Source organism: Narcine bancroftii, chromosome 2 (assembly GCF_036971445.1).
Source record: "Narcine bancroftii isolate sNarBan1 chromosome 2, sNarBan1.hap1, whole genome shotgun sequence".
NCBI classification, from domain to species: domain Eukaryota; kingdom Metazoa; phylum Chordata; class Chondrichthyes; order Torpediniformes; family Narcinidae; genus Narcine; species Narcine bancroftii.
In genome coordinates, this window is record NC_091470.1 from 6,611,179 (window position 1) to 6,755,357 (window position 144,179).

Sequence of the window (144,179 nt, forward strand, 5' to 3'; positions counted from 1 at the left end):
TTCCACTCAGCCACCGCTCTCTGAGTGAAGAAGCTTCCTCTCGTGTTACTTCTCAACTTTTGCCCCTAACCCTTAACTTATGACCCCTGTGGTTGAAGTAAAAACCCCATGCTGGAGAAACTCAGTGGGCCAAACAGTATATGTAACGTAGGAAAGATAACGATAGAGAACCAACGATTCTCCAGGCAAGTCAACTCAAGTGACAGGTAGTACAGTATTAACCAAATAAAGAATCATGTTACAATGAGAAACATACAATAAAAAACAGTTCCAGAGCATCGTTATTTGTCTGTATGAGGCCCATGTAAGAGCCTGACCCCTTCCTCTAGCGGTTCCTTCGCTCTCAGCGTCCATCCTGTCTCATTCTCAAGCTCAGACGCCCCTCCCTTGCCACAACAAAAGCGCTGGGTTGCACATTCCTCAGGAATTTTTATCCAACAAAAAAACAGCATCTTCTCAGCTTTAAGCTTCTAATTTCCTGCGGCACCGAATCCTTCCAAATATGGGGAAATGGAGACTGGAAGAGAGAACGTATTTAAGTATGAAATACAAATAAGGGCCAAACAAGTGAAGGATTACAGCTGGCCAGGGATGAGTCTTGGCTACATCCACAGCTCCCGGCACAGAAGGAGGCCATTTGGCGCAGCAGCCCTGAGACAGCACAGTGAGAAAGTTCTCTAACCTCCCACATCTCCCAGAAAGCCTTCCCTCTTCAAAGGTCAGCGGTAGCGGTGGAAGCAGGTATGATCAACGGAGAACCATAGAACACAACAGCACAGAAAACGGGCCCCTTTGGATCTTCCAGTCTGTGGCAATCTATCATTCTGCCTAGTCCCACTGAGCTACACATACTCCATCCCCCTCCATACTCCTCCCATCCATGGACCTATCCAAATTCTAAGATGTTAAGATCAAGCCCGCATTCACCACTTCATCACTCCCACCACTCTCTGTGTGAAGAATTTTCCCCTCATGTTCTCCTTAAATATTTCCCCTTTCACTCTTAACCCATGTTCTCTGGTTTGTATCTCACCCACCCTCAGTGGAAAAAGCCGACCTACATTTACTCTGTCCGTCTCCCCTCATAATTTTAAATACCTCGATCAAATCTCCCCTCATTCTTCTACACTCCAGGGAATAAATTCCTAACCTGTGAACCTTTCCCTGTAACTCAGTCTCTGAAGTCCAGGCAACATCCCAGTAAATCTTCTCTGCCCTCTTTCTTTCTTATTGATATCTTTCCTGGAGTTTGGTGACCAAAACTGCACACACTGATCCAAATTTGGCCTCACCAATGTCTTATACAACTTTACCAGAAACTCCCAGCACCTGTCCTCAGTACTTTGATTTATGAAGGCCAATGTACCAATACTCTCTCTTTACAACCCTGTTGTGTTTAAAAAGCTTCTATATAGATGTTAGTATGCAGGGAACAGCAGGATATGGGTCGGAATGAGAATCAGAATTTACTGTCATGAACATGTGTCACTAAGTTTGTTGTTTTGCAGTAGCATTACAGGTGGAAAAATTGCTGTAAATACATTTTTAAAAATTAGTGCCAAAAAGAGTAAAAATGTGAGGTGTAAATCACAAAATTCTGTAGACCCCGGGGTTGAAGTAAAAACGCCCGATGCTGGAGAAACTCAGCAGGTCAAACAGTGTCCTTTAGGTAGCGATGGCAGAGATGCAGAACTGACGTTTCAGGCTTGAGCCCGTTATCAAGGTCTGAGAAAATGCCGGTGAGCGTCTGAACAAAAGAGTGGGGGAAGGGTGCAAAAGCAGGAGATGATAGGTGGAGAAGAGAAGGAGACAGCCGCAATGACGGGGAGGGGAGATGGCTGGCTGGGTGGGTGAAAGACCTGGAAAGGCAGGAAATGGAGGAGGGGGAAGTAAAGGCAAGCAGGTTTAATAGAAGCAGCAAAGTCAATGTTCATCTAGCTGGAGGGAGCCCAGATTGTTCCTCCAATCTGCGGGTGATCAGGGTGGGACAGTACATGAGGCCATGTGAGTGCGGGAGTGTGACCTGGAATTGAAATAGTTGGCCACTGGGAGGTCACTGTGGTGGCGAATGGAGCAGAAGTACTGAGCGAAGTGATCTCCCTGTCTACGACCGGTCTCTCCGATGTAGAGAAAGCCACAAAGGAAGCACCGGCTGCAGTAAAGTTCTCTGGATGTACAAGTGAAGTGTTGCTTCATGTGAAAGGCCGGTTTGGGGCCCCGGACTGTGGTGAGGGAGGTGATGTGGGCGTAAATGTTGCACCTCCTGTGGGCACAGGAGAAAGTGCTGGAGATGCAATGTGTGAGGAGGGATGAGTGCTCAAGGGAGTCGCGGAGGGAGCGGTCCCTGTGGAAGGCTGTGAGGGGAGGAGAGGGGAAGATAGTGTCTGGTGGTGGGATCCTATAGTAAGTGCCGGAACTTCCAGCAGATGATGTGTTGGATGCAGAGGCTTGTGGGGTGGTCAGTGAGGATGAGGGGGATTCTATGTTTGTTGCATCTGGGGTTGGGGGGGCCAGGGCAGACGAGAGGGAACTAGAGGCGATGCGTGTGAGGCTGTTGTGAGTGGTGGAGGGGAAGCCACATTTGTGGAAGAAGGCAGACATTTCAGAAGCTCTGGACTGGAGGACTTCATCTTGGGAACGGATGCAGCGGAGATGGAGAAATTGAGAGAAGGGGGTGGAATCCTTGAGGGGGCAGGGTGTGAAGAAGTGTAGTCCAGGTCGTTGTGGGTGTTGGAGGGTTTATAGTATATGTCAGTGGAAAGCTGGTCTCCCAGAATGGAGAGAGATCCAGGAAGGGGAGAGTGTTATCGGACATGGACCAGGTGAGTTTTAGATCAGGGTGGAAGTTGGATAAGAAGTGGATGAAGCTGACAAGATCATAAAGGTGCATGAAACAGTCCTGATGTAGTCGTCGATATACCAGAGGAAGAGTGGGGGGGGGGAGGGTCTTGCCTGTGTAGGCTTGCAGCATGGATTGGTCCACAACACCCACCAACGGGCAGGTGTAGCTGGGACCTGTGCGGGTTCCCATTGGCTTCTCCTTTAATTTGGAGGAAATGGGATGAGTTGAAGAAGTTGTTGAGGGTGAGGACAAGTTCTGCCAGGCAGAGGAGGCTGGTGGTAGAGGGTGACTGGTCAGGTCTCTGGTCCAGAAAGTGAGGTGCTTTCAGACTTTCTGTGTGGGGGATAGAGGTACAAAGGGATTGGACATCCATCGTGAAGATGAAATGGTCAAGTTTGGGGAATCTGAAGTCATTAAGGAAATGGAGGGAATGTGAGGTGTGGCAGATGTAGGTGGGGAGGGACAGGACCAGGGGAGAAAAGATAGAGTCAAAGGAAGATTAAACTAGTTTGAAGGGCAGAAGCAGGTAGAAACAACGAATCTGCCCGGTTGGTTGGGTTTGTGTATCTTGGGTAGGAGGTGGAACTGGCCAGTGTGGGAGAGAATGAAGTTAGTGGCTGTGGAGGGGAGGTGACCAGAGGTGATGAGGTTGGAGATGGTGTTGGAGACAATGGTTTGATGTTTGATGGTGGGGTATGTGCGAGGGGTCAATAGAAGGAGCATGTGTCTGAGAGCTGTCGACTGGCCTTGGCAAGATAGAGGTCAGTGCACCAGACCACAACCGCCCCACCTTAGTCGGTGGGTTTAAGGGTGAGGTTGGGATTGTTGCAGAGAGAGTGGAGGGCAGAGCATTCTGAGGAGGTGAAGTTGGAATACAAGAGGGGGGTAGTGAGGTTGAGACAGTTGATATCTTGGTGGCAGTTGGAAATAAAAAGGTCCAGAGCGGGCAGCTGGCCAGGACGAGGAGAAAGGCTTGAAGCAGGAGTAAGGGTCCTGGGTGGGGGGGGTGGGTGGGTGGAGAGTTACATTTATGGAAGTGGGCCGGGAGGAAACAGAATAAGAGTTCATCATTAGTGTGCGCGAATCTCATTGAGGTGTACGTGGAGGGGGACAAAAGATGAGGCCTTCACTGAGGACCGAGTGCTCTGCCTCAAAGGGGGGGAAGGTCAGAGGCAAAGCTGAGGTGGTGTCTGTGGTTCATTTTCCATTTAGAAATCTGATGGCGGAGGGGAAGAGGCTGTTTTTGTACCAGTGGGTGTTCATCTTCAGGTTCCTGTACTTTTTTCCCGATGGTAACAGTGTGAAGAGGGCACGGCCTGGGAGGGGAGGGTCCTTGAGGATAGAGGCTGCTTTCTTGAGACACTGCCTCTTGTGGACATCGTTGATGAAGTGAAGACTGACGCCCATGGATGGTGCTGGTCGAGTTCACAACTCTCTGTAGCCTGTTCCTGTCCTGTGCATCGGCACCTCCGTACCAGCCAGTGATGCCACTGGTCAGAATGCTCTCCACGGTCCACCTGGAGAAATTTGCAAGTCTCTGGTGACGTATCGAGTCTCCTCAAACTCCTCATGAAGTATTGTCACTGGTGACCCTTCCTCGTGATCATGAGCTGGCAGAGATTTTAATTTGGCATCACCTTCAGTGCAGACAATGTTGATAAGAGTTTATTGTCATACACACAGTACAATGTGTTGATGCATTGAAATTCTTACTTCTGCAGCCACAAAGGTACATAAGGTACATTACCAGTAAATATTAAATGACCAGAACATGCCAAGACAGCAAAAGAGAAATGTTCTGCATGAAAGATGAAGCAGAATAATCCTTGTTCTCTGTTGGGCTAAGACCATAAGGCATAGGAGCAGAAATAGGCTATTCAGCCCATCGAGTCTGTCCCACCATTCAATCATGAACTGATCCATTTCTCCACTCAGCCCCACTGCCCTCCTTCTCCCCATAACCTTTGATGCCTGGCTAATCAGGAACCTATCAATCTCTGCCTTAAATACACCCAATGGCCCGGCCTCCACAACCATCTGTGGCAACAAATTCCACAGATCCACTACCCTCTGGCTGAAGAAATCCTTCCACATCTCTGATCTAAGTGGACACCCTTCAATCCTGAAGTTGTTCCCTCTTGTCCTGGAGCCGTCTGTCTCCCTCAAATGCTGTGTGGTGGCAGACCTCAGAATGGATCAGTAACTGAGGGTATGCAGGTTTCAGGTCGATGGTTGAAACTACAATTGGGCTCTCCATGGGCTGTTGCTAGGTTCAATGATGTTTTCTTTGAGCAGCCACTGTGCCTTGGCTCTGATAAATTCCTGATCCCCCCCCTGCACTGTATCGCCTAGCTCTTTGCAATCGGGAGTCATGTTTGGAAACATTGGGGGGAGAATCAATATATAGGGTGAAGAGACTGCATGTGGTGTCCGGATTTTGGGAACTTCCGTTCTGCACCGTGATTGGAGGAAGTGGGCCAGAGTTCCTTTATTTGTTGTAAGGCAGCAAGCACTTCCTTCTCCTTAATTTCCAAATGTTCCTTGACCCTTCTGTTTGTTTCCCTTCCTTATACACGAAGCTAGTTTCCTGTATAAATACTGATGCAAAAAAATGGTTTAAGATCTCCCCCATCTCATGATGCTCCACACATAGACGACCACTCTGAACCTCTAGGTGACCAATTTTGTCCCTTACTATCCTTTTAATATACTTAACAAAACCCTTTGGATTTACCTTCCCATTAACTACCAGAGCAATCTTGTGTCTTCTTTTTGCCTTCCTGGTTTCCTTGAGTATTTTCTTGCATTTTCTGTACTCTTCAAGTCCCTCATTAGCTCCTTACTGCCTACTCTTGCTGCACCCCTCCTTCTTCTTAAGCAGATCTCCAATATCCCTTGAAAACCAGGATTCCCTACACCTGGTAACTTTCCCTTTAATCCCCTCAGGAACGTGGCAACTGCACCCTCAAAATTTTACCTTTGAAGGCCTTCCACTTACTGAAGATGTCCTTGCCAGAAAACAACTTATCCCAATCCACTCTTCTTGATCCTTTCTCATTCCCACAAAATTGGCCTTTCTCCCTCCAGGTCTTGCTGGCTGGGACTTCTCTCCATGGCTGCCACTGTTCCAACAGGGCCTCACCAGGCCTGGGCTCCTCATCTGGAGGGCTTGTGTTACAGGGAGAGAATGGAAATGCTGGGTCTTTAGTTTCAGAAGTGGGAGAGGCTAAGGGGTGACCCGATAGATGTTTATAAAATAATGAGGGGCATGAATAAAGTGAATGGTCATTGTTATTTTCCCACAGTAGACAATTTGGAAGCAGAGGGTATATCTGTAAAGTGAGAGGGGAGACACTCCTGAGGGGCAACTTTTTTTACTTAGAGGGTGGTCTGTATGTGGAACGCGCTTCCAGAGAAATTGGGTAAAATTATGACATTCAATAGAGATTTGGGTGGCATGGATGGCATAGCAGTTAGCGCCACGCTTACAGTACCAGCAATCGGGATGGGGGTTCGAATCCCGCGCTGTCTGTAAGGAGTGTCCACGTCCTCCCTGTGTTTGCATGGGTTTTCCCTGGGGGCTCTGGTTTCCTCCCACCATTCAAAACATACTGGGGTGTAGGTTAATTAGGTGTAATTGGGCGGCATGGGCTTGTGGGCCGGAAGGGCCTGGTACTGTGTTATGAGCCTAAATTTAAAAAAAAAATAAAGACAAATCTATGGACTGGAAGTGTTTAGAAAGATCTGGACCAAATGAAGGCAAATGGGACTAGCCCAGAATGGTCAACATCGAAGAATAGGCTGAAGGATCTGTTTTGTGCTGCGTGACTCCATGCCCTTGTCATCTTCTCTACCTCTAGTTGGTTATCTTGGAATAATCTTTAACCCTATGGCCCTGGGATTGGGAAGTGACAGTGAAGCCCACTGGGCTGCACTAAACAATATCAGTGCCTGTTGACACTTGATGACGTGAACTCTCCATGAATTACAACACGAGTCTCCAGATCGATGCAATCACAAAGAGGGCTCACCAGCGGCTATACTTTGGTGAGATGTTTGAGGAGATTTGGGACGTCTGGAAAACTTCTACAGGTGTACAGTGAAGAGTATTCTGAATGTTGCAGAGGTACCAACGCTCAGGACAAGAAAAAACTCCGGAGGGTTGTTAACTTGGCCTGTGACGTCGCGGGCACCAGACTTCACTCCATCCAGGACATCTACAAGATGCAGTGTCTTAAAAAAGTAGCCTCTATCCTCAAAGATCCCCCCCCCCACCTCCACCGAGGCCATGCCCTCTTCACTCGACTATGATCAGGGAAAAGGTCCAGGAGCCTGAAGATGAGCACTCAACGGCACAAGAACAACTTCTTCCCCACTGCCATCAGATTCCTAAATGATCAGTGTCAGGTCATTTGTCTGAGTGCTACTGGTACTATATAACTCAGTACTATCTATTGGGTGGTCAGCAACTAACCCTGACCAGGCTCACCTGATGCTGAGTGTGGCTCGACCCTCTGCAGGATAAAAAAAACAAGACCTGTCAAATGGCGGATGAACCCTCTCGTAGGGTCAACAGCCATCTAGCAAACAGGTGCTGTGAAGTGCGGAAAGGGCATCCCTTCCATCGAAGCTTGGTCTGGCCATTCTCTGCCACAGAGCTCCCCCCTGCCGTCTTGGACCTCACTATGTCACTGGATCCGAGAGGGGATGTCGAGCGGGTGGGTCTGGACCTGTGCAACCCCCTACTCGCCTAAATCTATTCACACACACGCTGTTCTTTTCTGAGGAGTGGGGTATCCTCATATCAAACCCCACAAAAGGAACCATCATCTTCCTCTGGGATGGAGAGTCAGAAGATGAAGAATGACCAGTGAACCGAAGACACTGCCTCACTTTGACTTTTCCTGCACTTTTTAATTTAATTTTGTAAGGTGGTTTATATAAATGTTTGCACAATGAAGCTGTCGCAAAGCAATGAGTTTCATGACTTGTTCGTGACAATCAATTCTAATTCTGATTCTGAATTCCTTTCAGTTGCTCTCGGAAGTGAGATTGCGCCAGTAAAAATCTGCATCTCCATTACAACACTGGCTATCAAGTCCATGAAATATTATCTAGATTTTTTAAAGTTGGCATCTTACGTATGCAGAGCGGAATATTTGTTTTTCCAAAAGGTTATTATGAATGTTTCAATGTGCAAATATTCCTACTGCAAAGCACACAGTCATAATGCATGTTTCACCAAAAATTCCATCCTCAACTTGTAATCTTGATTCTAAATATATTTCTCTGCTACCCTGCCTCTTACATCTGTTAACCAAATAAATCTTTTGTTTGGATTCAGCTTACAGATCCAATTATAGATTTAACTTTTCCAAGGAAACTATCATACACCAGTCAACTGTTCCCTAGGATTGCTCCCACCTCATGGGGCAGCACAGTTAGCGCCACGCCTTTTCATCGCAGGTAATTGGGGTTAGAATCTGGTGCTGTCGGTAAGGAGTTTGTACATTCTTCCCTGTGTCTGTGTGTGTTTCCTCCGGGGTCTCCGGTTTCCTCCCACCGTTCGAATCGTACCGAGAGTTGTAGATTAATTGGTGGCACGGGCTTGTGGGCCGAAATGGCCTGTCACCGGGCTGTATGTCTAAATTTAGAAGCCCTTCTCTTATTCCATCAAAGTAACTGCATGCCACTTGTGAAGCCACCATTATGGGTTGGATCTGGTAAGAACGGAAGATTCCCTTTCCTACAGGACATTGGTGAACCAGATTTTACACCATTTAGGTCATTTCGTGGCACCTGAAATATTGTGAATTGCAACTCCATATTTATTTAATTATTTACTAGCGGTCAGCAAAACACTCTAATGACGTAGTGTTGTCTGTAAGGAGGTTGTAAGTTCTCTCTGTGTCCACGTGGGTTTCCTCTGGGCGTTCCAGTTTCCTCCCTTCAAAAATGTGCAGGAGTTGTAGGTAATTGGGGTATTTGTGCAGCACTGGGGTTCATGGGCTGGAAGGGCCTGTTACTGTGTTGTATATTGTAGAGCTCGTTAAAAGAACCAAAGACTTGTTGATCCAAACCAAGGCTTTTATTAGCAAAAGACAGGAGCTCTTCACAGGTGGCCGACCAGTCCGGAATGATCCGACCTGGCTAGGGACACAACCCTTTAAGGCCCAGACAATAGGCGTGGCTTAGCTCTCAGCCAATCGCTGTAAGCACAGTCTAGATACTATATACACTATATACATTGGTGATAGATCTGTCCTATCACATACATCTAAATTAAAATGACATAAATTTCCCATTTGTTTCTATAGGATTTGAACTCTTTTCCTCAGATTTTCACACTTATTGTCATACAGTATATACAACTGTGATGGATTATATCATACTTTGTATTGGATTTGATATGTTTTTGGAGGAGATAGATTGTGGGGGTTAGTGTAGAACACAAACACTTCACAAAACAGATCTCATTTAAAATGCCAGAGTTCTGCTCAAGCCAGACAGTTCAGGCTCCGAATGCATTTGCAAGAACTTTGAAGAAACTTCACAAGTAGGTGTTAATTGGACTGATGCTGAGTTAAATGAATTATTGTTTTGAAAGCAACAGATGAACAGACTCAGACGTTTGGGTCCGTGGCCGCAATCTTTCTGGATGCAGTTTGCTATTTTAAGAAGGTCATGTGATTTTGCAAGTAGAGAGAAAGAGAGAGGAGAGACCCAAGCTTTCTCTAAGAGAGAGAGAGAGAAAAAGATAGAGAGAGAGAGAGAGAGAGAGAACTGGCTTCTGCAGTCATGGCAAGCTGGCAGCTTGTTTAAAAACCCCATCTTGAAGACGGGTTCTGAGTTCCATATTCAGCCTGAGAGGAAATGGCTGGCTAGAGTTTTTCACCTGAAATAAGGGAAACAAAAGGAACTCTGGTGATCTGGAAGAGGTTATTATTTGGAAAACCCTGATGGGGCAAGTTTTTCCGGCAAGACACTGAAGTGGCTGATCGGAGGAAGTCAGTTTGTGTGTGTCCAACGAGCAACAAATCTCTCTCTGAAGCCAATGAGAACCTTCCTGAGCGGTAATCACTTTCCTTTAAGCACCAGAGCTTGGTGGAACTTCATAGATGTTAAATTCTGTGCACAGTCTAAGAATTGCCTGATACCGGTGAACTTGGAGGAGTGAGGTGACTGTAAATTAAAGAATTTTTCTGAACTTATACACATTACATTAGAAGGCGGTTAAATTAGGTTTAAGTTAATCAATAATAAGTTAAAGTTTGATCCTTTTTTATGTTTAAATAAAATAAAAACTACTTTTGTTTAAGTAACCATTCAGTTGGTGAATTTCTATTGCTGCTGTGTTTTGGGGACCTTTGGGCTCGTAACACAATCCTGAGATTGATTTTACCTGCAGAATTGCCACTAATTGGTCGTGCAAAAAAAACTGTGCACAACATGAACATGTAAACAAATAAAAAACTGTAAACAGGTAATAAATGTAAAGAAACTGACTGCAATTCAGAGAGAATAAAAAAGAAAATCAACGAAGTGTCCAGTTAGAGTCCTTAAATGAGTCCCTGATTGAGTTTGTGGTTGAGGAGTCTGACGGTGGAGGGGGAGCAGCTGTCCCTGAACCTGGGGGTGCAAGTCTTTCCTGATGGCACCAGCGAGAACAGAGTGTGTGCTGTGGAGTGTGGGTCTTTGATGATTGCTGCTGCTCTCCGACAGCAGCGTTCCCTGTAGATGTTCTCGATGGTGCGGAGGGATTTGTCTGTGACGTCCTGGGCTGTGTCCACGACCTTTTGCAGGGCTCAGACGTAAGTAATATTATAAATTACCACAATGTGTTTTGACACAAAATGAAAGTAGTAATAAATGTAAAAGAATTGGACAGCATGGTTAGTGTAGCGGTTACAGTGCCAGTAATCAAGACAGGGGTTGTAGATTTATTGGGTGTAATTGGGTAGCACAGGCTCGTGGGCCAGAAGGGCCTGTTTCTGTGCTGTATGTGTAATTTAAAGAATCGGTGAATAAATTATTTGCAGCAGTTCAAGAAGGCAGCTCATCTACTCCTTCTCAAGGGCTATAATTGCTGGCTTTATCGCATCTCCCTCCCCACCACTACCCCCATAAACAAAGATTAATGCAAGTACTCTCGAGCATCCTGGAAAGGTTGGCCACCCTGTTGGCATCTTCAGACAGTTAGCACCCATGAGAAACAACAGGGCAAAGGTGAAGTGTTGTTCTAGAGAGGTTGATGAGACAACAAGAGCAGAGATATGGAAACCGCTTCCATGGAAACAACACTTAGCCCTGTTGATGGCTTCACGCCCATGCAGCCCGCACACGGAGTGGGTTGGAAACAAGAGCACTGTGCAGGTTGTGGGGGTGGTGAGAGAAATGGGGGAGAGGGGGGTTGGATGATTATGGGAGGGGAGGGCGTGGAACGGGAGAATGGAGATTGAAGGACAACGGGGAGAGGGAGGGAGTGATGGCAGTGTAAGGGCGAGTGGGATGACAGGGGAGGGTGGGAGGGTAGACAAGGGAGTGTAAGGAGACAAGGGAGAGTGGGGGAACAGGGGAGAGTGAGGGGTGGAACAGTGGAGGGAACAGGGGAGAGTGAGGGTGGAACTGGGAAGAGTGGGGGGGAACAGAGGAGAGTGGGGGTGGAACTGTGGAAAGTGGGGGTGCTTCAGGGGAGAGTGGGGATGGAACTGTGGAGAGTGGGGGTGAAACAGGGGAGAGTGAGGGGGAACAGGGGAGAGTGAGGGTGGAACTGGGGAGAGTGGGGGGGAACAGAGGAGAGTGGGGGTGGAACTGTGGAAAGTGGGGGTGAAACAGGGGAGAGTGGGGCGGGAGCAGGGGAGAGTGCGGGGTGGAACTGGGGAGAGTGGGGCAGAACAGGGGAGAGTGGGAGGAACAGGGAAGATTAGGGGGGGAGTGGAACTAGGCAGAGTGGGGGTTGCCTAAGTATTAAGTAGGAGATCCTCTCCACTGCTACAGACACTATTGAAACCACACCTTGAGTATTGGAAACTACTTTGATCTCCCTAGTTCAATATTGTCAGCAAATGGTCTCCGTATTTGAAATATATTCATTTAGATATCTTTGGCTTGTGAACTGTGCAATGCAGGAATTGGCCCTTCGGCCTACCCTGTCCATTGAGTCGGTGGTCCGCCCTTACCTCTCTTGACCCGATTCTTCTTAAACATTGTCAGAGTATTGGCCTCGTTCCGTCCTGTGCTCCAGATTCCCGTCTCTCTCTCTCTTGATGAAAATACTTCCCGCAGATTCCTAGTAAACCTCCTACTTCTCATGTCCTCTTGTTTTAGATACTGCCAATGGAAAAAAAGTTCACAGAGTGTTCCAGCTCAGTACAGGCCATTTGGTCCACAATGGTGGTGCTGACCTATTTTCCTGAGTCCACACCATCCCCCGACCCTTCCCTACCTCATACCCAGAACCCTCTATTTTCCTTGCATCCATGTGCCTGTCTACGAATCTTTTGAAAGTTGTACCAGCCTCCACCACCCCCCCCCCCCAGCCCCCACCACTCTCTGTGTGTAAAATCTCAATCCGACAACTCCCCTAGACTTTCTTCCCCTCACCTTGAACCGATGTACTGTGGGATTTGCTGTGGTTGCCCTGGGAAAGAGCAGCTGGCCTTCCACCCTATCCAGGCCCCTCATTAGCTTAGGTCCCTCTGTTAAGAAACCTCATCCATTGTTGCCCCAAAAAGGAAAGCTCATTCAGCCTTCCCTCGTAAAGCATGTTCTCCAATCGAGGAGGCAGCTTGTTAGTCTTTTTTTTCAAACTTTATTTAAAGATTAAAAAAATAACATAATCAAAAATTGATTTTACAAAATAAATCCCATACCCACCCTCCCACCCCTTCAGCCAACTCCCCTAAGGGGAGTCAAAAATATAAATTATATATAATAAAAAAATTATAAATGTTGAAAACAATTCAAAGTATATCTAAATGCATATATTTCAAATACGGAGACCATTTGCTAACAAAAAGGGAATAATTATCATGTAAATTATGTAATTTTTTCCAAAACAATACAAGCTTTCAATTCATTATGCCAACGTAGTTTATTAATCTCTGTATTATCTTTCCAAGTACTCGCAACACATTTACGCGCTACTGATCACACCAAACATACAAAAGCAATTTGAATTTTATCCAAACCTAATCCCCTCAACGAAATCAAATTACCCAACAAAAAGATCATTGGATCTAATGGTAATATAAAGTTATACAATTTTTCCAAAACTTGCCAAAATGGTTGAACTTTAACACAAGTCCAAACAGCAGGTAGAAAAGTTCCAATACATGAATCACATCTAAAACATAAATCTGAATTACTAAACCCATATTTTTTCAGTTTCTCCAGAGTCAAATATAAATGATGTAAAAATTATAATTAACCATTCCATATCTTACATTTGTCAATTTGATTACATTATCCTGACACATATCCGCCCAATCATCTTCAGGAAAAATAAATACTAAATCACTCTCCCATTTAAGTTTAGATTTTTCCCAGTCCAGTTTATCCATATTATCTTGTAACAAATTATACATAACCAAAATATAACCCTTCTTTGGTACAGAGGAAATCAAAAACTCAAAACTCGAAAAAGTGGGTAAATTCATCTCTCTATCATAATTACCCTTTAACAAAGCTCTAAGTTGGTAATACACAAACAAAGAATTTACAGATATATCAAATCTTTCTCTCAATTGATTAAAAGAAAGAAATTGTCCCTCTTCCAAACAAGGAGGAGGAGCTCGGAGAGAGTCGGGCTCTGAGTCGGAGGAGGAGGAGCTTGGGGAAAGTGACGAGAAGGTAAGCTATAAAAGTCAGGGGCTTACCGGGGCTTGGGCCTACTTGGTTCGGCTGAGAGTCAGAGGTGGAGGAGCTTGATAATAGTGACGAGAAGGTGAGGTAAGCGGCCCGGCGAGCGAGTGACGCGGCGAAGGAGTGGGACTTCCAAGCTTTGGCTCAACAAGCTTATAGGCGAAAGCAGGCGAGGAGAAAGGTAAGCGGCATTATTTTAACTCAGTCATGCCTATGGGCTTAGTGCTTTGTACTGGGTGTCAGATGTGGGAACCATGGGTGAGTTCCACCCTCCCAGATAGTCACATCTGTGTCAGGTGCATCGAGATGCAGTTCCTTAAGGACCGAGTTGGGGATCTGGAGCTGCAGCTTGAGGACCTGAGGCTGGTAAGGGAGAGTGAGGAGTTGATAGATACAACTTTCAGGGAAATAGTTACCCCGAGACCAGATGTGTCAGGTAAGTGGGTAACTGTCAGGGGAAGGAAGAAAAATGCCTGGAAAAAGGAGAGCACACCTGTGACTACCCCTCTCAGCAACAGATATATTGTGTTGGATGCTGTTGAGGGAGATGACCTGACAGAAGCTGGACACAGTGATCAGGTCGATGGCATTGAGCCTGGTACGGTGGTACAAAAGGTAAGATGGAATGCAGTGGTCATTGGGGACTCCATTGTCAGAGGTACAGACAAGAGATTCTGTGAGCAAGATAGGTATACCCGCATGGTGTTCTGCCTCCCTGGCGCAAGGGTAAGGGATATCTCAAATTGGGTCCAGAGTATTCTGAAAGGAGAGGGTAAGCAGCCTGATGTCTTGGTACATGTGGGTACCAATGACATAGATAAAAAGAGGGAGGAGGTACTAAAAAAGGATTACAGCGAGCTAGGACAGAAGCTAAGAAACAGGACTGCCAGGGTGGTGATCTCTGGTTTGCTACCTGTGCCAAGTGCAACTGAGGACAAAAAAGGTTAAGACAAATGAATGTGTGGCTGAGGGGATGGTGTAAAAGACAGGGTTTTGGCTACTTGGACCATTGGAATCTCTTTTGGGGAAGGCATGACCTTTACAAAAAGGATGGGTTACACCTAAACACAAAAGGGGTCAATATATTGGCAGCTAGGTTTGGTATAGCCATCGGATGTGGTTTAAACTAATTTGGCAGGGGGATAGGAACCTGTATGATAGGGCAAAGGACAGAAAAGATAAAATAGGAAAAGTTGGGTTAGGCAGCGAAAGTAAAAAATCAGAAAGAGGGTGAAAAAAGCAAATCTGAAGGCTTTATATCTTAATGCAAGAAGCATTCGGAACAAGGTAGATGAATTAGCTATGGAAATTTAGATAAACAAATATGATTTGATTGGGATTACAGAAACATGGCTGCAAGGTGGGCAAGCCTGGGAACTTAACATTCCGGGGTATACGATATTTAGGAGGGATCGGCAAGAAAGAAAAGGGGATGGGGTAGCATTGATGGTGAGAGAAGGGACCGACACGATTGACAGGAAGGATATTAACTCGGAAGATGCGGAATCTATATGGGTAGAACTGAGGAATAGCAAGGGGCGGAAAACGTTAGTGGGGGTGGTATATAGGCATCCAAATAGTAGTGCAGAGGTGAGGGAAGGCATTAAAAGAGAAATTAGAAAAGCGTGCAATAAGGGAACAGCTGCCATCATGGGAGACTTTAATTTACATATAGATTGGACTAGCCAAATTGGTAAAAATACTGAGGAGGAGGAATTCCTTGAATGTTTACGGGACGATTATCTAGACCAATATGTCGAGGAACCAACTCGGGAGCAGGCCATTTTAGATTGGGTATTATGCAATGATAAGGGGCTAATCAACAATCTTGTTGTGCGAGGCCCTTTGGGTAGGAGCGATCACAACATGATCGAATTCTCACTCGACATGGAGAGTGAAGAAATTAAAACCGAGACCAAGGTCCTGAATTTAAATAAAGGGAATTATGATGGTATGAGACGGGAGTTGATTAAGATTGATTGGGTGGTGTTTATGGGGGAGTTGACTGTGGATAGACAATGGAAAGCATTCACAGATCTAATGGAGAAATTGCAAAAATCGTTTATACCGGTTTGGCATAAAAATAAACCAAAAAAGGTGACTCAACCGTGGATAACAAGGGAAATTAGAGACACCATTAGGTCCAAAGAGAGAGCATATCAATTGGCCAAAAAAAGTACCACAACCGAAGACTGGGAGCAGTTCAAGATGCTCCAAAGGAGGACAAAGGGATTAATCAAGAGAGCAAAAATAAATTACGAAAGTAACCTTGTGGCAAATATAAAAACCGACTGCAAAAGGTTTTATAAATATGTCAAGAGGAAAAGATTGGTGAAATCCAGAGTAGGTCCTTTGCAGTCAGAATCAGGGGAATATATAATGGGGAATAAGGAAATGGCAGACCAATTAAATTCTTACTTTAGTTCTGTTTTTACAAGAGAGGATACAAATAACCACCCAAGGATGTTGGGAAACATAGAGACTAATGCAAGGGAGGAACTGAAAGAAATCAGTATCTCTAAGGACATGGTCTTGGGGAAATTGAAGGGATTGAAGGCAGATAAATCCCAAGGGCCTGATAATCTACATCCTAGGGTACTTAAGGAAGTGGCCATTCAGATAGCAGATGCTTTAAGAATTATTTTCCAGAACTCGATAGACTCAGGATCAGTACCCATGGATTGGAGGGTAGCTAATGTTACCCCACTATTTAAAAAGAGGGGTAGAGAAAAAGTGGGGAATTATAGGCCGGTGAGCCTTACATCAGTAGTGGGCAAAATGATGGAATCCATTATTAAGGATGTAATAGCGGAGCATATGACTAGCAGAGAAGGGATCGGACAGAGTCAACATGGATTTACAAAAGGTAAATCGTGCTTGACAAATCTATTGGAATTCTTTGAGATGGTGACAAGTAAAATAGATGGGGGAGAGCCGGTGGATGTGGTCTACCTGGACTTCCAAAAGGCCTTCGATAAGGTTCCACATAAACGACTGGCATGCAAAATCAAGGCTCATGGGATTGGGGGAAAGGTATTGATGTGGATTGAGAACTGGCTGGCAGGTAGAAGACAGAGAGTTGGGATAAACGGCTCGTTTTCTGAGTGGCAGGCCACTGAGTGGCAGTGGGGTACCACAGGGATCTGTACTGGGACCCCAGCTGTTCACAATTTACATTAATGATCTGGATGAGGGGATTGGATGGAATATCTCCAAATTTGCAGATGACACTAAGCTAGGAGGGGTTGTGTGCACTGAAGAGGGGGTCAGGAAGTTCCAGTGTGATTTGGATAAATTGGGGGACTGGGCAGATACATGGCAAATGCACTACAATGTGGATAAATGTGAGGTTATCCTCTTTGGTAATACAAACCGGAGGGCAGATTACTATTTGAATGGCAATAGATTGGGAGATGGGGAAGTGCAGAGAGACCTAGGGGTTCTTGTGCATCAGTCATTGAAGGCGAGCTGTGGAAATTGAGATAAACAAATATGATTTGATTGGGATTACAGAAACATGGCTGCAAGGTGGGCAAGCCTGGGAACTTAACATTCCGGGGTATATGATATTTAGGAGGGATCGGCAAGAAAGAAAAGGGGGTGGGGTAGCATTGATGGTGAGAGAAGGGACCGACACGATTGACAGGAAGGATATTAACTCGGAAGATGCGGAATCTATATGGGTAGAACTGAGGAATAGCAAGGTACAGCAGGCGGTTAAAAAGGCAAATGGTATATTGGCCTTCATATCAAGAGGGTTTGAGTCTAGGAACAAGGATACCTTTCTGCAGTTGTACAGAGCCTTGGTGAGACCCCACCTGGAGTATTGTGTGCATTTTTGGTCACCTTATCTAAGGAAGGATGTTCTTGCAATGGAGGGAGTGCAGAGGCGATTCACCAGGCTGATACCTGGAATGGCAGGAATGACTTATGAGGAAAGATTGCGCAATTTGGGATTGTACTCCCTGGAGTTTAGAAGATTGAGAGGGGATCTCATAGAGACCTATAAAATTCTGGCAGGACTGGACAGAATGGATGCAGAAGGGATGTTTCCAATGGTGGGGGAGTCCGGAACCCGGGGCCATGGTTCGAGGATAATAGGCAAACTATTTAGATCCGAGATGAGGAGGAATTTCTTTACCCAGAGGGTGGTGAATCTGTGGAATTCATTGCCACAGAGGTTCATTGAATATATTTAAGAGGGAATTAGATATATTTCTTCAATATAAGAGAATTAGGGGTTACGGAGAGAAGGCAGGGACGGGGTACTGAACTTTAAGATCAACCATGATCTCATTGAATGGTGGAACAGGCTCGAAGGGCCGAATGACCTACTCCTGCTCCTATCTTCTATGTTTCTATCCTGTATTGTTTTTATACCCTTAAAATCCCAACTCTTTAAATGATTATTAAACATTGAAAAAGGAATAAGCTGATTATTATACAATGGAGTTAAAATTGATAATTTATCTTTTGATCCCAAAACCCTATTTTTTAATCCAGATATTTAACAAATGTTTCAATACCTGCATATTATATTCCTGTAGCAAATTCAAATTCCAATGAAATATAAATTCATTTACCTTAACCTCCTAAATAAATGCTATTTCCTCTTTATCCTCCAGCTAGGAGGATAATCTAAATCCATCAACCTGCTAATAAACTTCAACTGGGCCACTTCATGATAATTTTGAAAATGTAGTAACTGAAGTCCACCTAATGCATATTTCCACGTAAGTTAATACAATGCCATTCGAGTTAATTTACCTTTCCATAAAATCTTCCGCACTACCTTATTTAAATCCTGTAAAAAAAACCTTTTGAAAGTAAACAAGGTTTTGACTGAAATAAATATTGAATTTGAGGAAACATATTCATTTTAATACAATTGACCCTTCCAATCAAAGTTAATGGAAGATCTTTCCATTTTATCAAATCTGCTTACATCCATTTTAATATATGCATATAATTTAACTGATATAATGACTGATAATTAATGTCTACAAACACACCTAAATATTTAATTTTATTTGTCCACTTTAATTTTGTAATAATTTTAAATTCTGAATAATCTCCTATCCCAACTGGTAAAATTTTGCTTTTATTCCAATTAACTTTATATCCTAACAATTCACCAAATTTCGATAAACACTCTTGTAACTGCTTCAACAACCATTCTGGTTCTGTCAAATATATCAATACTTCATCTGCAAATAAAATGAAAATAAAGCAGGTGACAATGGGCAGCCCTGCTGAGTTGAACAAGTCAACATCAATGGTAAAGAAATCTGACCATTTGTCACCACCCTAGCAATCAGGTTTGTATATAAAGCTTTAACCCAACCAATAAAAAAAGAGCTGAATTTAAACTTTTCTAACACCTTCAATAAAAAATCCCACTCAACTCTTTCAAAAGCCTTTTCTGCATTTAGTGCAACCTCCATAGATAGGATGGTTAGGCTGCTTTCGGTATGCACTGACCAAAGTAATGAATTGAAGAATATGATCAGATGCATTTCTATTCTTAATAAAACCTGTTTGATCACTATGTATCAACTTAGGTAAGTTCATTGCAAGTCTATTAGCTAGTACCTTGGCTATAATTTTATAATCTACATTCAATAAAGAAATAGGTCTATATGAAGACACTTTTAATGGATCTCTATCTTTTTTTGGAATAACGGTTATTAAAGCACTTGAACAAGATTCCGGCAACCTCTGTTCTTCAGTAACTTCAGTAACTTCTCCAAATACACAAGATAAATCATAAAACTTTTTACAAAATTCCACAGGAATTCCATCGTCCCCTGGGGACTTTCCATTTGGCATTTCCTGTATAGCTCCCTTAATTTCAAAATCTGTAAATGGAGATCCCAATTCCTGGATATCTTTCTCATCTAATACCAGTAACCTCAATTTAGATAAATAAGATTCAATAGAACCATTATCCCACTTCCCCTCAGAAGTATATAATTTTTGATAAAATGAATAAAATTCATCATTAATTTCCTGATTCTTATAAGGAATTATTGAATTCTTTTTAACGGCATTAATAGTCCGAGATGCCTGTTCAGCTTTCAATTGCTAAGCAAGTACCTTATGAGCTCTTTCTCCCAACTCAAAATAACGTTGTTTAGTTCGATTAATTAAACGCTCAAACTGATAAGTTTATAAAGTATTATAACGTAATTTCAATTTCGCTAATGCGGCTTTTTTGTCTTCAGTCACATCCTTCTGAAAGTCTTTCTCTAACTCAGTAATCTGATTTTCCAACATTAAACTTTCTGCAATAAATTGTTTCTTAACTTTTGTAGAATAGCTAATAAACTGTCCCCTCAAATAAGCTTTTTAACGCATCCCATACTACAAAATGACTATCTACAGAATTAATATTCTCAGTCAAAAATACAGAGATATGCTCTTTAACAAAAGTAACAAACTCTGGGTTTTTTTCCATAACATTGCATTAAACCTCCATCTATATGACAAATATCCCACTTCTGAACTTTCACAAGAAAAAAATAATAATATATACTTTTATATTCAGCTTGCAATACTCTACCCTGTAGGTGTGCTGATACCAAAAAAAATCAATCCTAGAAAATGAATCATGTCGTGATGAATAAAAAGAAAAATCTTTCTCTGTAGGATTAACCTTTCTCCAAATATCTGCCAGATTTAAATACTTCATCAATGCTTTGATCTGTATTGCTGTCTTTGATTGCCTTATACTCTTTAGGTTTCTATCCAATAGAGGTTCCAAAACACAATTAAAATCTCCCCAACTAAAATATTTTCATTAGCTTGAGTTAACAATAAAAAAAAGCTTCTGAAATAAACCGCTCATCATCTATGTTAGGTGCATAAAGATTAAGCAAAGTCCAGGATTCAGCAAAAATTTTACATTTCACCCGTAAAACTCTACCTACATTTCCCTCTGAAGATTCCAATTCAAATGATTAATTTTTATGAATCAAAATTGCCACCCCTCTTGCCTTAGAATTAAAAGAAGAAAAATACACATGTCGAACCCAATCTCTTTTCACTTTCAAATATTCCTTTTCAGTCAAATGTATTTCTTGAAAAAAGGCAATATCAATTTTCATTTTTTTATATATAAGCCAATACCCTCTTCCACTTAATTGGATTATTTAATCCCTGAACGTTAAAAGTTGCAAAATTCAAAGTAGACATTGTTACTACTAATACATTTATACTCTATAAAATAACGTTCCCCTTTATAATTCTTCAAAAACATCAAAAAGAACACAAAACTCACCCCTCAATAAACAAAAAAATAAATATTTTGTTTTAAAAACCCCCAAAAATAAAAACCACCCAAAAGGTAGTAACACCCTAAAAATCTGGGTGTGGAAAACCCACTAGTGGTAGATGACAGTGAAAGCTTACAGTGTCACACACCCCTCCTCCCCCCCAGCCAGATACATATTCATTATGTAATTAAAAACAATCAAATATAGTAAATATATTCAACCCAATGATTCCAAGCCCATTGATTGTTCAGGATCTTCGATGTCAAGAAGACTTCGATTCAGCTCTTCTTTCTTTCCATTCTTACCATTCTTTCCAAACCCACTCCCATTTCCATTCCCATTTCTGTTTACCCTCCTCTTAGGAGACAATGGTGACGACCACCCATTTCTTCACAATTCTGGCAATGAATTAGCAAAAACCAAGGCATCGTGATCGTTCTCAAAAAATTGAGATTGAAAGTTTCCATAAAAAACCTTCAAAACTGCAGGATAACGAAAAGCAAACGTGTAGCCCTTTCACCATAAGACATCTTTAGCCGAATTAAATTCCCATCGTCTTCTAATAACCTCTTGACTCAAATCGGCATTAAAAAACCCTCTATTGTTTTGAATCATCCACGGAGATTGACTCTGCCGTGCTTTTTGTACCACCATTCGTTACATAATTTCTCTATCTTGATACTTCAAACAACGAATCAAGACCGTCCTTGGTGTTCGTCCAGGAAGTGGTTTTTTCCTCAACGCTCTATGGGCCTGATCCAGTTCCAAACCTTCAGGAAAAAACTCTTTACCCAATACCTCTGGGATCCAATGTTTAAAAAATTTTATTTGGTCAGAACCTTCAAAGTCCTCTGGAAGACCAACTATTTTCACATTATTTCTCCGTCTTTGATTTTCCAAAGAATTAATCTTCTTCAATAAATCCCTTCTTTGAATCCCCCAATCTACAAAAGAACCTTCCACTTTTTCAATTTTTTCTTTATTGCGTTCCACATTCAGAAAAAGCTGTATCAATTAAAAAAAAGTATCTTGTACAATATCAACAGATTTTATACATCTGTTAATATCACTCTTAACTACAGTCATTTCTTGTTTCATAGTTAACATTTCTTCACACAAAGTATTCATTTTTATTATCACATCTATAAATCCTTGGGTTATTTGAGTTGACATTTGTTTTGACATATTATCCATTTGAAAAGCAATCCCTTCCAAAACAGTGAACACTGAGTCCAATCCAGATTCCATAGCCACTTTTTGAGGTCTACCTTCTATAAGTACAGGCTTCTCCTCCTGGGCAAATTCCAATAAGGTAAGTTCTTCTTCACCTTCAGTCACCATAGGTCCTCTGACTGTGCAGCTGTGGATCTGGACACCCGACGCCGGCCTCGTTGGGGCGCCGGCTCTTGGGCTCCCCCACAGCCCACACTTTTTCCAAAAGATCCCAGACCCAGGATGCTCCGCGCATGCCCGGCAGGACTGCCGGCATGCAGGGGGGTCCTCCAATGCTTCACTGTGCTTCCCCGGGCCACCCAGCAATGTCGCAGGCTCACGGGCCCCTTTGTCGGTCAGGCTGCCCGCGCACACGGCTTCACATGCATGCGGGTCGGCTACAACCGAACTCACCAAAGTGCCAGTGCCATCTTGTGACTGCAGGATTGGTGCCAAAGTCAAACTTGAATGGGCAGGAATCCTCTGGGGTTTGGAGACTCCCAACAACGACTCAGTGGATTCAGCTGTGCAGGTAGGCCCTCAGATCGTCTATACTTTTTTATGGTAATTTCTTCTGAAGTTGAGTTTTAGATTTCTTCACGTTAGTAGACATGATGAATCACTGTTATTCAAAAAAACTATAAATACTATTTTTAATCACTTTTATACTTTTTAAAGTCGGGTATTTAATAATCCAGGTGGAACACACATCTTTCTTCTACGTCATCTTACCACGCACCCCCCCAGCTTGTTAGTCTTCTTGAAGCTTTCCATCCCAACCCATTGACCATTCTTCCTCTCCCGCTGATGCTGTCGACCTGCTGAGTTCCTCCAGCAGATTGTTTGTTGCTCCTCATACCAGCATCTGCAGTCCCCTGTGCGCCTCCGCATCAGATAACAGGACAGGGTGGACTGTTTCCGTGCCTGTTTCCGTGCTGTGTTATGGTGTGACTTTAAGGGGGTTGAGAAATGCCATCACGCACCAAACAAATCCTTATGGAAAGTGTAAACAGAACCTGGCTAGAATGAATCTTTTCATCAATATTATTTAGTGTGAAAAAGAACAACAGATTTTCAGCAAGTATTTTTGTTTGATAATGTTTTTGTAATAAATCCACAAATTTTACAACTGGTGATGTCATTGGAGCTTAAAGTAATCATCTTTGGAAGTGGAATGTGTAGTCGAAGGGAAGTGCAAAGAGACACAGCATCATTCATCACCTCCAGTACAGTAACAGGCCATTCGGCCCTCAAGCCCGTGCTGCCCAATGGCACCCAATTACAGTACAATTCCGATTATCCAAAATGGTCGAGACCGGGCCCATTTTGGATACTTTTTTTTCAGAGAACTGGTCATTTTTCTTTAAAAACAGCCCCCAGTAGCAACAGCAAATCACTTGTAACACTGTTTAAACAACAACGAATGACAAGGCAAGGCTCTTTAAGCATTAAAATAATGTTTAATTCTCAACAAAAGCAAAATGCTGGCCACCGCCAATCACTGACAGGTGACCTTCCCCACTAAGACCCCGCTTTTGCAGGGAGCCCAAGGGTCCACTCCTGGCCTGGAGCTTGAGCTCCCTGCTGCCTGCGCCGGGAACTCAAAGTCCCCAGTCAGTTCGGCTCCGGAAAAAATTCAGATAAATGAGGATTTTGGAGAATCCAATTTTGGATAATCAGAGTTGTACTGTAACCTACAGCCCCGGTACATTTTGAATGGTGGGAAGAAAATGGAGCCCCTGGGGAAAACCCTCGTAGACATGGGGAGAACATACAAACTCCTCACAGACAGCGCCAGATTCAAACCCCAGTCCTGATTGCTGGCATTGTAAAGGCATTGCGCTAACCACTAGGCCAACTGTACCATCTATCCTGTGCTGAAAGAATAGAGGAATAAATGAAAAATGATCCTCTCTTGCCGTTGAATAAGATCGTGGTACCAAGTACTGATGAGGCCACATCTGGAGAACTGCATGCAGTTCTGGTCTTCCTGCTTGAGGAAGGATGTATTGGCTTTGGAGACGAAGCAGAGGAGTTCACCAGGTTGATTTCAGGGATGAAATTGGGGAGAAATTGAGTCGTCTGGGACTGTACTCGCTGGAATTTACAAGAATGAGATGGGATCTTATAGAAATATATAAAATTATGAAAGGCATAGATAAGATAGAGGTAGGTAAGTTGTTCCCATTGGTGGGGGACACCAGAACCAGGGGACACAGCCTCAAAATTCAGGGGAATAGATTCAGGGCGGAGATGAGGAGGACCTGCTTTTCCCAGAGGGTGGTGAATCTGTGGAATTCGCTGCCCATTGAAGCAGTGGAGGTGACCTCAGTAAATAGATTTAAGACAAGGTTGGTTAGATTTCTACATAGTAGAGGAATTAAGAGATATGGGGGAAAAGGCAGGTCGGTGGATCTCATTGAATGGCGGAGCAGGTTCAACGAGCTGGATGGTCGACTCCTGCTCCTATTTCTTATGTTCGTACACTTGACCCGTGACCTATCTCCATCTTTCCACCTTGTTCTCAGTGTCCCAGAAGTTGGAACCATGATGCCATAGAGGTCTCCAGCACAGAAACAGGCCCTTCGCCCAACCCCTTCGTGCTGACCAAGTGGCCTACCCTAGCTTGACCTATTTGCCTGCATTCATTGTAAATCTTTTCTATCTTAGTACCTGCCCAAATTTCTTTGGAATGTTACAATTGTATCCACCTCCACCACTTCCTGTGGTAGTTTATTTCATAAACTCACCACCCTCTGTGTGAAAAAGGTGCCCCCTTTGGTCCCTTATATATCTTGCAAGTACAAATGACTGGACATGTCCAACCAGACGTAACAGCATTTCTCCAGAACAGACACACAAACACAAGACACAGCACATACAAATCACATATATACATGCAGATATTATTTAAATATTTATAATTATTTGGAATTATTTACTCGGTGGCGGGATACTGTTCATCAATCTCACAGCTTGTGGGAAGAAGCTATTCCCCAGAATGATGATTCTGATTTTGATGCTCCTTCCTGATGGTAGTAGGTCCTCATGTTAAATTTATGCCCTCCAAGTTTAGACTCCTGTACCCTACCTTGCATCTTACCGTATGTATGACCCTTATAAGCCTTTATAAGGTCACCTCTCAGCCTCCTACACTCCAGCAAGATACATCCAGTTCCCTATAACTCATGCCTGCCAGTCCTGGTGGCATTCTCGTGAATCTTTACAGGCTATTGATACCATTCCTGTGGCAGGATGACTGGCAGGGCACAACAGGAGCACCAAATTGCAGTAGGTGATCCCAGCCAATTATAGAGCAACACTCCGAGTGCAGTCTCGCCAATGATTCATACAATTGTGACATGATGTCCCTGCTCCTGCACTCAATGCCCTGATGGAAGGCAAGGGTGTCGAACCCCTTCTTCACCACCCCGCTGACCTGTGTTGTCACTTTCTTGGAGTTCACTTAACTACTGACCTATCGTAGGTTCACAACATCTCCTCACTTGTCAGGAAGGCACAACAGCAACTGCACTTCCTTGGAAGACTGAAGCAGGAAAGGCTACTGGCCACCCTCTAAAGGAGCTCTATCAAGGGTGTCCTGGCTGGTTGCATCGTGTGGTATGGTTGCTGCAGAGAAATTGTTCGGAGGTCAATCTACAGGACCACAAGAGTGGGAGAGAGGATCACTGGAGTCTACCTCCCCACTACTGGCATGATCTACTGGGATCGCTGTGTGAAGAGGGCTCACAAAATCACTAAGGACCCCTTCTGTCCAGCACACAGCATCCTTCAGCTGTTCCCGTCGGGGAAGAGATCCAGGAAGATCAGAGCCTGCCCCACCAGCTGAGGAACAGCTTCTTCCCACGGACACTGAGAATGTTGAACGACCAAAGGAACTGCTCATACTAACCCTCCGAGACTCTCATATTTACGAACAACATTTATTTATATTAGTACATATGAATACTTGTCCTGCATATGCATTCTTTGTCTGTATCTGTGTTGTGTCTTGCTGTGTCTGTTTTTTCACAACATGATAGAAGCCAATTCCAGCCATTGAAACCTGTGCTGTTCAATTACACCCAATTAACCTATCAACCCCATATGCCTTAGTGGGTGGGAGAACACCAGAGCCCTCAGGGAAACGCAGGTTGCAGGACAAACGTTCAAACTCATCACAGACATCGCCACATCGCTGGAGCTGAAATAGGGTCATGCTAACTGGAGTCCAGGCCTTCACTGTTGTTGGCTCATGCGAAGAATAGATTGATGGGCTGAATGGCCTGCCCTTGGATTGGAAACTCTTTACGTCTTTTCTCATCGTGGCTGTAACCCTGGAAACTTCCAGCAATAGGAACTGACTGGCTGTGAATCCGGGAGGGAAGGGAAGAGTTAATATTTCAGATGTACAAGAAGCGTGTTGACATGTTACTTCATGACTTACTCATTCTGAGGCATTTGGTGAGGAGTAGGTAGGCAGTCAGGGTATGCATTTCTCCATAAAAAAGAAAAATATTTTATAAATATCAGTTTAAATCATTGCTTCTCTTAAATTTTCAGTGGTACTTTGTGTAAACTGTTGATCAATGTTTTATGTGCAATACACTGCTGTACTGCTGGATAATTGCTGGATAAACTCAGGAAGTCACGCAGTGTTTACTGGAACCAAGAGTATAACCAATGATTCGGGCCAGTGTCCCTCACCGAGGTTTGAGCAGAAAGCAGGCAGGCACCTGCATAAGGTAGGGGGAGGAAAGGAGAGGAGGGAGGGAGGGAGGGGGAGGAGAATGGGGCAGCAGGTAAGAGGTCGTAGGTGGATGTGGGTGGGAGGGCAGAAGAGAAAAAGCTGAGAAGCGATGGGAGAGAAGGGAGCTCCCTACATGGAGATGGGTGGGGAGCTGGAGATAAGGAGGCATTGGGGCTAAGAAAAGAGAGAGGGAGAGGGAGACAGGGGAGGGGGGTTTAAAGGAAACTGAAGAAGTTGATGTAAATGTCACCTGGTTGGACGGTGTCCAGACAGAAGATGAGGTGTTGTTCCTCCATCTTGCAGGTGGTCTCGGACTGGCAATGTACGAGGCTGTAGACAGAGATGTCGGGGTGGGAATATCCTGCCTCTGCAAACTGCTTCTCAGTCTGTTGAAATCCCCTCTGGAATTTGTCTTGCTGATGTGACATTGGTACAATTTAGACGGGTGTGTGAAGACTTGTTGGCGGGGTACGGCAAGGGGGATTTCCGTTGAGTTCAATGAACCTTCTTCACTACGTGGGAGGCTGCAGAAGCTTCCAGTGTTCCAGAGAATAGCCTGCACTGGAATATCTCCAGCTGCCATGGAGTCTGTCCTTCGTAGAGAGAGCAACGTTTGGAGTCACTGCGCTACTTCCATGAGGCTTGGAGCTTCATGGATGGATATGAAGATTGGTGGAGGAGCAAATGGTGTTGAGGAAACTGGGAGGGTGCAAAATGACTTGGACAGATTAGGAGAAAGGGTAGAGGTGTGGCAAATAAAATACAATATTGGAAAGTGTACAGTCATGCACTTTGATAGAAAAAATAAACAGGCAAACGGGCAGAAAATTTAAAATCCTCAGATGCAAAAGGACCTGGGAGTCCTCGTGCAGGACAGCCTGAAGGTAGACGTGTAGGTTGAGACAGTGGTGAAGAAGGCAAATGCAACGCTGGTGTCATTTCAAGGGGAATAGATTATGAGATCAGGGGTGTGATTTTTCAGGCCCTGGTGAGTCCTCACGTGGAGTCACGCGAGCAGTTTTGGGCTCCTCATTTAAGGAAGGATGGACTGACATTAGAGAGGGTTCAGAAGAGGTTCACCAGGATGATTCTGGGAACGAAAAGGTTATTGTATGAGGGGGGGTTTAACAGCTCTTGGCCTGTACCTGTTGGAATTTAGGAGAATGTGGATGCAATTTCATTGAAACATTTTGAATGTTGAAAGGTGTGGACAGAGTTGATGGAGAAAGGTTGTTTCCCCTGGTGGGAGAGTCTAGGACAAGAGGGCGCAACTTCAGGATTGAAGGGCATCCGCTTAGAACAGAGATGCAGAACTTTTCCACTTTCTCACATGCCCAAATTGAAATTTTTTGAGAATCGGCTGGGATCTTCCACTGCTCCTGTCATGGTCTCCTCTACATCAGAGGACTGGGAATGTCGCTTTGTTGGGCACCTTGGCTCTGTCCACCGCAATAGCTTGGATCTCCTAGTGGCCACCCATTTCAATTCCCTGCCCCATTCTCTTGCCAACGTATCTGTCTATGGTCTCATGCACTGCCAGACTTAGACCATCTGAAAATTAGAGGAACAAGGCCTCCTATTCTGTCTGGGCCCCCTCTAACCAGACGGCATTAACATCAACTTCTCCAGTTTCCATTAGTTTCCTCCACTCCCCCTCCCCACCCCATCCCCACAATCCATTCTGATGTCTTTTTTCCTTCTAGTTCTGTCTCTAGCCCCTTCCTAGGAAATGGGAAAATTTGCAGGCCCTGGGAGCCCTTCACGCACCATTATTTGCAGATAATTTTGCAACTCAGCATTTTAAGGGGGGCTCCTGTCTCCAGCAGTGACGACTTGAGAGCAGGTTGTGCTTTCACACCATCAGGAGGCGATTGGTCAGTTAACTCAGCCGGGCTCTGACACTGTATCGTGGACTCTGACCATGTCTCAGAGCCCGGTTGAAATCTACTCAGTCTGCCCGGTTATGTCATTTCACACCGCGTGATTCACGCAATTTGATCTGCAATATTGACGGGTTAACTCAGATGTAATCAGCTGTGTGAAAAGGGCTTCTCTCTCTCTCTCTCTCTCTCTCTCGTTTTCCCCCAGCTCTGCATTGAGCCAACTTCCCTTCCCCCAATCAATTCTCACCTGTCCATTTTCAATAAACGTCTGTTTGTCTATACTCCTCTCCAGCCTTTTAATTTGTGCATCTGCCTGGATTTTACCCATACCTTGAAGGAAGGCTCAGGCCCAAAACATGGGTAATATATCTTGACCTCCCACGGATGCTGAGACCTGCTGAGTTCCTCCAGCATTTACTGCATTTCTACTACAATCACAGGGTCTGCACACTTTCGTATTTCACTCCTTACAGAACTCCAGGTCATTACAGAAGCCAAGGGGGGTGATAGATGAGTTACAGGGAGGCTGTCACACCTAGGTGACAGACAAGAAAGGTAAAGGGAACAGGCAGTCAGTGCAGGGTTCACCTGCGGCAGTTCCCCACATTATGTTAACCTTCTACAGGAGTTCTATGAAATGACATAACCGAGCAGACTGATAGAACAGTCCGACATGGACTGTTTCCATACTGTAAATTGTTATATGGTTACATTCTGCCGGCTGCATCACAGTGTTGTACGGTTGTTGCAGAAAAATGGATCAGAGGCCAATTCACAGGACCATAAGAGTGGCAGAGAGGTAGTGACAGAAAAAAAATGAAGGCAAGGCAATTTTTGTGAGTCGTTTGACCCCATGGTAGGCTTATTCAGAAAGTCATGAGGCATGGGATCTATGGAACCTTGGCTGCTTGGATTCAGAATTGGCCTGTCTGGAGAAAGCAGAGGGTGGTAGTAGATGGAATTTATTCTGCCTGGAGTTCTATGACCAGTGGCATTCCAGTGATCTGTTCTGGGACCATTGGTCTTTGTGCTTTTATTTATGTAAATGACAGACAAAGAAGTAGAGATATGGGTCAGTAAGTTTGCAGATGACACAAAGGTTTTGTGGAGAGTATAGAAAGTTGTAGGTTATAAATAGGATATAGATGTTATAAATAGGATAATAGATAGGATGTAGAGTTGGGTGGAGAAACAGCAGATGGAATTTAATCTACACAAGTTGTGAAGTAATGCAATTTGGAAAGTCGCATTTGAAGGTGGAGGCCAAGTTTGGAGTATTGTGTGCAGTTCTGGTCTCCAAATTATAGGAAGGATATAAATAAGACATCTTGAATACGGAGAAAGATTAGGTAGACTGGGACTTTATTCATTGGAGCATAGAAGGTTGAGAGTGGATTTGATAGAGGTATTTAAAATTATGAAGAGAATAGATAGAATAAATGTGAATAGGCTCTTTCCCCTGGGGGTAGGGAACAAGGGTTAGGGGGCAAAACTTTAGGAGTAATATAAGAGGAGCTTCTTCACTCAGAGAGTGGTGGCTGAGTGGAATGGTCTTCCGGAAGAGGTAGTTGCAGCAGGGTCAATTCTGTCATTTAAGAGAAGGTTAGATGAACACATGGATGGATGTGAGGGGGTTGGAGGGTTATGGGCAAGGGAATGGGAAGGAGGAACTAGTGGAGTTTCACGTAAATCGGTGCGGACTAGAAATGCCGATATGGACTGTTTCCATACTGTAAATTGTTTTATGGTTACATTGTTAATGGCTGGATTCTTAAAAGTGTGGTGGATCAGAGAGATCTTGAGATCCAAGTTCACAGATCCCTCAAGGTTTCCACATAAGTTGATAGGGAGGTTAAGAAGGCGAAAGGCATGCTGGCCTTCATTAGTCAGGGGATTGAGTTCAAAGGTAAAGGTTCCATTATTGTCACATTTAGAATGTAACATAAATGAAATTCTTTAACCTTCGTCTCCCGTAAGGCAGAGAGTCACCACTGTGTCCAGCGTTGTGAGGTAACTTTGCAGCTCTATAAATAACTCTGATTCAACCACACTTGGAATATTCAGTTCGGTTCTGGTCACGTCATTATCGGAAGGGCGTCAAAGCTTTAAAAAGGTTGCAAAAGAGATTTATCAGGATGTTGCCTGAATTGGAGAACATATCTTATGAATCAAGGTAGATAGAATTAGGGCTTTTCTCTTTAGATCAAAGAAGGGTTAGAGGCAACTTAGAGGTGTACAAGATGATGAGGGGCATAGATAAGGAGGATGGCCAGCACCTGGTCCCTGGAGCAACAATAGCAAACACCAGAGAACATCCATTTAAGGTGAGGGGAGGAAAGTTTAGGAGAGACGGCAGAGGCCAGTGTTTTTTTAATATAAAAACACACAGAGTAGTGGGAAGACATGTTGCAGCTCTACAAACCTCTGGTGAGACTACATTTGGAGTACTGTGTTCACTTCTGGTTACTTCAAATAGGAAGGATGTGGAAGTTGTGGAGAGGGAGCAGAGGAGATTTACCAGGATGTTGCCTGGATTGGGAAATAAGTCTCATGAGGCAAGGTGAGCAGAGCTGGCTTTTCTCTTTGAAGCGGAGGAGATTTGACAGAGGTCTACAAGATTCTGAGAGGCACAGATAAGGTGGAGAACCAGTGCCTTTTCCCCAGGGTGGGAGTTGCAAACTCTAGGGGAAATCTCAACAAAGTGAAGAGAGGAAGGTTTAGGGGAGACATCAGGGGAAAGATTTTTTTAAATACAAAGAGTTGTGGGGGCCTGGAATGCATTGCCAGGGTTGGTGGTGGAGGTTCGTACAATAAGGATATTTGGATAGGTACATGGATACAAGATAAATATGGTGTGCGGTAGGGAAAAATTACTGCAGATTGTTGTGGAGTAGGGTTTCATAGGTCAGCGGAACATTGTGGGCTGAAGGGCCTGTATTGTGCTGTGAACCTTCAATGCACTTACAGAGAGAGGTTGGACTGGCAAACATCACAACCAGCTCCAGCTCCAGCTGGTTGTGAGGGCTCCAGCCAAAACGATTGACCTTTCCTTTTCTCCCACTCATGAGTTCCTCCAGGGTCTGTTGCTCCAGATTCCAGCATCTGTGGTTTCCTGTATCTCAGTAACATCACAACCACAGTTCACTGAAGAGAATGATTTATTTAACACCCCCATTCAATCCAGAACCTCTCCAATCTTGATTTTGATCCAGTTTCAAAAACTTTATTGTTTAAAAAAAAAGATAGCATTTGAACAAATAGAACAGGGAGAATTATCAAATAGCCACATTGTACAAATACATCAAATCAGGACATATCATTATAGAACAATAATTGTGGAGTCGGTCTACATCAAAAGTAATTGGTCCTTTAAATAGAATGTTGCCACTAAATTGCAATACAGTCAGTACAGGGGATTGATGTCAAACCTATTACAAAATCTCTCCCCAAGTAACCACAAATGTCTCACTATTCCCTATTCTCTAATCACATTCCTACACACCCCCTCCAACCCTCTCCCTCCCCCCAATCTCTGTGAATTCGACCATCCCCTTCCACCACTCTTACAAAGTCCATGCCTTCCAAAGTTCTATCAGACTATATATACACCCAGAGACATAGAACACTCCAGAAACCACCAGTTCCTTTCAGGCCAAAATCATTAATCAGTGTTGTTCCCAAATATTTAACTGATTATTTCTCCACATTCGCTGAACCTTACCCCAGAGCAATGGAACTTGAGAGAGACTGGGTGCTGCTACCCAACTGCAGCTCATTGACCAATAGGAGAACCGGGAGAAGGAAGGAGAACAGTAGCCCATTTGGTCCTCTGTGTCTGGTAAAAACAGAGCTGGAGAAACTCAGCAGGTCAAAGAGTTCACTTTATAGATAGATACACATCTAACCTTTCCGCCCTTCAAGTCTGGTAAAAACAGAGCTGGAGAAACTCAGCAGGTCAAAGAGTTCACTTTATAGATAGATACACATCTAACCTTTCCGCCCTTCAAGATCGGAGTCCATTTTGGGTGTCTGCCTAGATTTGGCTCAGACCTTGATGAAAAGCTGAAGCCTGAAACATCGGTTCTGTATTTTTACCTTTGCTCTATAAAGGACCCTGTTTGACCTGCTGGGTTTCTCCGGCACTTTTGTGCAAAGTCTATCAATGGGCTTTGAACAGTTCCAATGACTTGGATCCACAACCTTCTGGGGAGAGGATTCTGTGTGAACTCCATCTGAGTGAAGGCATTTCCTTCACAAACAGCTGATATGCTGAGTCTGTGACACCTGGTTTCAGCCCAAGGAAGCAGGGTCTAAGTCCCTTCTCAAGGCCTTTTGTGCTGGATTCAAACCACTTGTTATCCCCAACTTCCGGGCAATTCTACTCAACATGAAGAGCACCAGTAGACTACAGGAATTAGAGAGCAAATTTGCAGCAAAGATTAAAACAGGTCAGATATCCATTGTTCCCACCATGAGTTGTCCAGTCTCCTACATCCTCCTGAATTCTCATCAGCCCACCCCTTCCCTCCTTTTTATGCATGGCATCTCCCCTTTGGTCTCAAAATAAAGGGACGCAACCCAAAATGTTGACCATTTCTCTTCATGGATGCTGCCCGACCTGCTGAACCCCTCCTGCTTCTCAATGCTAACTTAGTGCAGTACTGCAATCAGTACAATGGTTTCTCTGTCTCAAGGCACTCTAAAGTATCTCAAGAGCTTTGGAGGTACAAACACAGGCCCCAGGTAAATGCAAGGACCTGCTCTGCTTTTCAATGTAACAATGCCACTAAGGAAAGGGTAATCGGGTCTAGGTGAACATGGCACAAAGGCGGTTAAGAGAGAAAGGGAGGAGAGATAAAGTGGGAAGTAACAGATAGGCAAGCAACATTTCAAGAGAAGCTGAAGGTAAGTGCAACAGTAGCGGACTTGATACACAAGTCGGCCAATGAATGCAGTGACCGTATAGACCCCGCAGGGGCTAACGACTTCCAAACCAGGTGACAACCCGATCGGCAGGAAACAACGAGCAACAGCAGAAACACTGACCAATCCGAGGCTGGCGTTGCTGTGACGTCACACCTGTCGTCAGCGCGGGGAGAGAATATAAGTAGAGCTACCAGTGCAATAAACTAGTATTTGACATCAACTTCTTGGGTGTGTGTCATTCTTTCCACACTTTGCGATAGCGTGCACGCTACATTGGTGATTCCGGCAGTGCAATTGCCAGTTGGACCTGAAGATGATGGACCAGGCGGCTCTTCACGCAGTTTCGTTGAAGTTGCCAACGTTCTGGGCATCGCACCCACATGTGGTTCGAACAGGCCGAGGCTTAGTTCCACCTTCAACAGATCGCTGACGACAGCACCCACTACTACTACATGGTGAGCTCGCTTGACCAGGATACGGCAGCAGGGTCATCGACTTCCTGCATCAGTCCCCAGAGCAAGGCATATATGATGCCTTCAAGGATCTATTAACCCACACCTTTGGGCATGCTACCCAATAGTTGCATATGGATGGATTGGGGGACAGGCTTCCATCAGCCCTCATGAGCGAGATGCTCGCCCTTGCTGAGGGACATAGGCCTTGCCTGCAGATTTCCCTGGAACAGCTTACTCGCTGATGAAGACTTCAGCGATCCCAGGAAAGTCGCAGCCTGGGCAGTCGTGCTCTGGAGAGCACCTCGGTGGGACAGATTGCTAGGCCCTGCACACAGCCAGCAACAAGGCCACAGTAAGTGAAGAGGAAAAGTGGACCCCCTGACGCAACAGTACGGCTACTATCACCAACGATGGGGTGTGGGGTCCTGTCGATGCCGCCCACCCTGCGTGTTTCAGGGAAACACCATGGCCAACTGTCATTAATGGCTGCGGCGGTTGGCCAACATGACAGCCTCCTCCATGTGTGGGACACTGTCCAGAAGGCATTTACTCATTGATACTGATGATGAAATAAGTGCCCTTCCCCCTTCCCCCGGCCTACGAAACCTGGAACAGCAAACCGGGCCCAGCACTGAGGGCACTGAGCAGCACCACCATACGAACCTTTGGCACCCGCACCACCCTCCTCGGCTTCGGCAGCAACCAGTTCACGTGGACATTCACGATTGCAGCTGTTGCACAACTGCTCCTGGGAGCAGACTTCCTGCGAGCCCACTGCCTCCTGGTGGACCTTAAAGGGCGGTGTTTGGTGCACGCCAGGACTTATCAAACCACGCCCCTGGGGGAAGCCAGGTTAGCTGCCCCCCACCTCGACTCCTACTCCTCCACTCTGTCCGACAACACATTTACGTGGATCCTAGTGGGGTTCACTTTGAACGTGGTGCCACAGTTTACACTTCCAAACCAAAGCACAGGGCCAGGCATCACATTCTCACCAACAGTCCCCCGCTCCACGCCAGGGCGCGCTGCCTCACCCCCTCCAAGAAGCTCGCCCCCACTAAGGTCGAGTTTAAAACAAATACAAGAGCTGGGGATCGTGTGGCGTTCTGACTGCCCCTGGGCCTCCCCCCCGCACATGGTACCAAAGGCAGCAGGAGGAGGCTGGAGGCCATGTGGTGACTAATGAGGCCACTCCATCGGACAGATACCCCGTGCCCCATATCCAAGACTTTACCGCCAACCTACAAGGGGCACAGGTATTTTCAAAAGTCGACCTCAGAGGCTATCACCAGATCCTGGTCCATCCCGATGACATCCCTACAACTGCCATCATTACCCTTTTTGGACTTTGACTTCCTGAGAATGCCCTTTGGACTTAAGAACGCAGCCCAAACCTTCCAGAGGCTGATAGATGCGATGGGCCGGGATCTCACATTCACCTTCAACTATATGGATGTTCATCACCAGCCGCAATCACACAGAGCATGTGGCCTTTCTAAGGCTACTGTGCTCCTGGGTGCAGGAATTCGGACTAACTATAAACCCTGCTACATGCTAGTTTGGGCTGGAAATGATCGATTTCCCAAGGCATCGAATCAATCAAGTCACAGAGTGAAACGCCTGCCCAAAAAGGTAGAGTCTGTACAGCACATCAAACCCCGTACAGTGAAGGGACTGCAAGAATTCACCGGTATGATTAATTTTTTTAATCACCAATTCATACCAGCAGCAGCCCACATCATGTGCCCCCTTTATGCACTCATGGTCGAGAAAGGTAAAGACATTACCTGGGACAATGAGGCCTCAGAGGCGTTCCAGAAGGCCAAGGACGCAGTGGCCAACACCACCCTTCCGGTACACCCCAGGCTGGAGGTGTCATCCACTCTCACAGTAGACACCTCCAGCACAGTGGTAGGGGACGTACTGGAGCAATTCATCAAAGGGCAATGGCAGCCCATGACCTTCTTTAGCAGGCCCCTCTGGCCATCCAAGCTCAAATTCAGCGCCTTTGACCGGGAGCTATTGGTGTTGTACTTGACAGTCAGGCACTTCAGGTATTTTTTGGAAGGTGGACAATTCAGGGTCTTCATGGACCATAAACCTTCGCCTTCCATAAAGTGTCTAACCCATGGTTGGCCGGGCAGCAGCAACATTTCTCATACATGTCTGAGTTCACCACAGATATTCAACACAGAGCAGGTAAAACCAACGTGGTGGCTGACACACTGTCCCACCCATGATCCGAGTCCGTCCAGGCCCTGTCCCAGGGAATAGACTATTCAGCCCGAGCCAGGGCACAGCAGAAAGACACTGAGATTCCGATATACAGAACAGCAGTTTATGGCCTCAGGTTGAAGGATGTCACCATTGACCCTGGTAATCAGACACTCCTCTGTGATGTCTCCACCGGAAAACCCCGCTCCATCGTGCCGGTTGCATGGAGGTGGCAGGCCTTCGAAGCGGTGCACAACCTGGTGCACCCAGCCATCAGAACATACGTTAAAATGGTGACCAGTAGATTAGTCTGGCATGGCCTTCGGAAACAGGTCAGTCACTGGGCCAAGACTTGCACGCTCTGCCAGACATCCAAAGTGCAAACACATAGCAAGGAACATCCCCTCCACCCCCCCCACCTCATTTCCGAGCCAGTGTAACGTAGATTCAGCCAAATCCATATTGATATTGTAAGGCCATTGCTGGTCTCCTGTGCGGCGAAATAGCTCCTCACCATAACTGACTGCTCCACAAAATGGCCAAAAGTGGTCCCGCTGGCCAACACAACCACTGAGAATTGTGCCAGGGCACTGATTAACACCTGGGTGTCGAGGTTCAGAGTCCTGGAACATATGACCTCAAATAGAAGTACACAGTTCACTTCAGGACTCTGAGCGGTGCTGGCCAATTTGCTGGGAACCTAGCTCCACCACACTACTGCTTACCACCCTCAGGACAACAGGTAGGTGGTGCGGTTCCACGGGCACTTAAAGGCGGCCTTGATGGCTCAGTTGAAGGGGCTGAACTGGGCAGAGGAGCTACCCTGGGAGTCTGTACCGGGCTGAAAGAAGACTTCAATGCCTCGGCAGCTGAGATGGTGTACGCTGTTGGTGATACCGGGGGAGTTCTTGGCCACTGCCGAGGACCCACAGCCTCATTGACAAAGCCGAGGGAAAGACTGGGCACTCTTGCTCCTCTGCAGTCTCCACCACATGCCCAGGCCAACTCCCATGTCCCCAAAAATTTAGAGTCCTGAGATTCTGTCTTTGTTCAGAGGGGGACACACTGAAGACCTTTGCAATGGCTGTAAGAGGGGCCGTACAAAGTCGTCAGACTCAACAGGTCGACATGTGTGCTGGATATTGGCAGTAAGGCAGAGACTTTCACCAAGCCAGCACATCTGGGCATGAGCCAACTGGTCTCCATTCATCCCCCGTGACGCAGAGGTAGGCCACTGAAAGCAGCAAACAGGGCTCTGATCGCTGGTGGCTGATGAACGCAGTGACTGTGCAGACCCCGCAGGGGCCAATGACCTTCGTCCCAGGTGACAACCCACACCATGGAAAACAACGAGCAATGGTGGGAACATCGACCAATCTGAGGCCGGCGCTGCTGTGACGTCACTCCTGCCAGTCTTCAACTTCTTGTGTATGTGTCATTCTTTCCACATTTTGTGGTAGTGCGTATGTTACACTTCGATCCACTAACTTGGTTCTCCAACTGATCACAAACCGCAAACAGAATTTTCCTACTCTAGAAACATACCCCCAATTGTTTTTGAGTTTGACACAGAGAAACTGCACCATTATTCCACAGCACGTCCTGGCTTTGCTGCACCAAGCATGATCAGCTGTTATGAGCGTGGCTAAGGGCAGGTGTCCTGGCATTGATGTCGTACTTGGTTAGGTAGCCTTGTTATGCCAATGGAATAAATAAATACATTTTGTCTCGTGCATTTGACATTCGATGCAGAAGCGTCTGGTTCAGAAATCTGTTTCTATTAACATATTTTAACATATATGAACATACTCCAGACATTGGCTTCCTAAATCCATTAGAGAACAAGAGATTTGGAGGAATCTAACTCCGAGAAAAAGGCCACCGGGGCCCCTCTAATCTTTGCCTAGTCCCACCAACTCAGCCCATCACCTTCCATCCCTCTCCCATCCATGTACCTGTCCAAATTCTTTTTCAATGTAACATTGAGCCCACATTCACCACTTCAGCTGGAAGCTAATTCCACACTCCCATCACTCACTGTGTGAAGAATGTCCCCCTCATGTTCTCCCTAAACTTTTCCCCTTTCACCCTTAACACATGTCCTCTGGTTTGCATCTCACCCACCCTTAGTGGAAAAAGCTGACCTACATTTACTCTGTCTCCCCCCCTCATCATTTTAAACACCTCTATCAAATCTCCGCTCATTCTTCTATGCTCCAGGGAATAATGTCCTAACCTGTTTAACCTTTCCCTGTAACTCGGGTCCTGAAGTCCAGGCAACATCCTAGTAAATCTTCTTTGTATTCTTTCTATCTTGTTGAGGTCTTTCCCGTAGTTCAGTGACCAAAACTGCACACAATACACCAAATTTGGCTTCACCAATGTCTTATACATTTTTAACATAACATCCCAGCTCCTGTACTCAATACTTTAATTTATGAAGGCCAATATGCCAAAAGCTCTCTTTACAATCCTATCCACCTGTGATGCCACGTCCTGGGAATTATGTATCTGCATTTACAGATCCCTCTGTCCTACTGCACTCCTCGGAACCCGACCATTTACTGTGAATGTCCTTTCTTGGTTCGCTGCTCTTTCATAAAACATAGCAGCAGAATTAAGCCATTTCAGCTCATCGAGTTTGCTCCATCATTCGAATCACGGCTGATTCATTCTCTTGCCTTCTCCTCATAATCTTTGATGCTCTTGCTAATCAAGAACCTATCTTTAAATATACCCAATGACTTGGCCTCCACAGCCATCAAATTGCCCAGATTCACCACCCTCTGGCTGAAGAAACTTTTCATCATTATCTGTTCTGAAGGGGAGTCCTTAAGTTTTGAGGCCATTCCCTCTGGTCCTCGACTCTCCCACTACTGGAAACATCTCCACTCAGAGACCTGTTCACCCACCATACTCCACACACCGATCCACTCCATAATCTCAACCCTCCTTATTCCTGTTCCAGCAATGAGAACCTGTAAGATCTCAGTCCTCAAACATTCCCTGAAACGAATCTGTGCCTCAGGAGGCCATGTCTTCAGCTCCCAGAGTCTTAACACCTGACGATCTTCTTCCTTTAAGGCATTCTCCACACCAACTGCACTGGGAGAAGCTTAATCAGAAGGACTGCAGAGATTTACGAGGGTTCACCACCATTTTCTCAAGGGTCATCAGGATTTGGGTGGCACCATTACAGCGCCAGCGACTGGGGTTAAAATCCAGCACTGTCTGTTTGTTCTCTCTGTATCTATGTGGGTTTCCTCCCACCCTCCAAAACGTAGTAAGGGTGTAGGTCAATTGGGTGTAATTGGGTGTCATGGGCTCGTGGGCTGAAAGGGCCTGTTGCCATGCTGTATGTCTAAATAAATAAATGAATAAGCAATAAATACTGGCATCATCTTTACCTCATCATGGATAACGGAGGTGGACAGGTGTCACTGTGGGAAAATAGATACTGAAGGAACAGAGCACTGTTTGAGCATCATTATATTTAAATTTTAATTTATAAATCTCGACGTACAGCATGAACAGGCCCTTTCAGCCCACAAGCACGTGCCGCCCAATTACACCCAATTGACCTACAGACCCCAGTATGTTTTGACGATAGACAGAAACTGGAGTATCCAAAGAAAACCCACATACAGGGAGAAAGCACAAACTCCTTACATAGAGTGTGGGGTTCGAAACCTGGTCCCGACCGCTAGCGCTGTAACAACTATGCTAATCGTGCCACCCAGAGAGTATTACGCTGTCGGCAGTGAGAACCACACTGTACTTAGAATGCTGCACCGTTAGAATGGCCTCAGAACTAAAGGTCTCCCCTTCAGAACAGATAATGAGGAAAGGTTTCTTCAGCCAGAGGGTGGTGAATCTGGGCAATTTGATGGCTGTGGAGGCCAAGTCATTGGGTATATTTAAAGATAGGTTCTTGATTAGTAAGAGCATCAAAGGTTATGAGGAGAAGGCAGGAGAATGAATCAGCCGTGATTCGAATGGTGGAGCAAACTCGATGGGCTGAAATGGCTTAATTCTGCTGCTATGTTTTATGAAAGAGCAGCGAACCAAGAAAGGACATTCACAGTAAATGGTCGGGTTCCGAGGAGTGCAGTAGGACAGAGGGATCTGTAAATGCAGATACATAATTCCCAGGACGTGGCATCACAGGTGGATAGGATTGTAAAGAGAGCTTTTGGCATATTGGCCTTCATAAATTATTGAGTATAGGAGCTGGGATGTTATGTTAAACATAAGTAGAGAACAATATGCTATCATGGAAAGGTCAGAAGGAGTGCTGCAGTCACTGGGAGGCAGTGAGGGAGAGGTGTGCTGTCAGACTGCCATGCTGAAGGATATGGGGAGAAAGCAAGACAATGGGGTTGAGAGGAAAAATACATCAGCTATGATTTGAATGGCAGAGCAGATTCGAAACGTTGAATGGTCCAATTCGACTCCTATCTAAAGCCTCCTCTCCATGACATCTCCAGAATGACCACAGAATGTTGAGGAAAGTACTACACTGCACAGAAGGTGCTGGTAGCTAGCTAATCCATCTCCTGGATATGTTTCCACGTTCTGGATCATTACCATCTACTCAAGCACCCACCTCCCCATGATGCTTCTGCAGGTGTGGATATTCTTCTGGGGGCTCACGCCCGAATGGCCCTCCCACTCTGACTTAATGGGGTGGGGGGGGTAATTAAATTCAGTAAATGTGGCTAGGGTGTGAAAGAATTCAGTCAGGAACTTCCTCCCGCATGCATTTTTCTGTGAAAGAATTTTGTTGGTAATCTCCTGCAGGCTATGTTAATAGATCTGACGGACGCTCCAGTCAAGATTCCAAACAAGATTTTGGCCTCTCAATTTCCTGCTGAATTTCTAGTAGCTTTCCCTTGAATCAGATAGTGAGCTCAAGCCTACACCTCTGACATGCCATTCTCAACAGGGGTTAAAACACAGAAATGCTAGAGGAATTCAGGCCTCCCAACGCAATTGGAGATGGATCCATTATTGGTATTTTAGGCCTGAGCTTGCCCTCAATGTACGAGGAAAGACGGCCACGGCCACCACAAATTTAAATAAAAGCCGCGTTTTCTTTTCACTTCACACAAGATAAATTTTTTCATGTTTTTATGTAGTCGGCAGAAGGAAATTATGGCAGAAACTAGAATGATTGTTTCACAGCAAACTTAAGCAAAGTCCTGGGGGGCGGGAGGTGGGCTATAGCCGAAAAAAGGTTGATAATGCCCGACCAGTGCAGTTCACATATGTAGCTAGATCACAGAGGAAGAGTTGCTGCACTGTGGGAGAGCAGATGCTGAGGGAGCTGTGCACTTTTAGAGCACAAAGGTATAAAAGGAGCAATATACTGCCAATGGAGAGTTCCAAAGGAATGCTACACTGTGACAGGGAGGCAGTGAGAAGGGATATGTGATGTCAGAGTGCCATACCGAAGGATTGTCAAGGGCAGTGGAAGTTGTAGCCTGCACGTTTGTATTTATTCTTGCACTCACTGTTGTACCACATAGACTGACTTGCCAGGATAGCGTGCAAAGCAGTTTTTCCCACTGTATCCAGGCAATATGACAATGGGAGAATTTGCTGCCCATCCCTAATTGCCCCTGAACTGAGCCATTTCAGTGGTTATCCAGACCAGTCTGGGCGAGGACAACAGATTCTCTTTCCTGATTAATGAAATAGGTGAATTTCCACTTCTATCTGGTTACCGTTAGTGAGATTAGCTTTGTTTTTAAATGTCAACATTATCTACATTAGTTCAATTTAAATCCTTTGCCTTACTGCACTGTATCTTAATTAAATTAGGTTAATTGATGTGATGGGCAGCATAGGGCCTCATGGGCTAGAAGGGCCGGTTACTGTGCTTTACCACGAGGGGACAGTATTGAGCACAGACACAGACTCTTCAACCCAGCTTCTCCATGCCAAATAAGCCTTGATCTATTTGCCTGCATTTGACCCATTGTTTCTCTGAACCAGTTCTATCCATCCAACTGTCTACATGACTTTTAAACATTATAACTGTCTCCACCTCCACCTCTTCCTCTGGCAGCTCGTTCCATATACCCCAACACTCTGTGTGATAAAAGGCCTCTTTTTAATCTTTCCCCTTTCGCCTCTCAACTGCATGCCTTATAGATTTAGATTCCCCTACCCTGGGAAAAAGACTATGATTATTTACCTAATCTCGTCCCTCGCAATTTTATAACCTCTCCAAACCCACCCCCCGCCCTTAGTCTCTTAGGCTGCAGGGAGAAAAATCCCAGTTTATCAAATCTGACTTTAAAATTCAAGCCTTCCTGAATTGTTTCTGCACCCTTTCCATCTTATTGATATCTTTCCCTTCAGCAAGGCAACCAGAATAGCACACGTCATCTTAGTAACAGTGGCCAAATGAACAGAACCGAGGGAGCAACTTGTGGGGAGGGCTGCTCCCTGGACGAGGGGCGATATTTCGAAGAGCAGAGTGGTGGGCTAACATGTATTGCTCAATCTATATAAATAAACCACATTGGCTTAGATATTGTGGTGAATGATTTAGACAATGCTTTCCCAGAGAAAACAGCTGCCAGGTGATCTCATCATTCCGGTGGTATGGATCTCCCCACTCCATTGGATGCTGTCAGGCTGTAGGCCCAAGTCATTTAGCAACCTGGCTGAACAATCATATTGAAGAATTTCCATAGACTGCAAACCAGAAAGGAAAACGCTCCCTTTAACTAGCATTTTAAATATTTCACAGAGTGCAAAATACTGGTGTGTACACAAAATATTATGTTAGATAATAAATATCACAAACTCATTTTCTAAGGAATACTATGGGTGTTAAATACAGTCTTGATCCAAGGCCTTTGGTGGATGGTAGAGCAAGTGAGAATAAATCTTCTCCCAGCTTTACTGCACATCCTCCTCAATTTGATCACAATGAAATTTTTAAAAACTGAGCGGAGTCAGGGCCAAGCACAAGTAACCAAGTTCACTGTCTCACACTCCCCTTTACCTTAGTAACCTTCTCTGCCAGCAGGGAGAATAAAATGGGCAGCGGAGGTTGAGGAATCTGAGATTAAGTGGTGCCCCACCTCTGTGCTGGACCATTGACTTAGATTTTCCCACAGCAGTCCATGGATGAGAACCCTTAGTTTCTGACTGAGAATGGGAATGTGGCCAACTGAGCCTGCCTCTAAAACTTTAATGCCTAGATAATTCCGATGGACGGATGCCACCCATCAATCCAACACCATGTTCCCAATCTCTGCTAGCAGAATTATAGTGTTAAATTTATGGATTATTTTACCACATCCTGGATTAATAATTCAGGGTCAAGAGTTTGAATTCTATAACCCCAAACAACTAAATAAAACAAGTTAGGATAATTAAATTACTGGATTTCCAGATGGAGGTGAAATCATAGTTTGGAGCTGGTGGGAGGGAAGGGGCATTAAACAGGCACAACAAAAGAACAGCCTTGTATTTGCATCAAATCTTATGCACATTTCTACAAAAGAAATCTCTGGAAAACTGATAACTGATGACAGGATGGGCCAACTTCAATAATGAAACTGAGAAACACTTTCAGTAAGCTAGCACAGGCTTCAACCAACTGAGCAAGAAGGTTCAAGGTACAAGCCCTCAAAGCTGGTGCAAGGTTCATGATCCACCAGGCAGTACTAATCCTTGCCCTCGTGTGCACTTTCTGAGACATCCACAGAATCTTCTACGTCTTCAGTAAAACAAGTCAACCAATATCTGTATCTTCTCACAGCCCAACACTTCCAGCCTTGATGTTCCGATTACATTCCGTTGATCACTTGTATGCTTTAACTGCTTGCCTGACACCAACTCCTGAAACAGGTGCACCCGAGCTTCACATTGTCAAGAGATTTCCAGGTCAATTAAAGATATTCTCGAAGCTTTCTTGGAAAAGAAAATAGTTATCCTCATTGGCTTGTGGATATCCCTGGCCTAAAATCATTCAAAATGGAGAAGGAACATCCGGGAAGGCACTGAGAAACTCGAGTCTTGATAATGAGAGCGCAAGGAGGCCAAGCAAAATACAGCCCTTCCAAAGAGCCCACCCCATTGAACTCCCCCTACTCCTGCAGACCGTGGATTCTGCATCACTGTCACTCATCATCTCAGACTCAAGAAAACTGGAGTGAAAACAAGTTGACTACAACCCTGAGAGACGACCAAGACCACTGTCCATTCATTTCAATGGCCAATTGTAAATGAGCAGCTGATTCAGTTGTCCCAATTATATAATTGTACAAGACCCACTTCATCTTGCTGAATTAATAAACCACATTAGCATATTTGTACTTACAGCAATGACAGTGCGATTCCACACAGGACCATTCTTATACACACTGACCATTCAATTTAACAATGGCACTGAGGTCCTCTCAATTTTCTGCAGAGGTCTGAGATGGCAACCAAGAAAAACTTGGTGGAAGAGGGCTGGGAGATCTTCCAGCACTCCCTGCTTCAGCACAACCCACCATTTTCTATCGGCTGTTTGAAGACAAGCCTAACCCTCAAACACAAAACCAAAGAACCACTCAACAATCTGAATGGAACAAAATTACTTTTTCCATTTACCAGGTGGTTTGCTCAGTTTCATGTGCATAGAACTAAACTCTCCAAAAAAGAAGCCCTCTCCCTCAGTTCCCAAACTTTTTTTGGGTATTTCTACCTTGCCTCCGTTATGTCTTGGAACGCACAAGAATTGTGTGTCCCAAGAATCGTCCATGAGCCAGGACTCAAATCAATCTCGTTAAAAGCCACTTGGCACTTTAAATCTGATTTCCATCATGCTTTTGTTCCCTGGGTAGAGTTGACCTGTATTTTTTTTTAAACTATTATATTCCAAAAGTAACCCTGTTGCAGCATCTTAATACTTAAGTGAAAGTTGACACTGTGTCATCAAATGGTCAGATGTCGGAATGTGTTGAATACTCGAGGGATGAAAACTGCATTGTGAATTCTCTCAGGATGGCGTCTTTCAAGAGACAAAGATATTGTTCTTTACACAAGGGCTCCTCCATTGAAAGACAGCGGACCACAGATCATCTGACAAATGACACCAGCTCCCTGGAGATGAGAAGTTGAAGGCGGCTGAGATTTGTTGATTGTTGAGTGACTGGGGCCAAGTACACACATATCACACAGCCACAATCGCCATGAAAGCATGCAGACAGGGACGTGTTGGGAGCCAGCTGTGATCCCCAAACCTTGAAGCAGACAAGTGGCAGAAAGGTTGCTCCAGGTGGCCCGATTCTCCTAAAAAGTGAAGGCATATACGACGCCGACCACCACAATGTTCCCGATAGTGGCAATGATCGCAATCCATAACCAGATGACATCATTGGAGGGTGGGGTAGGGTCCTCGAGCTGGCTTGGAGCTGAGGGAGCATCATTCACATTGGTTGAGGAATTAAAGAGCGAGAACTCGGTGTTGCATTCATCGATGGGAGAGTCCATGAAGGCACCTGTCATAACAGGGATCTGGAAGAGCAAGCACAATACAAAGATACTGAGTGCCAATTCACAAAGTTTATTGGGACCTCAACCACTCAAGTCTGTCTACAACAGCTACCTTCTCTGGCAGCTCTGTGTGGGAAAGACGTGACCCTCAGCGAACTGTTTAAACCTTTCCGATTTATTGTCCAAGTACAGACATGATATCACATACAACACTGAAATTCCTTTTTTCTGCAGGAATGGCAGAATTACCACTAATTGGTAATGCAAAATATAAACTGTACACAGCATAAACACGTAAACAAAGGAAACTGTAAACAGATAACAAATGTAAACAAACTGGCTGTGTAATACTGAGAGAACAAAAGAAAATCAATAAAGTGCACGAGTCCTTCAAACGAGTGTCTGATTGAGTTTGTTGTCGAGAAGTCTGATGGTCTCACCTTACATCTATGTCCTCAAGATTCCACTACTCTAGGAAAAAATTCTATGACTATTTACCATGTCTTGCTCTTAATCACTTTAAATACCTTAACCTCTTGCGCTCCATGGAGAAAAGTCCCAGCCCAACTCACATCCTCCTGAACCTCTTCACCAACCTTTCAGGCTTGTTCTCTTTATCTTAGCAATCTTCAAAATATAAGATAAATCCCAATTATCCCTTATCCTTTGATATTTCATACAGAACAAAGTCTGATCGTAACTTCTCATCATTTAACACTTGAACGCTCCCAATCTGCATTTTTCTCCTTTTCCAAAGTCAGCACATCTATGTTTTACAGAACCACCAGGTCACAGGACAATGTAGTAGGGATTTCCCAGCAGGACTAAACATTGCCTACCATCTCCATGGACTGGAGAGCGTAGTTTCGTTGGGTTGTATTGTTCCAATTGGATGATGAACTTGAACCAAGGTTTGTTAGCAATACAATGCCTTGCAATGGATAACACCTCTTGGACCCCACCACAGCTTCCCTCTGATCTTACTTGTTGGGAGTAGGAAAACATCAAAACTAGCAGAAAAACAGGATCTTTGAGTGCCAGTCAGATCGAAAGGCAAGGCCAAAAGTTCAAGGGAACCGTGGTTTTCTGGAAAAATAGGAAGTTGGTTTGGGATAGAAGGGGGAAGGGGGGCATAAGCTAAACTTAAGCAGCAAAAAATGGTTAAGATGCATGATTATTACATAGATTCCAGAAAAAACCTTAAGGAAATTAGAAAGGCAAAAAGGTATGAGATGTCAGTAGCTGATAAAGTAAACGTGAATCCTAAGGGTTTTTACAGATAGGTGAATAGTAAAAGGAGGGAGAAGGATAGAATAGGACCGCTAGAAAATGAGAGTGGTGAACTATGCGAGGAACTGTATCAGATGGGAGAGACATTAAATGATTTTTTTTTCATCTGTGTTCACGAAGGAAAAGGACATTGTGAGATAAGTAAGGCAAATGACTTAGTTATGGAAAAGATAGGGATTAGTAAAGAGAGGATTTTGGAGCTTCTAGGGTCAGTAAAAGTGGATAAGTCTCCTGGTCCTGATGGGATTTTCTCCGACATTAAAGGAGGTCAGGGAGCAAATAGCGGAGGCACTGTCAGTGATTTTTCAATGATCACTGGAGGAAGGTGTGGTGGCACGGGATTGGAGGGTTGCTAATGTAGTTCTGTTGTTTAAAAAAGGCCGAGGTGTCAGCCAAGTAATTATAGGACTGTAAGTTTGACTTCGGTGGTAGGGAAATTTATGGAGGGTATTCTGAGAGATGATGTGTATAAATATCTGGATAAGCAGGAGCACCCAGCATGGGTTTGTGAAGGGGAAGTCATGTTTGACGAACCTTGTTGAGTTTTTCGAAGAAGTGACAAGAAAGGTGGATGAAGGCTGTTGATGTAGTCTATCTGGATTTTAGCAAAGCTTTTGATAAGGTTCCACCTGAAAGGTTAGTAAGGAAGGTTCAGTCACTAGGGATTAATAGAGAAATAGTAAGATGGGTTCAGAGGTGGCTGGAGGAGAGACAGCAGAGGGTCATGGTGGACAAATGTCTGTCAGGATGGAAGCCTGTGACGAGCGGAGTGCCTCAAGGATCGGTGCTAGATCCCCTGTTGTTCATAATTTATATTAATGATTTGGATGATGGGATGGTTAACTGGGTAAGTAAATACGCAGACGATACAAAAATAGGGGGAGTGATGGATAGCGAGAAAGGTTTTAGGGATTACAGAGGGGTATGGTTTGTCTGGAAAATTGGGCTGAAAGATGGCAGGTGGAATTTAATGTCGAGAAGTGTGAGGTGCTTCATTTCAGCAAAAATAATTAAAATAGGACATGTAGTAAAGGGGAGGACATTGGGGAATGCACAAGAACAAAGAGATCTTGGAGTTATGGCGTTCCTTGAAGGTGGATTCCCATGTTGACAGGGTGGTTAAGAAGGCATTTGGTATTTTAGCTTTCATAAATCATAGCATAGAGTCTCGGAGCTGGGAAGTGATGCTGCGACTGTTTAAGGCGTTGGAGAGGCCAGGTTTGGAGTATTGTGTTCAGTTCTGGTCTCCAAATTATAGGAAGAATATAGATAAGGTGGAGAGGGTGCAGAGAAGATTTACAAGGATGTTGCTTGGCTTAAAATACCTAGAATATAGAGAAAGATTGAAGAGGTTAGGGCTTTATTAATTGGAACGTAGACAGTTGAGAGGGGATTTGATAGAGGTATTTAATATTATGAAGGGGATAGACTAGATTCAAGTAGACTCTTCCCCCTGAGAGCAGGAGAGGTTAAAACAAGTTGAGGGTAAGGGGGCAACATTTTAGGAGAAACATTAGAGGATGTTTCTTCACTCAGAGAGTAAAGGCTGAATGGAATAATCTTCTGGAGGAAATAGTTGAGGCAGAGTCAATTCTTTCATTTAAGAGGAGGCTGGATATATACATGGATGGATAGGAGGGGGTTGGAGGGTTATGGGTGTAGAATAGGCAGGGGGATCTAGCGGAGTTGTTTGAGTGAACCAGCATGGACTTGAAGGGCCAAGATGGCCTATTTCCATGCCATAAACTGTTATATGGTTATATATGATATATACTAGATAATCCCATCCATGGTGACGGTACTGCAGAGTTTCAGCCACAGCAAGCAACTCACGTCTCTCTATAACCTGTCACCAGAAAGAGCATGGACTTGCATTGTGCTTTTCAGGATGCTCCCAACAGCCATGGGGCTTGTATTGAAGTCTCATCACAGTTGGATCGTCAAAACATGACCACCAACATGTGCATAGAGACTCCATACGGAACCACGTAGCAAGTCATCTGTATTGGTAGAAGGACACCAGGAGAAGCACCCATTTCTCTCATCTTGTTGAAGAGAAAGCATTTGATTCAGACATTTTATTATGGGATTTGATGTTAAGAAATAGGGTGGAAAAGCCATGGTAAATTTTCAGGAATTTGATGACAGGGCGTAACAGGGAAGATGATTAATTGATGATGTGATTGGTTAGATTGAAACAGATTGCTGGAGTAAATGGATGTTTCTCACTTGCTAAAAAGTGTTCTTACAAAGTCAATATCAAATATCAAGTTCAAATTTATTATCATCTGACCATATATTCAACTGGACAAAACAGTGTTTTTTCTGGAACACCGTGCTCATACATGCACATAAAATATGTTTCTCACAAGTTCAACACCCTTGGGTAAAAGACTCAGCATGGACAGGTGTTTCATTTACAGGGCCAAGACCATGAGGAGTTGCAGACTCCGGGGAGCAGCAGAGCGCCAGAAACAGGCACCAGAAACAGGGAGAACACCCCCTGTTGAGAAGGAGAAGCCAGGGAGATGACCCTACAGGAAGGTGACTATGGCAGCAGACCAGCGAGGGACTCAGTGGCTGAAGAACTGACAATCTTGCGATTGAAAGACCCGCACAGTCCGTAAGTTGCTGAAGATTGGCTAATAGGAACCAGATATTGGAGGTGGGATTCAAGAGGGTGCCGAGGGCAAGAAGGGCCCCTGAATGGCCTTGGCTGCTGAAGGATTCCTGATTGTATCGGAGTCTTGGATCTGGAGCTCTATGCAGGAGTCGAGTCTGGTCTGGCTATAGAGGCTACAGAAACACTGGAGGCCAATCGAGGGGCACTCAGTGACTCTGAAGGGACTCTCTTATTATTTAGGGCACCGGGCAATGTTCGTGGTGTCTTTGCCTTATGGCAGGCAAAAGTTAAAGTACATCATGCATATTACATTTTTGTATGATTACATAATAACGAAAGGAACCGAACCAAAAACAAGCGACAAAGTGTTAATCATATGCTGGAATCTTAATCAAAGAGAGGCTGGGCCAAGTCTGAGTCAGGCAGCATTTATCAGTAGAAACAATCAACATTTTGGGTCAGGACCCTTTTAAGACTTGGGGGGGGGGGGGGTGCGAGGCAGGAGAGGGGTGTAGAGGGAATGGGAACCTGGATTTATGAAGGTGGGAGAGGTGGAGAGGCAGGTAGGGGAGGAGTCCACAAAGTTGGGGGGTGGAGGGGGGGGGAAACAAGGGGGAAAGAGGGATGGTGAAGGCTTGAGATTCCAATGAATCCTTCCAGTTTATAATGCCTTATTTCTTCCGTCACACCTACCATCAGCCAAAAGATAAACATTCCCCTGGAGGGCAATGCCCCAGCAAACCAGATCCATCAGCAATCCTGGCCCTGGACAGATCTGAAGTTACAAAATATTTGTTGAACCCATGCTAATGCTTTGATGCACAGCAGAAGTTGCTGAGAATGCAGACCCCGGAAACCTCTACTTTCTCTGCAATCCAGGTTGAGAAGTGCATTCACAGTAATAACCTTCAAATTCTCCATGAGCCTTAATTTGCGAAGGATTAATGTGTCTGATTCTAGATTATTTGTTCCTTTCATTGCTCTGGAATGTAACGTTAACAAAAGCTTTCTGCTTGGGGATTCGTTACATGCGCTGATAATGAATGAACGTCTTTATTCATCCATGTAATCAAAGAAGCCTGCAGCTGACGTGGACATTTACCCCATCCATAAATCTTCGTCCGCGAAGCCAAGCCAAAGAAGAATCAAGAAAGAGCTTTGAAAAATCTGTCCCAGAGTGGAATCATTGCTAGCTTTCTTCCACCTGGACAAATTTATGTTGTGCTTTTATATTAGCGGGAAATAATTGGGCCCAGACAGGTACAAGGTGGAAATATTGGAATCTGGTAGTGACAGTGTCCACTGAAAGAGCCACAGAAAACAGAATCAGTTCATTTATCCTGTACAGTCCTGGTCTCCTTGCTTGAGGAAGGATGTACTGGCTTTGGATGCGGTGCAGAAGTGGTTCACCACGTTGATTCCAGAGGTGGCCTTTTTTTTGCCCTTTTCTTTTGCACTAATTTATTTATTTTTTTGAAAAGGTCATTGGTTACAATTTTGCACCCGTGATCCTGCACAAAACACGTCATGATCTGCTTGTGACAATAAATTCTGATGACATTCATTTCCAAGTTATAATGGTCACTTACAAGGCCAGCATTTATTACCCATTCCTTGATGTGGTGACAACTTCTTCATTTCCTCAAGTTCTGTTGTCCGTATCAAGCGGGTGTTCCCATTGGGGGGCTGTTCTGGGTGGGTGGAGGGGGGGGGGACAGGGCTGCCAGGTGACCCACTGTGATGAGAAATTTCCCTGGACGAGCACCTTGTGATGAAAGATCAGTGAAGCACTTCCAAGTTGGGATGATGTGTGACTTGGGGAAATGAAGGTTTATCATGTACACAAATTTTCTGCAGCTTACACAGACAAGATACAATAGCATGAATCGGAATGAGGTGAACAGGAATGGATTTCCATGCTTTCCTACTTAAATGCTACTGTCGTATCTGTTTCCCCTAGCAGCCCCCAGTCACCTTTCATTCTCTGTGTGAAATGTCCCTGTACATCACCTTTAAAATTCCTCCCCTATATACCGCACCCCCTCCGCTCCCCAAACTTTAAATACACATACTTCAGTATGTGAAATTTTTACCCTGGGATAAAGATCCTGACTGTGTACTCTATCATTTTATAAACTTCTCAGGTCTCCCCTCAGCCTCCAGCACACCTGAGAAAACAGCTTTCTTCCTATAACCTCATACCCTCTAATTCTGGTAAATCTCAGGCCATCTGATCTGCGGCAAACTATTATTTTTTCTAGTTCCGTTGACCTTCACCCAGACCATACCCTTCTCATCCATGTACATTTCCAAATTTCTCTTAAATGTCAAAATGGAGTCTGCATTCACCACTTAAGCAGGCAGCTCAATGCACACTCAACTCTGCGTGAAGAAGATATCCCCCCCCCCCACGTACTCTTTAAACATCCTACCTTTAACCCACGTCCTCTAGTTCTCGTCTCACCCAACCTCAGAGGGAAAAGCCTGCTTGCATTCACTCTATTAAATCTCCCCTCATTCTCCAACATTTCACAGATGTTTTGTTCCATGCAAGATGCTACACAAATTCAAGAGGTTTTGGCTACAAAATAGCAGTTCCTGAGGTTTTAATGCACAGATTACTGGTCCCCAACTTGAATTCCCCAAGGGCAGGGCAGGTAGGATGTTAAAACAAGTTGCTTATCCACTATCATCCATTTTATATCTGTGCATAATTTCATTCCTGATATAACAGTCTTCAGGTAACAAATAGGTTCCGTTTTTGTACGTCACTAAGTTGACTTTGTCTGTAAGTGGCAAAATAGGCAAACATCATTTGATTTTGGTAACTAGACACTACAGGATTATAATGAATGGCTTCAAACCACATTAGAAAGAACACTTCGTAAAAGCAGAGATGACTCAACCTGTAAATTTACTGTCAACACCATGGTTGTTGGCTAAGTAACGAATAATGATGATTCAAAATAGAGGATGGAGATAGAGAACAGCGCGAGTACAGTCTTGCTCTCAACATCAGGAAGCCCATGAAGCTCGTAGTCAACTTTAGCAAGGGGAGGCTGAGGGACCACGCATCTGCCTTCATTGACAGGATAGTCAAGGTGAGGGTTAGTACCTTCAAGTTTCTAAGAATCGGCACATTTGAAGGACCTCTCCTGCAGCTGGCACACCGAGGCAACCGTGAAGAAGGCATGCCAATCCCTCTACTTACAGCATGTCCAATATTCTATTGCGTTTCTACAGGCGGACTGTGGAAAGTGTACTGGCTGGAGGCATCACGAAATGGTTTAAAATCTCGAGTGCTCAGGAACCAAAGAATGCAGGAAGTGGCAAACCTAGCCAAGTCCATCATGGCCACCAACTTCCCACCCAATGAAGATATCTATGCAAGACGCTGCTTCAAGAAGAATCCCCATAACCCTGATCATGATCTCTTCTTGCTGCCATCATGGGCAGCGTGGTTAACGCAACACTATCTTCGCTAGGATTCTCCTAAATAGAATAATACCTATGTCGCCGAAAATGTTCTCCCAGAATCACAGTGCAGCTTTCGCGCAAACAGAGGAACTACTGACATGGTCTTTGCCCTCAGACAGCTCCAAGAAAAGTGAAGAGAACAAAACAAAGGACTCTACATCACCTGTGTTGACCTCACCAAAGCCTTCGACACCGCCAGTAGGAATGGGCTTTGGCATATACTAGAGCACCTGGGATGCCCCCCAAAGTTCCTCAACATGGTTATCCAACTGCACAAAAACCAATAAGGTCGGGTTAGATACAGCAATGAGCTCTCTGAACCCTTCTCCATTAACAATGGCGTGAAGCAAGGCTACGTTCTCGCAGCCACCCTCTTTTCAATCTTCTTCAGCATGATGCTGAAACAAGCCATGAAAGACCTCAACAATGAAGATGCTGTTTACATCCGGTACCGCACGGATGGCAGTCTCTTCAATCTGAGGCGCCTGCAAGCTCACACCAAGACACAAGAGCAACTTGTCCGTGAACTACTCTTTGCAGACGATGCCGCTTTAGTTGCCCATTTAGAGCCAGCTCTTCAGCGCTTGACGTCCTGTTTTGCGGAAACTGCCAAAATGTTTGGCCTGGAAGTCAGCCTGAAGAAAACTGAGGTCCTCCATCAGCCAGCTCCCCACCATGACTACCAGCCCCCCCACATCTCCATCGGGCACACAAAACTCAAAACGGTCAACCAGTTTACCTATCTCGGCTGCACCATTTCATCGGATGCAAGGATCGACAACGAGATAGACAACAGACCCGCCAAGGCAAATAGCGCCTTTGGAAGACTACACAAAAGAGTCTGGAAAAACAACCAACTGAAAAACCTCACAAAGATTAGCGTATACAGAGCCATTGTCCTACCCACACTCCTGTTCGGCTCCAAATCATGGGTCCTTTACCAGCATCACCTACTGCTCCTAGAACGCTTCCACCAGCGTTGTCTCTGCTCCATCCTCAACATTCATTAGAGCGACTTCATCTCCAACATCGAAGTACTCGAGATGGCAGAGGCCGACAGCATCGAATCCACGTTGCTGAAGATCCAACTGCGCTGGGTAGGTCACGTCTCCAGAATGGAGGACCAGCGCCTTCCCAAGATCGTGTTATATGGCAAGCTCTTCACTGGCCACCGTGACAAATGTGCACCAAAGAAGAGGTACAAGAACTGCATAAAGAAATCTCTTGGTGCCTGCCACATTGGCCACTGCCAGTGGGCTGATATCGCCTCAAACCGTGCATCTTGGCGCCTCACAGTTCGGCGGGCAGCAACCTCCTTTGAAGTAGACCACAGAGCCCACCTTACTGACAAAAGACAAAGGAGGAAAAACCCAACACCCAACCCCAACCAACCAAGCCAAAGATTATAGCACCAGTGACCCAGTCTGTAAGGAGTTTGTATGTTATCCCTGTGACTGACATGGGTTTTCTCCATGCTCTTTAATTTCCTCCCACCCTCCAAAATGTATGGGGTTAGTAGGTTAATTGAGTGTAATTAGGCTGTACAGGTTTCATGGATAGAAGGGCCTTCTACAGGGTGCTCTATTGCTAAAAAAAAAATTAAATCTTCAGGTAGTTAAAAAATCAATCCATGAAAACATATGAAGGACATCAGTAAAAAGGAAAATTCCTTATCATTAGGATGGAGAAAATGCCATACATCTAAAATGCCACACTTCAACAGAAAAGAATGAATAATTAGAGCAAATTTGCTTAATTTGGCTTTTTTTAGAAGACAAACAGACAAGGCAGGGTCCAGCCAACAATTAAAGTCACCACCTTAGATCATCAACATTAGAACTTTAAACATTCACAATGACTATAATTTTATTATTTCCCATAAACAATAAGAAAACAACTATTCATATCATAAACTACATTACAATGGTCAAATGGAATAGATTGGTCAATTAAGATCAAAAATCAAAAAAATAAAAGACGCATGAAAGTGCTGTCCTCTTCAACTTCGAAAAAGGCATTCAAACATATGCAATTCTTGTAAAAATATTAGCTTCAAACTTTTTAATATGCATAAATACTTTATTGTGTTTCATAGGATGGTTTAAACCCTGAATATTCCAACTCACAATATTAATATATCTCCCCATATAAACTGCATTAAAAGCAGAAATACTGAAAAGTAACATTCATGAGGATTCAATTGACTCAGTTTAACCATGAGACTAGAATCCTCCCAAAATTATTCCTGAAGGCAACATTCCTTATCTAAATGTGAACTGCATTTAACTTCCAAGCTATGCTAAACTTGTTATGGCTAATAATGAAATAACAAGGTCAGATTCCGAGAGCTCGAAAGAAATGGCCCTTAGAAAAAAAAATTATACATTGTAATTGACTAATTCAACAGTTTACCAATTTAATATAATGGGCCAAATAAATTTAAAAATAACAAAAGTATTCCAAACTAATAGAACAAAATACTAAGAAAAAGTGAAAAGTTAAACTCACAAAAGAATATCTAATCTTAACTCAAAAGAATTTTTTAAAATACCTTCTGGCAAAATGAAAGTCAAAAAGGAAATCACTGGAACATTCTTACTACTCAAGTAAGTAATTAAAAGCACCATGAGCTTTAACAATCTGAATCACATACTTCTTGCGAATTCAGAAGAGAATACAAAAACAATATTACAGATTCACAGAAGTAGAGGTAAAAGGGAGGTCATCGAGAAATTTCTGAGCATCAAATGATGAGCCCAGTCAACGATACAACTTCTTCGGGAGAGTGATCTGAAGACATGCCAGGAAGCCAAGGGAGGTAGAAGACATGCCAGGTAGCCTCTTGTGTACAGCCTGGACATATTGGGCACACTGTTTTAACACCTTCATGGAATAATCTTCAATGTTGATGATATGTCAACATTACTCTTTGGCAAGATTCACATATTTATAAATCTTTAACTTGGAAATAATGCAAACAAAGAATCACCGGATGGGACTTATTCCCAGAAGCAGGCAGAGAAACCAATGATCTATGATCTCTGTCCAGTTCAGGCAATGTAGGTAGTAATGATCCACCAAACATTTCCCAAAGTAATTCTGCAAAAAAGTTAGTAAATTGGCCAGATTCTGTATCCTCTTTCAGACCAAGACTTCTCACATTGTTCTGTCTGCTCCTTGCTTCTAAGTCTGTGTCCTTCTTCAATAGGAATTCATTTGATTTACTCCATACATCTGAGAATCCATACATTCCGCTGACCAATCTCCATGTTCTTCAGTTATTTCACAAACTTCATCCAGCTTCGTATCTGATAGATTCTTTTCTTTCTTTGGCTTGGCTTCGCGGACGAAGATTTATGGAGGGGGTAAAAAGTCCACGTCAGCTGCAGGCTCGTTTGTGGCTGACCAGTCCGATGCGGGACAGGCAGACACGATTGCAGCGGTTGCAAGGGAAAATTGGTTGGTTGGGGTTGGGTGTTGGGTTTTTCCTCCTTTGCCTTTTGTCAGTGAGGTGGGCTCTGCGGTCTTCTTCAAAGGAGGCTGCTGCCCGCCAAACTGTGAGGCGCCAAGATGCACGGTTTGAGGCGTTATCAGCCCACTGGCGGTGGTCAATGTGGCAGGCACCAAGAGATTTCTTTAGGCAGTCCTTGTACCTTTTCTTTGGTGCACCTCTGTCACGGTGGCCAGTGGAGAGCTCGCCATATAATACGATCTTGGGAAGGCGATGGTCCTCCATTCTGGAGACGTGACCCATCCAGCGCAGCTGGATCTTCAGCAGCGTGGACTCGATGCTGTCGACCTCTGCCATCTCGAGTACCTCGACGTTAGGGGTGTGAGCGCTCCAATGGATGTTGAGGATGGAGCGGAGACAACGCTGGTGGAAGCGTTCTAGGAGCCGTAGGTGGTGCCGGTAGAGGACCCATGATTCGGAGCCGAACAGGAGTGTGGGTATGACAACGGCTCTGTATACGCTTATCTTTGTGAGGTTTTTCAGTTGGTTGTTTTTCCAGACTCTTTTGTGTAGTCTTCCAAAGGCGCTATTTGCCTTGGCGAGTCTGTTGTCTATCTCATTGTCGATCCTTGCATCTGATGAAATGGTGCAGCCGAGATAGGTAAACTGGTTGACCGTTTTGAGTTTTGTGTGCCCGATGGAGATGTGGGGGGGCTGGTAGTCATGGTGGGGAGCTGGCTGATGGAGGACCTCAGTTTTCTTCAGGCTGACTTCCAGGCCAAACATTTTGGCAGTTTCCGCAAAGCAGGACGTCAAGCGCTGAAGAGCTGGCTCTTCAGATTAACAGTAGCTTTAATAGCTTTAACATCCTTCCTCAACGCCTTAATGGAGTCCTTCAAAGTAACCATTAGATTAGTAGGCAAATGATTTTCTTCTTCTTTCCTTCAGGCCTTAGTGCTTCTTGTCGGTCATCATCAAAAATTATAGTAATTAATAAAGAAACAACTAAAGTTTAAAAAAAACTCTCTAAATAAGGATGTCAGAAATGGAAGACAGTTAAGAAATTAGAACAACGGCAGTTAGCTGCAACTCAATCAATTGTCTTCTAGTGGTTAAATATACAAGTAGGATTTGGTTTCAGTTCAGAAAACATTTTTGGTTTCAGATTTCTTAGTTTCAGTCCTATTTTAATTGAATTTCTTTTTCAGCCTTCTTTGATGGACTCTGCTTTTCAGAAATGGTCCAGATTAGGTATTAAACATTTTTATGATTTTTTTATTGGTAATAATCTTGCTACATTCGAGCAACTTTCTTATAAATTTAATTTACCAGATTCTCACTTTTTTAGATATTTGCAGAATAGGGACTTTCTCTATTTTGCAGGTTCCTTTATGAATTTGATAGAAAAAAAACTACGATATTCAACCATCTCAGGAAAGGTTAATAGCGATTGTATAATGATGTTCTGCAGAAATCAAGGTAAACTTCAGTGGATAAAATTAAAAAGGCCTGGGAGCAGGGCCTCCACATTTCTATTCCTGACGATTCTTGCTCTGTTTTTAAGTTGGTTAATACATCTTTTCTTTGTGCCCTTCACTCACTGCTACAATTCAAATTTGTGTATAGAGCTTATATGTCTAAAATTAAACTAGCTAGTACAGAACTCTCATTATCCAAATTCGGATTCTCCAGAATCCTCACTTATCCAAATTTAAAAGTTTAGATAAACGAGGATATCCGAAACAAATCAGAAATCCTTATTTATCTGAATTTTTTCAGAGCTAAACTGACATAGAAACATAAAAGATAGGAGCATGAGTAGGTCATTCAACCCTAAGAGCTTGCTCCACCATTCAACGAGATCATGGCTGATCTTAAAGTTCAGTACCCCGTCCCCGCCTTCTCTCCGTAACCTTTAATATCCTTATACTGAAGAAATAGATCTAATTCCCTCTTAAATAGATTGAATTAACCTGCCTCTACTGCCCTCTTGGCAATGAATTCCACAGATTCACCACCCTCTGGGTCAAGAAATTCCTCCTCATCTCGATCCTAAATGGTTTGCCTATTATCCTCAAACCATGGCCCCGGGTTCTGGATTTTCCCATCCTTGGAACATCGCATCTGCATCCATTCTGTCCAGTCCTGCCAGAATTTTATAGGTCGCTATGAGATCCCCTCTCAATCTTCTAAACTCCAGTGAGTACAATCCCAATTTGCGCAATCTTTCCTCACAAGTCATTCCTGCCATTCCAGGTATCAGCCTGGTGAATCGCCTCTGCACTCCCTCCATTGCAAGAACATCCTTCCTTAGATAAGGTGACCAAAACTGCACACAATACTCCAGGTGGGGTCTCACCAAGGCCCTGAACAGCTCCAGTAAGGTATCCTTGTTCCTATACTCAAACCCTCTTGATATGAAGGCCAACATACCATTTGCCTTTTTAACTGCCTGCTGTACCTGCATGCTCGCCTTCAGAGACTGGTGTACAAGTACCCCTAGGTCTCTCTGCACTTCCCCATCTCTTAATCTATTGCCATTCAAATAGTAATCTGCCCTCCGGTTTGTATTACAAAAGTGGATAACCTCACATTTATCCACATTGTAGCGCATTTGCCATGTATCTGCCCAGTCCCTCAATTTATCCAAATCACACTGGAGCTTCCTGACCCCCTCTTCCGTGCATACAACCCCTCCTAGCTTAGTGTCATCTGCAAATTTGGAGATATTACATCCAATCCCCTCATCCAGATCATTAATGTAAATTGTGAACAGCTGGGGTCCCAGTACAGATCCCTGTGGCACCCCACTGGTCACCGCCTGCCACTCAGAAAATGAGCCATTTATCCCAACTCTCTGTCTTCTACCTCCCAGCCAGTTCTCAATCCACATCAATACTTTGCCCCCAATCCCATGAGCCTTGATTTTGGAAGCCAGTCGTTTATGCGGGACCTTATCGAAGGCCTTTTGGAAGTCCAGGTACACCACATCCACTGGCTCTCCCCCATCTATTTTACCTGTCACCATCTCTAAGAATTCCAATAGATTTGTCAAGCACGATTTACCTTTTGTAAATCCATGTTGACTCCATCCGATCCCTTCTCTGCTAGTCATATGCTCCGCTATTACATCCTTAATAATGGATTCCATCATTTTGCCCACTACTGATGCAAGGCTCACCGGCCTATAATTCCCCGCTCACGGGTAGAAAAAATTCACCTGACATGAAGTTAGATTGTCCTTATTTCAAGTAACTCCCTCCCCTCTCTCTCTCCATTTTGACTTTTCTCTCCAAATCTCCCTCTCAAACTGCACACCATCGTCTCCTAACCGCAAGCAATCGGAAGAATCCCTTGCCCTGGCATCATCAAGGAGAGCAGCCTCCAGGGCAGAAGCGGGGACCTTGGGCTTAGTGGTGTTCCCTCCCCTTCCTAGGCACACTGGCGCCGACGCCGACTCTGAACTCTTCCCTCGGCCTACTACTGCACACTGGACTTCTCAATGTGTGTACGTGGAAGCGTAAGGGATGATTCAGTCGACACTTGGGGTCGGAACTCTGGTGACCGGAGAGCCTGCCAACTCGCCAGTGAGTGTTCCACCGGCTCAGAAAACCTCGCTGGGAATCGGCAGTGGCAGATGGATTGGGATTGGGCGTGGCCAGCAATTTTTTGGTGAGAATTAAACATTATTTTAATGCTTAAAAAGGCCTTCCCTTGTGGTTTGTTATTGCTTAAACATTGATACAAGTGATTTGCTGTTGCTACTGGACTGTTTTGAAAAAAATGACCAGTTTCTTGAAAAAACATTTATCCAACGTAGGCCCAGCCCCAACCATTTAGGATAATCTGAGTTGTACTGCATTTACCCTAATATTAGCTCTTTCTGTGATAATGTAAGAATGCGGACAGATCATTAATTCATATGTTTTGGTCTCGTTTGACTCTTGCCAAGTATTGGGAAGAGGTCTTTTGTACTTTATCAATAATTATTACCGTTAACCTAGCACTAGGACCCGTTGATGGTCTTGTTTGGGATGGTTGAACAGAGGATCGTGAAATTGTCTTCATTCCAATGTCACGTATTAGGCCTACGCTTCTCTTATTGCAATAGAGTTATTTTGATCAGATGGAAGGTTGCTGTCCTGCCCAGACATAATCAATGCTTACATGATATGATGTCATATTTAACCTTGGAGAGGTTGAATTTAAACTTTCCCAATCTTTGGGTTTCTTTTCGGAATTAATTTCACAGTCTCTAATGGGAATCGTAATCAAGTTCTTTGTGATTCTTGAAATTATGCATTTCTTTTTATTTCTACTGGCAGTTTTTTTTCTATATTGCCATGCAACTGAGGACTGGTTTTGGGTTTAGATTAATTAATTATATTGTATTTTTTTCTCTTTTTTTTCAAATTACCTATGAATAATACTGTTGCACAAGATTTTTTCTCTCTGACATATTGTGCTTGTCTGCTCTTATTCAGTTTGCATTAGTTTTATGCGTCATTCCTTTATCACAAGATAATGAGATAAAGGAATAGAAGCAGGCCACTAGGTCCATCGAGTCTGTTCCGTGACTCTACACTAAGCTGAACTATACTCACACCTAGTTCCAATTTCCAGCCTTTTCCCCATATCCCTTGATACCCTGATTAATTAGATAATTATCTATTTCCTGTTTAAATACTCCCAATGAGCTGGCCTCCACTGCTGTATGCGGCAGTGAGTTCCACAGATTCACGACCCTCTGACCAAATATGTTCTTCCTCATCTCTGTTTTAAATGGATAATTTCTAATTTTAACACTGTGACCCCTTGTCCTTGATTCACCCATTAAGGGAAACATCTTATCTTCATCTATTCTTGTCAAAACATTTCAAAATTCAAAATGTCTCCGAGGTCCCCTCTCAATTCTTCTTTACTCCAATGAATACAATCCAAGACCTGCCAAGCGTTCCTCATACATTAGCCGTTGCATTCCAGGGATCATCCTAGTAAATCTCTGCACCCTCTCCAACACATCACATCCTTTCGAAGATAGGGGGCCCAAAACTGCACACAGTACTCCAAATGAGGTCTCACCAGTGCCCCAGAGAGCCTCATCATCACCTCTTTCCTCTTGTACACTATTCACTACCAATCCTATCTGGTCATTAACTTTCAGGTTTTCCTGCTCGAGGAAAATTCAAGACAAATATTGAAAAAGAAAGAAATATCTGCAGGTAGAAGGTAAAGCCTGAAATCTGACACCAGACCAGGCTTCTGTGTCCTTTTCTCCCCAAAAGCAACTATACTTGTGAACCTCCTTGCACTACCCTAATCATAAACTACTCCAGGAGCGCCAAGAGATGGGTCTGAACCATTGAAGCACCTCTTTTAATTGAATTGACAACTGTGAATATTTATCTATCCTTTAATATTTTATATTTATTAAATTAAAAAAAAAAATTAGACAATTTGCACCTCACTAACCTACACCCCCTGGATATGTTTTTGGAAGGGTGGGAGGAAACCAGAGCCCCCGGAGAAAATCCATGCAGTCGTGGGGAGAACGTACAAACTCCTTACAGGTATTAGCATGGCGGTTATTTAATTTAGACTATTATAGTTGGTGCAACTTGTGGACCTGTTTGGCTGTAACAAGGAAGAATTTCAGTCCATCTGTACATTATATTTAAGTATATGACAATAAAGTTTCAGACCAAAAATATATTAAACCATTTACAATGTAGCAAATATACAACTCTACAAACACATCATTCCCAAAGCGAGCAAAATAGATTCAAATTTTTAAATTTAGATATACAGCACAGTAACAGCCCATTTTGGTCCACGAGCCTGTACTGCCAAATTACACCCCACTGCCAGTTTATTTTGATCGGTGGGAGGAAACCGGAGTCCCCGGGGAAAACCAATGTAGACACGGGGAGAACGTACAAGCTTCTTACAGACAGCGCAGGATTTTAACCCCAGTCCCGAATGTTGCACTAACAGTGCCGCCCTTTCCAGATTACAAATAATAGCAAAGGGGGGAACTTTTGCAAGAAGTTGTCAGAACATTAAAATAGTTTTCAAAAGGGAACTGGAGAAGTATCAAAACACGGGGTGGGTAAAGTTTAAGAGATTCAGCAGACACTGAATGGATTCTCTGGGAATTGAGACTCTGATCACAGTCAGCGCAGGCCCATTGAGACTTCCCTGTTGCATTCTGCGCTGAGAATGACTGCATTTAGACAGCAACCACCTGCAGCATAATGGTGTGGGGTAGATATCAACATGCGAGTCTTTCCTTGACTATTGATTCATCTTTCTGTTATATTTGACTGAAAAAAATTGCATTCTTTCTACTTCAGTTGAATCTGGAGAAAACTAATATATTTGGCCTTGCAGCTAGATAACAGATGTGCCTGGATTATTTGAAAGGAGCTTCCGGCCCTCCAGAGGTTGAAGACAACAATGACAGTACATTTCAACAGCACGGGGCTTTTCAAACACTTTATGACGAGAGAAGCTGAATCACTCTGGTAATGACAAAACAAACTTGATTTGTGGATGGAAGCCACTAGAAATAGCAATGAAATAATCATATTGGCCAAGAAATATGGCAAATCTTTCTAAACAGCATGAGTCTGCTTCTATTTCTTGTTTTGCATTTTTAAAGTGGCTCAAATTCCCAAGATATACAGAAGTGATCCAGGAGCACTAAATCTAAAACCTAAATTGCACAATCTGAATTGTGTAATTTGAAATGTGAAGTCACATCCAAAAGCATTTAGTTCTATTAATATTGAAAGTGCTTTTTCATCTGCTTGTCCAAGAGGGAGGTCGTGAGAGATAACTGGTCACGAAGGATAGGATGTTCTGAAAGACACAAACTTTTCTACTCATCTCTTTGAAGAGCAACCTTGAAGAGTGGAAGACTTTCTTCTCTCTGTTTAATGCCAAAGATATAATGTGGATCGAATGTCATCCCATCATTACTCTGTGCACGTCACAATGAAGTTATGAGATGCAAAAGCCACTATCAATAGACAGGAAGCAGCGGTTATTCTTTTCAAACTGCCGGGTGGTTGGGAGGTGGCAGTTATCCAATTCTTCCATTAAGAGAGATCATGTCTGATGAACAGCCATTTAAACAATGCACTTGTGCCAAGTACAAGCTCTAATCAACAGAAGATATGATTCAACAACCATTAACTCTACCATTGCCAACAACAATCCCGAGGGACACTTGGGAAGGTTTTGCTCAGTCATGATGGGATAAAATAGCATTTCCTGTGCAAAACTGTACAGCCAGCAGCACTACACTGATCAAACAAGACAATGCTGCCGGAGCTCAGCAAGTCATGCAGCATCTAGGGGTAGAAATGATCAGTCAGTGATTCCATCCGCTCTGGACCCTTTATTGAGATTAAAGTGAAAAGGAGGTGGAAAAGGAGCTGAAGAGGGGCCAAAAGGTGATAGGGTATCAGACAGAATAGGGAGAGGTGGAGTGATAGAAAGAGAAAGAGAGCATTGGGGAGTTGGGATTAGAGAGAAAAGTGAAGAGATGGAACCAGATAGAGGTTAGGGTTTACCTAAAATTAGAGAAACCAATTTTTACAGAGAAATACAAAGTGTATTTCCTCAAGTTTCCATTTAGCCTCATTCTAACAATGGACAAGGCCGAGACCAGGCACATTAGACTGGGGGTGGTGAAGGGAATTAGAACCATTGAAAATTACAGAACAGAAATTTGCTCCTTCGGCCCTTCCAGTCTGTGCCAAACCATTTTTTTTTGCCTAGTCCCACTCATCTGCACCCAGTCCATAGCCCTCTAAATTCTTCTTCAATGGTAATATTGACCCTGCATTCACCACTTCAGCTCGTTCCTCACTCCCACCACTCTCTGTGTGAAGAAGTTCCCCCTCATGTTCCCACTAAACTTTTCCCCTTTCACCCTTAACCCATGTCCTCTGGTTTGTATCTCACCTACCCTCAGTGGAAAAAGCCCATCTACATTTACTCTGTCTCTCCCCCTCAGAATTTTAAACATCATGTAGTGTTGCACCTACATAGCGTGGCTCACCTACACAGTCCTACTCCTGCACCTACAAGTCCCAGCAGTCGTGGATAGGAAAGCAACCAATGGCATCTAGTGGGATTTTAGACGACAGGCGAGCCTCGCACCGGAAGCCCACGTCACTTCGGCCCAGGCGGGTGCAGTTCAAAAGTGTTTGAATCCAAAAAAATCTTCGGCTGAACTGGTCTATGGTACTGTGCTTATGGTACTGGGAGAATGCGTTCCAGCATCGCGCAAATAAGAGGGCGCACCAATGGAGATCCTTCCAAAACTCAAACCTCAGGGAGAGGCTAGGGAATTTAGCCCTGAATCCAACATCGCACCATGGATTAGTACCATCGTACACCTGACGACCTGCAATGGGGTGATTTTGTGTGTGTCCACAGAGGAGTGCTGAACACACCTGCAACGGCCTTATGAAGGTCCTTATGGCACAACGGGATGACCTTGGTCTTGGACATTGGGGGCTGGGAAGAAACTTTTACAGTGGACCGCCTCAAGCCAGTACATCTTGATAATGAACAGCCGGTTGTGATTCCAACCCCTTGCAAATGAGGCAGACCTTGTAAAAAGGGCAATTGAGCAACTACTGCCTCCACTGATGCTGGTTCTGGGATTGAGGGGGGGATCATGTAGCGTCGCACCTACATAGCATGGCTCACCTATGCAGTGAGTGAAATGGCCCCAGCAGTTGCAGACAGGAAAGCAACCAATGGCATCTAGCGGAATTTTAGTTAAGTGAGCCTCACACCGGAAGCCAACATCTCTTCCACCCTGCCGAATGCGGAGATTAAAGGGAAAGAGCGTGAGTGTTTGAATCATGGGTTTGGTTTTGAGTAAAGGAGTTCGCACTGAGACATCGCTGAATTTCTCGCTCAAAACAGCCGACCTCCATTGCTTGTTGTGGCACACCACTATAACCTCCATCAAATCCCCCCTCATTCTTCTACGCTCCAGGGAATAAAGTCCTAACCTGTTTAACCTTTTCCTGTACCTCTATTTCTAAAGTCTGGCAACATCCTAGTAAACCTCTTTCTATCTTATTCATATCTTTCCTGTAGTTCGGTGACCAAAATTGCGCACAATTCTCCAAATTTGGCCTCACCAATGTCTTATACAATTTTACCATATCATCCCAACTCCTGGACTCAATACTTTGATTTAAGGCAGCCAAGATGCCAAAAGCTCTCTTTACAATCTAATCCACCTGTGACGCCACTTTCAGGGAATTATGTATTGAAATGGTTGGTTACAGGAAACTCAAGCTTTGTGTCCCACGATAATGATGTCCAACCCTCCATTTGTGATGTGGGTTGAGGTAATAAGTATTATCTGATACTCCATTTCATGATTATGTTGCCATCGTTTTTTGTGTAGTCAAACTTTATATTAAACCATTTATCACAGACGATGGCATTAGCAATGGATTATGCAGACACTTCTGAATTTTAAATGCTGCATTACTTCACTTTATCAGAATTTGTTTTTTGCTCCATCCATTCCCTCCCATTTTTCAGCTCTCTAGACCATGCTGCTGAAGATCCAACTGCGCTGGGTACGTCACGTCTCCAGAATGGAGGACCGTCGCCTTCCCAAGATCGTGTTATATGGCGAGCTCTCCACTGGCCACCGTGACAGAGGTGCACCAAAGAAGAGGTACAAGGACTGCCTAAAGAAATCTCTTGGTGCCTGCCACATTGACTCAAACCGTGCATCTTGGCGCCTCACAGTTCGGCGGGCAGCAACCTCCTTTGAAGAAGACCGCAGAGCCCACCTCACTGACAAAAGACAAAGGAGGAAAAACCCAACCCCAACCAACCAATTTTCCCCTGCAACCGCGTCTGCCTGTCCCGCTTCGGACTTGTCAGCCACAAACGAGCCTGCAGCTGACGTGGATATTTACCCCTCCATAAATCTTCGTCTGCGAAGCCAAGCCAAAGAGACTAGTGCTGCACTGAGATATTAAATCAATGTCCTCATCTGTACTGAGCAGGGTATAATGAAACCCATTGCTGTTACGGCCCGAAGTTTGATCGACATCACCAAAATAGATCATCTGCTCATTATCTCAGTGTCTTTTGTTCTGTTAGATCTGGTGTGCCCTGGATGGCCTGCGGCTCTTCCCTGATATTAAAACAGTATTGCAAAATCCCCATTATCTAGAATTCAAGCAACCAGCAAAAAAATAAAATTGTGGAAAATAGGTTTAAAAAAATACAAGAATAACTGTTAGTTCACTAATCCACACAGCATGCTATCTCAAGCAACCGGAAAATTAACTTATCTGTCATCTATCCTCCCCACAGGTGCCAGCTATCAGGGGTTTTACTGAACATGAGAAACTGGAGGGCCTTAGCAGATCAGGCAGCATGCATGGAGAGAAATGGTTAGTCAACATTTTGGGTTAGGACCCTTTATTGCAGCCTTTAATTTAAATGACAATCACGTTCAAATTGGAGGAGAACCTGCAAGATTCACAAGTACGTACCACCCTTGACTCTCTGAATGCCAAAGCTTATGGTTTTGGGAGGGAGCCTGTCAATAGTTTGAGTAACTCTATGGGCTGATTCATTTGATGACCAGTTGTGAATGGAATTGAACATCAGCACTTCTGACCTGGTCATGGAAGGAAGATCAATGGCGAAGCAGATGAAGATAGTTGTGCGTAGGACACTGCACTGAGGAATCCAGGAATGAAGTCCTGGGGGCTAGGATGATTAACCGCCAACAACCACAACCATTTTCCTTGGGGCAAAGTAGTAAGTCTAACTACTGAAGTGATCTTCCCTTGATACCTATCAACTTCAGCTCTATCAGGGTGTTTCAATGCCACACTTGGGCAAATGCTACTTTGATATCATGGGTCATCATTTCTCACCTCACCTTGATTTGTTCCATGTTTAGACACAATTAAGATGAGATTCTAAACCTAGTGGTCCTGATGAAACCTGAACTGGGTAGGGGAGGGCAGAATATCAGAACATGCTGCTCAACAGCACCATTGACCATGATTAATTGGGCAGCTTGAATTTGTCTTTTTTGTCCACAGGATATAGCTGGGGAATTTTCCACATGGTTGAGTGGATGGCAGGGCTGTAACTGTACTCCCACACTTGGTGAGAGCCACGGGTAGTTATGCAGCACGTCTTTGGTATTACAGCTGGAATCTTGACTGGTCCCAGGACCTTTCCTGAATCCAGTGCTCCTGGCCATTTCCACAAGGACTGAGTTGTTTAGAGTCCAGTTTCTGAGATGGCATGGATTTCAAGAGGAACCAGAGGTGGATCATCTGTTCAGCATTGTTAGCTAAACTAGAATGTAATTGTTTCAGCTTTTTCCTTAGTGGGGACATGCCAGTCCCCCACTATTAAATTTTTAATTAAAAAAAAATTCAGACATACAGAACATTAACAGGCCATTTCAGCCCACAAGCCCATGTCGTGGCCCAGTATGTTTTAAACAGTGAGAGGGAACAGGAGGCCCCAGGAAAAATCCACGCATACACGGGGAGATCATACAAATTCCTTACAGACAGCGCAGGATTTCGAACCCCAGACCCGATCTTTGCCGCCGTAAAGGTGTTGCGCTAACCGCTGCGCCAACTGTGCCGTCCAATTATCAGAAGCATTTTTGGAGACGCCTCCTCCTCCTGTTAGCTGTTTAATCGTCTATCCATCATTCACAACCAGATGCAGTGTACAGCCAAATGATTAAGAAAGGTTTAAAATGATAGAGGCCAAACACAGTCAAAAGGGACGAGCTCAGCTAGATGAAGGCTGGCATTGGCAAGTTGGGCTGAAGGGCCTGGCTTTGTGCTGTAACACTAATTCTCCGAGTACAAAACATCATTCTAACCGATTGATCACTCAGCGGTTGATTGGACATCAGTTTGCTGCTTATACCCACACAACCCTGCCTTCCATCTTCACTCACCTTTATTTTACTCATAATAGTGGATTTGTACTTGAGGTCTCCACATCAACAATCAAATCTCAGTCCAGCAACAAAAGAGGTTCGTTCGTCAGTTAACTAGATACAAAAAAAGAGCGCCAAAGCCCAAACACTTTACTAATGTCCTTTATAGAAAGAAATTGACCTTATTTTGAGATTGAGACCTCTGGTCCTGGACAGGCCACCCAAGATGTAGCACACCTACCCTGTCAAGCCAGATATGAATTTTGGATATTTCAATTCTATTACCTCCCATTCTTCTAAACCCAAATGAGCATAGGTACCATTTAATACCTCCACACATTTCTTCCCCCTCATCCCCAGGTCGTTTTAAGTATGGTCCCAAAGCAATGCTCCAGCTGAGGCCTAACCGCACATGCATCTGTGAATAGGAGTTCAAATAAAATGGCCTTTTCAACAGTAATTTCTTTTAGGGGTTTTGGCACACACCAGGTCCTTCTTTCTGCCCTGCGCCCTTTGGAAAATGTAGTTTGACCCTTTGTGGTTCCTCCAAAAACATACATGACTTTCTACGAGATAACAGAACAGACTGACCAGTGGGATGCAGTGATGTCATCCAGAGTGTCAACTGTGTAGCAAGGAATTAAAGGGTCAGCCGTGTGGAAAGTAAACAGAAATCAGAGCTAAGATAACTGGCTGTTAGTAACCTTGGCATTCAAGCATTAAACATACACATTACATAAACACTACAGGCCCTTCGACCCTCGATGTTGTACCAACCTATATTCCTACCAAAAAATGAAGCCCACCCTACTTCGTAACCCTCTATTTTTCTTCCATTCATGTGTCTAAGAGTCTCTTAAATGCCCCTAATGTTTCAGCCTCTACCCTTGACAAGCTATTCCAGACACCCACAACTCTCTGTGTAAAATCACCCCTGATATTTCCCCTAAACTTCTCTCCCTTCACTTTGTCGAGATGTCCCCTGGTGTTTGTTACTCCCATCCTGGCACTGGCCTTTCTATACCCTTCTGAATCTTGTAGACCTCTATTAAGTCTCCTCTCATCTTTCTGTGCTCCTAAGAGAAAAGTTCCAGCATGTGTTTAATATTGAGGGCAGGATTATAATAGAGGGCGAGAGTCTGTCAGTTTTCAGCCCACTGTGGCCACCGCAAAATTCCAAAACTTGTTTCTCTCTGCAGATGATCCACTGATTGGATCCAACGGCTTCTGCTTTCAGTTCAGATTTTTAGCATTTTTCTCTTGTTTTTTCATCTCTCAATCTAATCCATTTTGTACTATCATGTGAATTCTCATCCAAAGCAATCCAGTTTTTTTTTGCACAGTTCTTAACTTCTTCACACAGACAGTGGCGAGAGTGTGGAAGGGCTCAATTTTGATATTCAATAAAAATTTGGATAGGTACTGTAAGGTAAAAACATCATGAGATGGGACCGGAGAAGGAGTCACCTAGTACTAAGGAGTAACAGAATGCAGATGTGACCTTGTACACTCAAGATAAGCTTTGCACTAACAAGAATGATGTGCAGGAGGCTAGCAGAGAGGGACAGCAACAGTTTATTCATTGGACAATGTCATGGTATGATCATTTACTAAGTACGTATCCTGAGGTATAAAAAAAACACCACTTGCTGATAACGGCAGAATGCGCCTTCTCCAACTAACACTGTTAGTTGCAAGTGTTACAATCCGGCAATAAAGAACAAAGAACCTTGATTTCGACTCAGTCTGGTGTCTGACTCACTCATTCATGAACAAAGCAGACCTAACAGTACACGGATGGGAGGGTGTGGATGGCTTCAGGCCCATGGGATTGGGCAGAATAATAGTTTGCACGGACTAGATGGGCCGAAGGGCTTGATTCTGTACTGTAGTGTTCTGGGGTTATATGCAAGGAATAAGCTGCACAAGTTTTACTTGCTTGCTTTCGAAAAAGTTACATTTATTTATCAATGTTGGACTCTACTGATGGCAAATCCTGAGGCCTGAAACATGTTTCCATGGTGACCAGCACTCAGCCAGTGATGAAGTGTTCTGTTAAACATTATGCTTGTGCAGTTTAGAAATTTCAGTGAATTATCAGAGGAGAAGCTGTTGGCTGATTGGAAAACTAAGAGAGAGGGCTGGATCGTTAACAATTCCCATAGCAACAAGAGTGAAAAAGAAATTCTCCAGCTTCACTTGAGAGAGGGAAGGCTGTGTCTCACTCCATATTCTTTCATTTAAAACCATGTGAAGCAAACAGATTGCATCTGGAGGCAGCAAATTCACTTCCCCCCCTCTCTCGTTCACAGCAATTAAAACAATATAATGATCAGCGGTGGGATTTGTCGGTTCAACTACCTCATACCTACATGGCATCAACTTTGTCTGGATCTCCCACCGTACAAGGAAAGCTGCCAACATATTCAGATTTATTGACAGAGTTCAACACATACAACCCTGAGATTCTTTTCTCCTGTAGACACAGCAGTGGTAGTGAAAGAAAAACTATAAATCTAAACAAAGAACTGTAAACCGATAACAAATGCAAACAAACCGGAATACAGAGAGAATTAAAAAATCAAAGTGCACAAGAGGCCTTAACTGAGTCCCTGATTGAGTTTGTGGTTGAGGAATCTGATGGTGGAGGGGGAGCAGCTGTTCCTGAACCTGGTGGTCCGAGTCTTGTGGCACCGAGACCCCTTTCCTGATGACAGCAGCGAGAACTGAGCGTGTGCTGGGTGGTGAGGGTCCTTGCTGATTGCTGCTGCTCTCCAATGTTCTCAGTAGTAGGGAGGGTTTTGTCTGTGATGTCCTGGGCTGGGTCCACTACCTTTAGCAGGGCTTTATGCTCAGGGGTATTGGTGTCCTCGTACCCGATCGTGATACAGCCGGTCAGCACACTTTCCACCTCCCCTCAGTAGAAATTTGCCGGGGTTTCCGGATCATACTAAACCACTGCAAACTCCTGAGAGTCGCTGACATGCTTTCTTCACAAGGCCATTGGTGTGTTGGATCCAGGAAAGACCATCCCATTCAATCATGCTCTCTTCTCACCCCTTCCTTTAGGCAGAAGGTACACAGCTTGAAAGTACAAACCTCTAGATTCAAGGACAGTTTCTTTCCTGCTGTTATCAAACTCTAAACTGGACCTCATGCTGGCAAATGAAGCCCCTGCACAATTTAACTATACTTTTCTCTATACCAGCCATTCTCAATCTTTTTTTTTGGCTATGGCCCCCTTAGAACTCTGCTCAAAGTTTATCGGCCCCCTTCCCTGTGAAGCAGTCAAGTTTAGCTGGTTTCTTCTGTACTTCTCTCCTACCGACTACACAAAAACATAAAATGTTTTATGATTTCAGTCTGTGCCCCCCCCCCCCTTTAAATATGCTGTGGCCCCTGCTGAGAATAGCTGTTCTATACTCTGCACTTTGTAACACTTACTATAACACTACACACCGGATTTAGTTTGATTATTGTACACCTGGATAGCATGCTAAACAAAGCTTTTCACTCTTGGTCAGGGATGAACTTTTGCTAAAAGTTAATGATAGAGTAGGTAAAGTCAGGAAATAGTTATCAGTGTGACTGGTAGACACCAAGCAGATGAGGGGTAGAAAGCTGCTGCTCGGACTGATCCCTTAAACAGCATCAGATCCCACTGTGACTCTCAATTTATTTAAATAATTTAAACTTTGGAATTGCCAACAATTTCTAACTTTGTAGATGACTCAAATTCAGAGCACAGCCCATGCTGAGACATTTTAAAATGTCAATAGCAAATAGATTTCAACACAGGATAAGATGAAAATCAAAATCAAGAGCAGGCCAACTATCCCCTTGAATCAGCTGAGCCAAAAAGAATCATAGTTTCTATCGATAATGGTTTGGGGGGGAGGGGGTGTGATTGGCTATACAGTTAGTGGAATGGTTAGCGCAACATTACCGAAGCGCCAGTGACGTGGGTTCGAATCTGGTACTACCTGTAAAGAGTTTGTATGTTCACCCCGTGTCTGTGTGGGTTTCCTCCGAGTGTTCCAGTTTCAAAACATACGGAGATTGTAGGTTAATTAGGGTATTTTAAATGTGGAGTCCAAAACTGTGGACTCTTCAATGCCTTATAAAATTGCATCAAAACTTCTCAAGTTTTATACTCCAAACTCTGCAGTAAAAAGCCACATTCCTTCGTCTTCCTAATGACTTGTTATGCCTGCATAGTAACATTTTGAGGTTCAGTTACTAGGTTTCTTTGTAGTCCAGCATTTGCAGTCTTGCTCAGTTTAAATAATTTGCTTTTCCATTCAGCCTTCTGTGGTACATAACAACATATTTATCCACATTATATTACATCCATGTTGTGAGGGCTGTGTGGTTAGCACAATGCTGTTACAGTGCCAGCGACTGGGGTTCAATTCGGGCACTGTAAGGAGTTTGTACGTTCTTCTCGCGTCTGCATGGGTTTCCACTGGGTGCTCCAGTGTCCTCCCACCCTTCAAAAACACACCGGGATTGTAGCTCAATTGGGTGTAACTGGGCGGCACGGGGTCGTATTTCTAAATTTCAATTTTTACTCCATCTATCCATTTCTTGCATACTCATGTAGCCCAACACCCAACCCCAACCAACCAATTTTCCCTTGCAACCGCTGCAACCATGTCTGCCTGTCCCGCATCGGACTTGTCAGCCACAAATGAGCCTACAGCTGACGTGGACATTACCCTTCCATAAATCTTCATCCGCGAAGCCAAGCCAAAGAAGAAAGAAGAAAGAATGTAGCCTATCCATATCCCACTGTAGATTTCTTGCTTATTCATGTAGCCTATCCATATCCCACTGTAGGTTCTCTGCACCCTCTTCACCTTAGCACTGTATACTTGGTCTCTTCCAATGGTTCAAACTGCACACTGATCCTAGTGGCTATTCATTAGGTATTGATTGCCAATCCAAACTTGACGCCTTTATACTGATATTGGTTTTTTTTTTGTTACCTTATTCACATCAAAACTCACTCTTACCTTGTGCTGTCATGTATTTTTAGAGCACTTTATCAAAATAGCTTCAGGAAAGATGAGACTAATCTATAGATTTCCCTTTACGCCATTTGTTACACACTCAGAGTACTCCAATATATTTCTCAAATGTGGAATGAAACACGAAGGTCTGCAGACGCTGTGATTGTAGAAAAAACACAGAAATGCTGGAGGACTCGGCCGGTCCTGCAGCATTCAAAGGAGGTAAAGATATATAACTGGCGTCTCGGGCCTGAGCCCTTCTTCAAGGTATGAGCAAAAACCAGGCAGGCAGCTGAATAAAATGGCTGGGGGGGAAGGGAAGGGGGTTGCTCAGGCCAAACAGAAAAATGGCAGTAATTGGATGATAGCTTAACAATTTTTATTTGAATATTTTATTTAAATATCATACATGCATTAATATCTAGATACAGAAAATATCCCACATACATCTCAGATCAGTAATACGTAATATAGCCCTCCAACCCCTCCCTCCCAACAAAATATAAAAGAAGAAAGAGGAAAAAAAAATAAAGATACAAGGAAATAAAAACACACCTGGTTACACATTCCATCAAATTTTGCCTTTACAATATTAAACACATGATAATTCCAAGGAGTTGATAAGGTTCTTTGAGGTTTAGGGGATATTTTTCATAATGTAACACCTACAATATGCAAAATGGGCACCAAATGTTTAAGAAAATATATTTATTTCTTAAATTATATGTAATTTTCTCAAGAGGTATATAACTATAAATTTTTGCATGCATCTGTCCATTCCTAAATGTAAATCAGATTTCCATGTCACTGCTATACTATACATTTTTTGCAACTGCTATTGCAATTTTCATGAATTTTTTTTGAAACATTTAATTTCCATTTTGGCCTTACCCAGCTATATTACCCAGTAACAAAAACATCGGATCTTGAGGAAATGTAACTTTAGCAACCCGTTCTAAAAATACTCTTAATTCCACCCAAAAAGGTCTCAATTTTGAATATGACCAATTGGAGTGTAAAAAGGTACCCCTCTTGATAACACCTAAAACATATATCTGATTTAAGTCTATTTCATTTCTGTGGGGTAAGATATAATTGATGTAAAAAATTATATCGAACCCATCTATATCTAATACTTATTGTATTTGTCACACTAACATGACACAATTCCAACCAATTTTTCTCCCCAATATTAACATTTAGGTCAGTTTCCCACCTTTAAATTAGCAATTTTTAAAAAAATGTTCTCCAATTGTCTACTTCATAATGAATTCCAAAATTTCCCCAATGTCAGATGTTCGAGTAACTGGGAAAGTTTTCTGCTTTCTACGTCCCTCTTCTTGAATAGTAGTGTGGCACTTGTAATTTTCCAATCCTCTCCAGAGGATTACATCATTATTTCTGCAGCCACTTTCTTGAGGATGCCAGCCTTCAGGTTCGAGGATTTATTGGCCTCTAACTTGGCTAGTTTGCTCAGTATATTTTCTACAGCAATAACGTTTAATGATTCCCCCTCCCCATTTTGCCCACTTGATTATCTATCATTATCGATATGTTTTTAGTGTCTTTTAGTGTGAAGGTCAAAATGTGAACATTACCTTCTGCTAAGAAAGGAAAGAGGGACATTTTATTACATAGAAATAGAAAATCTAAATGGTGCAGGGCAGCAATGAGGTCACCCCATAAAATCACAACAAAGGAAAATGTTATTTCTTATGAGGCAGAATATTGAAATTATGTTGGACTCCTAATGAATTTATTTCAACTGCAGAGGTCTGTGGCCACACACTGGTTTCTATATAAAAGCAGCAGTGGAGCAGTTGTACCTCAAATGAAAAGGCCCCACTTTAGACATTTGTGTAAACATCTACAGAACTGAAGCAGAAAGTAGCCTTGAGCGTTTGCTCCCTGTGATGCTCTTACAGATCACATTTGCTTTTACCCCTTGGATATTTGTCTGGCTTCTCGTTATTTACTTTTTCTCCAGTTGTTCCCTGCAGGAACAACTTTAGCGATTTTGATAGGGTCCTGATCTCAGTTGCTGTCGGTATGGAATTTATACTTTGGCTCAGTGCTTCTATGGATTTCTTCCCACATCTCAAGGATGTCAGGTTAGTTGCTTAACTTGCAACTTTAAGTTGCTACTGTAGGTGAGTGATAAAATTCAGGGCAGTTGATTGGAATATGGGGAAAATAAGTAGAATGGGAATGTTCCAAGAGCAAGAATAGACCAAGAGGCCTCTTTGGAAGTCAAAAGAAAATATGGAGATATGGAATACCACAGCTCCAGGTTGCAGCTAAAGCATGCAGGGCTCCTTGTGCTAATTTTCAATCTTGTGACAGTTCCAAGAGATATCCGTGGAATTGGTCTGCTGTTCCACTATGAAATGAGCTCAGTGAGTCCCTCGAAAACATTCTATCATACCCCATTTCAGATAAGAAAATATGTCAATTAGTCTCTGCAGAGATGGAAATGTTGAGGGCAATATCTTGCAAAATTGGACAGTTGATTATGCAAAAAGAGTTGTCAAAAGACTCCCATTAGGAGCAGAGTGCAAGAACCATTCTCTTGCTTCTAGTGGTGACAGTGTGGCTCTAGGCAAAACTTGATGCATCTTGTGTATGACAATACATGACAATAAAGAAATCTTATTTGACTTAAACTGGATATTCTACAATTGCTGTCAAGTTTACACAGGCAGATCCCATTTTAAAAATGAATGCAAGAATTTATAATGAAGCAGCTGGCAAGAGGTTCAAACAAACATGACATTGTATTACATTAGTTATCAATTGCATTTTAAATGGTTTCATTTGGCAGTCAATGCTTCAGTGAAGGATCAATCACTCATGTTTGAGAATTATTGCATAATATGAGGCTTTGAAGCTGTGCCCAGGATTAGAACAAATAACAAACGTCTTCTCTAGCCAAATATCCCAAGGTGATCCTCCTGTGGAGGCTGCTAAAACCTTCATCCATCCTTCGTTATCTCCAAAACCTACAGTCTCCACTCAGACTTCCTCATCTTCTAGTGGTCACCCATTTCAATTCCCTGGCCCATTCCCTTGCCGACGTGTCTGTCCACAGTCTCATGCACTGCCAGACTGAAACCACCTGCAAATTAGAGGAATACCAGTTCCTCATCCTCTATCTGGGCACCCTCCAACCCCATGGCATTGGCATCGACCTCTGGTTTCTGTTAGGAAACCCCCCCCCCCCCCCCCAACCCCCATCCCTTCTTCTTCTCCCGTCTCCTTTCCTCTGGATCTCTCCCTCTCTCATTTCAGAGCCAAAATCAATTCTCACCTTTCTTCATCAATTAACATCTTTTGTCTGTGGATCTGGAGCCCCCACCCCCATTCTTCCCCCTTCCCTTCCCTAACCTTTAATTCAGACACCTGTCCTTTTTCTTTCGTACCTTGACGAAGAGATCAGGCTTGAAACATCAATAATGCAGTACATCTATTCCTCCTGTGGACGCTGCGAGACCTGCTGAGTTCCTCCAGCATTTCTGTGTTTTGACTACATTCACAGCGTCTGTAGACTTCAGTGTTTCACTTTCTCATCCATCAAGCATTTCAGGGAAAACTACTGTCTCTGACAGAATTTGTACTTTCCCAAGTTGAATATAAACGCAAGTTGGAACAGCAGTGGGCCACTTGGTACCTTAAGTCTGCTCGCCATTTAATAAGATCACGGTTGATCTAATTGCAACCTCTAACTCCACATTTCATCTATCCACAATGACTTTTTAAACCACCTTGCACGTATCGATCTACCTTAAAAAGAAATCAAAGATTCTGGATTCACCAAACTTTTGAGGAAGTTTTAAACTCACTTTCTGCTGAGAAATGAATTATTAGCTCATTTCAATCTTGCATCAATGACTTCCTATCCTTCAGAATGACTATTTAAATTTAAACACTAGGTTGGGAAGGGAAAGATAGGAGCAAGCCATGATTATTTTGATGCGAATTTGTAATTTGTTTATACCAGTCCCTTCTGCATAGCTAATATGACAGGGAGAGAGCAGCTGGGAGGAACAACTTCTCAGATCTCCAGGATTGAGTAGATTTCCTTTAGCTTTGAGAAAGGATTTCACAGTAAGCTGGGTCTATGAAAATGAAAACTAAGGAAGAGGTTACAGGAGGCCAAAAATCATCTGTGGCCTTCTGGAGCAGCTTGGAAAATGCATGGAATATAATGGAATACTCTCGTCATTTTCTGGATAAACACTACTCCTAGAATACCATGGACTGGTATGAGGACACTAACACCCCCAAGCACAAAGTCCTGCAAAAGGTAGTGGACACAGCCCAGGACATCACAGTCAAAACCTTCCCCACCATGGAGAACATCTAGAGGGAACGCTGCCGAAAGAGAGTAGCAGGAATCATCAAGGACCCACACCACCCAAGACACGCTCAGTTCTCGCTGCTGCCATCAGGAAAGAGGTGTCGGTGCCACAAGACTCGCACCACCAGGTTCAGGAACAGCTGCTCCCCTTCCACCATCAGACTCCTCAACAACAAACTCAATCAGGGACTCATTTAAAGATTCGTACTCGTGCACTTTATTGATTTTTTTCCTCTCTGTATTGCATAGTTTACAGTTCTTTGCTTACAAGTGTACATTGTGTAGTTTTTTTAAAGCCAGAAAGTGGTCATTCTGCCTCAAACATAGGAAAAAGAATTTTAGGGTTGTATGTGATATCAGGCATATTCTCCAACAATAAACCTGATATCTAAAGGAGGTCAACATTAAGAAGGAAAATATCTTCACCTCTTGATAAAACGGTCATTGCATCCCAACCACCACTTCAAATGTTCATTCCTCCATCTCCAGTACACTATGATTGCAGTGTGTTCCAATTGTAGTAGGCACAGCTGCTAGTCCCCTTGATAGGACCTCCTTCAAGTCACTCATCACCCTGACTTAGAAATAGACTTCACTGGCAATAGGTCCAAATTCTGGAATTCGATTCCCAACAGTACCTTCCCTAGGACAACTGCAGCAATTCACCTTCAAGGGCCAATAGGATGGCCTTCCCAGCAAAACTGAATCCCGAAGAACTACTAATTAAAGTTGCACCCCAAATGAATACATAGTAGGCAGAAAACTAAGGAACTGGGGCACAGATACACAAACCATCAAAGGTGCGACAGGTTTAGAAAAGGCTGTATATATAAAGCAAGGTTGACAGAGCTATGGCTTTTCTCTTTGGAGTAATGACTGGTGACTTCATAGAGGTATACAAGATTATGAGGGGCATAGGTAGGGTGGACAATCAGCACGTTTTTCCTGGGGCGACAATAACAAACACCAGAGCACATCTGTTTAAGGTGAGTAAAGGGAGAAGAAACTTAAGGTGAGTAGAGGAAAGTTTAAGGGAGATGAAAGAGGTAAGTATTTTTAGAGTTATGGGGGCCTGGAATGCATTGCCATACAAAGCTGGTACAATAAGGACATTCAAAAGCCTCTTTGATAGGCACATGGATGCAAGAAAAATAGAGGGTTAAAGGTTGGGAAAAATTAGTGTTGTGGAGTAGGCTTACATAGGTCACCACAACATCATGTGCTGAAGGGCCTGTACTGTGCTGTAATGTTCTATATTTGATTAAAAGAATCAATTAAGCTCTGGCTACCTTTCCACAGAGAAAAAGAATCGGAAAAAAATTTACAGGTAAATTGCTTCAATTTTGTTTTTTTTTTACATAGTCCAGATTTTCTGATAATTTAGGTCACACAGCATCCATCACAAGAAACAAATTTACAGATTGTACCAGTACCGAGTCAAGGGCAAAACCAGAACCAGATGAGGGGGGTTTCACAGGAAAGAGGGTGAAGGCAACCTGATTAAGGTTTCACTTGTTGGCAGCAATAAAAACTCGTCCCTAGTCAATCCATTTCGGAATTCTTTGCCTGAAATTACAGTTAGAATATAGAATCCGAAATAACTGCTTCCATTTAAAATGGCATTTGAATAGGAAGGCATGGAACCAACAAGAGCAAATGGGATTAGTGCAGAGGCGTAAAAAGATCACATGGGTGGGTGGAGAATAGGGATGAAAGTTGGGACCCCATCCTCACCCCTAAACAAATATTACACCCAGTGTCCCAGCCGAACCACCAAGCCCCAGCACCATGTTTCCACCATCCTTGCCTAACTTCCACCATTCACCCAGCCACGTCTGATAACCTCTCCCACCAACTCTCCCTGACCTCTCATTTCCCATTAAACACCGATGCTTACTCCACACTCAACATTCCAACCAACTCACCCCCACCTCAATATCCCAACTCCGTCCCAGCTCCACCCTGGAACCAAAGAACAAAACAGTACAGAAATAGAACCTTTGGCCCATCGAGCCAACCTGTTATCCTGCCTCGTCCCACTGACCTGCACCCTGTCCATAGCCCTCCCTACCCCTCTCCTCCATGAACGTGTCCAAATTTTTCTTAAATGTGAAAATCAAGCCCACATTCACCACTTCAGGAAGCAGGCTCATTCTACACTCCCACCACTCTCTGTGAGAAATTCCCCCTCATGTTCCCTTTAAACATCCCACCTTTCACCCTTAACCCATTTCCTTTAGTCCTCATCTCACCCAACCTCCGTGGAAAAAACCTGCTTGCATCTACTCTGCCTATAACCTTCTAGCCCTTATAACCTACTCTGCCATCACTTTTGGAGGGCACTACCTTCATGGCACTTTGCCGCGTTCTGATGCAAGATAACCGGCCTGTTAGACGATTCTGTTCCCAGGTTCCATGGGGACCATCCTGGCATATATTCACAGTTTCCAAGGCAACTGAAATCTCATCACTCAAGTCAGAGGTCACTCATGTCCTGGAGGGAAGCAGCACATCAAAGCACATTTAATCTTATTGCCCTGCCTTGTGCATTTAGATGAAAGGTAGGCTTTGTCGGATTAAAGATTGTCCCTGGATACAGCTCCAGCTCAAATCTCCCTCAGTTCTCCTTTTCACTAACCCTAAAAGTATGTCTGTTGCTGGAGTTATTGTCCAATGTTACTCAAAGAAAGAAGCATCACCACGAAACTCTCCTCCTGATGTCTGAACACCTCAGCTGGGTGGGAGGAGAGAATTGTCACCATTACTGCGAGATGTGGTTGCACAAGATGTGATGAGATTTATGAGGAGGCGAGAGAGCTGAAGCATTATTGTTATGTTGATAGATTATGGGGAAGGGGGTGGGGGTCAACTTGTTTATTTGGAGCAAAAGAGTTAGTGGGTAGACATGTTGCAACTCTACAAATACTTAAGAGTATTGTATTCAGTTCTGGTCACCTCATTACAGGAAAGATGTGGAAGCTATGGAGAGGGTACAGAGAGGATTTACCAGGATGTTGCCTGGATTGGAAAATAAAACTTATGAGGCAAGGTTAGCAGAGCTGGGACTTTTCTCTTTGGAGTGAAAGATGAAAGGAGACTTAACAGAGGTCAACGAGATTCTGAGAGGCATAGATAAGGTGGACAACCAGTGCCTTTTTCCCAGGGTGGGAGTAGCAAAAACCAGGGGACGTCGGGAGACATCAGGAGTAATTTCCACCCCCCCCGCCCCCCCACCACCACAGAGAGTTGTAGGTGCCAGGGATGGTGGTGGAGGCTGAAATATTGAGGGTATTTAAGAAATTCTCAGTCATACACAGGGATGAAAGAAAAGTAGAGGGTTACGAGGAAGGAAGAGTTTTGTAGTTTTCTTTGGTAGGAATAGGTCAGCACATCGATGTCGATGCTGTGCAATTGCTCAGCAAAAGGAGGTGTAAGGCACTCCTTCCGTCCGATAGCCTACAGGTCACCCTTGGGCAAAGTGTAGCACTTGTTTAGCCTCCCAATCAAGTCACGTGAAGCCATGGATTGCAGATAGTGGATGGTTTTTACAAGTACATTCTACAATTTTGAATTTATGATTGTAAAACTAAAAACGCTGGGCAGATGAATCTGGTGAATGACCAGGGTTACCCATCCAGTATGAAGGCATACTGGATGTATAATCATGAACTCAAATCAGCTTCAGTCTCAGCTCAAAGATGTGAATGGAGCCTTCACCAAAGGAACTTCATCCAGTAGAGGATCTCATAAGCCACAGGTGAACTGTGAGTGTTATCCAGCGAATGTCAGCAGATTAAAAACAAAGATCAGACTAGCAACCTGAAATGTAAGAACCCTTAACTAACCTGGTAAGATAGACAAAATCAAACAGGAAATGGAAAGATTAAAAATCAACATCTTGGGAATGGGGTGGAAAGAAGCTGGTAAAATAAGCTCAGAGGGATACACCATTGTTTATTCAGGAGGAGAAATTAATGAAAAAGGTGTTGAAATTATGTGAGATGAATCAGAAAGCAGCAATTAAAATTCTTTGGATACATCATGTGAAGAGATATATTAGAACATTTAGTTACAACTGGAAAGCTGGAAAGTAAAAACGGAGACAGACAGAGAATGAAAATGAGAGATGGATTAACATCTTGGTTAGAATCAGGCAACAACTACAATATGGAGGGTCAGAGACTGTGATGGATGAAGAGACATGATTGCCCACACCAAACAGTAAGGCACCTGAATGAGGTCAGCACAACATTGAGGGCCAAGGGCCTGAACTGTGCTGTAATGTTCTATATAATAGAGATATGTAAAAATTACTAGAGAGGACACTAACCATGGGGTTAGAGGAATACATTAAAAGACTAACATCACGCTATTCACACTCTTCTCCTCTCCTATGGGACAGAAGACAGAAAGTTTGAAAAATCACACCTCAAAATTCAGGGATCTCTTTCTTGCTGTTATTAGAGAATTGAATGGATGTCCCATGAATAAACTGATGTGGCTCTTGCATTGCTTAAGCTGAAGTTTTAACTCTACATGGAACATAGAGCATTACAACCCAGTACAGGACCTTCAGCCCTGCAAATGCTGTGTCGATCCATATATTCCTACCAAATAAAAAGTACTAAACCCTTTCAACCTCATAACCTTCTGTAACACTATACTCTGTAGACCTATTAATTTTGCACGACCTGTTGCACAACTTGTTCAAACAGCACAGAAAACAAAAGTTTTAAACTGCATCACAATAGACGTATCAATAAGTAGTTCAATTTGAGGCAAGAGATCCAGCCCACTGGCACCTCACATAGGTTTACTTGACCTGCAAAACAAAAAACGAATGGCAAACGGGTCCCAGTCACTCCACGCAGAATGAATCATTCTCACCGTGTCACTTCCCCGTGGAATCCCAGCTACTTGAAATTTTTGTGACATGCTCACAGCAAAAGGGGAGCGGTGCCATTAGTAGACACTGTTCTGCTAAGGAGCTGGGGATTGGAGAAGATTGCAACATGGAAGACTGTAGACACTGTGAATAGACTAAAAACACACAGCAAATGCTGGAGGAACTCAGTCAGTCTCACTGCATCCATAGGAGGTAAAGATACATTTCTTCCTATGAATGCTTAGTCAGGGCACAAGCAAAAAACAAGCAGGCATCTCAAGGCCCTTTCAGGTGGGCCCCCCCCGAGAGCAGTGGCAGGAGCGGATCTTAACTTGCGGACTTGCCTTTCAGATGGAAGCCCTAAAAGACTGCTTCTAGTGTTGCTTGGGTCCACCTGAAAGGCACCTCGTAGCACCTCCGGATCGGATGGAGGCGGGGTGACTGGTGCCACAGCGCCACCTGTCATAAATACGCAGCATAGGAATGGCCTTCTTCCCTACCCATAATCCCCCATATAGGGTGGAACCGCTCCGTGTTTCTCAAAACAGTTCCAGCTGTGTGGGGGATTATGGGTAGGGAAGACTGCCATTGCTATGCTTCATTTTGAGCCGCAGAGAGCAGCTCTGTGACAGCCCGCTCCGGCCAACCTCCGATGGCTCCTGCCGGACATCCCTACCCCTTGGCCCCCCCCCACCACCACAGTGGGGGTGGCTGTAAGGCAACGGGGAGTTGGGTTGCGGGCTAATAGTCATCAGCCTGCCCCCTGGCAGCTGGTGCACATTCAGGTGCCTCGCCGGAGCCCAGCGCTCCGGCGATTATACCTCCCCGAGGAGGTTGGCATTGGTGCCTCGGAGGCGTTTCTGCCGCAAGGAGTGAGATTATGTGGCTTTACACTGGGGTGTTCAGGCCGCCTGAAAGGGCAATAAAGTCCATGAGAAAAAGGTAGAAGAATGGGAGGGGTCCAGAGCAACAAAAGGTGTTAATTGGATATGATAAGAGGAAACATGAGAATAGGGCTGCACGGTTGGCACAACACCTTTACAGTACCAGTGATCAGGACTGGACCTGGGTCCAAAACCTGCACTGTTTGGAAGGAGTTTCTACTTTCTCCCTGTGTCTGGGTAGGTTTTCTCCAGGGATTCAGTTTCCTCCAACCCTTCAAAAACATACCAGGGTGTAGGTTAGTGGGGAGTAAATTAGGGCTGAATTGGCCTGTTCCAGTGCTGTATGTCTAAATTTAAAATAAAAAAAAATAGATTATGGCTCTTCGAAAGGAGTCAAGGGAAAAAAGAGAAAGAAAGAGAGACTGGAAGAAAGGAGACGGGGGAACAAAGATGTGCGTGTAGGAAGAGAGCATACATACATAACTGTGAGTCAAAGAATGGAGTAGGCAAAGAGAAAGAGTCAGGGGCTGTCCATAAACAAGAACCATCTGTAGATCCTGGGGTTGAAGAAAAAACACAAAACGCTGGAGAAGTTCAGCTGGTCAAACAGTGGCCTTAATGTAGTAAAGGTAAAGAGACAGACCTGACGTTTCGGGCTTGAGCCCTTCATCATGTTGTGAATGAACGTCTGGCAGGTGCCTGAACAAAAAGATTGTTGGGGGGGAGGGGTGGGAAAGGCAGGAGATGATAGGAGGAGAAACCAGGTACTAAGTATTCCCACCGAGTCCTGGATTAGAGATTGGGAACTCAACAGTTTCAATGCCAGGAGGGCTGTTGTCTTTAGCCTCCACCTTACCAGATGTCAGCAAGAGCGAACACTACAATTCACTGAACAGAAATCATACTGACAGTTACCATTGTTCAGAATTGCTTTTCACTGTCTTGTATTATTTTCCCCTTCCCTTCAATTCTCTTCTCCTACCCACGCTTTACTCTCTCACTCCATTCATTCCTTTTTCCTTCACCTGATCCCTCCTTTTCTTCCAACCCATCCATTTTCTTTCCACTATCCTTCTCTCCCTCTGGCTTCATCCTTCTCTACCCTCTTACCACCTACCCTCCCTCTCCATCCATCTTGCTCTGTTCCTTTCCCCTCCGCCTCCTCCCCCTCGCTCGCTCTCTCCCCCCCTCGCTCTCTCTCTCCCCCCTCTCCCCCCCTCCCTCTCCCCCCCTCCCTCTCCCCCCCTCCCTCTCCTCCCCTCCCCCCCCTCCCCTCCCCCCCCTCCCCTCCCCCCCCTCCCCTCCCCCCCCTCCCCTCCCCCCCCTCCCCTCCCCCCCCTCCCCTCCCCCCCTCCCCCCCTCTCTCTCCCCCCCTCTCTCTCCCCCCTCCCTCCCTCCCTCTCCCCCTCTCCCCCCTCCCTCCCCCTCCCTCCCCCCCCCTCTCCCCCCCTCTCTCCCCCCTCCCTCTCTCCCCCCCTCCCTCTCTCCCTCCCTCTCCCCCCCCTCCCTCTCTCCCCCTCTCTCCCCCTGCCTCTCTCCCCCCCTCCCCCTCTCCCCCCTCCCTCTCCCCCCCTCCCCCTCTCCCCCCTCCCCCTCCCCCTCTCCCCCCTCCCTCTCCCCCCCCCCTCCCTCTCCCCCCCCCTCCCTCTCCCCCCCCCTCCCTCTCTCCCCCCCTCCCTCTCTCCCCCCCATCTCCACGCCGCGGGCCGAGCGAGACCGAAGGGTCGGAACTCTCCCCTCCCCGCCGACCTACCTGCGCGGCCATGAAGGAGAGGTCCATGATGCCGCCCGCCCGCCCGCCCGCCTTGGGGACGGGGATCAGCAGGGTCCAGCTCCTCGCTGACGGGACGGAGGAGACTCGCGCGCCCCGGCCGATCAGGAAGAAGGGGGCGTGCGAGCGCCGTCACGCGCCGCGCTCGACTGGGTTGCTAGGGCAACGCTCCCTTAGCAACGCCGGGCCTGAGCCCCAGGCCGCCGCCCGCCGCCCGCGGGGGAAGGTAAGGGGTCTTTCCCTCTGCTGGGTCACGGCTGAGGGCGATGGATCGACTGGGGGGAGAGGAGGAGAGAGCCCTGGGCTGGCAGGAACCAGAGATGAGCAGTGATTTGGAAGTGGTGAGGGAGAGGGGTTGCCACAGACTGGATGGGCCGAAGGGTCGGCTCGACGCTCATGTCCTTGGTTCAGTTCAGGAGGGGTGACCATGGATTCTGGGGGGGGGGGGAGTAAGCCAACTGGTACACGGTTCATCCACAGAGCAACAGAGCGCGGAAACAGGCCCTTCGGCCCTTCTCGTCCGTGCTGAACCATATGCTTTTGCATAGCCCCACCCACCCGCTCCCAGCCCCACCGACCCCCACCCACTACCACTGACCCTCTCCCACTCCCACTTACCTGGAGTCATTCCCACTGACCAGTTCCCACTCCCATGACCTGTATCCAGTCCCACTGACTTCTCCCAGTTCTACTGACCTTCTCCCAGTTCCACTGACCAGCTCCCAGTCCCACTGACCTTCTCCCAGTTCTACTGACCAGCTCCCAGTCCCATGACCTGCTCCCAGTCCCACTGACCAGCTCCCAGTCCCACTGACTTCTCCCAGTTCTACTGACCAGCTCCCAGTCCCATGACCTGCTCCCAGTCCCACTGACCAGCTCCCAGTCCCACTGACTTCTCCCAGTTCTACTGACCAGCTCCCAGTCCCATGACCTGCTCCCAGTCCCACTGACCAGCTCCCAGTCCCACTGACCTTCTCCCAGTTCTACTGACCAGCTCCCAGTCCCATGACCTGCTCCCAGTTCCACTGACCTTCTCCCAGTTCTACTGACCAGCTCCCAGTCCCATGACCTGCTCCCAGTCCCACTGACCAGCTCCCAGTCCCACTGACTTCTCCCAGTCCCACTGACCAGCTCCCAGTCCCATGACCTGCTCCCAGTCCCACTGACCAGCTCCCAGTCCCACTGACTTCTCCCAGTTCTACTGACCTGCTCCCAGTTCTACTGACCAGCTCCCAGTCCCATGACCTGCTCCCAGTTCCACTGACCTTCTCCCAGTTCTACTGACCAGCTCCCAGTCCCATGACCTGCTCCCAGTCCCACTGACCAGCTCCCAGTCCCACTGACTTCTCCCAGTTCTACTGACCTGCTCCCAGTTCTACTGACCAGCTCCCAGTCCCACTGACCTGCTCCCAGTCCCATGACCTGCTCCCAGTCCTACTGACCTGCTCCCAGTCCCATGACCTGCTCCCAGTCCCACTGACCTCCCAGTTCTACTGACCTGCTCCCAGTCCCATGACCTGCTCCCAGTCCCACTGACCTTCTCCCAGTTCTACTGACCAGCTCTCAGTCCCACTGACCTGCTCCCAGTCCCACTGACCTGCTCCCAGTTCTACTGACCTGCTCCCAGTTCCACTGACCTGCTCCCAGTCCCATGACCTGCTCCCAGTCCCATGACCTGCTCCCAGTCCCACTGACCTTCTCCCAGTTCTACTGACCAGCTCCCAGTCCCACTGACCTCCCAGTTCTACTGACCAGCTCTCAGTCCCACTGACCTGCTCCCAGTCCCACTGACCTGCTCCCAGTTCTACTGACCTGCTCCCAGTTCCACTGACCTGCTCCCAGTTCCACTGACCAGCTCCCAGTCCCATGACCTGCTCCCAGTCCCACTGACCTTCTCCCAGTTCTACTGACCAGCTCCCAGTTCCACTGACCTGCTCCCAGTTCCACTGACCAGCTCCCAGTCCCATGACCTGCTCCCAGTCCCACTGACCAGCTCCCAGTTCTACTGACCAGCTCCCAGTCCCACTGACCTTCTCCCAGTTCTACTGACCTTCTCCCAGTTCTACTGACCTGCTCCCAGTCCCATGACCTGCTCCCAGTCCCACTGACCTTCTCCCAGTTCTACTGACCAGCTCCCAGTCCCACTGACCTGCTCCCAGTCCTACTGACCTGCTCCCAGTCCCACTGACCTGCTCCCAGTTCTACTGACCTGCTCCCAGTTCTACTGACCAGCTCCCAGTCCCACTGACCTGCTCCCAGTCCTACTGACCTGCTCCCAGTCCCACTGACCTGCTCCCAGTTCTACTGACCTGCTCCCAGTTCTACTGACCAGCTCCCAGTCCCACTGACCTGCTCCCAGTCCTACTGACCTGCTCCCAGTCCCACTGACCTGCTCCCAGTTCTACTGACCTGCTCCCAGTTCCACTGACCAGCTCCCAGTCCCATGACCTGCTCCCAGTCCCACTGACCTTCTCCCAGTTCTACTGACCTGCTCCCAGTTCTACTGACCAGCTCCCAGTCCCACTGACCTGCTCCCAGTCCCACTGACCTGCTCCCAGTCCCACTGACCTTCTCCCAGTTCTACTGACCAGCTCCCAGTCCCACTGACCTGCTCCCAGTTCTACTGACCTTCTCCCAGTTCTACTGACCAGCTCCCAGTCCCACTGACCTGCTCCCAGTCCTACTGACCTGCTCCCAGTCCCACTGACCTTCTCCCAGTTCCACTGACCAGCTCCCAGTCCCACTGACCTGCTCCCAGTCCCACTGACCTTCTCCCAGTTCTACTGACCAGCTCCCACTCCCACTGACCTTCTCCCAGTTCTACTGACCAGCTCCCAGTCCCACTGACCTGCTCCCAGTTCTACTGACCTTCTCCCAGTTCTACTGACCAGCTCCCAGTCCCACTGACCTTCTCCCAGTCCCATGACCTTCTCCCAGTCCTACTAACCAGCTCCCAGTCCCATGACCTGCTCCCAGTCCCACTGACCTTCTCCCAGTTCTACTGACCTGCTCCCAGTTCTACTGACCTGCTCCCAGTCCCATGACCTGCTCCCAGTCCCACTGACCTTCTCCCAGTTCTACTGACCAGCTCCCAGTCCCATGACCTGCTCCCAGTCCCACTGACCTTCTCCCAGTTCTACTGACCAGCTCCCAGTCCCATGACCTGCTCCCAGTCCCACTGACCTTCTCCCAGTCCCACTGACCTTCTCCCAGTTCTACTGACCAGCTCCCAGTCCCACTGACCTGCTCCCAGTCCTACTGACCTGCTCCCAGTCCCACTGACCTTCTCCCAGTTCCACTGACCAGCTCCCAGTCCCAATGACCTGCTCCCAGTCCCACTGACCTTCTCCCAGTTCTACTGACCAGCTCCCAGTCCCACTGACCTTCTCCCAGTTCTACTGACCAGCTCTCAGTCCCACTGACCTGCTCCCAGTTCTACTGACCTTCTCCCAGTTCTACTGACCAGCTCCCAGTCCCACTGACCTTCTCCCAGTCCCATGACCTTCTCCCAGTCCTACTAACCAGCTCCCAGTCCCATGACCTGCTCCCAGCCCCACTGACCTTCTCCCAGTTCTACTGACCAGCTCCCAGTCCCATGACCTGCTCCCAGTCCCACTGACCTTCTCCCAGTTCTACTGACCAGCTCCCAGTCCCATGACCTGCTCCCAGTCCCACTGACCTTCTCCCAGTTCTACTGACCAGCTCCCAGTCCCACTGACCTGCTCCCAGTCCTACTGACCTGCTCCCAGTCCCACTGACCTTCTCCCAGTTCTACTGACCAGCTCCCAGTCCCACTGACCTTCTCCCAGTTCTACTGACCAGCTCCCAGTCCCACTGACCTGCTCCCAGTCCCACTGACCTGCTCCCAGTTCTACTGACCTGCTCCCAGTTCTACTGACCTGCTCCCAGTTCTACTGACCAGCTCCCAGTCCCACTGACCTGCTCCCAGTCCTACTGACCTGCTCCCAGTCCCACTGACCTGCTCCCAGTTCTACTGACCTGCTCCCAGTTCCACTGACCAGCTCCCAGTCCCATGACCTGCTCCCAGTCCCACTGACCTTCTCCCAGTTCTACTGACCTGCTCCCAGTTCTACTGACCAGCTCCCAGTCCCACTGACCTGCTCCCAGTCCTACTGACCTGCTCCCAGTCCCACTGACCTTCTCCCAGTTCTACTGACCAGCTCCCAGTCCCACTGACCTGCTCCCAGTTCTACTGACCTTCTCCCAGTTCTACTGACCAGCTCCCAGTCCCACTGACCTGCTCCCAGTCCTACTGACCTGCTCCCAGTCCCACTGACCTTCTCCCAGTTCCACTGACCAGCTCCCAGTCCCACTGACCTGCTCCCAGTCCCACTGACCTTCTCCCAGTTCTACTGACCAGCTCCCACTCCCACTGACCTTCTCCCAGTTCTACTGACCAGCTCCCAGTCCCACTGACCTGCTCCCAGTTCTACTGACCTTCTCCCAGTTCTACTGACCAGCTCCCAGTCCCACTGACCTTCTCCCAGTCCCATGACCTTCTCCCAGTCCTACTAACCAGCTCCCAGTCCCATGACCTGCTCCCAGTCCCACTGACCTTCTCCCAGTTCTACTGACCTGCTCCCAGTTCTACTGACCTGCTCCCAGTCCCATGACCTGCTCCCAGTCCCACTGACCTTCTCCCAGTTCTACTGACCAGCTCCCAGTCCCATGACCTGCACCCAGTCCCACTGACCTTCTCCCAGTTCTACTGACCAGCTCCCAGTCCCATGACCTGCTCCCAGTCCCACTGACCTTCTCCCAGTTCTACTGACCAGCTCCCAGTCCCACTGACCTGCTCCCAGTCCTACTGACCTGCTCCCAGTCCCACTGACCTTCTCCCAGTTCCACTGACCAGCTCCCAGTCCCACTGACCTGCTCCCAGTCCCACTGACCTTCTCCCAGTTCTACTGACCAGCTCCCAGTCCCACTGACCTTCTCCCAGTTCTACTGACCAGCTCCCAGTCCCACTGACCTGCTCCCAGTTCTACTGACCTTCTCCCAGTTCTACTGACCTTCTCCCAGTTCTACTGACCAGCTCCCAGTCCCACTGACCTTCTCCCAGTTCTACTGACCAGCTCCCAGTCCCACTGACCTGCTCCCAGTCCCACTGACCTTCTCCCAGTTCTACTGACCAGCTCCCAGTCCCACTGACCTTCTCCCAGTTCTACTGACCAGCTCCCAGTCCCACTGACCTGCTCCCAGTTCTTCTGACCTTCTCCCAGTTCTACTGACCAGCTCCCAGTCCCACTGACCTTCTCCCAGTCCCATGACCTTCTCCCAGTCCTACTAACCAGCTCCCAGTCCCATGACCTGCTCCCAGTCCCACTGACCTTCTCCCAGTTCTACTAACCTGCTCCCAGTTCTACTGACCTGCTCCCAGTCCCATGACCTGCTCCCAGTCCCACTGACCTTCTCCCAGTTCTACTGACCAGCTCCCAGTCCCATGACCTGCTCCCAGTCCCACTGACCTTCTCCCAGTTCTACTGACCAGCTCCCAGTCCCATGACCTGCTCCCAGTCCCACTGACCTTCTCCCAGTTCTACTGACCAGCTCCCAGTCCCACTGACCTGCTCCCAGTCCCACTGACCTGCTCCCAGTCCCACTGACCTTCTCCCAGTTCTACTGACCAGCTCCCAGTCCCACTGACCTTCTCCCAGTTCTACTGACCAGCTCCCAGTCCCACTGACCTGCTCCCAGTTCTACTGACCTTCTCCCAGTTCTACTGACCAGCTCCCAGTCCCACTGACCTTCTCCCAGTTCTACTGACCAGCTCCCAGTCCCACTGACCTGCTCCCAGTTCTACTGACCTGCTCCCAGTTCTACTGACCTGCTCCCAGTTCTACTGACCTGCTCCCAGTTCCACTGACCAGCTCCCAGTCCCATGACCTGCTCCCAGTCCCACTGACCTTCTCCCAGTTTTACTGACCTGATCCCAGTTCTACTGACCTGCTCCCAGTCCCACTGACCTTCTCCCAGTTCTACTGACCTGCTCCCAGTTCTACTGACCAGCTCCCAGTCCTACTGACTTCTCCCAGTTCTACTGACCTGCTCCCAGTTCTACTGACCAGCTCCCAGTCCCACTGACCAGCTCCCAGTCCCACTGACTTCTCCCAGTTCTACTGACCTGCTCCCAGTTCTACTGACCAGCTCCCAGTCCCACTGACCTTCTCCCAGTTCTACTGACCAGCTCCCAGTTCCATGACCAGCTCCCAGTCCCATGACCTGCTCCCAGTCCCACTGACCTTCTCCCAGTTCTACTGACCTGCTCCCAGTTCTACTGACCTGCTCCCAGTCCCATGACCTGCTCCCAGTCCTACTGACCTGCTCCCAGTCCTACTGACCAGCTCCCAGTCCCATGACCTGCTCCCAGTCCCACTGACCTTCTCCCAGTTCTACTGACCAGCTCTCAGTCCCACTGACCTGCTCCCAGTCCCACTGACCTGCTCCCAGTTCTACTGACCTGCTCCCAGTTCCACTGACCTGCTCCCAGTCCCATGACCTGCTCCCAGTCCCATGACCTGCTCCCAGTCCCACTGACCTTCTCCCAGTTCTACTGACCAGCTCCCAGTCCCACTGACCTCCCAGTTCTACTGACCAGCTCTCAGTCCCACTGACCTGCTCCCAGTCCCACTGACCTGCTCCCAGTTCTACTGACCTGCTCCCAGTTCCACTGACCTGCTCCCAGTTCCACTGACCAGCTCCCAGTCCCATGACCTGCTCCCAGTCCCACTGACCTTCTCCCAGTTCTACTGACCAGCTCCCAGTTCCACTGACCTGCTCCCAGTTCCACTGACCAGCTCCCAGTCCCATGACCTGCTCCCAGTCCCACTGACCAGCTCCCAGTTCTACTGACCAGCTCCCAGTCCCACTGACCTTCTCCCAGTTCTACTGACCTTCTCCCAGTTCTACTGACCTGCTCCCAGTCCCATGACCTGCTCCCAGTCCCACTGACCTTCTCCCAGTTCTACTGACCAGCTCCCAGTCCCACTGACCTGCTCCCAGTCCCACTGACCTGCTCCCAGTCCCACTGACCTGCTCCCAGTTCTACTGACCTGCTCCCAGTTCTACTGACCAGCTCCCAGTCCCACTGACCTGCTCCCAGTCCTACTGACCTGCTCCCAGTCCCACTGACCTGCTCCCAGTTCTACTGACCTGCTCCCAGTTCTACTGACCAGCTCCCAGTCCCACTGACCTGCTCCCAGTCCTACTGACCTGCTCCCAGTCCCACTGACCTGCTCCCAGTTCTACTGACCTGCTCCCAGTTCCACTGACCAGCTCCCAGTCCCATGACCTGCTCCCAGTCCCACTGACCTTCTCCCAGTTCTACTGACCTGCTCCCAGTTCTACTGACCAGCTCCCAGTCCCACTGACCTGCTCCCAGTCCCACTGACCTGCTCCCAGTCCCACTGACCTTCTCCCAGTTCTACTGACCAGCTCCCAGTCCCACTGACCTGCTCCCAGTTCTACTGACCTTCTCCCAGTTCTACTGACCAGCTCCCAGTCCCACTGACCTGCTCCCAGTCCTACTGACCTGCTCCCAGTCCCACTGACCTTCTCCCAGTTCCACTGACCAGCTCCCAGTCCCACTGACCTGCTCCCAGTCCCACTGACCTTCTCCCAGTTCTACTGACCAGCTCCCACTCCCACTGACCTTCTCCCAGTTCTACTGACCAGCTCCCAGTCCCACTGACCTGCTCCCAGTTCTACTGACCTTCTCCCAGTTCTACTGACCAGCTCCCAGTCCCACTGACCTTCTCCCAGTCCCATGACCTTCTCCCAGTCCTACTAACCAGCTCCCAGTCCCATGACCTGCTCCCAGTCCCACTGACCTTCTCCCAGTTCTACTGACCTGCTCCCAGTTCTACTGACCTGCTCCCAGTCCCATGACCTGCTCCCAGTCCCACTGACCTTCTCCCAGTTCTACTGACCAGCTCCCAGTCCCATGACCTGCTCCCAGTCCCACTGACCTTCTCCCAGTTCTACTGACCAGCTCCCAGTCCCATGACCTGCTCCCAGTCCCACTGACCTTCTCCCAGTCCCACTGACCTTCTCCCAGTTCTACTGACCAGCTCCCAGTCCCACTGACCTGCTCCCAGTCCTACTGACCTGCTCCCAGTCCCACTGACCTTCTCCCAGTTCCACTGACCAGCTCCCAGTCCCAATGACCTGCTCCCAGTCCCACTGACCTTCTCCCAGTTCTACTGACCAGCTCCCAGTCCCACTGACCTTCTCCCAGTTCTACTGACCAGCTCCCAGTCCCACTGACCTGCTCCCAGTTCTACTGACCTTCTCCCAGTTCTACTGACCAGCTCCCAGTCCCACTGACCTGCTCCCAGTCCCATGACCTGCTCCCAGTCCCACTGACCTCCCAGTTCTACTGACCTGCTCCCAGTCCCATGACCTGCTCCCAGTCCCACTGACCTTCTCCCAGTTCTACTGACCAGCTCTCAGTCCCACTGACCTGCTCCCAGTCCCACTGACCTGCTCCCAGTTCTACTGACCTGCTCCCAGTTCCACTGACCTGCTCCCAGTCCCATGACCTGCTCCCAGTCCCATGACCTGCTCCCAGTCCCACTGACCTTCTCCCAGTTCTACTGACCAGCTCCCAGTCCCACTGACCTCCCAGTTCTACTGACCAGCTCTCAGTCCCACTGACCTGCTCCCAGTCCCACTGACCTGCTCCCAGTTCTACTGACCTGCTCCCAGTTCCACTGACCTGCTCCCAGTTCCACTGACCAGCTCCCAGTCCCATGACCTGCTCCCAGTCCCACTGACCTTCTCCCAGTTCTACTGACCAGCTCCCAGTTCCACTGACCTGCTCCCAGTTCCACTGACCAGCTCCCAGTCCCATGACCTGCTCCCAGTCCCACTGACCAGCTCCCAGTTCTACTGACCAGCTCCCAGTCCCACTGACCTTCTCCCAGTTCTACTGACCTGCTCCCAGTCCCACTGACCTTCTCCCAGTTCTACTGACCAGCTCCCAGTCCCACTGACCTTCTCCCAGTTCTACTGACCAGCTCCCAGTCCCACTGACCTGCTCCCAGTCCCACTGACCTGCTCCCAGTTCTACTGACCTGCTCCCAGTTCTACTGACCTGCTCCCAGTTCTACTGACCAGCTCCCAGTCCCACTGACCTGCTCCCAGTCCTACTGACCTGCTCCCAGTCCCACTGACCTGCTCCCAGTTCTACTGACCTGCTCCCAGTTCCACTGACCAGCTCCCAGTCCCATGACCTGCTCCCAGTCCCACTGACCTTCTCCCAGTTCTACTGACCTGCTCCCAGTTCTACTGACCAGCTCCCAGTCCCACTGACCTGCTCCCAGTCCTACTGACCTGCTCCCAGTCCCACTGACCTTCTCCCAGTTCTACTGACCAGCTCCCAGTCCCACTGACCTGCTCCCAGTTCTACTGACCTTCTCCCAGTTCTACTGACCAGCTCCCAGTCCCACTGACCTGCTCCCAGTCCTACTGACCTGCTACCAGTCCCACTGACCTTCTCCCAGTTCCACTGACCAGCTCCCAGTCCCACTGACCTGCTCCCAGTCCCACTGACCTTCTCCCAGTTCTACTGACCAGCTCCCACTCCCACTGACCTTCTCCCAGTTCTACTGACCAGCTCCCAGTCCCACTGACCTGCTCCCAGTTCTACTGACCTTCTCCCAGTTCTACTGACCAGCTCCCAGTCCCACTGACCTTCTCCCAGTCCCATGACCTTCTCCCAGTCCTACTAACCAGCTCCCAGTCCCATGACCTGCTCCCAGTCCCACTGACCTTCTCCCAGTTCTACTGACCTGCTCCCAGTTCTACTGACCTGCTCCCAGTCCCATGACCTGCTCCCAGTCCCACTGACCTTCTCCCAGTTCTACTGACCAGCTCCCAGTCCCATGACCTGCACCCAGTCCCACTGACCTTCTCCCAGTTCTACTGACCAGCTCCCAGTCCCATGACCTGCTCCCAGTCCCACTGACCTTCTCCCAGTTCTACTGACCAGCTCCCAGTCCCACTGACCTGCTCCCAGTCCTACTGACCTGCTCCCAGTCCCACTGACCTTCTCCCAGTTCCACTGACCAGCTCCCAGTCCCACTGACCTGCTCCCAGTCCCACTGACCTTCTCCCAGTTCTACTGACCAGCTCCCAGTCCCACTGACCTTCTCCCAGTTCTACTGACCAGCTCCCAGTCCCACTGACCTGCTCCCAGTTCTACTGACCTTCTCCCAGTTCTACTGACCTTCTCCCAGTTCTACTGACCAGCTCCCAGTCCCACTGACCTTCTCCCAGTTCTACTGACCAGCTCCCAGTCCCACTGACCTGCTCCCAGTCCCACTGACCTTCTCCCAGTTCTACTGACCAGCTCCCAGTCCCACTGACCTTCTCCCAGTTCTACTGACCAGCTCCCAGTCCCACTGACCTGCTCCCAGTTCTTCTGACCTTCTCCCAGTTCTACTGACCAGCTCCCAGTCCCACTGACCTTCTCCCAGTCCCATGACCTTCTCCCAGTCCTACTAACCAGCTCCCAGTCCCATGACCTGCTCCCAGTCCCACTGACCTTCTCCCAGTTCTACTGACCTGCTCCCAGTTCTACTGACCTGCTCCCAGTCCCATGACCTGCTCCCAGTCCCACTGACCTTCTCCCAGTTCTACTGACCAGCTCCCAGTCCCATGACCTGCTCCCAGTCCCACTGACCTTCTCCCAGTTCTACTGACCAGCTCCCAGTCCCATGACCTGCTCCCAGTCCCACTGACCTTCTCCCAGTTCTACTGACCAGCTCCCAGTCCCACTGACCTGCTCCCAGTCCTACTGACCTGCTCCCAGTCCCACTGACCTTCTCCCAGTTCTACTGACCAGCTCCCAGTCCCACTGACCTTCTCCCAGTTCTACTGACCAGCTCCCAGTCCCACTGACCTGCTCCCAGTTCTACTGACCTTCTCCCAGTTCTACTGACCAGCTCCCAGTCCCACTGACCTTCTCCCAGTTCTACTGACCAGCTCCCAGTCCCACTGACCTGCTCCCAGGTCTACTGACCTGCTCCCAGTTCTACTGACCTGCTCCCAGTTCTACTGACCTGCTCCCAGTTCCACTGACCAGCTCCCAGTCCCATGACCTGCTCCCAGTCCCACTGACCTTCTCCCAGTTTTACTGACCTGCTCCCAGTTCTACTGACCTGCTCCCAGTCCCACTGACCTTCTCCCAGTCCCATGACCTGCTCCCAGTCCCACTGACCTGCTCCCAGTTCTACTGACCAGCTCCCAGTCCCACTGACCTGCTCCCAGTCCTACTGACCTGCTCCCAGTCCCACTGACCTTCTCCCAGTTCTACTGACCAGCTCCCAGTCCCACTGACCTGCTCCCAGTTCTACTGACCTTCTCCCAGTTCTACTGACCAGCTCCCAGTCCCACTGACCTGCTCCCAGTCCTACTGACCTGCTCCCAGTCCCACTGACCTTCTCCCAGTTCCACTGACCAGCTCCCAGTCCCACTGACCTGCTCCCAGTCCCACTGACCTTCTCCCAGTTCTACTGACCAGCTCCCACTCCCACTGACCTTCTCCCAGTTCTACTGACCAGCTCCCAGTCCCACTGACCTGCTCCCAGTTCTACTGACCTTCTCCCAGTTCTACTGACCAGCTCCCAGTCCCACTGACCTTCTCCCAGTCCCATGACCTTCTCCCAGTCCTACTAACCAGCTCCCAGTCCCATGACCTGCTCCCAGTCCCACTGACCTTCTCCCAGTTCTACTGACCTGCTCCCAGTTCTACTGACCTGCTCCCAGTCCCATGACCTGCTCCCAGTCCCACTGACCTTCTCCCAGTTCTACTGACCAGCTCCCAGTCCCATGACCTGCACCCAGTCCCACTGACCTTCTCCCAGTTCTACTGACCAGCTCCCAGTCCCATGACCTGCTCCCAGTCCCACTGACCTTCTCCCAGTTCTACTGACCAGCTCCCAGTCCCACTGACCTGCTCCCAGTCCTACTGACCTGCTCCCAGTCCCACTGACCTTCTCCCAGTTCCACTGACCAGCTCCCAGTCCCACTGACCTGCTCCCAGTCCCACTGACCTTCTCCCAGTTCTACTGACCAGCTCCCAGTCCCACTGACCTTCTCCCAGTTCTACTGACCAGCTCCCAGTCCCACTGACCTGCTCCCAGTTCTACTGACCTTCTCCCAGTTCTACTGACCTTCTCCCAGTTCTACTGACCAGCTCCCAGTCCCACTGACCTTCTCCCAGTTCTACTGACCAGCTCCCAGTCCCACTGACCTGCTCCCAGTCCCACTGACCTTCTCCCAGTTCTACTGACCAGCTCCCAGTCCCACTGACCTTCTCCCAGTTCTACTGACCAGCTCCCAGTCCCACTGACCTGCTCCCAGTTCTTCTGACCTTCTCCCAGTTCTACTGACCAGCTCCCAGTCCCACTGACCTTCTCCCAGTCCCATGACCTTCTCCCAGTCCTACTAACCAGCTCCCAGTCCCATGACCTGCTCCCAGTCCCACTGACCTTCTCCCAGTTCTACTGACCTGCTCCCAGTTCTACTGACCTGCTCCCAGTCCCATGACCTGCTCCCAGTCCCACTGACCTTCTCCCAGTTCTACTGACCAGCTCCCAGTCCCATGACCTGCTCCCAGTCCCACTGACCTTCTCCCAGTTCTACTGACCAGCTCCCAGTCCCATGACCTGCTCCCAGTCCCACTGACCTTCTCCCAGTTCTACTGACCAGCTCCCAGTCCCACTGACCTGCTCCCAGTCCTACTGACCTGCTCCCAGTCCCACTGACCTTCTCCCAGTTCTACTGACCAGCTCCCAGTCCCACTGACCTTCTCCCAGTTCTACTGACCAGCTCCCAGTCCCACTGACCTGCTCCCAGTTCTACTGACCTTCTCCCAGTTCTACTGACCAGCTCCCAGTCCCACTGACCTTCTCCCAGTTCTACTGACCAGCTCCCAGTCCCACTGACCTGCTCCCAGTTCTACTGACCTGCTCCCAGTTCTACTGACCTGCTCCCAGTTCTACTGACCTGCTCCCAGTTCCACTGACCAGCTCCCAGTCCCATGACCTGCTCCCAGTCCCACTGACCTTCTCCCAGTTTTACTGACCTGCTCCCAGTTCTACTGACCTGCTCCCAGTCCCACTGACCTTCTCCCAGTTCTACTGACCTGCTCCCAGTTCTACTGACCAGCTCCCAGTCCTACTGACTTCTCCCAGTTCTACTGACCTGCTCCCAGTTCTACTGACCAGCTCCCAGTCCCACTGACCAGCTCCCAGTCCCACTGACTTCTCCCAGTTCTACTGACCTGCTCCCAGTTCTACTGACCAGCTCCCAGTCCCACTGACCTTCTCCCAGTTCTACTGACCTGCTCCCAGTTCTACTGACCTGCTCCCAGTCCCATGACCTGCTCCCAGTCCTACTGACCTGCTCCCAGTCCTACTGACCAGCTCCCAGTCCCATGACCTGCTCCCAGTCCCACTGACCTTCTCCCAGTTCTACTGACCAGCTCTCAGTCCCACTGACCTGCTCCCAGTCCCACTGACCTGCTCCCAGTTCTACTGACCTGCTCCCAGTTCCACTGACCTGCTCCCAGTCCCATGACCTGCTCCCAGTCCCATGACCTGCTCCCAGTCCCACTGACCTTCTCCCAGTTCTACTGACCAGCTCCCAGTCCCACTGACCTCCCAGTTCTACTGACCAGCTCTCAGTCCCACTGACCTGCTCCCAGTCCCACTGACCTGCTCCCAGTTCTACTGACCTGCTCCCAGTTCCACTGACCTGCTCCCAGTTCCACTGACCAGCTCCCAGTCCCATGACCTGCTCCCAGTCCCACTGACCTTCTCCCAGTTCTACTGACCAGCTCCCAGTTCCACTGACCTGCTCCCAGTTCCACTGAGCAGCTCCCAGTCCCATGACCTGCTCCCAGTCCCACTGACCAGCTCCCAGTTCTACTGACCAGCTCCCAGTCCCACTGACCTTCTCCCAGTTCTACTGACCTTCTCCCAGTTCTACTGACCTGCTCCCAGTCCCATGACCTGCTCCCAGTCCCACTGACCTTCTCCCAGTTCTACTGACCAGCTCCCAGTCCCACTGACCTGCTCCCAGTCCTACTGACCTGCTCCCAGTCCCACTGACCTGCTCCCAGTTCTACTGACCTGCTCCCAGTTCTACTGACCAGCTCCCAGTCCCACTGACCTGCTCCCAGTCCTACTGACCTGCTCCCAGTCCCACTGACCTGCTCCCAGTTCTACTGACCTGCTCCCAGTTCTACTGACCAGCTCCCAGTCCCACTGACCTGCTCCCAGTCCTACTGACCTGCTCCCAGTCCCACTGACCTGCTCCCAGTTCTACTGACCTGCTCCCAGTTCCACTGACCAGCTCCCAGTCCCATGACCTGCTCCCAGTCCCACTGACCTTCTCCCAGTTCTACTGACCTGCTCCCAGTTCTACTGACCAGCTCCCAGTCCCACTGACCTGCTCCCAGTCCCACTGACCTGCTCCCAGTCCCACTGACCTTCTCCCAGTTCTACTGACCAGCTCCCAGTCCCACTGACCTGCTCCCAGTTCTACTGACCTTCTCCCAGTTCTACTGACCAGCTCCCAGTCCCACTGACCTGCTCCCAGTCCTACTGACCTGCTCCCAGTCCCACTGACCTTCTCCCAGTTCCACTGACCAGCTCCCAGTCCCACTGACCTGCTCCCAGTCCCACTGACCTTCTCCCAGTTCTACTGACCAGCTCCCACTCCCACTGACCTTCTCCCAGTTCTACTGACCAGCTCCCAGTCCCACTGACCTGCTCCCAGTTCTACTGACCTTCTCCCAGTTCTACTGACCAGCTCCCAGTCCCACTGACCTTCTCCCAGTCCCATGACCTTCTCCCAGTCCTACTAACCAGCTCCCAGTCCCATGACCTGCTCCCAGTCCCACTGACCTTCTCCCAGTTCTACTGACCTGCTCCCAGTTCTACAGACCTGCTCCCAGTCCCATGACCTGCTCCCAGTCCCACTGACCTTCTCCCAGTTCTACTGACCAGCTCCCAGTCCCATGACCTGCTCCCAGTCCCACTGACCTTCTCCCAGTTCTACTGACCAGCTCCCAGTCCCATGACCTGCTCCCAGTCCCACTGACCTTCTCCCAGTCCCACTGACCTTCTCCCAGTTCTACTGACCAGCTCCCAGTCCCACTGACCTGCTCCCAGTCCTACTGACCTGCTCCCAGTCCCACTGACCTTCTCCCAGTTCCACTGACCAGCTCCCAGTCCCAATGACCTGCTCCCAGTCCCACTGACCTTCTCCCAGTTCTACTGACCAGCTCCCAGTCCCACTGACCTTCTCCCAGTTCTACTGACCAGCTCCCAGTCCCACTGACCTGCTCCCAGTTCTACTGACCTTCTCCCAGTTCTACTGACCAGCTCCCAGTCCCACTGACCTGCTCCCAGTCCCATGACCTGCTCCCAGTCCCACTGACCTCCCAGTTCTACTGACCTGCTCCCAGTCCCATGACCTGCTCCCAGTCCCACTGACCTTCTCCCAGTTCTACTGACCAGCTCTCAGTCCCACTGACCTGCTCCCAGTCCCACTGACCTGCTCACAGTTCTACTGACCTGCTCCCAGTTCCACTGACCTGCTCCCAGTCCCATGACCTGCTCCCAGTCCCATGACCTGCTCCCAGTCCCACTGACCTTCTCCCAGTTCTACTGACCAGCTCCCAGTCCCACTGACCTCCCAGTTCTACTGACCAGCTCTCAGTCCCACTGACCTGCTCCCAGTCCCACTGACCTGCTCCCAGTTCTACTGACCTGCTCCCAGTTCCACTGACCTGCTCCCAGTTCCACTGACCAGCTCCCAGTCCCATGACCTGCTCCCAGTCCCACTGACCTTCTCCCAGTTCTACTGACCAGCTCCCAGTTCCACTGACCTGCTCCCAGTTCCACTGACCAGCTCCCAGTCCCATGACCTGCTCCCAGTCCCACTGACCAGCTCCCAGTTCTACTGACCAGCTCCCAGTCCCACTGACCTTCTCCCAGTTCTGCTGACCTTCTCCCAGTTCTACTGACCTGCTCCCAGTCCCATGACCTGCTCCCAGTCCCACTGACCTTCTCCCAGTTCTACTGACCAGCTCCCAGTCCCACTGACCTGCTCCCAGTCCTACTGACCTGCTCCCAGTCCCACTGACCTGCTCCCAGTTCTACTGACCTGCTCCCAGTTCTACTGACCAGCTCCCAGTCCCACTGACCTGCTCCCAGTCCTACTGACCTGCTCCCAGTCCCACTGACCTACTCCCAGTTCTACTGACCTGCTCCCAGTTCTACTGACCAGCTCCCAGTCCCACTGACCTGCTCCCAGTCCTACTGACCTGCTCCCAGTCCCACTGACCTGCTCCCAGTTCTACTGACCTGCTCCCAGTTCCACTGACCAGCTCCCAGTCCCATGACCTGCTCCCAGTCCCACTGACCTTCTCCCAGTTCTACTGACCTGCTCCCAGTTCTACTGACCAGCTCCCAGTCCCACTGACCTGCTCCCAGTCCCACTGACCTGCTCCCAGTCCCACTGACCTTCTCCCAGTTCTACTGACCAGCTCCCAGTCCCACTGACCTGCTCCCAGTTCTACTGACCTTCTCCCAGTTCTACTGACCAGCTCCCAGTCCCACTGACCTGCTCCCAGTCCTACTGACCTGCTCCCAGTCCCACTGACCTTCTCCCAGTTCCACTGACCAGCTCCCAGTCCCACTGACCTGCTCCCAGTCCCACTGACCTTCTCCCAGTTCTACTGACCAGCTCCCACTCCCACTGACCTTCTCCCAGTTCTACTGACCAGCTCCCAGTCCCACTGACCTGCTCCCAGTTCTACTGACCTTCTCCCAGTTCTACTGACCAGCTCCCAGTCCCACTGACCTTCTCCCAGTCCCATGACCTTCTCCCAGTCCTACTAACCAGCTCCCAGTCCCATGACCTGCTCCCAGTCCCACTGACCTTCTCCCAGTTCTACTGACCTGCTCCCAGTTCTACTGACCTGCTCCCAGTCCCATGACCTGCTCCCAGTCCCACTGACCTTCTCCCAGTTCTACTGACCAGCTCCCAGTCCCATGACCTGCTCCCAGTCCCACTGACCTTCTCCCAGTTCTACTGACCAGCTCCCAGTCCCATGACCTGCTCCCAGTCCCACTGACCTTCTCCCAGTCCCACTTACCTTCTCCCAGTTCTACTGACCAGCTCCCAGTCCCACTGACCTGCTCCCAGTCCTACTGACCTGCTCCCAGTCCCACTGACCTTCTCCCAGTTCCACTGACCAGCTCCCAGTCCCAATGACCTGCTCCCAGTCCCACTGACCTTCTCCCAGTTCTACTGACCAGCTCCCAGTCCCACTGACCTTCTCCCAGTTCTACTGACCAGCTCCCAGTCCCACTGACCTGCTCCCAGTTCTACTGACCTTCTCCCAGTTCTACTGACCAGCTCCCAGTCCCACTGACCTTCTCCCAGTCCCATGACCTTCTCCCAGTCCTACTAACCAGCTCCCAGTCCCATGACCTGCTCCCAGCCCCACTGACCTTCTCCCAGTTCTACTGACCAGCTCCCAGTCCCATGACCTGCTCCCAGTCCCACTGACCTTCTCCCAGTTCTACTGACCAGCTCCCAGTCCCATGACCTGCTCCCAGTCCCACTGACCTTCTCCCAGTTCTACTGACCAGCTCCCAGTACCACTGACCTGCTCCCAGTCCTACTGACCTGCTCCCAGTCCCACTGACCTTCTCCCAGTTCTACTGACCAGCTCCCAGTCCCACTGACCTTCTCTCAGTTCTACTGACCAGCTCCCAGTCCCACTGACCTGCTCCCAGTCCCACTGACCTGCTCCCAGTTCTACTGACCTGCTCCCAGTTCTACTGACCTGCTCCCAGTTCTACTGACCAGCTCCCAGTCCCACTGACCTGCTCCCAGTCCTACTGACCTGCTCCCAGTCCCACTGACCTGCTCCCAGTTCTACTGACCTGCTCCCAGTTCCACTGACCAGCTCCCAGTCCCATGACCTGCTCCCAGTCCCACTGACCTTCTCCCAGTTCTACTGACCTGCTCCCAGTTCTACTGACCAGCTCCCAGTCCCACTGACCTGCTCCCAGTCCTACTGACCTGCTCCCAGTCCCACTGACCTTCTCCCAGTTCTACTGACCAGCTCCCAGTCCCACTGACCTGCTCCCAGTTCTACTGACCTTCTCCCAGTTCTACTGACCAGCTCCCAGTCCCACTGACCTGCTCCCAGTCCTACTGACCTGCTCCCAGTCCCACTGACCTTCTCCCAGTTCCACTGACCAGCTCCCAGTCCCACTGACCTGCTCGCAGTCCCACTGACCTTCTCCCAGTTCTACTGACCAGCTCCCACTCCCACTGACCTTCTCCCAGTTCTACTGACCAGCTCCCAGTCCCACTGACCTGCTCCCAGTTCTACTGACCTTCTCCCAGTTCTACTGACCAGCTCCCAGTCCCACTGACCTTCTCCCAGTCCCATGACCTTCTCCCAGTCCTACTAACCAGCTCCCAGTCCCATGACCTGCTCCCAGTCCCACTGACATTCTCCCAGTTCTACTGACCTGCTCCCAGTTCTACTGACCTGCTCCCAGTCCCATGACCTGCTCCCAGTCCCACTGACCTTCTCCCAGTTCTACTGACCAGCTCCCAGTCCCATGACCTGCACCCAGTCCCACTGACCTTCTCCCAGTTCTACTGACCAGCTCCCAGTCCCATGACCTGCTCCCAGTCCCACTGACCTCCCAGTTCTACTGACCAGCTCCCAGTCCCACTGACCTGCTCCCAGTCCTACTGACCTGCTCCCAGTCCCACTGACCTTCTCCCAGTTCCACTGACCAGCTCCCAGTCCCACTGACCTGCTCCCAGTCCCACTGACCTTCTCCCAGTTCTACTGACCAGCTCCCAGTCCCACTGACCTTCTCCCAGTTCTACTGACCAGCTCCCAGTCCCACTGACCTGCTCCCAGTTCTACTGACCTTCTCCCAGTTCTACTGACCTTCTCCCAGTTCTACTGACCAGCTCCCAGTCCCACTGACCTTCTCCCAGTTCTACTGACCAGCTCCCAGTCCCACTGACCTGCTCCCAGTCCCACTGACCTTCTCCCAGTTCTACTGACCAGCTCCCAGTCCCACTGACCTTCTCCCAGTTCTACTGACCAGCTCCCAGTCCCACTGACCTGCTCCCAGTTCTTCTGACCTTCTCCCAGTTCTACTGACCAGCTCCCAGTCCCACTGACCTTCTCCCAGTCCCATGACCTTCTCCCAGTCCTACTAACCAGCTCCCAGTCCCATGACCTGCTCCCAGTCCCACTGACCTTCTCCCAGTTCTACTGACCTGCTCCCAGTTCTACTGACCTGCTCCCAGTCCCATGACCTGCTCCCAGTCCCACTGACCTTCTCCCAGTTCTACTGACCAGCTCCCAGTCCCATGACCTGCTCCCAGTCCCACTGACCTTCTCCCAGTTCTACTGACCAGCTCCCAGTCCCATGACCTGCTCCCAGTCCCACTGACCTTCTCCCAGTTCTACTGACCAGCTCCCAGTCCCACTGACCTGCTCCCAGTCCTACTGACCTGCTCCCAGTCCCACTGACCTTCTCCCAGTTCTACTGACCAGCTCCCAGTCCCACTGACCTTCTCCCAGTTCTACTGACCAGCTCCCAGTCCCACTGACCTGCTCCCAGTTCTACTGACCTTCTCCCAGTTCTACTGACCAGCTCCCAGTCCCACTGACCTTCTCCCAGTTCTACTGACCAGCTCCCAGTCCCACTGACCTGCTCCCAGTTCTACTGACCTGCTCCCAGTTCTACTGACCTGCTCCCAGTTCTACTGACCTGCTCCCAGTTCCACTGACCAGCTCCCAGTCCCATGACCTGCTCCCAGTCCCACTGACCTTCTCCCAGTTTTACTGACCTGCTCCCAGTTCTACTGACCTGCTCCCAGTCCCACTGACCTTCTCCCAGTTCTACTGACCTGCTCCCAGTTCTACTGACCAGCTCCCAGTCCTACTGACTTCTCCCAGTTCTACTGACCTGCTCCCAGTTCTACTGACCAGCTCCCAGTCCCACTGACCAGCTCCCAGTCCCACTGACTTCTCCCAGTTCTACTGACCTGCTCCCAGTTCTACTGACCAGCTCCCAGTCCCACTGACCTTCTCCCAGTTCTACTGACCAGCTCCCAGTTCCATGACCAGCTCCCAGTCCCATGACCTGCTCCCAGTCCCACTGACCTTCTCCCAGTTCTACTGACCTGCTCCCAGTTCTACTGACCTGCTCCCAGTCCCATGACCTGCTCCCAGTCCTACTGACCTGCTCCCAGTCCTACTGACCAGCTCCCAGTCCCATGACCTGCTCCCAGTCCCACTGACCTCCCAGTTCTACTGACCAGCTCTCAGTCCCACTGACCTGCTCCCAGTCCCACTGACCTGCTCCCAGTTCTACTGACCTGCTCCCAGTTCCACTGACCTGCTCCCAGTCCCATGACCTGCTCCCAGTCCCATGACCTGCTCCCAGTCCCACTGACCTTCTCCCAGTTCTACTGACCAGCTCCCAGTCCCACTGACCTCCCAGTTCTACTGACCAGCTCTCAGTCCCACTGACCTGCTCCCAGTCCCACTGACCTGCTCCCAGTTCTACTGACCTGCTCCCAGTTCCACTGACCTGCTCCCAGTTCCACTGACCAGCTCCCAGTCCCATGACCTGCTCCCAGTCCCACTGACCTTCTCCCAGTTCTACTGACCAGCTCCCAGTTCCACTGACCTGCTCCCAGTTCCACTGACCAGCTCCCAGTCCCATGACCTGCTCCCAGTCCCACTGACCAGCTCCCAGTTCTACTGACCAGCTCCCAGTCCCACTGACCTTCTCCCAGTTCTACTGACCTTCTCCCAGTTCTACTGACCTGCTCCCAGTCCCATGACCTGCTCCCAGTCCCACTGACCTTCTCCCAGTTCTACTGACCAGCTCCCAGTCCCACTGACCTGCTCCCAGTCCTACTGACCTGCTCCCAGTCCCACTGACCTGCTCCCAGTTCTACTGACCTGCTCCCAGTTCTACTGACCAGCTCCCAGTCCCACTGACCTGCTCCCAGTCCTACTGACCTGCTCCCAGTCCCACTGACCTGCTCCCAGTTCTACTGACCTGCTCCCAGTTCTACTGACCAGCTCCCAGTCCCACTGACCTGCTCCCAGTCCTACTGACCTGCTCCCAGTCCCACTGACCTGCTCCCAGTTCTACTGACCTGCTCCCAGTTCCACTGACCAGCTCCCAGTCCCATGACCTGCTCCCAGTCCCACTGACCTTCTCCCAGTTCTACTGACCTGCTCCCAGTTCTACTGACCAGCTCCCAGTCCCACTGACCTGCTCCCAGTCCCACTGACCTGCTCCCAGTCCCACTGACCTTCTCCCAGTTCTACTGACCAGCTCCCAGTCCCACTGACCTGCTCCCAGTTCTACTGACCTTCTCCCAGTTCTACTGACCAGCTCCCAGTCCCACTGACCTGCTCCCAGTCCTACTGACCTGCTCCCAGTCCCACTGACCTTCTCCCAGTTCCACTGACCAGCTCCCAGTCCCACTGACCTGCTCCCAGTCCCACTGACCTTCTCCCAGTTCTACTGACCAGCTCCCACTCCCACTGACCTTCTCCCAGTTCTACTGACCAGCTCCCAGTCCCACTGACCTGCTCCCAGTTCTACTTACCTTCTCCCAGTTCTACTGACCAGCTCCCAGTCCCACTGACCTTCTCCCAGTCCCATGACCTTCTCCCAGTCCTACTAACCAGCTCCCAGTCCCATGACCTGCTCCCAGTCCCACTGACCTTCTCCCAGTTCTACTGACCTGCTCCCAGTTCTACTGACCTGCTCCCAGTCCCATGACCTGCTCCCAGTCCCACTGACCTTCTCCCAGTTCTACTGACCAGCTCCCAGTCCCATGACCTGCTCCCAGTCCCACTGACCTTCTCCCAGTTCTACTGACCAGCTCCCAGTCCCATGACCTGCTCCCAGTCCCACTGACCTTCTCCCAGTCCCACTGACCTTCTCCCAGTTCTACTGACCAGCTCCCAGTCCCACTGACCTGCTCCCAGTCCTACTGACCTGCTCCCAGTCCCACTGACCTTCTCCCAGTTCCACTGACCAGCTCCCAGTCCCAATGACCTGCTCCCAGTCCCACTGACCTTCTCCCAGTTCTACTGACCAGCTCCCAGTCCCACTGACCTTCTCCCAGTTCTACTGACCAGCTCCCAGTCCCACTGACCTGCTCCCAGTTCTACTGACCTTCTCCCAGTTCTACTGACCAGCTCCCAGTCCCACTGACCTGCTCCCAGTCCCATGACCTGCTCCCAGTCCCACTGACCTCCCAGTTCTACTGACCTGCTCCCAGTCCCATGACCTGCTCCCAGTCCCACTGACCTTCTCCCAGTTCTACTGACCAGCTCTCAGTCCCACTGACCTGCTCCCAGTCCCACTGACCTGCTCCCAGTTCTACTGACCTGCTCCCAGTTCCACTGACCTGCTCCCAGTCCCATGACCTGCTCCCAGTCCCATGACCTGCTCCCAGTCCCACTGACCTTCTCCCAGTTCTACTGACCAGCTCCCAGTCCCACTGACCTCCCAGTTCTACTGACCAGCTCTCAGTCCCACTGACCTGCTCCCAGTCCCACTGACCTGCTCCCAGTTCTACTGACCTGCTCCCAGTTCCACTGACCTGCTCCCAGTTCCACTGACCAGCTCCCAGTCCCATGACCTGCTCCCAGTCCCACTGACCTTCTCCCAGTTCTACTGACCAGCTCCCAGTTCCACTGACCTGCTCCCAGTTCCACTGACCAGCTCCCAGTCCCATGACCTGCTCCCAGTCCCACTGACCAGCTCCCAGTTCTACTGACCAGCTCCCAGTCCCACTGACCTTCTCCCAGTTCTACTGACCTTCTCCCAGTTCTACTGACCTGCTCCCAGTCCCATGACCTGCTCCCAGTCCCACTGACCTTCTCCCAGTTCTACTGACCAGCTCCCAGTCCCACTGACCTGCTCCCAGTCCTACTGACCTGCTCCCAGTCCCACTGACCTGCTCCCAGTTCTACTGACCTGCTCCCAGTTCTACTGACCAGCTCCCAGTCCCACTGACCTGCTCCCAGTCCTACTGACCTGCTCCCAGTCCCACTGACCTGCTCCCAGTTCTACTGACCTGCTCCCAGTTCTACTGACCAGCTCCCAGTCCCACTGACCTGCTCCCAGTCCTACTGACCTGCTCCCAGTCCCACTGACCTGCTCCCAGTTCTACTGACCTGCTCCCAGTTCCACTGACCAGCTCCCAGTCCCATGACCTGCTCCCAGTCCCACTGACCTTCTCCCAGTTCTACTGACCTGCTCCCAGTTCTACTGACCAGCTCCCAGTCCCACTGACCTGCTCCCAGTCCCACTGACCTGCTCCCAGTCCCACTGACCTTCTCCCAGTTCTACTGACCAGCTCCCAGTCCCACTGACCTGCTCCCAGTTCTACTGACCTTCTCCCAGTTCTACTGACCAGCTCCCAGTCCCACTGACCTGCTCCCAGTCCTACTGACCTGCTCCCAGTCCCACTGACCTTCTCCCAGTTCCACTGACCAGCTCCCAGTCCCACTGACCTGCTCCCAGTCCCACTGACCTTCTCCCAGTTCTACTGACCAGCTCCCACTCCCACTGACCTTCTCCCAGTTCTACTGACCAGCTCCCAGTCCCACTGACCTGCTCCCAGTTCTACTGACCTTCTCCCAGTTCTACTGACCAGCTCCCAGTCCCACTTACCTTCTCCCAGTCCCATGACCTTCTCCCAGTCCTACTAACCAGCTCCCAGTCCCATGACCTGCTCCCAGTCCCACTGACCTTCTCCCAGTTCTACTGACCTGCTCCCAGTTCTACTGACCTGCTCCCAGTCCCATGACCTGCTCCCAGTCCCACTGACCTTCTCCCAGTTCTACTGACCAGCTCCCAGTCCCATGACCTGCTCCCAGTCCCACTGACCTTCTCCCAGTTCTACTGACCAGCTCCCAGTCCCATGACCTGCTCCCAGTCCCACTGACCTTCTCCCAGTCCCACTGACCTTCTCCCAGTTCTACTGACCAGCTCCCAGTCCCACTGACCTGCTCCCAGTCCTACTGACCTGCTCCCAGTCCCACTGACCTTCTCCCAGTTCCACTGACCAGCTCCCAGTCCCAATGACCTGCTCCCAGTCCCACTGACCTTCTCCCAGTTCTACTGACCAGCTCCCAGTCCCACTGACCTTCTCCCAGTTCTACTGACCAGCTCCCAGTCCCACTGACCTGCTCCCAGTTCTACTGACCTTCTCCCAGTTCTACTGACCAGCTCCCAGTCCCACTGACCTTCTCCCAGTCCCATGACCTTCTCCCAGTCCTACTAACCAGCTCCCAGTCCCATGACCTGCTCCCAGCCCCACTGACCTTCTCCCAGTTCTACTGACCAGCTCCCAGTCCCATGACCTGCTCCCAGTCCCACTGACCTTCTCCCAGTTCTACTGACCAGCTCCCAGTCCCATGACCTGCTCCCAGTCCCACTGACCTTCTCCCAGTTCTACTGACCAGCTCCCAGTCCCACTGACCTGCTCCCAGTCCTACTGACCTGCTCCCAGTCCCACTGACCTTCTCCCAGTTCTACTGACCAGCTCCCAGTCCCACTGACCTTCTCCCAGTTCTACTGACCAGCTCCCAGTCCCACTGACCTGCTCCCAGTCCCACTGACCTGCTCCCAGTTCTACTGACCTGCTCCCAGTTCTACTGACCTGCTCCCAGTTCTACTGACCAGCTCCCAGTCCCACTGACCTGCTCCCAGTCCTACTGACCTGCTCCCAGTCCCACTGACCTGCTCCCAGTTCTACTGACCTGCTCCCAGTTCCACTGACCAGCTCCCAGTCCCATGACCTGCTCCCAGTCCCACTGACCTTCTCCCAGTTCTACTGACCTGCTCCCAGTTCTACTGACCAGCTCCCAGTCCCACTGACCTGCTCCCAGTCCTACTGACCTGCTCCCAGTCCCACTGACCTTCTCCCAGTTCTACTGACCAGCTCCCAGTCCCACTGACCTGCTCCCAGTTCTACTGACCTTCTCCCAGTTCTACTGACCAGCTCCCAGTCCCACTGACCTGCTCCCAGTCCTACTGACCTGCTCCCAGTCCCACTGACCTTCTCCCAGTTCCACTGACCAGCTCCCAGTCCCACTGACCTGCTCCCAGTCCCACTGACCTTCTCCCAGTTCTACTGACCAGCTACCACTCCCACTGACCTTCTCCCAGTTCTACTGACCAGCTCCCAGTCCCACTGACCTGCTCCCAGTTCTACTGACCTTCTCCCCGTTCTACTGACCAGCTCCCAGTCCCACTGACCTTCTCCCAGTCCCATGACCTTCTCCCAGTCCTACTAACCAGCTCCCAGTCCCATGACCTTCTCCCAGTCCCACTGACCTTCTCCCAGTTCTACTGACCTGCTCCCAGTTCTACTGACCTGCTCCCAGTCCCATGACCTGCTCCCAGTCCCACTGACCTTCTCCCAGTTCTACTGACCAGCTCCCAGTCCCATGACCTGCACCCAGTCCCACTGACCTTCTCCCAGTTCTACTGACCAGCTCCCAGTCCCATGACCTGCTCCCAGTCCCACTGACCTTCTCCCAGTTCTACTGACCAGCTCCCAGTCCCACTGACCTGCTCCCAGTCCTACTGACCTGCTCCCAGTCCCACTGACCTTCTCCCAGTTCCACTGACCAGCTCCCAGTCCCACTGACCTGCTCCCAGTCCCACTGACCTTCTCCCAGTTCTACTGACCAGCTCCCAGTCCCACTGACCTTCTCCCAGTTCTACTGACCAGCTCCCAGTCCCACTGACCTGCTCCCAGTTCTACTGACCTTCTCCCAGTTCTACTGACCTTCTCCCAGTTCTACTGACCAGCTCCCAGTCCCACTGACCTTCTCCCAGTTCTACTGACCAGCTCCCAGTCCCACTGACCTGCTCCCAGTCCCACTGACCTTCTCCCAGTTCTACTGACCAGCTCCCAGTCCCACTGACCTTCTCCCAGTTCTACTGACCAGCTCCCAGTCCCACTGACCTGCTCCCAGTTCTTCTGACCTTCTCCCAGTTCTACTGACCAGCTCCCAGTCCCACTGACCTTCTCCCAGTCCCATGACCTTCTCCCAGTCCTACTAACCAGCTCCCAGTCCCATGACCTGCTCCCAGTCCCACTGACCTTCTCCCAGTTCTACTGACCTGCTCCCAGTTCTACTGACCTGCTCCCAGTCCCATGACCTGCTCCCAGTCCCACTGACCTTCTCCCAGTTCTACTGACCAGCTCCCAGTCCCATGACCTGCTCCCAGTCCCACTGACCTTCTCCCAGTTCTACTGACCAGCTCCCAGTCCCATGACCTGCTCCCAGTCCCACTGACCTTCTCCCAGTTCTACTGACCAGCTCCCAGTCCCACTGACCTGCTCCCAGTCCTACTGACCTGCTCCCAGTCCCACTGACCTTCTCCCAGTTCTACTGACCAGCTCCCAGTCCCACTGACCTTCTCCCAGTTCTACTGACCAGCTCCCAGTCCCACTGACCTGCTCCCAGTTCTACTGACCTTCTCCCAGTTCTACTGACCAGCTCCCAGTCCCACTGACCTTCTCCCAGTTCTACTGACCAGCTCCCAGTCCCACTGACCTGCTCCCAGTTCTACTGACCTGCTCCCAGTTCTACTGACCTGCTCCCAGTTCTACTGACCTGCTCCCAGTTCCACTGACCAGCTCCCAGTCCCATGACCTGCTCCCAGTCCCACTGACCTTCTCCCAGTTTTACTGACCTGCTCCCAGTTCTACTGACCTGCTCCCAGTCCCACTGACCTTCTCCCAGTTCTACTGACCTGCTCCCAGTTCTACTGACCAGCTCCCAGTCCTACTGACTTCTCCCAGTTCTACTGACCTGCTCCCAGTTCTACTGACCAGCTCCCAGTCCCACTGACCAGCTCCCAGTCCCACTGACTTCTCCCAGTTCTACTGACCTGCTCCCAGTTCTACTGACCAGCTCCCAGTCCCACTGACCTTCTCCCAGTTCTACTGACCAGCTCCCAGTTCCATGACCAGCTCCCAGTCCCATGACCTGCTCCCAGTCCCACTGACCTTCTCCCAGTTCTACTGACCTGCTCCCAGTTCTACTGACCTGCTCCCAGTCCCATGACCTGCTCCCAGTCCTACTGACCTGCTCCCAGTCCTACTGACCAGCTCCCAGTCCCATGACCTGCTCCCAGTCCCACTGACCTCCCAGTTCTACTGACCAGCTCTCAGTCCCACTGACCTGCTCCCAGTCCCACTGACCTGCTCCCAGTTCTACTGACCTGCTCCCAGTTCCACTGACCTGCTCCCAGTCCCATGACCTGCTCCCAGTCCCATGACCTGCTCCCAGTCCCACTGACCTTCTCCCAGTTCTACTGACCAGCTCCCAGTCCCACTGACCTCCCAGTTCTACTGACCAGCTCTCAGTCCCACTGACCTGCTCCCAGTCCCACTGACCTGCTCCCAGTTCTACTGACCTGCTCCCAGTTCCACTGACCTGCTCCCAGTTCCACTGACCAGCTCCCAGTCCCATGACCTGCTCCCAGTCCCACTGACCTTCTCCCAGTTCTACTGACCAGCTCCCAGTTCCACTGACCTGCTCCCAGTTCCACTGACCAGCTCCCAGTCCCATGACCTGCTCCCAGTCCCACTGACCAGCTCCCAGTTCTACTGACCAGCTCCCAGTCCCACTGACCTTCTCCCAGTTCTACTGACCTTCTCCCAGTTCTACTGACCTGCTCCCAGTCCCATGACCTGCTCCCAGTCCCAATGACCTTCTCCCAGTTCTACTGACCAGCTCCCAGTCCCACTGACCTGCTCCCAGTCCTACTGACCTGCTCCCAGTCCCACTGACCTGCTCCCAGTTCTACTGACCTGCTCCCAGTTCTACTGACCAGCTCCCAGTCCCACTGACCTGCTCCCAGTCCTACTGACCTGCTCCCAGTCCCACTGACCTGCTCCCAGTTCTACTGACCTGCTCCCAGTTCTACTGACCAGCTCCCAGTCCCACTGACCTGCTCCCAGTCCTACTGACCTGCTCCCAGTCCCACTGACCTGCTCCCAGTTCTACTGACCTGCTCCCAGTTCCACTGACCAGCTCCCAGTCCCATGACCTGCTCCCAGTCCCACTGACCTTCTCCCAGTTCTACTGACCTGCTCCCAGTTCTACTGACCAGCTCCCAGTCCCACTGACCTGCTCCCAGTCCCACTGACCTGCTCCCAGTCCCACTGACCTTCTCCCAGTTCTACTGACCAGCTCCCAGTCCCACTGACCTGCTCCCAGTTCTACTGACCTTCTCCCAGTTCTACTGACCAGCTCCCAGTCCCACTGACCTGCTCCCAGTCCTACTGACCTGCTCCCAGTCCCACTGACCTTCTCCCAGTTCCACTGACCAGCTCCCAGTCCCACTGACCTGCTCCCAGTCCCACTGACCTTCTCCCAGTTCTACTGACCAGCTCCCACTCCCACTGACCTTCTCCCAGTTCTACTGACCAGCTCCCAGTCCCACTGACCTGCTCCCAGTTCTACTGACCTTCTCCCAGTTCTACTGACCAGCTCCCAGTCCCACTGACCTTCTCCCAGTCCCATGACCTTCTCCCAGTCCTACTAACCAGCTCCCAGTCCCATGACCTGCTCCCAGTCCCATGACCTGCTCCCAGTCCCACTGACCTTCTCCCAGTTCTACTGACCTGCTCCCAGTTCTACTGACCTGCTCCCAGTCCCATGACCTGCTCCCAGTCCCACTGACCTTCTCCCAGTTCTACTGACCAGCTCCCAGTCCCATGACCTGCTCCCAGTCCCACTGACCTTCTCCCAGTTCTACTGACCAGCTCCCAGTCCCATGACCTGCTCCCAGTCCCACTGACCTTCTCCCAGTCCCACTGACCTTCTCCCAGTTCTACTGACCAGCTCCCAGTCCCACTGACCTGCTCCCAGTCCTACTGACCTGCTCCCAGTCCCACTGACCTTCTCCCAGTTCCACTGACCAGCTCCCGGTCCCAATGACCTGCTCCCAGTCCCACTGACCTTCTCCCAGTTCTACTGACCAGCTCCCAGTCCCACTGACCTTCTCCCAGTTCTACTGACCAGCTCCCAGTCCCACTGACCTGCTCCCAGTTCTACTGACCTTCTCCCAGTTCTACTGACCAGCTCCCAGTCCCACTGACCTTCTCCCAGTCCCATGACCTTCTCCCAGTCCTACTAACCAGCTCCCAGTCCCATGACCTGCTCCCAGCCCCACTGACCTTCTCCCAGTTCTACTGACCAGCTCCCAGTCCCATGACCTGCTCCCAGTCCCACTGACCTTCTCCCAGTTCTACTGACCAGCTCCCAGTCCCATGACCTGCTCCCAGTCCCACTGACCTTCTCCCAGTTCTACTGACCAGCTCCCAGTCCCACTGACCTGCTCCCAGTCCTACTGACCTGCTCCCAGTCCCACTGACCTTCTCCCAGTTCTACTGACCAGCTCCCAGTCCCACTGACCTTCTCCCAGTTCTACTGACCAGCTCCCAGTCCCACTGACCTGCTCCCAGTCCCACTGACCTGCTCCCAGTTCTACTGACCTGCTCCCACTTCTACTGACCTGCTCCCAGATCTACTGACCAGCTCCCAGTCCCACTGACCTGCTCCCAGTCCTACTGACCTGCTCCCAGTCCCACTGACCTGCTCCCAGTTCTACTGACCTGCTCCCAGTTCCACTGACCAGCTCCCAGTCCCATGACCTGCTCCCAGTCCCACTGACCTTCTCCCAGTTCTACTGACCTGCTCCCAGTTCTACTGACCAGCTCCCAGTCCCACTGACCTGCTCCCAGTCCTACTGACCTGCTCCCAGTCCCACTGACCTTCTCCCAGTTCTACTGACCAGCTCCCAGTCCCACTGACCTGCTCCCAGTTCTACTGACCTTCTCCCAGTTCTACTGACCAGCTCCCAGTCCCACTGACCTGCTCCCAGTCCTACTGACCTGCTCCCAGTCCCACTGACCTTCTCCCAGTTCCACTGACCAGCTCCCAGTCCCACTGACCTGCTCCCAGTCCCACTGACCTTCTCCCAGTTCTACTGACCAGCTCCCACTCCCACTGACCTTCTCCCAGTTCTACTGACCAGCTCCCAGTCCCACTGACCTGCTCCCAGTTCTACTGACCTTCTCCCAGTTCTACTGACCAGCTCCCAGTCCCACTGACCTTCTCCCAGTCCCATGACCTTCTCCCAGTCCTTCTAACCAGCTCCCAGTCCCATGACCAGCTCCCAGTCCCACTGACCTTCTCCCAGTTCTACTGACCTGCTCCCAGTTCTACTGACCTGCTCCCAGTCCCATGACCTGCTCCCAGTCCCACTGACCTTCTCCCAGTTCTTCTGACCAGCTCCCAGTCCCATGACCTGCTCCCAGTCCCACTGACCTTCTCCCAGTTCTACTGACCAGCTCCCAGTCCCATGACCTGCTCCCAGTCCCACTGACCTTCTCCCAGTTCTACTGACCAGCTCCCAGTCCCACTGACCTGCTCCCAGTCCTACTGACCTGCTCCCAGTCCCACTGACCTTCTCCCAGTTCCACTGACCAGCTCCCAGTCCCACTGACCTGCTCCCAGTCCCACTGACCTTCTCCCAGTTCTACTGACCAGCTCCCAGTCCCACTGACCTTCTCCCAGTTCTACTGACCAGCTCCCAGTCCCACTGACCTGCTCCCAGTTCTACTGACCTTCTCCCAGTTCTACTGACCTTCTCCCAGTTCTACTGACCAGCTCCCAGTCCCACTGACCTTCTCCCAGTTCTACTGACCAGCTCCCAGTCCCACTGACCTGCTCCCAGTCCCACTGACCTTCTCCCAGTTCTACTGACCAGCTCCCAGTCCCACTGACCTTCTCCCAGTTCTACTGACCAGCTCCCAGTCCCACTGACCTGCTCCCAGTTCTTCTGACCTTCTCCCAGTTCTACTGACCAGCTCCCAGTCCCACTGACCTTCTCCCAGTCCCATGACCTTCTCCCAGTCCTACTAACCAGCTCCCAGTCCCATGACCTGCTCCCAGTCCCACTGACCTTCTCCCAGTTCTACTGACCTGCTCCCAGTTCTACTGACCTGCTCCCAGTCCCATGACCTGCTCCCAGTCCCACTGACCTTCTCCCAGTTCTACTGACCAGCTCCCAGTCCCATGACCTGCTCCCAGTCCCACTGACCTTCTCCCAGTTCTACTGACCAGCTCCCAGTCCCACTGACCTGCTCCCAGTCCTACTGACCAGCTCCCAGTCCCACTGACTTCTCCCAGTTCTACTGACCTGCTCCCAGTTCTACTGACCAGCTCCCAGTCCCATGACCTGCTCCCAGTTCCACTGACCTTCTCCCAGTTCTACTGACCTGCTCCCAGTTCTACTGACCTGCTCCCAGTCCCATGACCTGCTCCCAGTCCTACTGACCTGCTCCCAGTCCCATGACCTGCTCCCAGTCCCACTGACCTCCCAGTTCTACTGACCAGCTCTCAGTCCCACTGACCTGCTCCCAGTCCCACTGACCTGCTCCCAGTTCTACTGACCTGCTCCCAGTTCCACTGACCTGCTCCCAGTCCCATGACCTGCTCCCAGTCCCATGACCTGCTCCCAGTCCCACTGACCTTCTCCCAGTTCTACTGACCAGCTCCCAGTCCCACTGACCTCCCAGTTCTACTGACTACCTCTCAGTCCCACTGACCTGCTCCCAGTCCCACTGACCTGCTCCCAGTTCTACTGACCTGCTCCCAGTTCCACTGACCTGCTCCCAGTTCCACTGACCAGCTCCCAGTCCCATGACCTGCTCCCAGTCCCACTGACCTGCTCCCAGTTCTACTGACCAGCTCCCAGTCCCACTGACCTTCTCCCAGTCCCATGACCTTCTCCCAGTCCTACTAACCAGCTCCCAGTCCCATGACCTGCTCCCAGTCCCACTGACCTTCTCCCAGTTCTACTGACCTGCTCCCAGTTCTACTGACCTGCTCCCAGTCCCATGACCTGCTCCCAGTCCCACTGACCTTCTCCCAGTTCTACTGACCAGCTCCCAGTCCCATGACCTGCTCCCAGTCCCACTGACCTTCTCCCAGTTCTACTGACCAGCTCCCAGTCCCATGACCTGCTCCCAGTCCCACTGACCTTCTCCCAGTCCCACTGACCTTCTCCCAGTTCTACTGACCAGCTCCCAGTCCCACTGACCTGCTCCCAGTCCTACTGACCTGCTCCCAGTCCCACTGACCTTCTCCCAGTTCCACTGACCAGCTCCCGGTCCCAATGACCTGCTCCCAGTCCCACTGACCTTCTCCCAGTTCTACTGACCAGCTCCCAGTCCCACTGACCTTCTCCCAGTTCTACTGACCAGCTCCCAGTCCCACTGACCTGCTCCCAGTTCTACTGACCTTCTCCCAGTTCTACTGACCAGCTCCCAGTCCCACTGACCTTCTCCCAGTCCCATGACCTTCTCCCAGTCCTACTAACCAGCTCCCAGTCCCATGACCTGCTCCCAGCCCCACTGACCTTCTCCCAGTTCTACTGACCAGCTCCCAGTCCCATGACCTGCTCCCAGTCCCACTGACCTTCTCCCAGTTCTACTGACCAGCTCCCAGTCCCATGACCTGCTCCCAGTCCCACTGACCTTCTCCCAGTTCTACTGACCAGCTCCCAGTCCCACTGACCTGCTCCCAGTCCTACTGACCTGCTCCCAGTCCCACTGACCTTCTCCCAGTTCTACTGACCAGCTCCCAGTCCCACTGACCTTCTCCCAGTTCTACTGACCAGCTCCCAGTCCCACTGACCTGCTCCCAGTCCCACTGACCTGCTCCCAGTTCTACTGACCTGCTCCCACTTCTACTGACCTGCTCCCAGATCTACTGACCAGCTCCCAGTCCCACTGACCTGCTCCCAGTCCTACTGACCTGCTCCCAGTCCCACTGACCTGCTCCCAGTTCTACTGACCTGCTCCCAGTTCCACTGACCAGCTCCCAGTCCCATGACCTGCTCCCAGTCCCACTGACCTTCTCCCAGTTCTACTGACCTGCTCCCAGTTCTACTGACCAGCTCCCAGTCCCACTGACCTGCTCCCAGTCCTACTGACCTGCTCCCAGTCCCACTGACCTTCTCCCAGTTCTACTGACCAGCTCCCAGTCCCACTGACCTGCTCCCAGTTCTACTGACCTTCTCCCAGTTCTACTGACCAGCTCCCAGTCCCACTGACCTGCTCCCAGTCCTACTGACCTGCTCCCAGTCCCACTGACCTTCTCCCAGTTCCACTGACCAGCTCCCAGTCCCACTGACCTGCTCCCAGTCCCACTGACCTTCTCCCAGTTCTACTGACCAGCTCCCACTCCCACTGACCTTCTCCCAGTTCTACTGACCAGCTCCCAGTCCCACTGACCTGCTCCCAGTTCTACTGACCTTCTCCCAGTTCTACTGACCAGCTCCCAGTCCCACTGACCTTCTCCCAGTCCCATGACCTTCTCCCAGTCCTACTAACCAGCTCCCAGTCCCATGACCAGCTCCCAGTCCCACTGACCTTCTCCCAGTTCTACTGACCTGCTCCCAGTTCTACTGACCTGCTCCCAGTCCCATGACCTGCTCCCAGTCCCACTGACCTTCTCCCAGTTCTACTGACCAGCTCCCAGTCCCATGACCTGCTCCCAGTCCCACTGACCTTCTCCCAGTTCTACTGACCAGCTCCCAGTCCCATGACCTGCTCCCAGTCCCACTGACCTTCTCCCAGTTCTACTGACCAGCTCCCAGTCCCACTGACCTGCTCCCAGTCCTACTGACCTGCTCCCAGTCCCACTGACCTTCTCCCAGTTCCACTGACCAGCTCCCAGTCCCACTGACCTGCTCCCAGTCCCACTGACCTTCTCCCAGTTCTACTGACCAGCTCCCAGTCCCACTGACCTTCTCCCAGTTCTACTGACCAGCTCCCAGTCCCACTGACCTGCTCCCAGTTCTACTGACCTTCTCCCAGTTCTACTGACCTTCTCCCAGTTCTACTGACCAGCTCCCAGTCCCACTGACCTTCTCCCAGTTCTACTGACCAGCTCCCAGTCCCACTGACCTGCTCCCAGTCCCACTGACCTTCTCCCAGTTCTACTGACCAGCTCCCAGTCCCACTGACCTTCTCCCAGTTCTACTGACCAGCTCCCAGTCCCACTGACCTGCTCCCAGTTCTTCTGACCTTCTCCCAGTTCTACTGACCAGCTCCCAGTCCCACTGACCTTCTCCCAGTCCCATGACCTTCTCCCAGTCCTACTAACCAGCTCCCAGTCCCATGACCTGCTCCCAGTCCCACTGACCTTCTCCCAGTTCTACTGACCTGCTCCCAGTTCTACTGACCTGCTCCCAGTCCCATGACCTGCTCCCAGTCCCACTGACCTTCTCCCAGTTCTACTGACCAGCTCCCAGTCCCATGACCTGCTCCCAGTCCCACTGACCTTCTCCCAGTTCTACTGACCAGCTCCCAGTCCCACTGACCTGCTCCCAGTCCTACTGACCAGCTCCCAGTCCCACTGACTTCTCCCAGTTCTACTGACCTGCTCCCAGTTCTACTGACCAGCTCCCAGTCCCATGACCTGCTCCCAGTTCCACTGACCTTCTCCCAGTTCTACTGACCTGCTCCCAGTTCTACTGACCTGCTCCCAGTCCCATGACCTGCTCCCAGTCCTACTGACCTGCTCCCAGTCCCATGACCTGCTCCCAGTCCCACTGACCTCCCAGTTCTACTGACCAGCTCTCAGTCCCACTGACCTGCTCCCAGTCCCACTGACCTGCTCCCAGTTCTACTGACCTGCTCCCAGTTCCACTGACCTGCTCCCAGTCCCATGACCTGCTCCCAGTCCCATGACCTGCTCCCAGTCCCACTGACCTTCTCCCAGTTCTACTGACCAGCTCCCAGTCCCACTGACCTCCCAGTTCTACTGACTACCTCTCAGTCCCACTGACCTGCTCCCAGTCCCACTGACCTGCTCCCAGTTCTACTGACCTGCTCCCAGTTCCACTGACCTGCTCCCAGTTCCACTGACCAGCTCCCAGTCCCATGACCTGCTCCCAGTCCCACTGACCTTCTCCCAGTTCTACTGACCAGCTCCCAGTTCCACTGACCTGCTCCCAGTTCCACTGACCAGCTCCCAGTCCCATGACCTGCTCCCAGTCCCACTGACCAGCTCCCAGTTCTACTGACCAGCTCCCAGTCCCACTGACCTTCTCCCAGTTCTACTGACCTTCTCCCAGTTCTACTGACCTGCTCCCAGTCCCATGACCTGCTCCCAGTCCCACTGACCTTCTCCCAGTTCTACTGACCAGCTCCCAGTCCCACTGACCTGCTCCCAGTCCTACTGACCTGCTCCCAGTCCCACTGACCTGCTCCCAGTTCTACTGACCTGCTCCCAGTTCTACTGACCAGCTCCCAGTCCCACTGACCTGCTCCCAGTCCTACTGACCTGCTCCCAGTCCCACTGACCTGCTCCCAGTTCTACTGACCTGCTCCCAGTTCTACTGACCAGCTCCCAGTCCCACTGACCTGCTCCCAGTCCTACTGACCTGCTCCCAGTCCCACTGACCTGCTCCCAGTTCTACTGACCTGCTCCCAGTTCCACTGACCAGCTCCCAGTCCCATGACCTGCTCCCAGTCCCACTGACCTTCTCCCAGTTCTACTGACCTGCTCCCAGTTCTACTGACCAGCTCCCAGTCCCACTGACCTGCTCCCAGTCCCACTGACCTGCTCCCAGTCCCACTGACCTTCTCCCAGTTCTACTGACCAGCTCCCAGTCCCACTGACCTGCTCCCAGTTCTACTGACCTTCTCCCAGTTCTACTGACCAGCTCCCAGTCCCACTGACCTGCTCCAAGTCCTACTGACCTGCTCCCAGTCCCACTGACCTTCTCCCAGTTCCACTGACCAGCTCCCAGTCCCACTGACCTGCTCCCAGTCCCACTGACCTTCTCCCAGTTCTACTGACCAGCTCCCACTCCCACTGACCTTCTCCCAGTTCTACTGACCAGCTCCCAGTCCCACTGACCTGCTCCCAGTTCTACTGACCTTCTCCCAGTTCTACTGACCAGCTCCCAGTCCCACTGACCTTCTCCCAGTCCCATGACCTTCTCCCAGTCCTACTAACCAGCTCCCAGTCCCATGACCTGCTCCCAGTCCCACTGACCTTCTCCCAGTTCTACTGACCTGCTCCCAGTTCTACTGACCTGCTCCCAGTCCCATGACCTGCTCCCAGTCCCACTGACCTTCTCCCAGTTCTACTGACCAGCTCCCAGTCCCATGACCTGCTCCCAGTCCCACTGACCTTCTCCCAGTTCTACTGACCAGCTCCCAGTCCCATGACCTGCTCCCAGTCCCACTGACCTTCTCCCAGTCCCACTGACCTTCTCCCAGTTCTACTGACCAGCTCCCAGTCCCACTGACCTGCTCCCAGTCCTACTGACCTGCTCCCAGTCCCACTGACCTTCTCCCAGTTCCACTGACCAGCTCCCAGTCCCAATGACCTGCTCCCAGTCCCACTGACCTTCTCCCAGTTCTACTGACCAGCTCCCAGTCCCACTGACCTTCTCCCAGTTCTACTGACCAGCTCCCAGTCCCACTGACCTGCTCCCAGTTCTACTGACCTTCTCCCAGTTCTACTGACCAGCTCCCAGTCCCACTGACCTTCTCCCAGTCCCATGACCTTCTCCCAGTCCTACTAACCAGCTCCCAGTCCCATGACCTGCTCCCAGCCCCACTGACCTTCTCCCAGTTCTACTGACCAGCTCCCAGTCCCATGACCTGCTCCCAGTCCCACTGACCTTCTCCCAGTTCTACTGACCAGCTCCCAGTCCCATGACCTGCTCCCAGTCCCACTGACCTTCTCCCAGTTCTACTGACCAGCTCCCAGTCCCACTGACCTGCTCCCAGTCCTACTGACCTGCTCCCAGTCCCACTGACCTTCTCCCAGTTCTACTGACCAGCTCCCAGTCCCACTGACCTTCTCCCAGTTCTACTGACCAGCTCCCAGTCCCACTGACCTGCTCCCAGTCCCACTGACCTGCTCCCAGTTCTACTGACCTGCTCCCAGTTCTACTGACCTGCTCCCAGTTCTACTGACCAGCTCCCAGTCCCACTGACCTGCTCCCAGTCCTACTGACCTGCTCCCAGTCCCACTGACCTGCTCCCAGTCCCACTGACCTGCTCCCAGTTCTACTGACCTGCTCCCAGTTCCACTGACCAGCTCCCAGTCCCATGACCTGCTCCCAGTCCCACTGACCTTCTCCCAGTTCTACTGACCTGCTCCCAGTTCTACTGACCAGCTCCCAGTCCCACTGACCTGCTCCCAGTCCTACTGACCTGCTCCCAGTCCCACTGACCTTCTCCCAGTTCTACTGACCAGCTCCCAGTCCCACTGACCTGCTCCCAGTTTTACTGACCTTCTCCCAGTTCTACTGACCAGCTCCCAGTCCCACTGACCTGCTCCCAGTCCTACTGACCTGCTCCCAGTCCCACTGACCTTCTCCCAGTTCCACTGACCAGCTCCCAGTCCCACTGACCTGCTCCCAGTCCCACTGACCTTCTCCCAGTTCTACTGACCAGCTCCCACTCCCACTGACCTTCTCCCAGTTCTACTGACCAGCTCCCAGTCCCACTGACCTGCTCCCAGTTCTACTGACCTTCTCCCAGTTCTACTGACCAGCTCCCAGTCCCACTGACCTTCTCCCAGTCCCATGACCTTCTCCCAGTCCTACTAACCAGCTCCCAGTCCCATGACCTGCTCCCAGTCCCACTGACCTTCTCCCAGTTCTACTGACCTGCTCCCAGTTCTACTGACCTGCTCCCAGTCCCATGACCTGCTCCCAGTCCCACTGACCTTCTCCCAGTTCTACTGACCAGCTCCCAGTCCCATGACCTGCACCCAGTCCCACTGACCTTCTCCCAGTTCTACTGACCAGCTCCCAGTCCCATGACCTGCTCCCAGTCCCACTGACCTTCTCCCAGTTCTACTGACCAGCTCCCAGTCCCACTGACCTGCTCCCAGTCCTACTGACCTGCTCCCAGTCCCACTGACCTTCTTCCAGTTCCACTGACCAGCTCCCAGTCCCACTGACCTGCTCCCAGTCCCACTGACCTTCTCCCAGTTCTACTGACCAGCTCCCAGTCCCACTGACCTTCTCCCAGTTCTACTGACCAGCTCCCAGTCCCACTGACCTGCTCCCAGTTCTACTGACCTTCTCCCAGTTCTACTGACCTTCTCCCAGTTCTACTGACCAGCTCCCAGTCCCACTGACCTTCTCCCAGTTCTACTGACCAGCTCCCAGTCCCACTGACCTGCTCCCAGTCCCACTGACCTTCTCCCAGTTCTACTGACCAGCTCCCAGTCCCACTGACCTTCTCCCAGTTCTACTGACCAGCTCCCAGTCCCACTGACCTGCTCCCAGTTCTTCTGACCTTCTCCCAGTTCTACTGACCAGCTCCCAGTCCCACTGACCTTCTCCCAGTCCCATGACCTTCTCCCAGTCCTACTAACCAGCTCCCAGTCCCATGACCTGCTCCCAGTCCCACTGACCTTCTCCCAGTTCTACTGACCTGCTCCCAGTTCTACTGACCTGCTCCCAGTCCCATGACCTGCTCCCAGTCCCACTGACCTTCTCCCAGTTCTACTGACCAGCTCCCAGTCCCATGACCTGCTCCCAGTCCTACTGACCTGCTCCCAGTCCCACTGACCTTCTTCCAGTTCCACTGACCAGCTCCCAGTCCCACTGACCTGCTCCCAGTCCCACTGACCTTCTCCCAGTTCTACTGACCAGCTCCCAGTCCTACTGACCTGCTCCCAGTCCCACTGACCTTCTCCCAGTTCTACTGACCAGCTCCCAGTCCCACTGACCTTCTCCCAGTTCTACTGACCAGCTCCCAGTCCCACTGACCTGCTCCCAGTTCTACTGACCTTCTCCCAGTTCTACTGACCAGCTCCCAGTCCCACTGACCTTCTCCCAGTTCTACTGACCAGCTCCCAGTCCCACTGACCTGCTCCCAGTTCTACTGACCTTCTCCCAGTTCTACTGACCTGCTCCCAGTTCCACTGACCTGCTCCCAGTCCCATGACCTGCTCCCAGTCCCATGACCTGCTCCCAGTCCCACTGACCTTCTCCCAGTTCTACTGACCAGCTCCCAGTCCCACTGACCTCCCAGTTCTACTGACCAGCTCTCAGTCCCACTGACCTGCTCCCAGTCCCACTGACCTGCTCCCAGTTCTACTGACCTGCTCCCAGTTCCACTGACCTGCTCCCAGTTCCACTGACCAGCTCCCAGTCCCATGACCTGCTCCCAGTCCCACTGACCTTCTCCCAGTTCTACTGACCAGCTCCCAGTTCCACTGACCTGCTCCCAGTTCCACTGACCAGCTCCCAGTCCCATGACCTGCTCCCAGTCCCACTGACCAGCTCCCAGTTCTACTGACCAGCTCCCAGTCCCACTGACCTTCTCCCAGTTCTACTGACCTTCTCCCAGTTCTACTGACCTGCTCCCAGTCCCATGACCTGCTCCCAGTCCCACTGACCTTCTCCCAGTTCTACTGACCAGCTCCCAGTCCCACTGACCTGCTCCCAGTCCTACTGACCTGCTCCCAGTCCCACTGACCTGCTCCCAGTTCTACTGACCTGCTCCCAGTTCTACTGACCAGCTCCCAGTCCCACTGACCTGCTCCCAGTCCTACTGACCTGCTCCCAGTCCCACTGACCTGCTCCCAGTTCTACTGACCTGCTCCCAGTTCTACTGACCAGCTCCCAGTCCCACTGACCTGCTCCCAGTCCTACTGACCTGCTCCCAGTCCCACTGACCTGCTCCCAGTTCTACTGACCTGCTCCCAGTTCCACTGACCTGCTCCCAGTCCCATGACCTGCTCCCAGTCCCACTGACCTTCTCCCAGATCTACTGACCTGCTCCCAGTTCTACTGACCAGCTCCCAGTCCCACTGACCTGCTCCCAGTCCCACTGACCTGCTCCCAGTCCCACTGACCTTCTCCCAGTTCTACTGACCAGCTCCCAGTCCCACTGACCTGCTCCCAGTTCTACTGACCTTCTCCCTGTTCTACTGACCAGCTCCCAGTCCCACTGACCTGCTCCCAGTCCTACTGACCTGCTCCCAGTCCCACTGACCTTCTCCCAGTTCCACTGACCAGCTCCCAGTCCCACTGACCTGCTCCCAGTCCCACTGACCTTCTCCCAGTTCTACTGACCAGCTCCCACTCCCACTGACCTTCTCCCAGTTCTACTGACCAGCTCCCAGTCCCACTGACCTGCTCCCAGTTCTACTGACCTTCTCCCAGTTCTGCTGACCAGCTCCCAGTCCCACTGACCTTCTCCCAGTCCCATGACCTTCTCCCAGTCCTACTAACCAGCTCCCAGTCCCATGACCTGCTCCCAGTCCCACTGACCTTCTCCCAGTTCTACTGACCTGCTCCCAGTTCTACTGACCTGCTCCCAGTCCCATGACCTGCTCCCAGTCCCACTGACCTTCTCCCAGTTCTACTGACCAGCTCCCAGTCCCATGACCTGCTCCCAGTCCCACTGACCTTCTCCCAGTTCTACTGACCAGCTCCCAGTCCCATGACCTGCTCCCAGTCCCACTGACCTTCTCCCAGTCCCACTGACCTTCTCCCAGTTCTACTGACCAGCTCCCAGTCCCACTGACCTGCTCCCAGTCCTACTGACCTGCTCCCAGTCCCACTGACCTTCTCCCAGTTCCACTGACCAGCTCCCAGTCCCAATGACCTGCTCCCAGTCCCACTGACCTTCTCCCAGTTCTACTGACCAGCTCCCAGTCCCACTGACCTTCTCCCAGTTCTACTGACCAGCTCCCAGTCCCACTGACCTGCTCCCAGTTCTACTGACCTTCTCCCAGTTCTACTGACCAGCTCCCAGTCCCACTGACCTTCTCCCAGTCCCATGACCTTCTCCCAGTCCTACTAAGCAGCTCCCAGTCCCATGACCTGCTCCCAGCCCCACTGACCTTCTCCCAGTTCTACTGACCAGCTCCCAGTCCCATGACCTGCTCCCAGTCCCACTGACCTTCTCCCAGTTCTACTGACCAGCTCCCAGTCCCATGACCTGCTCCCAGTCCCACTGACCTTCTCCCAGTTCTACTGACCAGCTCCCAGTCCCACTGACCTGCTCCCAGTCCTACTGACCTGCTCCCAGTCCCACTGACCTTCTCCCAGTTCTACTGACCAGCTCCCAGTCCCACTGACCTTCTCCCAGTTCTACTGACCAGCTCCCAGTCCCACTGACCTGCTCCCAGTCCCACTGACCTGCTCCCAGTTCTACTGACCTGCTCCCAGTTCTACTGACCTGCTCCCAGTTCTACTGACCAGCTCCCAGTCCCACTGACCTGCTCCCAGTCCTACTGACCTGCTCCCAGTCCCACTGACCTGCTCCCAGTTCTACTGACCTGCTCCCAGTTCCACTGACCAGCTTCCAGTCCCATGACCTGCTCCCAGTCCCACTGACCTTCTCCCAGTTCTACTGACCTGCTCCCAGTTCTACTGACCAGCTCCCAGTCCCACTGACCTGCTCCCAGTCCTACTGACCTGCTCCCAGTCCCACTGACCTGCTCCCAGTCCTACTGACCTGCTCCCAGTCCCACTGACCTGCTCCCAGTTCTACTGACCTGCTCCCAGTTCTACTGACCAGCTCCCAGTCCCACTGACCTGCTCCCAGTCCTACTGACCTGCTCCCAGTCCCACTGACCTGCTCCCAGTTCTACTGACCTGCTCCCAGTTCTACTGACCAGCTCCCAGTCCCACTGACCTGCTCCCAGTCCTACTGACCTGCTCCCAGTCCCACTGACCTGCTCCCAGTTCTACTGACCTGCTCCCAGTTCCACTGACCAGCTCCCAGTCCCATGACCTGCTCCCAGTCCCACTGACCTTCTCCCAGTTCTACTGACCTGCTCCCAGTTCTACTGACCAGCTCCCAGTCCCACTGACCTGCTCCCAGTCCCACTGACCTGCTCCCAGTCCCACTGACCTTCTCCCAGTTCTACTGACCAGCTCCCAGTCCCACTGACCTGCTCCCAGTTCTACTGACCTTCTCCCAGTTCTACTGACCAGCTCCCAGTCCCACTGACCTGCTCCCAGTCCTACTGACCTGCTCCCAGTCCCACTGACCTTCTCCCAGTTCCACTGACCAGCTCCCAGTCCCACTGACCTGCTCCCAGTCCCACTGACCTTCTCCCAGTTCTACTTACCAGCTCCCACTCCCACTGACCTTCTCCCAGTTCTACTGACCAGCTCCCAGTCCCACTGACCTGCTCCCAGTTCTACTGACCTTCTCCCAGTTCTACTGACCAGCTCCCAGTCCCACTGACCTTCTCCCAGTCCCATGACCTTCTCCCAGTCCTACTAACCAGCTCCCAGTCCCATGACCTGCTCCCAGTCCCACTGACCTTCTCCCAGTTCTACTGACCTGCTCCCAGTTCTACTGACCTGCTCCCAGTCCCATGACCTGCTCCCAGTCCCACTGACCTTCTCCCAGTTCTACTGACCAGCTCCCAGTCCCATGACCTGCTCCCAGTCCCACTGACCTTCTCCCAGTTCAACTGACCAGCTCCCTGTCCCATGACCTGCTCCCAGTCCCACTGACCTTCTCCCAGTCCCACTGACCTTCTCCCAGTTCTACTGACCAGCTCCCAGTCCCACTGACCTGCTCCCAGTCCTACTGACCTGCTCCCAGTCCCACTGACCTTCTCCCAGTTCCACTGACCAGCTCCCAGTCCCAATGACCTGCTCCCAGTCCCACTGACCTTCTCCCAGTTCTACTGACCAGCTCCCAGTCCCACTGACCTTCTCCCAGTTCTACTGACCAGCTCCCAGTCCCACTGACCTGCTCCCAGTTCTACTGACCTTCTCCCAGTTCTACTGACCAGCTCCCAGTCCCACTGACCTGCTCCCAGTCCCATGACCTGCTCCCAGTCCCACTGACCTCCCAGTTCTACTGACCTGCTCCCAGTCCCATGACCTGCTCCCAGTCCCACTGACCTTCTCCCAGTTCTACTGACCAGCTCTCAGTCCCACTGACCTGCTCCCAGTCCCACTGACCTGCTCCCAGTTCTACTGACCTGCTCCCAGTTCCACTGACCTGCTCCCAGTCCCATGACCTGCTCCCAGTCCCATGACCTGCTCCCAGTCCCACTGACCTTCTCCCAGTTCTACTGACCAGCTCCCAGTCCCACTGACCTCCCAGTTCTACTGACCAGCTCTCAGTCCCACTGACCTGCTCCCAGTCCCACTGACCTGCTCCCAGTTCTACTGACCTGCTCCCAGTTCCACTGACCTGCTCCCAGTTCCACTGACCAGCTCCCAGTCCCATGACCTGCTCCCAGTCCCACTGACCTTCTCCCAGTTCTACTGACCAGCTCCCAGTTCCACTGACCTGCTCCCAGTTCCACTGACCAGCTCCCAGTCCCATGACCTGCTCCCAGTCCCACTGACCAGCTCCCAGTTCTACTGACCAGCTCCCAGTCCCACTGACCTTCTCCCAGTTCTACTGACCTTCTCCCAGTTCTACTGACCTGCTCCCAGTCCCATGACCTGCTCCCAGTCCCACTGACCTTCTCCCAGTTCTACTGACCAGCTCCCAGTCCCACTGACCTGCTCCCAGTCCTACTGACCTGCTCCCAGTCCCACTGACCTGCTCCCAGTCCTACTGACCTGCTCCCAGTTCTACTGACCAGCTCCCAGTCCCACTGACCTGCTCCCAGTCCTACTGACCTGCTCCCAGTCCCACTGACCTGCTCCCAGTTCTACTGACCTGCTCCCAGTTCTACTGACCAGCTCCCAGTCCCACTGACCTGCTCCCAGTCCTACTGACCTGCTCCCAGTCCCACTGACCTGCTCCCAGTTCTACTGACCTGCTCCCAGTTCCACTGACCAGCTCCCAGTCCCATGACCTGCTCCCAGTCCCACTGACCTTCTCCCAGTTCTACTGACCTGCTCCCAGTTCTACTGACCAGCTCCCAGTCCCACTGACCTGCTCCCAGTCCCACTGACCTGCTCCCAGTCCCACTGACCTTCTCCCAGTTCTACTGACCAGCTCCCAGTCCCACTGACCTGCTCCCAGTTCTACTGACCTTCTCCCAGTTCTACTGACCAGCTCCCAGTCCCACTGACCTGCTCCCAGTCCTACTGACCTGCTCCCAGTCCCACTGACCTTCTCCCAGTTCCACTGACCAGCTCCCAGTCCCACTGACCTGCTCCCAGTCCCACTGACCTTCTCCCAGTTCTACTGACCAGCTCCCACTCCCACTGACCTTCTCCCAGTTCTACTGACCAGCTCCCAGTCCCACTGACCTGCTCCCAGTTCTACTGACCTTCTCCCAGTTCTACTGACCAGCTCCCAGTCCCACTGACCTTCTCCCAGTCCCATGACCTTCTCCCAGTCCTACTAACCAGCTCCCAGTCCCATGACCTGCTCCCAGTCCCACTGACCTTCTTCCAGTTCTACTGACCTGCTCCCAGTTCTACTGACCTGCTCCCAGTCCCATGACCTGCTCCCAGTCCCACTGACCTTCTCCCAGTTCTACTGACCAGCTCCCAGTCCCATGACCTGCTCCCAGTCCCACTGACCTTCTCCCAGTTCTACTGACCAGCTCCCAGTCCCATGACCTGCTCCCAGTCCCACTGACCTTCTCCCAGTCCCACTGACCTTCTCCCAGTTCTACTGACCAGCTCCCAGTCCCACTGACCTGCTCCCAGTCCTACTGACCTGCTCCCAGTCCCACTGACCTTCTCCCAGTTCCACTGACCAGCTCCCAGTCCCAATGACCTGCTCCCAGTCCCACTGACCTTCTCCCAGTTCTACTGACCAGCTCCCAGTCCCACTGACCTTCTCCCAGTTCTACTGACCAGCTCCCAGTCCCACTGACCTGCTCCCAGTTCTACTGACCTTCTCCCAGTTCTACTGACCAGCTCCCAGTCCCACTGACCTTCTCCCAGTCCCATGACCTTCTCCCAGTCCTACTAAGCAGCTCCCAGTCCCATGACCTGCTCCCAGCCCCACTGACCTTCTCCCAGTTCTACTGACCAGCTCCCAGTCCCATGACCTGCTCCCAGTCCCACTGACCTTCTCCCAGTTCTACTGACCAGCTCCCAGTCCCATGACCTGCTCCCAGTCCCACTGACCTTCTCCCAGTTCTACTGACCAGCTCCCAGTCCCACTGACCTGCTCCCAGTCCTACTGACCTGCTCCCAGTCCCACTGTCCTTCTCCCAGTTCTACTGACCAGCTCCCAGTCCCACTGACCTTCTCCCAGTTCTACTGACCAGCTCCCAGTCCCACTGACCTGCTCCCAGTCCCACTGACCTGCTCCCAGTTCTACTGACCTGCTCCCAGTTCTACTGACCTGCTCCCAGTTCTACTGACCAGCTCCCAGTCCCACTGACCTGCTCCCAGTCCTACTGACCTGCTCCCAGTCCCACTGACCTGCTCCCAGTTCTACTGACCTGCTCCCAGTTCCACTGACCAGCTCCCAGTCCCATGACCTGCTCCCAGTCCCACTGACCTTCTCCCAGTTCTACTGACCTGCTCCCAGTTCTACTGACCAGCTCCCAGTCCCACTGACCTGCTCCCAGTCCTACTGACCTGCTCCCAGTCCCACTGACCTTCTCCCAGTTCTACTGACCAGCTCCCAGTCCCACTGACCTGCTCCCAGTTCTACTGACCTTTTCCCAGTTCTACTGACCAGCTCCCAGTCCCACTGACCTGCTCCCAGTCCTACTGACCTGCTCCCAGTCCCACTGACCTTCTCCCAGTTCCACTGACCAGCTCCCAGTCCCACTGACCTGCTCCCAGTCCCACTGACCTTCTCCCAGTTCTACTGACCAGCTCCCACTCCCACTGACCTTCTCCCAGTTCTACTGACCAGCTCCCAGTCCCACTGACCTGCTCCCAGTTCTACTGACCTTCTCCCAGTTCTACTGACCAGCTCCCAGTCCCACTGACCTTCTCCCAGTCCCATGACCTTCTCCCAGTCCTACTAACCAGCTCCCAGTCCCATGACCTGCTCCCAGTCCCACTGACCTTCTCCCAGTTCTACTGACCTGCTCCCAGTTCTACTGACCTGCTCCCAGTCCCATGACCTGCTCCCAGTCCCACTGACCTTCTCCCAGTTCTACTGACCAGCTCCCAGTCCCATGACCTGCACCCAGTCCCACTGACCTTCTCCCAGTTCTACTGACCAGCTCCCAGTCCCATGACCTGCTCCCAGTCCCACTGACCTTCTCCCAGTTCTACTGACCAGCTCCCAGTCCCACTGACCTGCTCCCAGTCCTACTGACCTGCTCCCAGTCCCACTGACCTTCTCCCAGTTCCACTGACCAGCTCCCAGTCCCACTGACCTGCTCCCAGTCCCACTGACCTTCTCCCAGTTCTACTGACCAGCTCCCAGTCCCACTGACCTTCTCCCAGTTCTACTGACCAGCTCCCAGTCCCACTGACCTGCTCCCAGTTCTACTGACCTTCTCCCAGTTCTACTGACCTTCTCCCAGTTCTACTGACCAGCTCCCAGTCCCACTGACCTTCTCCCAGTTCTACTGACCAGCTCCCAGTCCCACTGACCTGCTCCCAGTCCCACTGACCTTCTCCCAGTTCTACTGACCAGCTCCCAGTCCCACTGACCTTCTCCCAGTTCTACTGACCAGCTCCCAGTCCCACTGACCTGCTCCCAGTTCTTCTGACCTTCTCCCAGTTCTACTGACCAGCTCCCAGTCCCACTGACCTTCTCCCAGTCCCATGACCTTCTCCCAGTCCTACTAACCAGCTCCCAGTCCCATGACCTGCTCCCAGTCCCACTGACCTTCTCCCAGTTCTACTGACCTGCTCCCAGTTCTACTGACCTGCTCCCAGTCCCATGACCTGCTCCCAGTCCCACTGACCTTCTCCCAGTTCTACTGACCAGCTCCCAGTCCCATGACCTGCTCCCAGTCCCACTGACCTTCTCCCAGTTCTACTGACCAGCTCCCAGTCCCATGACCTGCTCCCAGTCCCACTGACCTTCTCCCAGTTCTACTGACCAGCTCCCAGTCCCACTGACCTGCTCCCAGTCCTACTGACCTGCTCCCAGTCCCACTGACCTTCTCCCAGTTCTACTGACCAGCTCCCAGTCCCACTGACCTTCTCCCAGTTCTACTGACCAGCTCCCAGTCCCACTGACCTGCTCCCAGTTCTACTGACCTTCTCCCAGTTCTACTGACCAGCTCCCAGTCCCACTGACCTTCTCCCAGTTCTACTGACCAGCTCCCAGTCCCACTGACCTGCTCCCAGTTCTACTGACCTGATCCCAGTTCTACTGACCTGCTCCCAGTTCTACTGACCTGCTCCCAGTTCCACTGACCAGCTCCCAGTCCCATGACCTGCTCCCAGTCCCACTGACCTTCTCCCAGTTTTACTGACCTGCTCCCAGTTCTACTGACCTGCTCCCAGTCCCACTGACCTTCTCCCAGTTCTACTGACCTGCTCCCAGTTCTACTGACCAGCTCCCAGTCCTACTGACTTCTCCCAGTTCTACTGACCTGCTCCCAGTTCTACTGACCAGCTCCCAGTCCCACTGACCAGCTCCCAGTCCCACTGACTTCTCCCAGTTCTACTGACCTGCTCCCAGTTCTACTGACCAGCTCCCAGTCCCACTGACCTTCTCCCAGTTCTACTGACCAGCTCCCAGTTCCATGACCAGCTCCCAGTCCCATGACCTGCTCCCAGTCCCACTGACCTTCTCCCAGTTCTACTGACCTGCTCCCAGTTCTACTGACCTGCTCCCAGTCCCATGACCTGCTCCCAGTCCTACTGACCTGCTCCCAGTCCTACTGACCAGCTCCCAGTCCCATGACCTGCTCCCAGTCCCACTGACCTCCCAGTTCTACTGACCAGCTCTCAGTCCCACTGACCTGCTCCCAGTCCCACTGACCTGCTCCCAGTTCTACTGACCTGCTCCCAGTTCCACTGACCTGCTCCCAGTCCCATGACCTGCTCCCAGTCCCATGACCTGCTCCCAGTCCCACTGACCTTCTCCCAGTTCTACTGACCAGCTCCCAGTCCCACTGACCTCCCAGTTCTACTGACCAGCTCTCAGTCCCACTGACCTGCTCCCAGTCCCACTGACCTGCTCCCAGTTCTACTGACCTGCTCCCAGTTCCACTGACCTGCTCCCAGTTCCACTGACCAGCTCCCAGTCCCATGACCTGCTCCCAGTCCCACTGACCTTCTCCCAGTTCTACTGACCAGCTCCCAGTTCCACTGACCTGCTCCCAGTTCCACTGACCAGCTCCCAGTCCCATGACCTGCTCCCAGTCCCACTGACCAGCTCCCAGTTCTACTGACCAGCTCCCAGTCCCACTGACCTTCTCCCAGTTCTACTGACCTTCTCCCAGTTCTACTGACCTGCTCCCAGTCCCATGACCTGCTCCCAGTCCCACTGACCTTCTCCCAGTTCTACTGACCAGCTCCCAGTCCCACTGACCTGCTCCCAGTCCTACTGACCTGCTCCCAGTCCCACTGACCTGCTCCCAGTTCTACTGACCTGCTCCCAGTTCTACTGACCAGCTCCCAGTCCCACTGACCTGCTCCCAGTCCTACTGACCTGCTCCCAGTCCCACTGACCTGCTCCCAGTTCTACTGACCTGCTCCCAGTTCTACTGACCAGCTCCCAGTCCCACTGACCTGCTCCCAGTCCTACTGACCTGCTCCCAGTCCCACTGACCTGCTCCCAGTTCTACTGACCTGCTCCCAGTTCCACTGACCAGCTCCCAGTCCCATGACCTGCTCCCAGTCCCACTGACCTTCTCCCAGTTCTACTGACCTGCTCCCAGTTCTACTGACCAGCTCCCAGTCCCACTGACCTGCTCCCAGTCCCACTGACCTGCTCCCAGTCCCACTGACCTTCTCCCAGTTCTACTGACCAGCTCCCAGTCCCACTGACCTGCTCCCAGTTCTACTGACCTTCTCCCAGTTCTACTGACCAGCTCCCAGTCCCACTGACCTGCTCCCAGTCCTACTGACCTGCTCCCAGTCCCACTGACCTTCTCCCAGTTCCACTGACCAGCTCCCAGTCCCACTGACCTGCTCCCAGTCCCACTGACCTTCTCCCAGTTCTACTGACCAGCTCCCACTCCCACTGACCTTCTCCCAGTTCTACTTACCAGCTCCCAGTCCCACTGACCTGCTCCCAGTTCTACTTACCTTCTCCCAGTTCTACTGACCAGCTCCCAGTCCCACTGACCTTCTCCCAGTCCCATGACCTTCTCCCAGTCCTACTAACCAGCTCCCAGTCCCATGACCTGCTCCCAGTCCCACTGACCTTCTCCCAGTTCTACTGACCTGCTCCCAGTTCTACTGACCTGCTCCCAGTCCCATGACCTGCTCCCAGTCCCACTGACCTTCTCCCAGTTCTACTGACCAGCTCCCAGTCCCATGACCTGCTCCCAGTCCCACTGACCTTCTCCCAGTTCTACTGACCAGCTCCCAGTCCCATGACCTGCTCCCAGTCCCACTGACCTTCTCCCAGTCCCACTGACCTTCTCCCAGTTCTACTGACCAGCTCCCAGTCCCACTGACCTGCTCCCAGTCCTACTGACCTGCTCCCAGTCCCACTGACCTTCTCCCAGTTCCACTGACCAGCTCCCAGTCCCAATGACCTGCTCCCAGTCCCACTGACCTTCTCCCAGTTCTACTGACCAGCTCCCAGTCCCACTGACCTTCTCCCAGTTCTACTGACCAGCTCCCAGTCCCACTGACCTGCTCCCAGTTCTACTGACCTTCTCCCAGTTCTACTGACCAGCTCCCAGTCCCACTGACCTGCTCCCAGTCCCATGACCTGCTCCCAGTCCCACTGACCTCCCAGTTCTACTGACCTGCTCCCAGTCCCATGACCTGCTCCCAGTCCCACTGACCTTCTCCCAGTTCTACTGACCAGCTCTCAGTCCCACTGACCTGCTCCCAGTCCCACTGACCTGCTCCCAGTTCTACTGACCTGCTCCCAGTTCCACTGACCTGCTCCCAGTACCATGACCTGCTCCCAGTCCCATGACCTGCTCCCAGTCCCACTGACCTTCTCCCAGTTCTACTGACCAGCTCCCAGTCCCACTGACCTCCCAGTTCTACTGACCAGCTCTCAGTCCCACTGACCTGCTCCCAGTCCCACTGACCTGCTCCCAGTTCTACTGACCTGCTCCCAGTTCCACTGACCTGCTCCCAGTTCCACTGACCAGCTCCCAGTCCCATGACCTGCTCCCAGTCCCACTGACCTTCTCCCAGTTCTACTGACCAGCTCCCAGTTCCACTGACCTGCTCCCAGTTCCACTGACCAGCTCCCAGTCCCATGACCTGCTCCCAGTCCCACTGACCAGCTCCCAGTTCTACTGACCAGCTCCCAGTCCCACTGACCTTCTCCCAGTTCTACTGACCTTCTCCCAGTTCTACTGACCTGCTCCCAGTCCCATGACCTGCTCCCAGTCCCACTGACCTTCTCCCAGTTCTACTGACCAGCTCCCAGTCCCACTGACCTGCTCCCAGTCCTACTGACCTGCTCCCAGTCCCACTGACCTGCTCCCAGTTCTACTGACCTGCTCCCAGTTCTACTGACCAGCTCCCAGTCCCACTGACCTGCTCCCAGTCCTACTGACCTGCTCCCAGTCCCACTGACCTGCTCCCAGTTCTACTGACCTGCTCCCAGTTCTACTGACCAGCTCCCAGTCCCACTGACCTGCTCCCAGTCCTACTGACCTGCTCCCAGTCCCACTGACCTGCTCCCAGTTCTACTGACCTGCTCCCAGTTCCACTGACCAGCTCCCAGTCCCATGACCTGCTCCCAGTCCCACTGACCTTCTCCCAGTTCTACTGACCTGCTCCCAGTTCTACTGACCAGCTCCAAGTCCCACTGACCTGCTCCCAGTCCCACTGACCTGCTCCCAGTCCCACTGACCTTCTCCCAGTTCTACTGACCAGCTCCCAGTCCCACTGACCTGCTCCCAGTTCTACTGACCTTCTCCCAGTTCCACTGACCAGCTCCCAGTCCCACTGACCTGCTCCCAGTCCTACTGACCTGCTCCCAGTCCCACTGACCTTCTCCCAGTTCCACTGACCAGCTCCCAGTCCCATTGACCTGCTCCCAGTCCCACTGACCTTCTCCCAGTTCTACTGACCAGCTCCCACTCCCACTGACCTTCTCCCAGTTCTACTGACCAGCTCCCAGTCCCACTGACCTGCTCCCAGTTCTACTGACCTTCTCCCAGTTCTACTGACCAGCTCCCAGTCCCACTGACCTTCTCCCAGTCCCATGACCTTCTCCCAGTCCTACTAACCAGCTCCCAGTCCCATGACCTGCTCCCAGTCCCACTGACCTTCTCCCAGTTCTACTGACCTGCTCCCAGTTCTACTGACCTGCTCCCAGTCCCATGACCTGCTCCCAGTCCCACTGACCTTCTCCCAGTTCTACTGACCAGCTCCCAGTCCCATGACCTGCTCCCAGTCCCACTGACCTTCTCCCAGTTCTACTGACCAGCTCCCAGTCCCATGACCTGCTCCCAGTCCCACTGACCTTCTCCCAGTCCCACTGACCTTCTCCCAGTTCTACTGACCAGCTCCCAGTCCCACTGACCTGCTCCCAGTCCTACTGACCTGCTCCCAGTCCCACTGACCTACTCCCAGTTCCACTGACCAGCTCCCAGTCCCAATGACCTGCTCCCAGTCCCACTGACCTTCTCCCAGTTCTACTGACCAGCTCCCAGTCCCACTGACCTTCTCCCAGTTCTACTGACCAGCTCCCAGTCCCACTGACCTGCTCCCAGTTCTACTGACCTTCTCCCAGTTCTACTGACCAGCTCCCAGTCCCACTGACCTTCTCCCAGTCCCATGACCTTCTCCCAGTCCTACTAACCAGCTCCCAGTCCCATGACCTGCTCCCAGCCCCACTGACCTTCTCCCAGTTCTACTGACCAGCTCCCAGTCCCATGACCTGCTCCCAGTCCCACTGACCTTCTCCCAGTTCTACTGACCAGCTCCCAGTCCCATGACCTGCTCCCAGTCCCACTGACCTTCTCCCAGTTCTACTGACCAGCTCCCAGTCCCACTGACCTGCTCCCAGTCCTACTGACCTGCTCCCAGTCCCACTGACCTTCTCCCAGTTCTACTGACCAGCTCCCAGTCCCACTGACCTTCTCCCAGTTCTACTGACCAGCTCCCAGTCCCACTGACCTGCTCCCAGTCCCACTGACCTGCTCCCAGTTCTACTGACCTGCTCCCAGTTCTACTGACCTGCTCCCAGTTCTACTGACCAGCTCCCAGTCCCACTGACCTGCTCCCAGTCCTACTGACCTGCTCCCAGTCCCACTGACCTGCTCCCAGTTCTACTGACCTGCTCCCAGTTCCACTGACCAGCTCCCAGTCCCATGACCTGCTCCCAGTCCCACTGACCTTCTCCCAGTTCTACTGACCTGCTCCCAGTTCTACTGACCAGCTCCCAGTCCCACTGACCTGCTCCCAGTCCTACTGACCTGCTCCCAGTCCCACTGACCTTCTCCCAGTTCTACTGACCAGCTCCCAGTCCCACTGACCTGCTCCCAGTTCTACTGACCTTCTCCCAGTTCTACTGACCAGCTCCCAGTCCCACTGACCTGCTCCCAGTCCTACTGACCTGCTCCCAGTCCCACTGACCTTCTCCCAGTTCCACTGACCAGCTCCCAGTCCCACTGACCTGCTCCCAGTCCCACTGACCTTCTCCCAGTTCTACTGACCAGCTCCCACTCCCACTGACCTTCTCCCAGTTCTACTGACCAGCTCCCAGTCCCACTGACCTGCTCCCAGTTCTACTGACCTTCTCCCAGTTCTACTGACCAGCTCCCAGTCCCACTGACCTTCTCCCAGTCCCATGACCTTCTCCCAGTCCTACTAACCAGCTCCCAGTCCCATGACCTGCTCCCAGTCCCACTGACCTTCTCCCAGTTCTACTGACCTGCTCCCAGTTCTACTGACCTGCTCCCAGTCCCATGACCTGCTCCCAGTCCCACTGACCTTCTCCCAGTTCTACTGACCAGCTCCCAGTCCCATGACCTGCACCCAGTCCCACTGACCTTCTCCCAGTTCTACTGACCAGCTCCCAGTCCCATGACCTGCTCCCAGTCCCACTGACCTTCTCCCAGTTCTACTGACCAGCTCCCAGTCCCACTGACCTGCTCCCAGTCCTACTGACCTGCTCCCAGTCCCACTGACCTTCTCCCAGTTCCACTGACCAGCTCCCAGTCCCACTGACCTGCTCCCAGTCCCACTGACCTTCTCCCAGTTCTACTGACCAGCTCCCAGTCCCACTGACCTTCTCCCAGTTCTACTGACCAGCTCCCAGTCCCACTGACCTGCTCCCAGTTCTACTGACCTTCTCCCAGTTCTACTGACCTTCTCCCAGTTCTACTGACCAGCTCCCAGTCCCACTGACCTTCTCCCAGTTCTACTGACCAGCTCCCAGTCCCACTGACCTGCTCCCAGTCCCACTGACCTTCTCCCAGTTCTACTGACCAGCTCCCAGTCCCACTGACCTTCTCCCAGTTCTACTGACCAGCTCCCAGTCCCACTGACCTGCTCCCAGTTCTTCTGACCTTCTCCCAGTTCTACTGACCAGCTCCCAGTCCCACTGACCTTCTCACAGTCCCATGACCTTCTCCCAGTCCTACTAACCAGCTCCCAGTCCCATGACCTGCTCCCAGTCCCACTGACCTTCTCCCAGTTCTACTGACCTGCTCCCAGTTCTACTGACCTGCTCCCAGTCCCATGACCTGCTCCCAGTCCCACTGACCTTCTCCCAGTTCTACTGACCAGCTCCCAGTCCCATGACCTGCTCCCAGTCCCACTGACCTTCTCCCAGTTCTACTGACCAGCTCCCAGTCCCATGACCTGCTCCCAGTCCCACTGACCTTCTCCCAGTTCTACTGACCAGCTCCCAGTCCCACTGACCTGCTCCCAGTCCTACTGACCTGCTCCCAGTCCCACTGACCTTCTCCCAGTTCTACTGACCAGCTCCCAGTCCCACTGACCTTCTCCCAGTTCTACTGACCAGCTCCCAGTCCCACTGACCTGCTCCCAGTTCTACTGACCTTCTCCCAGTTCTACTGACCAGCTCCCAGTCCCACTGACCTTCTCCCAGTTCTACTGACCAGCTCCCAGTCCCACTGACCTGCTCCCAGTTCTACTGACCTGCTCCCAGTTCTACTGACCTGCTCCCAGTTCTACTGACCTGCTCCCAGTTCCACTGACCAGCTCCCAGTCCCATGACCTTCTCCCAGTCCCACTGACCTTCTCCCAGTTTTACTGACCTGCTCCCAGTTCTACTGACCTGCTCCCAGTCCCACTGACCTTCTCCCAGTTCTACTGACCTGCTCCCAGTTCTACTGACCAGCTCCCAGTCCTACTGACTTCTCCCAGTTCTACTGACCTGCTCCCAGTTCTACTGACCAGCTCCCAGTCCCACTGACCAGCTCCCAGTCCCACTGACTTCTCCCAGTTCTACTGACCTGCTCCCAGTTCTACTGACCAGCTCCCAGTCCCACTGACCTTCTCCCAGTTCTACTGACCAGCTCCCAGTTCCATGACCAGCTCCCAGTCCCATGACCTGCTCCCAGTCCCACTGACCTTCTCCCAGTTCTACTGACCTGCTCCCAGTTCTACTGACCTGCTCCCAGTCCCATGACCTGCTCCCAGTCCTACTGACCTGCTCCCAGTCCTACTGACCAGCTCCCAGTCCCATGACCTGCTCCCAGTCCCACTGACCTCCCAGTTCTACTGACCAGCTCTCAGTCCCACTGACCTGCTCCCAGTCCCACTGACCTGCTCCCAGTTCTACTGACCTGCTCCCAGTTCCACTGACCTGCTCCCAGTCCCATGACCTGCTCCCAGTCCCATGACCTGCTCCCAGTCCCACTGACCTTCTCCCAGTTCTACTGACCAGCTCCCAGTCCCACTGACCTCCCAGTTCTACTGACCAGCTCTCAGTCCCACTGACCTGCTCCCAGTCCCACTGACCTGCTCCCAGTTCTACTGACCTGCTCCCAGTTCCACTGACCTGCTCCCAGTTCCACTGACCAGCTCCCAGTCCCATGACCTGCTCCCAGTCCCACTGACCTTCTCCCAGTTCTACTGACCAGCTCCCAGTTCCACTGACCTGCTCCCAGTTCCACTGACCAGCTCCCAGTCCCATGACCTGCTCCCAGTCCCACTGACCAGCTCCCAGTTCTACTGACCAGCTCCCAGTCCCACTGACCTTCTCCCAGTTCTACTGACCTTCTCCCAGTTCTACTGACCTGCTCCCAGTCCCATGACCTGCTCCCAGTCCCAATGACCTTCTCCCAGTTCTACTGACCAGCTCCCAGTCCCACTGACCTGCTCCCAGTCCTACTGACCTGCTCCCAGTCCCACTGACCTGCTCCCAGTTCTACTGACCTGCTCCCAGTTCTACTGACCAGCTCCCAGTCCCACTGACCTGCTCCCAGTCCTACTGACCTGCTCCCAGTCCCACTGACCTGCTCCCAGTTCTACTGACCTGCTCCCAGTTCTACTGACCAGCTCCCAGTCCCACTGACCTGCTCCCAGTCCTAATGACCTGCTCCCAGTCCCACTGACCTGCTCCCAGTTCTACTGACCTGCTCCCAGTTCCACTGACCAGCTCCCAGTCCCATGACCTGCTCCCAGTCCCACTGACCTTCTCCCAGTTCTACTGACCTGCTCCCAGTTCTACTGACCAGCTCCCAGTCCCACTGACCTGCTCCCAGTCCCACTGACCTGCTCCCAGTCCCACTGACCTTCTCCCAGTTCTACTGACCAGCTCCCAGTCCCACTGACCTGCTCCCAGTTCTACTGACCTTCTCCCAGTTCTACTGACCAGCTCCCAGTCCCACTGACCTGCTCCCAGTCCTACTGACCTGCTCCCAGTCCCACTGACCTTCTCCCAGTTCCACTGACCAGCTCCCAGTCCCACTGACCTGCTCCCAGTCCCACTGACCTTCTCCCAGTTCTACTGACCAGCTCCCACTCCCACTGACCTTCTCCCAGTTCTACTGACCAGCTCCCAGTCCCACTGACCTGCTCCCAGTTCTACTGACCTTCTCCCAGTTCTACTGACCAGCTCCCAGTCCCACTGACCTTCTCCCAGTCCCATGACCTTCTCCCAGTCCTACTAACCAGCTCCCAGTCCCATGACCTGCTCCCAGTCCCACTGACCTTCTCCCAGTTCTACTGACCTGCTCCCAGTTCTACTGACCTGCTCCCAGTCCCATGACCTGCTCCCAGTCCCACTGACCTTCTCCCAGTTCTACTGACCAGCTCCCAGTCCCATGACCTGCTCCCAGTCCCACTGACCTTCTCCCAGTTCTACTGACCAGCTCCCAGTCCCATGACCTGCTCCCAGTCCCACTGACCTTCTCCCAGTCCCACTGACCTTCTCCCAGTTCTACTGACCAGCTCCCAGTCCCACTGACCTGCTCCCAGTCCTACTGACCTGCTCCCAGTCCCACTGACCTTCTCCCAGTTCCACTGACCAGCTCCCAGTCCCAATGACCTGCTCCCAGTCCCACTGACCTTCTCCCAGTCCTACTGACCAGCTCCCAGTCCCACTGACCTTCTCCCAGTTCTACTGACCAGCTCCCAGTCCCACTGACCTGCTCCCAGTTCTACTGACCTTCTCCCAGTTCTACTGACCAGCTCCCAGTCCCACTGACCTTCTCCCAGTCCCATGACCTTCTCCCAGTCCTACTAACCAGCTCCCAGTCCCATGACCTGCTCCCAGCCCCACTGACCTTCTCCCAGTTCTACTGACCAGCTCCCAGTCCCATGACCTGCTCCCAGTCCCACTGACCTTCTCCCAGTTCTACTGACCAGCTCCCAGTCCCATGACCTGCTCCCAGTCCCACTGACCTTCTCCCAGTTCTACTGACCAGCTCCCAGTCCCACTGACCTGCTCCCAATCCTACTGACCTGCTCCCAGTCCCACTGACCTTCTCCCAGTTCTACTGACCAGCTCCCAGTCCCACTGACCTTCTCCCAGTTCTACTGACCAGCTCCCAGTCCCACTGACCTGCTCCCAGTCCCACTGACCTGCTCCCAGTTCTACTGACCTGCTCCCACTTCTACTGACCTGCTCCCAGATCTACTGACCAGCTCCCAGTCCCACTGACCTGCTCCCAGTCCTACTGACCTGCTCCCAGTCCCACTGACCTGCTCCCAGTTCTACTGACCTGCTCCCAGTTCCACTGACCAGCTCCCAGTCCCATGACCTGCTCCCAGTCCCACTGACCTTCTCCCAGTTCTACTGACCTGCTCCCAGTTCTACTGACCAGCTCCCAGTCCCACTGACCTGCTCCCAGTCCTACTGACCTGCTCCCAGTCCCACTGACCTTCTCCCAGTTCTACTGACCAGCTCCCAGTCCCACTGACCTGCTCCCAGTTCTACTGACCTTCTCCCAGTTCTACTGACCAGCTCCCAGTCCCACTGACCTTCTCCCAGTCCCATGACCTTCTCCCAGTCCTACTAACCAGCTCCCAGTCCCATGACCAGCTCCCAGTCCCACTGACCTTCTCCCAGTTCTACTGACCTGCTCCCAGTTCTACTGACCTGCTCCCAGTCCCATGACCTGCTCCCAGTCCCACTGACCTTCTCCCAGTTCTACTGACCAGCTCCCAGTCCCATGACCTGCTCCCAGTCCCACTGACCTTCTCCCAGTTCTACTGACCAGCTCCCAGTCCCATGACCTGCTCCCAGTCCCACTGACCTTCTCCCAGTTCTACTGACCAGCTCCCAGTCCCACTGACCTGCTCCCAGTCCTACTGACCTGCTCCCAGTCCCACTGACCTTCTCCCAGTTCCACTGACCAGCTCCCAGTCCCACTGACCTGCTCCCAGTCCCACTGAACTTCTCCCAGTTCTACTGACCAGCTCCCAGTCCCACTGACCTTCTCCCAGTTCTACTGACCAGCTCCCAGTCCCACTGACCTGCTCCCAGTTCTACTGACCTTCTCCCAGTTCTACTGACCTTCTCCCAGTTCTACTGACCAGCTCCCAGTCCCACTGACCTTCTCCCAGTTCTACTGACCAGCTCCCAGTCCCACTGACCTGCTCCCAGTCCCACTGACCTTCTCCCAGTTCTACTGACCAGCTCCCAGTCCCACTGACCTTCTCCCAGTTCTACTGACCAGCTCCCAGTCCCACTGACCTGCTCCCAGTTCTTCTGACCTTCTCCCAGTTCTACTGACCAGCTCCCAGTCCCACTGACCTTCTCCCAGTCCCATGACCTTCTCCCAGTCCTACTAACCAGCTCCCAGTCCCATGACCTGCTCCCAGTCCCACTGACCTTCTCCCAGTTCTACTGACCTGCTCCCAGTTCTACTGACCTGCTCCCAGTCCCATGACCTGCTCCCAGTCCCACTGACCTTCTCCCAGTTCTACTGACCAGCTCCCAGTCCC

At 50.2% G+C, this 144,179-nt stretch overlaps 1 protein-coding gene and 1 long non-coding RNA gene across 2 annotated transcripts; both read right to left on the reverse strand.

Annotated features, from left to right (window-relative positions):
• Nucleotides 1–26,121: 26,121 nt before the first annotated feature.
• On the reverse strand, nt 26,122–85,773 carry LOC138753155 (uncharacterized). Its single transcript, XR_011351012.1, has 2 exons — nt 85,630–85,773; nt 26,122–26,559 (listed from the first exon to the last, which is right to left on the reverse strand). It is a non-coding gene; the product is annotated as an uncharacterized lncRNA (long non-coding RNA).
• Nucleotides 42,679–50,671, reverse strand: LOC138753154 (uncharacterized protein C14orf132). Its single transcript, XM_069915740.1, has 2 exons — nt 50,527–50,671; nt 42,679–45,941 (listed from the first exon to the last, which is right to left on the reverse strand). The coding sequence occupies exons 1-2, from the start codon at nt 50,545–50,547 to the stop codon at nt 45,717–45,719; spliced, it is 246 nt and encodes an 81-aa protein (XP_069771841.1). The 5' UTR covers nt 50,548–50,671; the 3' UTR covers nt 42,679–45,716.
• Nucleotides 85,774–144,179: the final 58,406 nt, after the last annotated feature.

Coding starts and splice junctions, on each gene's coding strand:
- LOC138753154 (XM_069915740.1), bottom strand. CDS start 50,547: ATGTTTATCTTTTGGCTGATG. Junction 45,942..50,526: donor TGTTTATCTTTTGGCTGATG/GTAGGTGTGACG, acceptor TTGCTCTTCCAG/ATCCCTGTTATGACAGGTGC.